The sequence below is a fragment of the Nuphar pumila genome, chromosome 10 (genome assembly GCF_984573655.1).
Source record: "Nuphar pumila chromosome 10, dmNupPumi1.hap1.1, whole genome shotgun sequence".
NCBI classification, from domain to species: Eukaryota; Viridiplantae; Streptophyta; class Magnoliopsida; order Nymphaeales; family Nymphaeaceae; genus Nuphar; species Nuphar pumila.
Genome location: NC_143258.1, coordinates 116,164,574 through 116,284,919, shown reverse-complemented (window position 1 = coordinate 116,284,919; position 120,346 = coordinate 116,164,574). Strand labels below are relative to the sequence as shown.

Sequence of the window (120,346 nt, the reverse complement as noted above, 5' to 3'; positions counted from 1 at the left end):
AAAATCGTGAGTTCAATTTTTTCAATAATATTCTTTTCATATTATCGACTTTATTTTACTTTATAGTATAAGAGCACTCAGGCGACACCTCGGCATAATGAATAGCGAAATTGAGAGTGCTTCAAGTCAGAATCCTAAAGAAATAGAGAGCCTATTTTTCCTCCACCACTCAGACAACCTTAGCATGAAGCTAGTATCACAACTATTAATCGGCGACAATTATACCAGATGGTATCGTGTCATGACTATGAAACTATTTGCGAAAAATAAGTTTTGATTTGTAGATGGATTCATCGCAAAACTAACTTTTTCCGCAAAATCTGTTGTCGCCTAGGAATGATAAAACAACATGGTAATCTCATGGCTACTCAATTCATTGCATCCAGATCTATCATCAAGCATTATTTATGCTGAAATCACTATTGAAGTATGGGCCAAACTCCACGAGTGATTCTCTCAATCAAATGCCTTATGCATATATCAAATTCAGCAAGAAATTGTAAATCTCAAGCAGATGCAAACCTTCGTAGCAGCCTATTACACAAAAATGAAGAGTCTATAGGATGAGTTTTTCACACACACACACACACACACACACACACACACACACACACACACACACACACACACACACACACACACACACACACACACACACACACACACACATATATATATATGACTAATCCGCCATATACATGCGAAACCGCGAAGGCCATTCATGAACAACAAAACCATGAGTGACTTATGCAATTTCTAATGGGATTAAATGAATGCTAAAGTGCCATAAGGAGCCAATTGTTCTTGATGACGCCATTATCGAAGATATCTAAAGCCATAGGTTATCGTGTATATGATTTTGAAACAAAAAAAGATTTTTGTTAGTCGGGATGTAAAGTTTTATGAAAATTTATTTCCCTTTCAAGATCATAACAACCCAGATAAAGAAGAAAGGTGTATCCTACCCATCTCCATATTCGAGCCTCAGTCTTATAAGATTCAAGAACCTAATGATATCCAAGTCAATGAGAGTCCTAGTCCAAATCATCTTGATCAAAATTCTGAATCTTTCAATCATGGAACCATTAAACCAACTCTAGTTCATCTCTGAATATCTGAAAGAACCCAATAACCACCATCACATCTCAAAGACTATAGTTGTTACATGGTTGCTCCCATATTCTAATTGACCGACATGAGAGAGGAGGTCCACAACATGGATCATGAGTTATCCAAAGTCATAAGTTATAATCACCTTTTTAAGGGATACCATGCCTTCTTAAATGTCATTTTCAAACACTCAGAACCCAAAACTTTTTTTCATGCAATGAAGTTGTAGCATTGATGTGATGCTATGACCTTAGAGATTAAGGTATTTGAGGAAAACAACACTTGGTCGATTGTAGATTTACACATGGACAAACACCCCATTGGCTACAAATGGGTGTATAAAATTAAACATCACTCTAATGGCTCCATTGAAAGGTATAAAGCTCGACTCGTGGCCAAGGGCTATACCCAAATTGAAGGATTGGATTATAATGAGACATTTGCTCGTATTGTTAAATTAGTAACAGTGTGATGCTTGATAGTTATTATAACAATAAAAGCTTGTCAACTCTACCAAATAGATGTTAACAATGTTTTTCTCCATGGGGACTTGCCGCCAGTTTTTTCTGTTTAGGAGGAGCGTAAAGTTTGCAAATTGCACAAATCACTGTACGACCTCAAACAATCATCTAGAAACTAGTTTGCCAAGCTCTCACACTATCTAATTCAAGAAGGATTCGCCCAATCTAAGGCTGATTATTCTTTTTTTTTTTCAAAGGCTACTAATGTGGCACACAATTTTGTTCTAGTTTATGTAGATGATATCATCATTGTAGGAGATGATATTACCTACATCCAGCAACTTAAATCTCACATCAATCAGTAATTTCGATTGAAGGACCTTGGATGACTAAAGTATTTTCTCAGCATTGAAGTTGCAAAATGTAAAAATGCTATTTTTTTATCTCAACAAAAAATATGCTCTTGATATCCTGCAGGACATGGATTACCTTGGAGCCAAGCCAAGTCAATTCTCTATGAAACCACATATCAAACTCAGTAATGAAGATCGAGATTTGTTGGAAGATCCAAGGTTGTATAGGCACCTAGTGGGTCAATTGTTATATCTTATTATAATCCAACCTAATATCGTTTTCACGGTCAATATTCTAAGTCAGTTCAGCAATCAACAACGATAGCTACATAAGGATGTTGTCATGTGAGTCCTTCGATATATCAGGGGTTCACCAAGACAAGAAATTCTAATGTCATCCACAAGCAAGATCCGAGTAGTTGGTTACTGTGATTTAGACTGGGTCTTATGCCTAATAACTTGTAGGTCCACACCCGGTTATTGTATTATGATTGGGAACAATCTTGTTTCTTGGAATACTAAAAAACAATCTACTGTGTCACGGTCATCAGCTGAAGTCGAATATCGATCCATGGCCCTAGCATGTTGTGAACTCACTTGGATCAAGTACATGAGGTTGAATTTCAACATTGATTACTCTTAAGCCATGATGCTACATTGTGATAACCAAGCAACATTTCACATTGCTGTCAATCTAGTTTAGCACGAGCGCACCAAACACATCGAGGTTGATTGTCACCTCATGCTAGAGAAAATTCAAAGTGGTCTCATTCAAACGTAATTTGTTCACACACATTCTCAGTGTGTGGGCCTCTTCACTAAGGCGCTCGGCACCGATCATTTCACTTGCCTCAAAACCAAGTTGGGCATTCTCAATCCACACACTCCAACTTGAGGGGGGAGTAAAAGACTCTCAAAATATATGGCTGTATATGTGCACATTTCATCAAGATAATGATGACCTCCTGTTATCGAGTAATGGTTAGTCTGTTATCATGGTTAGTTTGTTATCGATAATCAAATGTAGCGATACTCAAGGAATAAATAACGCTATCTTGTTATCGATAATCAGATAATATCGTCAAATGTATTGGTTGAACGGTTAGGCAGGTCGGTTGTAAATTTTAACTGTGTAATATATTATGTACAGCACGTTGAAAATCGTGAGTTCAATTTTTTCAATAATATTCTTTTCATATTATCGACTTCATTTTTCCTTCATCTGTCAATGGTGGTGCTTGACGGTGGTGGTTCTCGAAAGCACAATGCAAAAAAAAGGGAGGGATAGGGAGAAGTGAGTTGGGCTGGTAGGAGAGAGAGATGGGTTTGCGTTGGGCGAAAAAGGGAAAGAACGTGGTTGAACAATCCCCAGATCGGACGGCCACTGTTGGTTCAACCAGCCAACACGATTTACTGGTAAACATATTACAGTCTCTCTCTCTCTCTCTCTCTCTCTCTCTCTATATATATATATATATATATATATATATATATATTCATTAGTACGAACTATGGACAAAAGCCTGGAACTAAATGGTACTTAGTGGGTTAGATTTCAAGTGTTAAAACAGGCAAACCCCTAATCTTTATAGTTTACGTTTTGAAACTTCACTGACGTGCAGTAAACCATGAACTCAATAGAGTTAAAGTAGGGGTGTCATTGAGTCTGTTATACTGGACCCAAATCAAGGTACTGAACCAATTAGACTCGGGACGACCTGATTTTGGTACTTATTGGGCCAGGTCGGGTCTAAAATTTAGACCTACTTTAGAATTTTGTTGGGTTCTTGGGTAAGAAAATTATAAATTTGAACATATTTACACCTAACTTATTTTTATACTGATCCAAATGGATTTGTGCTACATCATCATTATCATCACGCCTCACTCCAACTATAGACGTAGGATCAGCTTTGTGAGTCTTATCTTTTTATTCCTTAGGAGAATATAGGTAGAGTTTCACAACCACTGTTGCCAACCCTCCTCTTTTATCCAGGCTTGGGGCTTGCGCTAGTATAGTTTAACCTGCCTAAAGGCGAAGCTAATTGATTTTTATACTTCATTTACTTACACCAACCTAGCCTCAAATTTGTCTTCTACTTGAACCTATATCAGGCCCTATCCATTTGAGATCCAACCCAGTTGATTCTTTAAATCATATACCCAAATGACCCAAAATCCAAACTCTCCAAACCCGTTTCATACCCTCCCATTAGCGAACCAAATCGATTCATGCCTAAACCAATTTTAAGTAGGGGTGTCAATGGGTCGGGTTTACCCGTACCAAACTCTATAGGGTCCGGGTACGGTATCTGGATCTGAAGGTTCAATTAATACATGGATCCGGGTATAGTTTGTGAAATTTTATACCAGACTTGGGATTGACCCGAGTTCCGATTAAGACCTGAAAATTTTCATTGTAAAAATGTTAAAAAATAGTATTTTATCGGGTATGGCCTGAGTCCGATTCATGTAGTTCTTATCACATCCGAGTATAGTTTCTCTTATGGTGGATCCGATTAGAAACGGTTCCTGACCTGATACCATGCCTGAAAATCGGGGCCGCGTTTGGTTCCACTCGGGCCCGAAGCAAACCCGACCCATTGACACCCTTAATTTAACACATATTAGACTGATTTGTGACACCTATCCTTACATATAACCATCAAGATTTCTAATTTTTGGTTGTTTAGCATTGAGTTTGAATTAAACTTTCGTGTACAGAATTAAACCCAATATGAACCTAATTATATGAGCTGGGACTATGACCCAATCCATCATCTACCCAAAGATCTGACCCAGTTCATACCTAGGATTTTACTCAAACTCGTTTTGTATCGGTTTCAGTCTAAATCTTAGATCCAATAAAGAATAGGCCCAATTAAAACCCAACCCATTTATATCATGCTCAATTTATAACTCATATGGGTTCATAATTTGTCATATCAAAAGTCAAACGCGAATCTGATTAGTGTTCAATCAGGTTTGTGTCCATTTTTAGACCTGTTTTAAAAACATGTCTAATAAAACTCAACCTACCGGCCCAGTTGCACCCCTAAATTATTATAGAGAACGTAAGCCATGCATTTTCATCATTAATGAAGGTTTCTAATCCAAACCACATTCAACTTTAGGATTTACTAATTAAATAATGTAAAATGATCATATGACTAATTTGACACGTTTCTTGAAATATTTCATAATTTTTGTTATTCTCCCCTTGTCCAAAATTGTAAATATCTAATTTTAAAAAGTCTTTTTTACCCTTTGCACATGTGGACTTCCTAAATATATGTGAATTTTCTTTCAAATATGTTATTATTTTTTTGCAAAACAATTTTTGTTCTTAGACCTGTATCTCTCCGATCTGACGCCAAAAGCTAACATTTTTATGGTTGTTTGATGGCTAAGACATATGCTTGCAACTTTTCTCTTTTGAGTTAGAGCATGCTTCTATAACTTTTCTGGCTCAAAGCAGAAAAATTATAGGCATGTCTCTCAACTTTTTAACGATTATAAAAATACAGGTTTTTGATGTCGAATCGAAGAGATACAAATATAAGAATAGATATTATTTTGCAAAAAATATATATGCAATTTTTTTCCTAAATATATGTATTTTTTCCCCTATATATGCAATTTTTCTCTTATATATATATATATATATATATATATATATATATATATGTGTGTGTGTGTGTGTGTGTGTGTGTGTGTGTGTGTGATTTCCTCCTAAATATATACAGATTTTCTTCTATACATGGGATTTTCTCTTAAATATATGTGAAGTTCCTCCTATATATGAGATTTTTCTCCTACATATGTGATTTTATCTTAAATGCATGCAATTTTCTAAGTTTAACAAGATGTTCACACTTATTTTTATGCGAACTTCAGGTATATGCGAACTTAGTCAGATATTTGTGAAGTTTCAAGGTTTAAGTTTAACTAGGTATTCACACTTATATTTATGCAGACTTCCTCATCCTTGTATATATTTTATGCGAACTTCTTCATCCTCACGTATATTTTATGTGAACTTCCTCATTTTATGCAGACTTCCTTATCCTTAACTGTATTGAACAGTCTATTTTTTAGAGAACATTTTTTTTTTCAATCGCTTGTCAGTTTAAGATGATCTTGGTGGTGTTGGAAAGCTAATGTATCAATTTTTTTTTTGCTATTTTTTCAGATTTCTGATGCAGGTAACCAAAAAATATCATAGAACAGACAGAAAAGGTGCAACCATGCCTATTAATCTCTTATTTTAGGAATATTGTCAGAGTTGTATCTCAGTGCTCGTATATCTGTTTTCAACAAATTAAGTAGCATTGAAAAGATATTTTTGTCTAGTTTTTTTTTCTATTATATTTTTTTGAAATCTTTCATTTTATGGGTCAAAACGTCCTCTAAAAATAGATTGTTTGGTTGTTCTAGTCTGTAGAATATGTTTTTATTCTAGTTTTAGAACTTAGAAAAAGAAACCCTAGTGGAATTTTTTATTCTAACTCAAAACATAAAAGTTATAGTTTTGTGTCTCAACTTTTCAACAACTATAAAAATGCAAGTTTTCAACATCGAATTAGAGAAATACAAATCTGAGAAGAAAGGTTGTTCTGAAAAAAAAATAATTACATATTTGGGAGAAAGTTCACATATGCGAAGGATAAAAAGGTCTTTGTAAATCATGATATTAGCAATTTTGGATATGAGAAGAACATCAAAATTATTGGCATCTCGAAAAACATGTCAACTTAGCTATACAGTACAATCATTGTTATATTAAATAATAGAAAGCCATATATATAATGGAATGGGTAGGTGCCTAACCGTATGGACGCATTGAGTATCCATCGCACATGTGAATCACTTTTTAGCATCTCTAAAAGTGTATTTTTCGCTCAAACTTTTAACTGCTCTTCAAAAGTGCTAAAAGTTTTTTAAAACCTAAATGTGCGTTGAGTGTCCATCACACATGTGTAAGGATATATATATATATATATATATATATATATATATATATATATATATATATATATATATATATATATATATATATATATATATATATATATATGGGGCCACTATAACATGTTAAATGAAAATATGTGAACTAGAGTATGAGCTGAGATTTTCATATTTTTTTCTTTAAATTTCATCATACAAATGTAATATATATTTAGTTTTATAGAAATAGACTATTGGATCATCTTATTATGATGCATAAGAAGGATATCTTAAGGTTTGAAAATCAACGGTTCATAATTTTTTTTAAATATTCAAGCTTTGAAAAATCATATTTTCATCAAAAATACATGACCCAACAGTCGATTCCTAACAAATGGACCATGTTGAATGCAGGGTTGGACTATATATAGTCACTATAATATAAGAATTGAAATATGAGAACTAGAAATATGGGCATTTCTAGCACTTTTTTTAAAAATCCAACCATGTGGATGTGCTTGGCATGGTGAATTTGCTAGGAATCAACCATTGGATCATGTATTTTCGATGAAAAAATGCAAATTTTGAATGCTTGAAATTTTATGAAGATTATGAGCCATTGATTTTAAAGCTTTAAAAAAAATCTTGGTTATGCATTAAAATTGGTTGATTCAAGAGCGGGTTCTTATAAATCCAAGCATGTAGATCACATCCATATGATTAGATTCAAAATAAAAAATAAAAAATCCATGAAAATCATGGTTCAAACATTAGTTCTCATATTTTCAGTTCTCAAATTCTAGTGACTCTCTATATATTCACTAGAATATGAGAACTATAAATATGGGCATTTCAACTTTTTTTTTTTTGCAAATCCACCCACGCAGATGTCTTCGGCATGTTAGATTTGTTAGGAATCAACTGTTGCATCATGTATTTTTTTATGAAAAATATGATTTTTGAATGCTTGAATATTTATGAAGATTATCAACCATTGACTTTAAAGCCTTAAAAAAATCTCATTTAGATTATTCAAAAGCGGATCCTTATAAAACCAACATGTAGATCCCATCTATACGGTTAGATTTAAGAGAAAAGAATAAAAAAATCATAAAAATCGTGGTTCACATGGTGTATGTCACAAAGATACGTGGACACGAGGACACTTGACATAGATTAGATATGAAAGTTCAATTTTTTTTGAAACATAAGGCACAAGGACACAATTTTTTTAAAAAATTAATCAATAAAAAACTATTTTTTGGTATTTTAATATTAAAAATACCTTTTTATTGAAATAAAACTAAAACATTAAATAAGATTAAAATATTCACCATAAGTGTCGGTGTGTAGCACATGGTGTATATATATATATATATTTATTTATTTATTTATTTGAAGGTTTCAAGTATTAAATTAAGGTTTCATGTTACTGTTAATTTTCCACTGTTGTAGTTGACTCCCATGAGTGTGATGCTTTTGTCGGACGCAAAGCAAGGCACATGTACCTACCTTCTACGGGTCTCTTTGGGGACAAAGAATCAAAAGGGTAAAAGGTTGAAATGAGTGCTTCAAAAGCATACCCTACATTTCATTGAATACTATACTAAAACCGTCCTACGCTTTAGCTTCCCGAATCCATTCTTACTTTTTATTATTATTTGAAAATAAAAAAAGGGTCAACTAACATGGTCTCTATTGGAATCCATGCTGGCAACTAAGCATTTTAGGTGAAAGTGTGAAACAGCCAATGTGGCTATTGTTCTTTCCCAACATGCCCTGTAATTTTAGAATAATTTTCATATTTTCGCATAATGTATATTAAATTTTCATTTAACCACCTCAGTTTTTAAAAATATTAAAATAACTTCCTACCTTTTTAAGAAATTAGTCGGATGACCGCCTTATTTGTAACCTCTAAGTTATGTATTTGCCCTTAATTTTATCTACATGAACGAAAAACTATGAAAGTGCCATTCAATAATTTAAAGAAAAGAAAAGATTAAAAGTGTCATTTTAAAGAGTTAATTGGAGTGAGGTGATAACAAAAGTCACTGAGAAGGGGCATGGAAGTAATTTTCTCAAAAGGTAGGTATTTGAAAACTGAGGTCGCTAAATGCAAATTTACTAAACATTAGTCACCTATATGCAAGTTATCCTAAATTTTATTTCAATCTTACAAGTGAAGGTTTAAATGGGGTTGTCTAGTCTCAGGACACGATCCATCAAAGATCGAATAATTGGCCAAATGTGCTTATAAATGAGACACGAAGATTGCTTAGACCCAAAGATGCATAGGAATGGCAGTGGACCGGGGTGGAGGTGTGGGACAAGGTCTCCACCCCTGCCCCGTCTCAAAATTATGTCCTCCATTCTCCCCTTAATCCCTGTACAGGTTTCAATTTTAACCTTCATTCCTGCCTCCATCCCCATTTCATGTCTTCCATCCCGGGTCTAAATGGGGTGATGCCAGGGGGGGCATTTCTCTCCAGTTGACTGTCATCCCTAAAAGCATTTTAGTTATTTTACTTACGAGGATCGAGGATGGGGCGGGGCGGGGCGGGAGAAAGCGTAAGTCCATCCCCACCTTCATCCCTGCACGGGTTTTGATTTTAACCTTCATTCCCACTTTCATCCCCATTTTATGTTCTCCATCCTCGGTCTAAATAGGGCGAGGCGAGGTGGGGGTGGGTGACCTTTTTTCCTGGTCCACTGCCAGAGTTCTGCACTCATACCCAGATTGTGCATTCCAGCAGTATTTGCATCTTTTGACCTAACCAATTTGATGGCTAATCCCAAAAGAGTTTATGCTTGAGTGCTTTGTATTCCATGGGTACCTGGCTTGCCAAGTTCAGACTTTCCTTTGGTTCAGTCAAGTTTAGTGTGTCTTATTCAAGTTAAGTCTTCTAATAAGCCTATTTATGGCCAAAGTAAACCCCAGTTCTAAATTTTGTGCTTTCTTGACTGAGTCTGATGTTGATTGTTGAACTTCCTTGACCATTGGAATCCAAGAGTCTTCTAGCCTTTCCAATCAATAGCTGGTTGGCCTTAGTTGACCATCTAAGTAGGACTGCAAACAGATTGGATATGCTCCGGTGTCATAGGCTCCGAATTTTAGGTGGCAATCTGAATCCAAATTTGAAAGAGATTCAATGAATTAGATTTGAAGATCCAAATTTCATGCAGCACTATCATATTAAAAAAATGCATACATACTGATCATATTGGACCTGGATCTCCAATATAGACCTGTTAGAAAATGTTGATCCAAATCTGAATCTTAACCTGAAAAGAGTCTCCTAAGCCCAAACCCGATCAATTTTTGTTTTAAATATATTTGTCTGCCCACATAAATCCAACCCTTTGAGTTCATCCATGAGGCTGTTAACCTTGGGTCGATTTCTTTGCAGCCTAACCTATGGGGTGTGAACCTCAACAAATAGGTTGGCTAATGGGTCAGATTTGGAGCTTTTGACTGCTATGGTTAGACTCTTTTCATATTCAGGCTCAAAGTCTAAATCAATATTCATGTCTAATATATATCCATATCCACAAGAAGTTTAAGTCAATAAATTTGTATATGAGCTACTTGCGGTTAGGCTTCTAAAGAGCTCGTTCGTTCAAATTCATGAAATACGCTGGGCAAAATAAAACAATGAGCATTGGGCCAGTCCAGCTCGTATAGACTTGTTAACTAGTAACAAAATATAGTTTACATATATTTTACAAAAAATAACAGTAATGTCCTTTTTAAATTGTGTGCTTTAATAAATGCCTCACAATTTACCAAAATCTTCTTCATGTCCAAAATTTTTTGGTCTTGATTTTTTTATGAAACAAATATTAACAAATGCACACACACAAGTTTCACATCAAGAAATACTCAAACATACTTTTATATGTGTTTTTGCCTGTTGTGGTCAATCTCACTATATATACTATACTTGTATAGCACATCATCCTTCGGTGTTATTTTTCGTATCTTTACCTTAGGTTACATTGGTTTATCCATTACCTTTGGTGATAGATTGAAAAAGAGTCAATGAAGGGTTGTGTGATACATTATTTGTTATTGAAAAATGAGAATATATGATATGCAGTTATATACGAATCAACTTTTAAGTATTTGTTGTAGTAATCTTCTCATAGCTTGCTCTCATACAAAATGTATCACACTTACCGGTTACTCATTACAATAGCATTTATTCTTCTCAAGATTAACATTATAATTGTGACATCGTTCGCAGGCCTTGTGCTGACTTCAGTCATAATTTATGACAATCACACATAGTTGTGATCATGCAAAAAAATTTCTCGCGTTCCTCTTTTCCTTCTCTTCGCCTTTCTAGCCTTTATTCCCTTTTTGAGGGGGGATAAAAGATAGAAAAGAATAGAGAATGAGAAAAGGAAGAGGAACTCTTTTGCAGGGTCTTATCTGACCAAAACTTTGAAAGTGTTTTGAAATTACTCGCTTCCGTTTTGAAAATTTGTGAAAAAAATGGAGAGACCAAAGATCAAATTTGCGAAAATTTCAAAGTTCGCTCGTCAGTACGAGTTTTGATCGTTCTTGACGCCTTTAACAGGGGTAATCGAACCAAGGATCAAATTTTATACCTTTTGCTTTGCTAAGATATCATCTAAGAATTTATTCTAAAAAAATACACAGAGAATCATGCTTGTGCAATACAAGGATGTATGCTCTTTTGAATTTTTTTTTTGGGAAATTTGGGATTTTCTAAGTGATTCTGAAATAAATGTGATAATGGAGTGAAGAAATGATTCAAAGGGTTGAATTTGATTTGAAAAAGTTAGATTTTGAAGCCAACTCAGAATCTGAAATCGATCTGGAAGAAGAGACTTGAATTTCCAAGTTTTTTTTAGAATGATCAGGATTTGGAAAGATAAGTCTGCGGATGAAGAGAAGAGGAATTTAGAATTGGAATTTTGAAATAAGAATGATTTTTCAAAGTCATAATGGACTTTGAATTTAGATCGATTTTTAAGAATCGATTAAAAGAAAATTTTGGATTCAAGTCCTAGACATGAATTGAATTTGAATTCAGATTTTGAGAAATAGATTAATTTTGGAACTGAGAATTGGAATAAGATTTGATCTGAAATCTGGAATGTTAGATGGATTTGGATGAAAATGGAATTTGGATCTGAAGTCTGGAATCCAAGATGGAATTGAATCCGAGATCTAAAATCCTAAATAGAATTGGATCCGAAATCTGGAATCCAAAATGAAGTTTGAATTCTGAATCCTAAATAGAATTGGATCCGAAGTCTGGAATTCGAAAATGGAGTTGAATCCGAAATCTAGGATCCTAAATGAATTTGGATCCGAAGTCTGGAATCCAAAATGAAGTTGAATTCTAGAATCCTAAATGGAATTGGATCTGAAGTCTGGGATCCAAAATGAAGATTGGATTTGGAAATCTGGATCCCAAGTGGAATTGGGTTCTAATTTTAGAATTGGATTTTGAGAGTCCAAAATGGGACTTTTGAAGATGGATCTGGGTTTTGAAAACCCAGATTGAATTTAAAACTTAGGAAAAATCAAATTTTGAGATTCAGAATCAATCTCAAAACTTTGATTTTGAATTTGAGGATCAAGACTCAATGAAAAATAAAGGATAAACTTGATTTAAAGTTTGAGTTTTTGAAATCAGAAGATGAATCAGAAATTTTTAAAGCTAAATTGAACTTTGAAATTGAATTTTGATGTGTTGAATTGAATTTTGAAATTGAATCCTGAAAATGAATTTGGAATTTCAAAGTCAAATTGAACTTTGAAATTTAATTTGAATTGAAATTTTGAATATAAAATGAATTTGAAATTTCAAAGTCAAATTGGACTTTGAAATTGGATTTTGAACTTTTGAAATGAGATAGAATTGATGAATTGAAATAGAAATTTGAAGAAAGATATCCAAGATTATTTGGATTTTGAAAAAAAGAATTTTGAAAATATGATGCAATTCTATCCTAAATGATGAATGAATTTAAAGAATTTGAAACTAGATTTGAAAAGCATATTTCATTCTTTAAGTGAACTAAAAGAAGATTGAAGATATAATACATCCCTGACTATGGTCATTGAATGTATTATATAATAATCATATTTGAATTCAGGTGAAGAATAAAACATATTTTGGTGCTTTTATAGAGTTTAAAATGAAATTAACTCTCAATATATTCTGACTATGGCCATTGATATATATTTTGAGTTAATTTTAAGTTAAACTCTAATAAAGGAAGAAAATAATTGAAAATATGATGCTTTTTGAAAAGAGACCTAGTGTGGATCCAATGTTATTCCATAAAAGATGAAAATCCTAAGTTTTGTTCACACCCTGACTATGGCCATTGATGCAAATCGTCAACTTAGGGTTTAATCACCTCTTATTAGAATGGTGCACGTGTCATTCGTGTCCCCATTTATGAATTTTTGAAGTAACAGGAAAAAAAATGAGATGAAAACAAGCAATTTCTAAGATATGTATGCTCATACATTCTAATCTAGTGCTTGAAATGTAGAATTCTCATTATAGCCTAGCTATTATATCATGGAATTGATATTACAATTTTCAAACCAAGAAAAGAAATAACATTTTCCATACACTTTATGCAAAATCCATGTTAGCTCAAGATGAAAGATATGTACATAAAGAGATATCATGTTGTATGCCCATGATGGAATGAATATCCAATGTGTCTATATGATATGCTATGCACATGTGAAAACAAAATTCAAAGTGCATATGAGATGTGCTAGATGATACATAAATATCTAAAGAAAAATGGTGCATTAGTGTACATAGGAATGACATGTTAAACAAGTGGACATATACAGATTAACTATGCCTTGCATTGTGTGTAAGTGTGGCAGATTGTTGATGGATGAGAGGGCTGGATGCTGTGAAGGGAAGGTGGTTGTGACCTACAAATATGGGTGAAAAAGATGCTTTAGTGGGTGCAATAGTGTCTCGCTGGAGATAGTGGGAAATATGATTACGGGTATAGCCTTTGATAGGTACACTGTTGGGATGGTGAAGTGCCTAAATGCTGATGAGATGGATGGATGGTGAAGATGGAATGAAGGAGTGGACAACAGAACGGTGTTGTGTTGTAGATGCAGATGGATTTTGTGCTGAAATGATATGAGGCATTACTGTAATTGCAGCAGGCAACATGTAGAGGTGGTGCAAGTATTATGTGGCTACTATGCAATGAAATGTAAGTAAAGAAGTGATGCATAAGGGATAGGGGTATGTGCTGGATGGCCAGTGATGAGGATGCAGATGCTACTGAGATATGTGGAGATGATAAATGTGTGGTAGAGGGAACAATGATGTGAATATGGGGAGGTGCTGGAAACAAAAAGGTGTTGAGAGTGGAAGTTGTATGTAGCAAGTGATACACAGGTGCAGTATGTGAGAGATGACAGTGGCAATGTATTGGATAGGCATTGTGCAACAAAAAAAAATGGTGAAAATGACATATATGAGATGATTCAGATAGCACAGCAGTGTAATAAATGTTGTAGAGATGTCTGAATGTATGGTAAATAGGTGAGGGTACTAGTGCTGCAAATATAGGAAAATAGAGTGTAAGGATTTGTGCTTAAGCAATTGGTGAACAGTGCCATTTGCAGATGGTAGCTGCAAATGGCTGTGGTGGGTGTGAAGGTATGAATGAAGTGTGGGTAAATAAGTGGCATCCCATTCTTTTACTCATCAAAATATTCAAATACCGGCTATATAAAAAAAATGAGGAAAATATATATCTTCAGATTTTTTTTTTCGTCTTCCAGTGATCCTCTGGCAACACATTCCTGGAATTCTGAGTTCAGGTGATCATTTACACTGCCAGCATGTTCAACCGTAGGTGATGGTCCCTTGCTTCTTTTGTGGCTAAGCCCCTTTGATAGTATGCACGAAGCCTCTTTGCTTACGCTGGAACATAATGATGAAACCTGTATAATAATCTGGGCCTTCATAAAATTGTCCAAGACATCAGCCGTGAGATGACCTTCCTATGATTAGCATCAGGCAACAAGCTAATAATTCGATAAACTCTTCTAGTGGAATTATGGGATACAATCACAAAATGGTCAGAATAATCAACTAAACCCTCCAAACTTCCAGAGACTTCAAAACTTTGTCATCAACGTCACCCCCTTTTTTTCTTTTTTTCTTTGGAATGCCGATTAAAAGCCCAATTAGACCATTAATGAAAACGCAGATGAGGATTTTTCCTCTGTAAGGAGCATCTCCTTGGAGCTCTGGTTAGTCTTTATGGCTACTGTTAAAACTGATTTTCAGTTCATCAAGAGTAATAGTTATAAACCTCTTCTCGTTTCACAGGGAGCCATTAACATTTTGACTTCAAAACATTTGACATTCAAAGAAGCATTGTTTCAATTAACGAAAGAACTCAATTTACCTTTACATCAATTTGAAGAAATTATTGCAAAGAAGACAAAATATACATCAATCCCAGCTGAGAACATATATATACTGACATGGGCATAGGCGGGAAGAAAGAAATAAAGCAAAATCAGATACGGTGATGGGTTGTATGCTATGAAATATCATGACAGAGATGCACGGTAGTCAAAATGAAAATACAAGAGAGATACTGAGATGGAAGATCAAACGCTAAATCTGATGTAAACCTCCAAGAATACATAAAAAAAGAAATGAGAGAAAAAAAAGAAAAAAAATAAAAGAAGAAAAAAAAATGGAACAGGGTATGAAAGCAAAGGGAGTTCTGAAATGAACAAATAATAAAATGGATTGATAAACCATGCTTAAAATTTGCTATTCAACGCTGATGGCAGTGACCAACAACAGTTTAATAGCCTCCAATGTGTTATGATACGAAAGCAAAGAGGATACATAGCTTTAATCACCCATCAATAAGCAAATGAAATGAGCAGATGGATCGCAATCGATCAGAGTCTGAGACTACTAGCCTTAACTCTTTGACCTGCGAGTTTACTTACTTCAATCAAAGCAATGCATGATCAAAAACCCCCGATGATGAGTTCGCAACACATAAAATCCATGAGGCAAAGGGGAAGGGGCATGGATCAACAAAAAAAAATGAAAACTAAATACCACAAATAATCCTGATTATTCTAAAGCCATAAGGAAGTGAAAAAAAAACATATTGGAATAGAGCTATTCCTTTGTTGTAGCCATAGGTGGATCGATCCTGCTATATGTAGGTCGATCCTACCTTCGAGGCTTTTAAAAAAAAATGAAGAGGAAATCACACTATGAAGAAAGGAGGGTGATAAAATAAAATTTTCTTACAGAGAGATGAAGATAAAAGGGACTGATGGCTACTTACCGTGAATTTCACAAGGATTTTGAAGGAGAGGGGAGCTCTACTACGGTCCTCCTTTCAGGGAGAATGAAAAAGGGGAAGACTGGCTTGCTTCTCCTTTCCGTAGAGTCTTCTTCACTCGATTGAGGGTGAGAAGAGAAAAGAGACTTCTCCAACGAAAATCGGATGCAATGGGGAGACGAAGAACAATTTAATGGATTCCAAGGAGCACTAGCGTTAGGATGGATGTCGTTGATGATCCCTTGATCTCCTCCCTATGCGTGTTCTTATAGGAAACAAAAGAAAGATCGAGAAGGGTGCGGCAGTTGAGGATCGACAGGTGAGAGAGGGGCAAACGATCGAAGGGTTGAGGAAAAAGGGGGTGGTTGCTGGAGATGAGCGGAGGTGGAAGCTTTCAGAGGGAGGGAGGGCGAGAGCCAAAGGAGGGAGCGGGTTCGTCAACGGAAGAAGGTCGTTGCAACATTCCCTAATTTTCAAAAAAAGGGTTTCTAACAAAGGCTTTTCATAAAACCATTTTTAAAAAAAAAAAGATTTTTAGCAAAACAAACTTTAAACTACTTATTTTTCACATGTTTTTCGTTTTTTTGGGATTTTTTGTTGTTTTTCTTGGTATTTTTCATATATTTTTTCTTTGTATTTTGGAAATAAGACTCTAAAATTTACGAGAAAACAAAAGATTTTTGACATTTTTTGTAAAATTTGAAAATATTTACAAAGGAAAGGCTTTCTGAGAATTCAAGGCTATTTTCTGAAAAATTCTTCAGAAAATGGGTTTTTGATTTAGAATTTGAGAAAATCTTTGAGTTTTGAACCTCGAATCGAGAAATATAGAGCAGTAAATCCAAACGGATGCCGGATGGACTGTTCGAGCCATTAAAAAAAATTATTTTTGGTATTTTTGTAATTTTAACTTGAAATTTGGACAATAAGGCTCAGTCTTGGAATTTGGCAATGGACCTGGATCCAAAATCGAGCCAAATGAATAAAGATGGAGCTTATTCTAGAAAACCTGAAGAATAACTAAAATTTATATTGAAATTGACTCGTTTTTCTCAGAAAATGAGGGCAGGGGCAAAAGGGAAATATTTATAACATTTTGAAAAATTTGGGGTGTTCACAGATGCCCCTCTTTGCTACTAAGCCGATTGAAAACCGAGCTTAGTGACAAATAAAATACTCCAAATTTTGAAAAATGCCTCAGTCAGCAGCTCTGAACTAGGTATGGAAGAATTTATTTGAAAAGACATGATTTCTCAGGATTAACACCTTATCCTGAATAGTTTTGGGGAGACGAAATCCTCGAAAATGACATGACTGAATAACAGAAATGAGAAAATCGTGCTAGGACCTTGGGTGAAGATTCTCGAAATGGTGAAAATAAGAATTTCGATCAAGTCTCATGGGTGAGACAAGATCAACTTTTTTGGAATGACTCAGGTTTAGCCCTTAACCTGGATGGGACGAAGATATCTCAAGATAACCTGAATGGGGAAAGAAATATATGAGGACCTTGATGGGACATTTTTGTTGAGAAAAATGCCTCGTGAGATGAAGCTCAAGTATAATCCTTTCTGAATGGATATACAAAGCGTGGATTCCTTTATGGGGAAAAAACATGATGGGATTGGGAGGATTGCCTCGTCAAAACGAGGCTCAAGTTTAACCCAAACCTAAACGGAAGGTACCTCATGGAGCGAGGTTCAAGTTTAACCCTTAACCTGAAAGGGACGACCATACGGAATCCTCGAACGAAGAAACCATGATGGGACGAAAAGAAATACATTGCCAAAAAGAGATTCAGGTTTGACCCTTGATCTGAGTGGGGGAACCGCACAAAATCCTCAAATGAAGAAACCGTGGTGGGACTAAAAAGGATATCTAGTCGAAACGAGACTCAGGTTTAACCCTAACATGAATGGAAAGTACCTCGTGGAGCGAGGTTCAGGCTTAACCCTTAACCTGAAAGGGGCGACCATATGGAATCCTCGGATGAAGAAACCATAATGGGACCTTCGGAGTTTGGACGAACAAATCCGAAAGGGGTTTTGTGAGAAGAGAAAAACGGGGCTCCCTAAAGCTTGAAAAATGGATGATCTTGGGCGTCGCATTGCTGAGACTGAATCAACTTTTAAAAACAGACGACCTCTCACAGAAGGTTAGGGTGATAAATTGAGGAGCGAGGTAACGGGTTTAATCCTTAGCCTGAACGGATACAGAATCCTCGAGGAGCGAGAAAAACTGTGATGGGACCTCTAGACTTTGCACAACAAGTCCAAGAGGGGTTTGCAAAATGATGAAAAATGGGGGTCCCTAAAGCTTGAAAAGGGGTTGATACGACGCCCCTCATTGCTGAGACTGAAATAACTTTTGACAATAACAAACCTTTTGCAGAAAGTTTAGGTTTAACCCTTATCTTGAGCGGGAACTGTCTATGGCGGGACAGTGGGGAACACAGGAAAGTGTGCAGATCTAAGAGCGCTCAGATCAGACTGAAGGAAAGGACTTTCCAATCCTAGCGAGAGATGACGTCAGGATACGTCAAAACGAACATCATGTTTTTACCTCATGTTGGGATAACGAGAAAATATTGCCAATAAGATGCCAAAAATTGTAGTTGATTCAAAATGATTGAATTATGCATATATGTGTGAAAATATTCCCTCTTTCTATCTAGAATATTAACTCCAATTGAGCTAACTCCGTAGAATCAAGAATCAAATTCAAATTTGTTGTTGTTGAGTTTCTTCAAGGAAGACATCAATTTTCTTGATATGAAAAGAGAGGAAATATTCTTAGCTTCATAAAAGCAATTGGGTGAAAAGATATTGATGAAAGAATTTCACATAGATAAAGATGATTCCTGGCAATTTCGGGCAGTTTGATATCCTGGGGCTTTTCACATGATGATCTTTTTGCACTCTTTTGAGTCATGGAGCTTTCTTGGGTTTTGGGGAGAAGTTTACTACATCATCCTTCATTTTGGAGATGTCCTGATTTTTCTCTCTTTTTCGGAGAAGGGTACGTCACAAACTCCTTCATCTTGGAGATGCTCTGATCCTTCTTTGTCTCAGAAATTATGTTGATGATATTGGCTCATTGGTCAAAACTCTCTAGATGATCGCAGAAACCAAATATCTTTTAGAGTTTGTCGGGAGGTTCGTCACAGTCGCCTTCATCTTGGCGGTGATCTGAACGTTCTCTGGAAGAATCCATCACAAACTCCTTCATCTCGGAGATGATCCAAATCTTCTTTGGCCCCGGAGATCTAGCTCGCATATTCGTCTTCATCTTGACGACAATTGAGAGATCCCTTTTGCAGATATTTGATTGCAGCTCAAATGACTGAGGAGATATGGATTGGGTAGGTTTTTTTTACTGCCGAGGATGTTTTTACTGTCTTACTGCCAAAAGAATGATCTTTAAGAATGTGCCATAGCTATGGTCAATATCAATTCGCTTATGGTTTTTCAACACCATTGAATTTTTTCTTTGTCGGTCATATCGAAGATTTTTCTTCATCATCTTGGTTGGCCAACAAAAAAAACTTAAATTCTGCACTTTTTCTGCAAAAGTCTTGTCCTTTTGAAAATAATACTGAAGGTAGTTTGAGGTAATTCTTTATGCGATGAAAGCTTTGAGATCAACAATGATTTTTTATGGCAAATTGGCAAAGTATTCTATAAATTCTTGATGAAAGAAATTGCTTGATATCGAATCGACACGTCCATGACAAAATTCTCCTCTCTTTTTCCCCAAAAGAGAGACACAGGCTTAGCCCTTACTTGAATGGGAAGTTGGAAATATTCCTCTCTTCCCCGAAGAGAAGGTATTTGCAAAACAGAACTTTCGAAGAGAAATTATGTTTTCATTAAAACTCCCTATCTCTAGGCTTCTCTTATGGAAAGGCGGCCGAAAACAAAGTTTGAGAAAGTATCACAGAGAAACGAGTCCATCACACTCTCCCTAGAAGAGGGTCTTCTGTGAAGGGGTTGGTCAAAGATGAGAAAATACTAGGGGTCACAAAAAGAAACGAGCTTCCGTCGAAGCTTTCCCTGGAAAACAGGTTCTTTTGTGTAAAGTTGGTTGGTTGTTTTGCAAACTGTTCGCGAAGAAAACGAGTTCCTTCAAACTCTCACTGAAAAGGGGTTCTTGCAAACGAAAGATGGTTGCATGCGAAAGAAACGAGCTCCCTTGAAATCTCCCCAGAATAGGGTTCTTCACAAGAGAAAAAGATTGATTTTTGATAGATTGGTAACTTGAAGGTTGAAATTGAGAATTTTAGAGCTTGAATTGTTGATGATTGGTTAGTACAAAGACTGAACCTGGAGGGCTAACTGATCAGTCATCCAGACTCTAGCACGAGCACTAGATGTACCAGTACGAGCACTGGATTTTGAAGATGTACCAGTACGAGCACTGGGTTTTAAAAAAAACACCAGCACTGGATTTCGAAAATGCACTAGTACGAGCATTGGGTTTTCGAAGATGCGCACTAGTGCAAACACTGAATTTTGAAAAATGTATCAATATGAGCACTGGATTTTTGAAAAACGCACCAGTACGAGCACTGGATTTTGAAAAAACACCAGTACGAGCACTGGATTTTGAAAATGCACCAATACGAGCGTTGGATTTGAAAAATGCACTAGTACGAGCGCTAGATTTTGAAAATGCACCAGTGCGAGCACTGGATTTTGAAAATCACACCCGTACGAGCACTGGGTTTTTGAAGATGCACCAGCATGAGCACTGGATTTTGGAAATCACACCAGTACGAGCACTGGATTTTGAAAATACACCAGTACGAGCACTGGGTTTTTCTAACGGAGAGTTGAAAAGGAGACCAACATTCTAAAATACTTGAGAATTAAGCGAGAATGATTGTTGGTGTTTCAGGATTATCCCTTATGCTAAAGGGGAAATTAATCCGAGTCCAGAACTCAATTTTTTTTAAGGAACACTTTGGTCCAATACGAGCATTGGATCAAAAGGGGAAATCCGAGTCGAAACCCAGATCTTTAAAATAATGAAAAAAATGGAAAACCCAAGTTTAAAAACTCGAATCTTCAAAGGAACGATCGGTTCCAACACGAGCATTGAATCTGATAGGAAGTCTGAGTCGGAACTCAGAACTTCAAACAAAATATAAAAAGGAAAAACCCGAGTCGGAACCCGGATCTTTAAAATAATGAAAAAAATAGAAAACCCGAGTTTGAAAACTTGAATCTTCAAAGGAATGATCGGTTCCAACACGAGCATTGAATCCAATAGGAAGTCCGAGTCAGAACTCGAAACTTCAAATGAAAAAATATAAAAAGGAAAAACCCAACTCGGAACCGGGTCTTTAAAATAATGAAAAAAATGGAAAACCCGAGTTTGAAAACTTGAATCTTCAAAGGAACGATCGGTTCCAACATGAGCGCTGAATCCGATAGGAAGTCTGAGTCAGAACTCAGAACTTCAAACGAAATATAAAAAGGAAAAACCCGAGTCGGAACCCGGATCTTTAAAATAATAAAAAAAATAGAAAAACCGAGTTTGAAAACTCAAATCTTCAAAGGAACAATCGGTTCCAACACGAGCATTGAATCTGATAGGAAGTCCGAGTCAGAACTCGGAACTTCAAACGAAAAAATATAAAAAGGAAAAACCCGAGTCGAAACCCGGATCTTTAAAATAATGAAAAAAATGGAAAACCCGAGTTTGAAAACTCGAATCTTCAAAGGAACGATCGGTTCCAACATGAGCGTTGAATCCGATAGGAAGTCCGAGTCGGAACTCAAAACTTCAAACGATAAAATAAAAAGAAAAAACCTGAGTCGGAACCCGGATCTTTAAAAGATAAAAGAAAACAAAACAAAAACCTGAGTCAGAACTCATATGGGAAGGAAGTGATTCCAACCCGGGAGTCAGATTCTGGAAGGATTTGACAAAAGGTAAAAATAGATTCCGATAATGAAGAAGATTAGAGATTTATTGGAGATCCTTGACCCAAGATGGTCTAAAATTTGAATTATTTATGATGATTTCAGGATCTTCCCTTATCCTGAAGGAGAATGGAATAAAGATTGAAGAATTTATGGAAAATAATTCAGTTTTTATCCCTTAACCTGAAAGGGACGTACCTCGAAGAATGAGGTTCAGGTTTAACCCTTAACCTGAAGGGGGGAAAAAGAATAAAATTTATAAAAATGGAGAAGAATTTAAAGAAATTTATTGGAAATTTATTTTGGAAAAGAATTCTCACAGGTAGCATCGGTGCTCCTATGAGGGGTCTCAAGATTATCCCTTATCCTGAATGGGCACACCTCGAAGAACGAGGGTCAGGTTTTTCCTTTAACCTGAAAGGGTAAAAGAACAAAAGAGTACCTTATTGAGAAGAGGCATTAGGTTTATCCCTTAACTTGAAAGGGTTTAAAGATTGATAAAATTTAATAAAATTGATAAAAACTTGATAAAACTTGACAAAAATTGATAAAATGGATAATAAATTGATGAAAATTTGATTAAATTGGAAAATAAAATGAATGCAATTAATAAAGATAACAAGATTAACTGAAAATTAGATAAGATTTTTAGAAAAAGAGTTTGTCTGATCCTGCCTGCACATGATAAAGGAAGACAAGTATAGATCAAAATAAAATGCCCAGTACCATGGAGAAGAATATGAGAATTTGATAGAAGATCATTATTTTATTGAAAGTCTCTTTGAAGGGTACAAAAGGCTAGAATAAACATTTTAAGTATAAAATCTCTTCAGGTGCAGAGCATTGATTGGATCTGGCAATTCCACCCCATCTCCGTTGATCAGACGATAGGAATTGCGAGACAACGCCTCTTTAACCACATAAGGGCCTTCCCAATTGGGTGACCATTTTCCCCGCGACCGATGCTTGAGATGAGCTGTCAATCTGAGCACCAAATCGTTAACTCGAAATTTTCTTTCAATAAATGACTTGGCATAGTGCCTAGCTATTCTTTGAGGATAAGCTTGAGCATGCTATGCTGCCTTGAGCCTTCTTTCGTCCAACAGATCAAGATGTACCAACCTCTGTTGCTGATACTGATCAAGCAGAAGTTCAATGAGTGATGCAAACTTGAGTGCGGGTTTTTGAACGTGAAGAGGTAGTACTACTTCAGTCCCATAAATGAGCTCCGAAGGCATAGCATTGGTTGGAGTTCAAATGGTGGTTCGGTAAACCCAAAGTGCATCATGCATTTTCTCGTGCCAATCACGTCCTGTCTCCACAGTTCTTTCCAGAATGCAGATCAAAATCTTGTTGGTGTCCTCTGCCTGGCCATTCCCTGAGGATAATAAAGAGCTGAGAAGTGGTGATGAATCCTGAACTTTGAGCACAAGGTCTTCATCCTCTCATTCTTGAAATGGCTGCCATTGTCAGACACAATATCGCGCGGCACATCGAAACGACAAAGAAGGTTCTTATGAATGAAAGAAACCACATGTCGGCCTTCTACTGTTCGTAGAGTCACGACTTCGACCCATTTGGTGAAGTATTCTGTAGCTGCGAGAAAGTATCTGTGGCCATTAGAAGCCGAAGGAGTGATCGGACCCACCACGTCAAAGGCCCACATTGAAAAAGGCCAAGGAGAAACCAGAGACTGCAAGTATGCGGCTGGCGCATGAATGGAAGGTGCGTGCATTTGGCATTTGACACACTTTCTCACAAATCGATGGCAATCTTGCTGCATGGTTTTCCAATAATACCCTGCTCGGATAATCTGCTTGACGAGTGTTTGATAGACGACGTGGCCACCGCAAATTCCCTCGTGTGCCTCTCAGACAACTTCCATGGCTTCATCCTTATCTAAGCATCTGGCATACTCAGAACTGAACCCACGATGATAGAGAGTATCAACGAGGATGAAATAACGGGCCGACATGCGTTGGATCGCACATTACTCCTTTCTTGACATTTCTGGCAGAAATTCACCAGTTTCAATAAAGTTTTTGATATCTTGATACCAAGATTTATCTTTCTGAGTGGCTTGGTTTACTTGCTCAGCTGGAATGAAGACAGGTTGATCAAGTTTGTCGATCTCGAAGGAACGACATGATTTACTGTCTTTAAAAGACAAAATAGAACCCAGACAGGCTAGGCCATCTGCTATGTGATTGTATTCTCTCTTGATATGATTGAGCTGAAATTCCTCGAAATTGTCTATGAGAGCCAAGGCGATCTTCTGATAGGGAATCAATTTTGAATCCTTCACTTGCCATTCTGCATTAACTTGGCTAACAACAAGCAAGAAATCACTGAAGGCATGTACTCTCTTGACATTGAAATCTTGCAAAATCTTGAGGCCTTGTATCAAAGCTTCATATTCGGTCATGTTATGAGTACATTGCAAGTTGAGCTTGAGGGAATAAGGAATCATCTCCTTTTCAGGAGTGATCAACAAGATCCCAATCCCTATGCCGGACATATTTCTGGCTCTATCAAAGAACATAGTCCACACTAGAGATCATTGAATGCTACATATGCGATCATCAGAAAAATCGTCTTCCGCCTTGATCTCTTCTGTCAGCAAGAAATCTGCCAATTGATCTGCGATAGACTGACCCTTGACTGACTTCTGAGAAACATACTCCAAGTCGTACTGCATCAGGAGGACTTGCCATTTTGCAATCCGTCCAGTAAGAAAAGGTTGCTCAAGGATGTACTTGAGATGATTCAGCCTTGACAAAATTTTGATTTTTAACGCCAAGAGATAATGTCTCAGCTTCTGACACATCCATACTAAAGCTAGACATGTCTTTTCCATCTGAAAATATCTTTTCTCATAGTCAATGAAAGTCTTGCTTATGTAGTAGATGGCATGCTCTATCCGACTACCTTCCTCGTACTGTGTAAGAAATCTGCCACAAGCATTCTGGTTGACAAAAATATACAAGAGAAGTGGTTTTCCAAGTTCCTGTGGCTTCAGAACAGGTGGATTGAAGAGATACTGTTTGATGCGCTCAAACGAGAGCTGACATTTTGGTCCCCACTCAAATTTCACTTCTTTTCTCAGTAAGTGATTGAAGGGCTCGCATCTCATGGCCAAATTGGAGATGAAATGCCGAATAGACTAAATGTGCCCTTGAAGGCTCCACAACCTTCTGAGATTGGTGGAAGGCGGCATATCAATGATTGCCTTTGCCTTGGCAGGATCCACTTCTATGCCTTTCTTGCTGATCATAAATCCAAGCAGTTTGCCTGACTCTACTCCGAAGATACATTTCTGCGGGTTGAGTTTCAACTTGTACAAAATGAGTCTTTCAAAGACTTGGCCGAGAGCATCGAGATGATTCTCTCCTTCTTTAGATTTGACCAAGATGTCATCCACATAGGCGTCCATGTTCTTGTGCATCTGGTCATGGAAAATAATTGTCATCGCTCTCTGATAGGTTGCCCCAGCATTCTTGAGCCCAAATGACATGACTGTGTAGTAAAATGTACCCCAAGGTGTGGTAAAAGAAGTTTTTGACTGGTCACGAGCGACTAGTTTGATTTGATTGTAGCTTGAGTATCCATCCATAAAGGAAAACATGGCATGGCCCGTCGTGCTATCGATCAAAAGATCGATGCTGGGGAGTGGATAATCATCCTTTGGGGTGACTTTGTTTAGATCCCTGAAAACAATGCAGATTCGGACTTTGCCATTCTTTTTGGGAACTGCTACGATGTTTGCCAACCAGTCCGGGTAATCAATGGTTCAGATGAATCATGCCTTTAACAACTCCTCAAGTCCTTCTTTAACTTGTGGTGCCACGCGGGGATCCATTTTCCTTAATTTCTGCTTGATTGGCTTGCAGTCCATCTTTAACACAAGACGATGTTCGACCAGCTTGGGGTCTAAGCCTGGCATATCATCATAAGTCCAAGCAAAGACTTCTTGGTGCTTTTTGAAGAAATGGATGAGCCTTTCCTTCTCATCTGAACTTAAGTTGAAACCAATTTTGAGGGTTTTTGGCTCATCTTCTAAACCAATATTGATATCCTCTATCAGATCTTGAACCAAAGGCGACGGTTCATCCTGCTTCTGAATACTGGCAATTCTTGAATCGCTGAGTCGAACTCTGCTAATTCTTTGATCTGCTCTGTTACTTTGCTGACCTCTGCCTTGCAGATTCTGGCTGACTTAGATTTATTTTGAGAAAAATTAGAATTGATAACGAGCCTTTTGAGCGATTTAAAAGCCATGATTTCGGCAATCCTGAAAGCGCAGAGAAGGTTTTTGAGAAAAAGGTAAGAGATTCAAAAATAGCCCTTTGTATAGAAATAGAGAATGTTGGCGTAGACAAAATATAAAGAGAGAATGATATATACAGATTCGATCTTAGTAGAAGGGTGCATCTATGCATTGCAATCTGGGTTCTTCCGACACGTGCCAACTCAAGCAAGTTCATTTAGATATAATGGCAAGGAGCCACTACCTATTTCTCAGTATAGATTCTTGATCGAGAACCTTCATGAAGAAGAAATCATATGGGACTTCTTTGACTGTCAAGAGTCACCCCCTCGATACACTTATGCGCATGGCAAGCAACTCAAGTTATTTGAACTATTCTTCTCCATCTATTATCAGCCAGAGCGATGCGTCAGATAGTTCTCGCAGAGGCAGAAGCGCATTGATACTCGATTATAATCAGGCATTATGTGAGAATTTGATCTAAAGTCCACTCAGTGGTCCGGAACATACCACTTCGCTAAGTATAGCTGAGTTTTTTTTTTCTTTATCATTTTCCCTGGTCCTTGAGTGTTCTCTGATTATCTTGAATGGTGGCAGATTGTTTGTCCACCCCCTTTTTGTCAAGTTTATTATCAATAAAATTATTTCCTTTCAACAATTTTCATTCTATCATGGCTTGACGACCTCGCCTAGGTAACAAGACACATCTTAATTGCTCATTCCTTTCATTAAGAATGGCAACACAATTGTTATAATTCCAGCGATGACCCAATCCCTGGTAATGGGATATCCTTTAAATTATTGACCTGATTCTCACCAAACATTTTTTCTCTATTCATTTCTATCCAAATCGTCATCCTCAAATTCTAACCATCCACCTCAATCTGCAGAGAACATCGGTATTCTCGAGTGGTTCAGACAAGATCAGGCTAGAAGACTGCATCATCTTGATGTGTCAGTTAGGGCAGTAGTAGCGAACAAGAAAAGATGAATTCTCCAAGATCTATCAAAGGATAAAGTCAGACTGATAGGGATGACATCGATCCTTCCACATATCAGTTGTTTAAGAAAATGATGATTAAAATAATGTCTAAGTAAGCTGAAGGCAGTCCCAGAAAGGCTCCCGTCAAGAAGAAAGCATTTGTCACATTCTCCATGAGCACGACTCACAACAACAATGACAGTGGCACGGAAGGTTCCAAGCTCAATATCAACAACAAGAAAGGCAAAAAGGGTGATGCCCTCCAGCATGATAACAAGCCTTTTGGCACCCCACAGAAACCAATCACTCGAGAGAAGATAAAGTGTGACGGTTGGGGTTATGACTATGAGTACACTCCTTTAGATCAATTGCTCGAGGAAGTTCTCGAATACCTGCTCGCAAAAAATATGATTAAACTCCCAAGGGTTGTTGATCCTCTAGTCACTCTAGGAAAATAGAAAGATCATTTCTGCAAGTTCCATCAAGCAATGGGGAACGATACTGAACGCTACTTCGTCCTCATAATATTGCAAAAAAGTATCCTGATTTATGCAAGTAGTCATTTAAGGAATTTTGAGAATAAAATTCTTTTAACAGGAGCAGAATGTAATGCCCACATTTTTGGGGGATTTTAATGGAAATTATTCAGGTATTTTATGGATAATTAATTGGCAATTAAATATAAAAAATATCTCAGTATTTAATTAACATTATTTGATCATTGATTTTATAAAAATTGGTGAATTTTAAATATTTAACAATTATATATATTTAAACATTTAATTGAGAAATTCAAGAGGTGTAGACTTATCAGGCTTTCATGAGTGACCCATTTTATGGGTGTACAGGTGATTACATGTAACGACCCCAACTTATCCTCGTGAAAAGTAAATTTTTTTTAAACAATTGCGAAAACCAAACCTAAGGATCTGAGGTCTCACAGATTTAATAAATACCAAACCACAAGTAAAAGTGCATTGAATCAACGAAGGAAATAACCAACTTTATTAAACAATAAAATGAATGTCATAAAAACAAAAATAAATAAATAGTCTCTAATATAGATCCACTTTGTCAAGAACATCAGAACATGTCACACAACTCACAAGCCCCATATAGCAGTCACCCCCATCACTGACCTCTCGATCCTGAAAAATATTTTGAAATACAGGGTAAGAACGAGAGTTCTTTGTATAAATTTCTCTAAAAATCAAAACATAAAAGAAATGACATAAACCAAATTCATGTATAAATTCAGAGAAATATAACAACAATTTCATGATCAGTTTATCATTCAAGCATTTAAAAAAAAGTATCGTGCAATAATAATTTTTATATGAGACAGAATAAGTATGAATGCATAAACTAATACAGAACAATAAGGATGCATGATTCAATGCACATGCATGAATAACTTATTAAGTTATTAATCAAATTTGCTTTTGTATGCATATCCCTATTAAATGCATACAATTTTAGTTTCCACTTTTTATTAAACTCGCAGATACTCAAAACGGGCACAACAATTTCTAATGTCCAAGTTAGGTTTTCAGTTGTAGCTTAACACATAATTTGTATTTTATTACTGGGTTCTATACTTGTTTCTCGAACAATATCAGGAATCAACACTATCCATCAGAACATTAGAAATCAACATTTAATGCTGAGACATTAGAAAAATCAATATCTAATGACGCCACTTTCTTGGTATACCAATAACAGGAGTTGTGTCAACAACACCACCCCCAGGCAAAATAGCTAAAATCTCCCTAAAATTGTGACTGAAAGGTGAACCACTACATCATATTTAGGGGCACAATCGCACACGAAGTTTGAGTATCCTCATGCTTTTCCAAAAATTTTCATCCAGGATTTCCTCACTATGGAAGAGACATCCTGGAAGAAAGTTAATTACACTTTGTCTCTTTTAACTTTTTAACAAATTAAAGTTCTTAACACAAGAACCGTTTTGCAAATCAACAGGCAAAACCCAACTTGGGCCCTGGCCCACTACATTTTAACAGTACAACTAATTTGGAAAGCCAATAATTTCAAAACAAATTTTGCAATGCATAAAAATAAATTTTGGAGCAACACATGCTCCTGGCCTACATGACCTACAGTGGTTTACATCTAACCACATAAACATATCAAGTGATATATGTATCTTATGCAAAATTCTTATTGAACATGCACACACTTGTTCAAAACATGTTCACAATGCACATTCGATCACACACAACAATAATGCACATATAAATCAATTTGCATACGCATGTGAATAGATGCTTGCAACACACATTAACATGATTCAATTAATACATAAGCTCTCAAATATGCACATGTTCATATTCATGCAAACATCAAAATGAATTTCATAATTTTCAATGTGTATGACATGAGCATTTGCAATAAGATAATTGAATGTATAACATGCACAATTAATATTCAATATATATATATATATATATATATATGCATTTTGTCTCATCCCGCATCATGACATGTTGTGCTGCCAAAATGCACATCAAAGTGTTGTGAACAACACTATGTGGCTACACAAAGGGTGCAGCACTGTTGCCCCTAACCGCTGCCAAATGCAGTTAAAAACAGGCCGCATCCAGCAAGGTTATAGGCAGCCCAAAAATAGCATAGACAAAACAGAGTTTATGATGCATACAACAACACCATTGATAGGCATGACAACCATAGTTAGTATGCATAACAATGAAAATAGATTTGTATAATGAGGAATAATTTTGTTATGCATAACAACAATCAGTTTGATAAGCATAAGTTTAGCAGAACAGTTAGATATTCATATCAACAAAGTAGTTTCAAACAACATCAAACAATTTATATAATTATGAATCCAGCTGATGATAGTCCACAAAGTGATGCCATAATAGAATACAAATTGGATACAACTGATGACGGTCGGCCAATAGTCAACTCCTAGCATGACCAACAAAAAATTTTTTGCTCACGTAGTCCATATAAGGCATGGAAAATTCTGGTTATCAGGCCAATAAAGGTGGGTTTACTAACAGTCCATAACGTCGTCTATCAAGACTAATTATTGGTAAAAAATTTAGTCCAATAACAGTCCACAATAAAGCATGTTCCAATTTGATTTTTATTTTATAACAGTCCTCTACATGGTTTAACGAGTCTGATTATCGGTCCAAAAATAAATAAATTTTGCATAGCAGTCTGCAGATCTGCGTTTATGAGACACTAGACAGATCTGTGCTAGATCTGCACACATATAGATATATTGTTGCATACATACTATGTGCTGCAGTTCTGTAATTGATCTGCTGGCATGTAAGTATACATGCTGCAGGTCGGTTTATAGCAGAAAAAAAAATACAACTATCGGTTGCACACATAATCCAATGATGAAATAGGCTAAGAACATGAGCCTGTAAAATTTTCTTTTTGTGTCAAAAAGGACAACAAAACTAGCATATGTCGATTTCACATGAGACAAAGAAATATAAACACATGTACATAATTTACATTATAGCATACGTATTTATTTTCTTATATGCTTGAACCATGAGATATGATAACATGCCTATACAATGATCACTAAGATTGATAGGTCTGAATATGTTTACACACATCCATATCTTTCTTTTTAACATAAGTGATTAAAAAACCAGTCTGTGCCAAGATCGGCAAGGCTAAGAATTATATATATATATATATATATATATATATATATATATATATATATATATATATATATATATATATATATATATATATACATTGTATTCAGCATGAAAACAAGATTTAGAAGCAGGAAATTAGCAGCACATAATGTCAACTCAAGAATACCCCATGTGAAATCCTTGATTAAACCTAGAAATTGTTTGTAAGATTAATTCATCCAAAGATTTACAAAAACCAAAAATTTAAAACATGAGTTTAAACATGATTTCAGAAATCAGATTTTATTTTTTCCTTAAAAATCTTACATGAAATTGATTTAAACTTGTTTCTCTCCGTTCGAACCTAGAGAGGAACTTGTACCTTAGTTTGGAAATGAGACTAGATTGAGAAAAAATATCGAAAATATGGTGGAAAAGGACGGATCGATTCCTCCCTCTTCTTCTTCCTTTTTCTCTCTCTTCTTTTTCTCTCCCATGAGTTGGGCTCCCTCTCTCTCTAAAATATTGATTCTAATGAGAGGGGGAAAGTCCAACCCTTTTATAATCTTTCTAGAAATTCATTTCTTTCTTACCCCTTTATTTTGTTTTATCTTTTAAAAGGGTCCACTAGAGGGTGACACCTCCTTTAGAGTCCTCTTTACTATAGAGGATAGAGTTCTACAAAATGATGAACTCTATCTCTCTCTAATTAATTATTGTCTTCTTGTCTATTATATTTTATTTTATTTTATTTATTAATTGACTAACTAGGAGTCTATCTAGAGGGTGACACCCCCTCTAGAACACCAAACTAGGCTGAGTTCTACCAAATATAGAACTCCACCTTATCCAATAATTAATTTTTTGAAATTTAATTAATTAATATTGTTATTAATTATTTAATATTTAATTATTAAATAAATATTTTTTTTAAAATATTTCAGAGGCTGTCACCCACTCTAGAAGTCCTCTCATAGTAGAATCTCTCTTAATTTAACCTTTAAATTGATTTTAAAGTTTTAAATTGGTTACTCTTGGATTTTGGATCTGAATCCAAATCCAAGATCCAAATTTATATCCAAAATTCATATGGATCCCAACCTAGACAAGATCCTACTTAATATAGGTCTTGGATTGGGTCCAGATCCATATCAACTCAGATCAAACAAATCTGATCTGATCCAATCCAGAAAATGGTAAAAATAAAGGTGGGTCATTTTTTAAAAATATGATTTTTGGGTCAACTGTAGCCCAATTTCAGAAAAACAAAATATCAAAGTTCTCAGAATTACTAGATGCATCTAACGATATATTTACCTAATTTTTGCTTTCGAATTTTGCCTGAATTTAACCTAATTTTTGCTCAAAGTTAAAGATTAAAAATGAAAAGTTTTATAATTATTAATCGTCTCATTTTGGTCTTCGGAGTGGGTTGTGGGCCATGCCCAGACCTAGCTGACATCGCCTATATTTGAGGATATTTCATGCTATTTATCATATTTAGTAAGTACTTAGCCAAAATTTCAAAATTTTCGAATTTAAAACCCATAGAAAAACATATGATATTACATCCTTACCCCCTTAAAAGAATTTTGTGTACAAAATTAGAACCTACTGAATAAATATGGGTAGTGGTCACACATATCGGCTTCAAGCTCCCAAGTGCACGCATCCAGTCTATGATGCTGCCAATGCACCTTCACGAACGGGATCATCCTACTATGCAGTGTCCTCTCCTGGCGATCCACAATCTCCACCTACCTCTCATCTATTGTCAAGTCAGGTTGTACCTCCACCGCCTCATAGTAGATCACATGTGAGGGGTCAGGCATATACTTCCCCAACATTGAGATGTGGAAGACGTGGATCTGAAAAAATTGAGAAGGAATTGTCACACGGTACGCTGACTCATCAATGCGCTCGAGGATCTCGAAAGGTCTAACATACTGAGGGCTCAACTTCTCCTTCTTTTTGAACAAAAACACACTCTTCGTAGGTGAGATCCAAACAAAAATGTGATCACACACGGTAAAACTGAACTCCCTACACTGTTGATCATCGTAGTTCTTCTGTCTGCATTGCGCCACAACCAACCTCTATTGGATCAATTGTACATGGTCTGAGTAGTGCTAGATGGCCTCTGGAGACTTCACTGCTCTCACTCCAACCTTATCCCAGCACACTAAAGATATGCATGGTCTGCCATATAGAGCTTTATACAAATCCATACCAATACTGGCATGGTAACTGTTGTTGTACGAAAACTCCGCAAGTTTCACATGCCTATCTTACTCTCCTGCCCAGTCTAGCATGTATGCTCTAAGCATATCCTCAAGCGTTTGTATTTTGCACTCTGTTTGCCCATCAATCTGTGAGTGAAACACTACTCTGAACTTCAATATAGTACCATGGGCCTTCTATAACAGGCACAAAAAATGAGACGTAAAGCGAGGGTCTCCGTCTGACACAATCTAATATGACACCCTGTGAAGTCGGATAATTTCATCCACATACAAATCTGCTAAGCTCTCCAAACTCTGGTTGACCCTGATCGGTAGAAAATGGGTACTCTTCATCAGCCGGTCCACTATCAGCCAGATGGCATCATGTTGGCGATGGGTCTTTGGTAAACTCACAATGAAGTCCATCAAGATGTCATCGCCTATCAAGTGGTTGAAGAAGTTTATCAGGTCTCTGATGCTCGATCTTTGCCTGCTGAAAGGTGAGACACCGAGACATAAACTCTGCAATGTCCTGCTTAATTCTGATTCACTAATAAATTCATTGGAGATCCTTGAACATCTTTGTAGAACTAGGGTGAACGGAATACTTAAACTTGTGGGCCTCACTTATGAGTTCCTCCCATAGTGTCTTCAGAACCCACCATCGGTCTTCAAACATGATGGTCATGTCTTCCTCACGACGAAACTACGCATCAGGCTTTTGGGCACTTATGCATAACCTCTCAAACTCCGGATCGATCGAATAAAGTTTGTCGATACGATCTATGATATCGGGTCATGCTTGCATCCCAGCACAAAGGATGGATCGGAAATCGTCTGCAAACGGCTGACACCTGACAAACTCCTCTATCAAGTCCTAACTGCGCTCAATCAGGCTGGCCATCATGACTGATGTCTTCCTGCTCAGCGCATCTGCCACTACATTCGCCTTATCAGGGTGGTAGGCAACGAAGAACTCATAGTCCTTGAGAAACTCCAACCACTTGTGTTGTCTCAAATTCAAATAACGCTATGTGAAAATATACTTAAGGTTTTTGTGATAAAAAAGGACTTCGAACTATTTTCCATACAAGTAGTGATGCCAGATCTTCAGCGTGAAGACAACAACCGCCAACTCCAAGTCATGTGTGGGGTAGTTCTCATCCACCTTCAGTTGTAGAGAAACCTACATGATGACCTTCCCGTGTTGCATCAAGACACAACCCAATCCGGTCCTCGAAGGATCACTGTACACTATGAACCCACCCATCTCAAAAGGTGAAGACAAGACTAGGGCTGAGGTCAACCTCCTCTTTAGCTCATGGAAGCTCTCCTCGCATCGAGGTGACCAGACAAACTTTACCCCCTTCTGCAACAATCGAGTCATAGGAGCAACTATGCACGAGAAGTCTTGTATGAATCGACGGTAATAGCTTGCCAATCCTAAAAAACTTTTGATTTCTAAAATTGTCTTCGGCTGCTCCCAATACAGCATTACCTCTACCTTAGCTGGATCAACCTCCATGCCCTTCTCTGAGATCACGTGGCTGAGGAACATTAATTTGTCAAGCCAAAACTCACACTTTGAGAACTTAACATACAATTTATGTTCTCTTAGTGTCTGCAACACAATCCGTAAATGCTCTCGATGCTCTTTCATGCTCTCAGAATGTCATTGATAAACACAATGACAAACAAATCCAGCTACAAATTGAAGACCCGGTTAATCAGATCCATAAATGTTGCAGGAGCATTAGTGAGTCTGAAAGACATCACCAGGAACTCATAGTGCCTATATCTAGATCTGAACGCAGTCTTCGAAACATCCTCTGCCCTGATCCACAATTGATGGTACCTAGAATGAAGATCGATCTTGGAGAACATCTTTGCCTTCCGCAACTGATCAAACAAATCATCAATCCTAGGCAAAGGATAATTGTTCTTCATGGTTACCTGGTTCAGCATACAGTAGTCTATGCAGAGTCGCATGGACTCATCTATTTTCTTGATAAAGAGAACAGATACACCACAAGGGGACGCACTCGGCCTAATAAAACCCTCATCAAGAAGTTCCTACAATTGCTTCTTCAGATCAACCAGCTCTATAGGTGTCATGTGATACGATGCACGTGAAACTGATGTCGTGCCAGACACTAGCTCGATCGAGAACTCAATCTCTCTGTGAGGCAACAAATCTGACAAATCCTGGAGAAAGACATCTGAAAACTCACAAACCACATCCAACTACTCCAAAGGTATCGCCTGATTGTCTGTCGTAGACACTGGCCAAGAACACCATACAACCCAGCTTGTGATACTTGAAGATCTTCAAAGTCGAGATGATCTTCACCTCACTCACAGGCCTAGTCGCCTGGAAGACCAACACAGACAAGTCAGCGCTTCAACAAAACCTTCTTTCCCCGACACTGAAGGGTAGCATTATGTCTAAATAACCAGTCCATACTCAGAATGGCATCATAGAAAGTCATGTCTAGTATGACCAAGTGGGTAGACAACTCATGCTCCTTAATGACCATTCAAACTGTAAGAAGATATTTACCACAACGAGTAGACACACCCATCGGAGACATCACATAGAGAATCGTCTCTAGGCTAGATGGAATGAGGTTAAGCAAACTCGCAAAAGAAGATAAAATAAATGAATGGGTAGCACCTGAATCGAATATCATACCAGCAAAATGGTTAGTGACTATGAATATACCTTCGATCAGGTCAGCCTGATCGTCCTGCTCGGTTACTGTGGTAGCGTACACTCTCCCATTCGTCCTTCATTGCGTCTGCTGCTGAGGTCTCTGCTGCAACCTGATTATATTTAGTTTGATTCAAGTTGTCGAGTTTCATACGCATTCAGTTGAATATGCCTTGTTGTTTTATATTTGTTGAATCACATACACCTGAAAATATGCATCTAAAATATATATTTTGGTTAAGATCTGCGAGTGTATGCTCATGCTGATCTCGTTTAGATCTGCCAAGTACACTTATTTTATATGGGATCAAATTTGCTGAACAACATGCATATGCTATTCTAGATCAAATATGCCGAACAACATGCATATGTTGTTCTGGATCAGATCTGTCGAATAACATGCATATTTATTTCAGTTCAAATCTGCCAAATCATATGTTTATTTTGGATCAGATCTATCGTGACACCTGCTCATGTACGTGCATATGTTTATGTTAGTTTTTATAGAGTTTTGCATATATATATATATATATATATATATATATATATATATATATGCAGACCAGCATGCATGGTTGTGTACACACGTCTATCCGACTCATGTACATGATTTCAATCATGTATATGGATCAACCAGCATGTTGTCCATAAGTATACATAGGTTTGGTCGACCCATGTCAATGTTATGAACATGTACATAGATCATCCAGCAAGCTGGTCAAGGTGTGCTTTTGGTTTGGCCAATCCATATACATGTTTGTAAACATGTACATGGATCGACCAGCATGGTATGGTACACGTTTTATTGAAGTAACTGTTTGTAAACATATACATGGATCAGCCAAAGAGCTATTACATAGTTTTGTATGCTCAGACCAACCCATGTCCATGATTATGTACATGGATCAACCAGTATGCTGAAAATGGAAATATGTATTTTTTCAGCATTGGCCGACACATGTACACGATTTTGATCATGTAAATGAATCATTTAAAGGAAAATCAGGTTTTTGACAAGCTCGATTTTGCCTTTGGATCAAACTTAAACCAACCCAAATCCATCTAGTTTTTATTTTCATGGACCAACTTAAATTTTTTTTTATAGACAAGCTGGAGGACAATCTCAGTGTAACCTTTAAAAAACAATCTTTATTGTTCAGAACCAAATCTCTCAATAAATGCAACCAAAATGGCATTTTCCTTATGCGAACAGTTTCTTTAACAACTCAAAAAAGGTGCAAATCCAAAGACATTATATGGATGCTTACAATTACATGCATCAAAATTCACTCTTGTGCCTTCAAAAAACAAGCCTTGTGGCTGTTTCTATTGATTATTGTATGACCTCTTCATTATGTGTATTATATTTGTACATTAGCAGAATTCAATATTATGACTATTTATAAAGCCAACCTTCATTACAGTGGTCAAAAGGAATAAATAAATGGTAGTACATCACATGGCTCCAAAGCATACATTTGCACACTGCTGATCATTTCAGCAAAAGGAGGCCTCAATTCTGCACCATGTCACTGTTCGACTTGCACTTCCCAAGAAAGGAAAGGAGTAAATTGAATAAAGAATGAAGGAGATGAGCTTCATAAAAACCATGCCCCATCTCAAATCTTCAAGAAGAGGCATCTCTAATTCTCTAATGGCCGCAACAGCAAACAGCCATCAGCAGGTTCTGAAAATGCTTCCTATAATAGAGAGAGATGATGCTGCAGAGTGGTACCCCAATTCTTAACAATGGCTATAATAACATTCCAGCTAGAAATTCACAAAAACCTTAAACACTTCTTGTATCAGCAACCAGCTGCTTTAAGAAAATTATCGTATGGGCTTGATGCAGGAAGTCTAAAGAAAGGAGATGGATTCTGGCATTCGGTTGAGAAGAAGAGTGAAGCAACTTCACCAGCTGACTTGTTTGGTTTTACTGTGATATTCTCCTCAGTGAAAGGTTGAACAGTCTGCAGATGCAAATACTTGTATATGTAAAAACAATTGAATAAGAAAAAAAGAAGCAAAAAGCAAATGGACGCATGTACCTTTTGAAGGACCTGATCTACTTGCCAATAAGGTAGTCTCGCTTCTTCAAAACCTTGCACTGAGCTGAAAAGTGAAAATTCCACTGTCTGATCAATGTTCATGAAGGTGGACATTTTCTGCTGTTTTCCCAACATGACGGCCTCACACTTGTTGGCCATCTCATTAAACGGCATATCAGGCATAGCTGACACTGAAAGTCTTCCCACTTGTGCTGCTGTCTCCAAAACCTGCAAACATTTCATAGTCTTGAATAAATATATAAAATTGCATTTAGAAAAATTCATGTTCAGGAAGAAGATTTAGATAGTCCTGTGATTAGTGAAATGGGCACCTCACTAGGTGATTTAGGGGATGACATAACTAGTATCAGATGAGCATCACAATTTCAGGTTTGAAAACAAATCTGACCAGGCATATTCAGCATGTGCACCAAAGACACCTTAGACCATGTCCTGAGTTTGTCATGCCTACCTTGTGCCCTATTCAGCGCGCGCACTCACACGCACACACATTCATTTATGGTTAGATCACTATGACATCCAAATGATTTTTTTTTTTCATGAAACTAACCTTAAAGATGTGATTTACATGGTCTGGTTAGTGAGAATCGGCTCTTGAATCGTCCAGTTATGATCATAACTTACAATGGCACACTCTTGATTTATGTAGATATGCTAAAAGTAAAAATTAACCTTTGCCCTTTGGACAATGCTTAGCTATTATATTTATTATTTTCATGAGCTAAAGTTGACTCCAAAATGATGCTTTGGGTTATTTTTAACCCATTCTCATCTTCATGAATTGTCAGCCCTATATTTTTTCACCATCTTGGGAAATGAATTTTATGGCATATTTCAGATGATTAAACCTATTAACATAGTAATTAATCATGTCCAACACATCTATACTGTTAGATTTTTGGCATCTAGATCCGTGCAAACAAGGTGTACCACCATATAGTATCATGGTTCAGCAACACAATCCTCTCTCTCTCTCTCTCTCTCTCACACACACACACACACACACACACACATATCCCAGTAACAACAGTTTTTTCATCAAGATTCATTCTAGGCTCTAAATCTTTTCATTTTATTGCACTTTGTTCTTTAACTCTTTTTCAAGGTCTTAGTACATTTCATCAAAATGTCTTAACATAGTCCTTATTTCCTTACAATTATAGACTTGTAGAGTTTTGTGAAATCATACATTTATATAATTTATCTGTCAGATATACAGTGTTGTATATGTACTGTACCATACGATACAATACATTATATTGCAATATTAACTCCAAGCAACACGATACACAACATTGAATCATTATGTAAAGATTAGCATGCCATATCAGCTGCTACCAAACTATACTGGGTTGTATTATATTTTTACTGTATGATACAGCCCATGCATATGAGTCAATACCAGTCAGGAACCTAAAGTTCCATAAAGTTTCTAGTGACCAGATAAAAAGGCATCCAACTGTCTTGGGCCAACTTTTCATGTTAAAGGGGTCGTTTTGAATTCATTTTTGCATCTAGAACACAGAACAATTTGTACAAGATTTATCCATGAACCAAACCTTGCATGCTATATCCAACCTTAGGAAGGTTAGATCCATTCAAATAAAGGCGAGTTCCTTGTTTTTTCAAGAAAGAAGAGGGTCCTAAAATGCAAGGACGAATTCCAATTTATGTTGTTTGAAGGAATTTTGCATAAATATCTTGTTTTTGAAAAATGGCATTTTCAATAGACTCAGCTCGCGAGCTTTGCATTCAGATCTAAGAAAATAATCGATTAGTTAACCTAACTGCTGTAAGTATTATGAGCCAAAGATTCTTGGATGAGTATCTCAAATTAAATGAAGCATCATTTGGCCATTACAAGGCAAAATGTTGCCCACACACCTCTAAAAGATTGTCACAAGCTGCTAGATGGTAGATGAATTGAGAAGAAATTTGTTGCAGAAAAATCAGAGGAAGAAAATGAAAAAAAAAAGTCATAAAAATGAAAGGTTGAAATATATCTCAACCATGAAAAGAGAAGCTGGCTGGAAGTATTGTATAATCCATGGTATGCCCTAGCTATTGATGCTAAGGAGAAGTGATTAAGAGAATAACATAAGAAGATGAGATGATAACACAATGTTGAGAAATTAGGCTTTGTTCCTTTTCATTATCGGTTAACTATTCACCCTAAAATAAAGAATACAAAGGGTTGATAGGAGTCCAAAATACCCCCAGTATAAGTAACTATTACATATACACCTAATACTTGTATAAGTAACAAAAAATACCTCAGGATATTTACTAAAGACAAAATAGCCCCTCTATTACATCTTTAACTTCCTCAAGCTGGGAAAAGATGTCAACCATTCTCAACTTGTTTGTAATTTCTAATACATTTGATTCTTCAATCGTTAATGAAGATGTCCTCTGGTTCAAGTTGAGATCTTACATGTATTCATTGAAAGAGCTTGAATTTGATACTCACAAATAAAGTGGCAAACAATATCTATATGCTCATTCTTTTTATGATAAGCTGGATCAGAGGCTATAAAGATGGTCACTCCATTATCATAGTAGAGTGTCATTGGTAGCTTCACATCTTCTCAACCTTAGTGAGAAATAGATTTCAACATAACTCTACATAAATCCCAACAGCCATTGCTCAGTATTCTACCTTGGGACTGGATCAGAACATCACTCTTTGTGTTTTGCTTCTCCACAAGACTAGGTAACCATTATTAAAAGCGCAGTAGCTTAATGCTGATCCTTGATCTTCCATAGATCATGCCAATCAGCATCAGTATATACATCTATATTGCAATGTCCATTATTCTTGCATTGAAGTCCTTTCCAAGAGATCCTTTTTACAAATCTTAAAGTTTTGCACATCACATTCATGTGTGACTAAAGTAAAGCACGCATATATTTACTTACTGCATAAGATACATCAGGACTAGTAATATTTAAATATATAAGCTTTGTTTACTAGTCATTGATACGTCCCAAAATCTCTAAAGTCTAAACCCTTATTGTAAGACTCGTGGTTTTTTAAAACAAAAAAGTGTTTTGGATCCAGGTTGGATCCGGGTCTTTACCCCCCGCCGCCCCCTCGTCTCCTTCCTGACCCTCTCTCCCACCCCCCTCTCTCGACTCTTCCCTGAGCACCCGAAGCGCGACCCGACCCCCCCGGATGCCGCTGCCCGGCCCCGACCCTCTCGTCTCTCTCTCTCAGCAACTCCCCCCCCCCCCCCCCTCCACACACACACACAGACACACGCGCGCGCGATTTCTCCCTGAGCCACACCAAGCCCCCGATGGGCTCACTGAGCCCCGACCTCCCCTTGTTCCTCCAACGCTGCCCCCTCAGGTACGCCGCTCTTCCCTACTCCCTCTTACCTCTTCCCTCTCCTTCTCGGAAGTGGTGGCACCACCACCCTGTCAGAAGCAGCGGGACCACTCGGGTGTTGCTGCTCCCTTTTCGGAGTTGGCGGCACCACTTGGGTGCCACCTCTTCCTCCTTTGTGTTTTCTTGATGGACGAAAGAGGAAGGGCCAGCCTCCCTCCTCTTCCTCTAGTGTTTATGTCGGCCAGCAGAGGGTCGACACCCTCTGCTCTCTGTGTGTTTTTTTCTGGCAGGAGGGCAATAGGCACGATCGCCGCCCCCTCTCTCTCGTGTGCTGCGTAGTGGGGCAGACCACCACCGTCTGCACCTTCCTTCTGTGTTCAGCCGAACAGCGGCCAGGCACCCCTACCACTCCCTCTCTTCTTGGTGTTTTAGCCTGACAGCATGCCTGCCACCCTGCTTCCTCCTCATCTACATTTTTCGGTTGGATAGTAGGCTGACCACCCTACTGCACCCGGCTTCGCTTCTCTCTCGATTTCACTATTGCGAGCTGCAGCCACCCCCGTGCCAGTTGGTCGTGGTCCCCGTTGATGCTAGAGTCGGGCCCTCACTACCACCTATCCCACCATGATGAAGAACGTAGCCAAATGTGATACTTGATGTGAATTGTAGAAAAAGACTTTCGACCTTTCCACTTGTTGAAGGACCGAGCAAGGCTCTGTCCTGTCACAAGGTTGGGATCAGGCCAGGCTCGTCCAGTGTTTTAAAACTCGCCGAAGTCAACTCGTTGACTCGGCTCGGCTTGGCCCTCCAATGAGTCAACCCAGCAAGGCAAACTCGGTTTGCCAAAACTCGTGCTTGACTCAGGCGAGTTCTGGGATGTTTGAAATTTGATTTTTGAGTTTCAAATTACAGTTTCGAAATATATAAGTACATATATTTTAACAAGGGTTACGCCCAGATTTTGTATAAAAAAGAAAATAGAAATCATTTAAAGATAAAAAATCATTTAAATCCATAGAATAAAATCGCCTATAGGAACTAGGAAGTCACATTTAGGTTTCATCATCCATTTGTTATGTGAACAAGCATTGTACAGATTCAAATATTAGTAGTCTTTTTATAGTTGTGCCATTAATATATTTCCTGCATAGTTTTCATACATGAGAAAATTGCTTATTTATGTTGATATTGGCCATTCTGTAAACTTTCAATATGCACATATATCCCTATTTTACATTTATGGATTTGTTAGAGAGGGAATTGAAACTTTTAAAACAAGCTAGCATATATGATTGGCCATTTTAGGAACCGTAGGTAGTAGTAGACTGAACTCGTGGTGACTACATCCTCTAATTCAAGTCATGAATTAGTCAAAGTGCTTGTATAGATATCAAATTCAAGCAAACCTCTATAGCTCTTTGCAGTTTTTATATTCTTACAAACATTTGGAGACTATATGTTTACTCAAAAACATGGTTTGAGACAAATTATATATTGTTTTTCTTTTCAAATCAAAAGTTCACAAAGCCCGGTCCGAGTCACCGAGTTGACCCGCCGAGTCACGAGTCAATAAAGAATGAGTCGAGTTCCGAGTCACGGGTTTTAAAACCTTAGGCTCGGCTGAAGCCGCAACCCACCCTGCGTCCCTTTGTTGTACCCGAGCAGCAGGAGCTACTGCCTATTGTTGTCTCAAGTCAGGCCAAACCAAGTTAGCTTGATTCGATCCAGCTCCCCCGAGTCGGCTCGGGTGCACCGAGTCTGACTCGGTTCCTCCAAGCCCGATTCGATCTAGTTTGTTCAAACTGGATTCAAGTTCGACTGTTGCGACGTAATCGTCGTCGCCTTTCGTCAAAATCTAAGAACTTAACACAGTGCAATCAATTGCAGCATACCACTTTGGCACAATAGACGAGACATGTTTACCGAGGTACATGCCTTTAAAAATCTACGTTGTAATGTACATAGGCTCCTGCTTACGCAATTTATTTAGCCGATGTATGGTTTTGTGCATCGTGTATTGCTTACGCAATCTATTTAGCTGATGTACGGTTTCGTATATCGCGCATTGCTTACGCAATTTATTTAGTCGATATACGATTTTGTACATTGTGCATTGCTTACATAATTTATTTAGCCGATGTACGGTTTCGTACATCGCACATCGCTTATGCAATTTATTTAGCTCGATATGTGGTTTGCACATCGGATCTTGCTTTATGTCATTTACTTTGCCACCACGCTACAATGTGCACAGGCTTATGCTTTAATATATATGTATTCTATATACATATATATAACTTTGTAAAGTACACAATTTTCTGTACTCCTTTTTACTTTGTATTATGCTTGCATTTAAAGACGTGGATTTGTGCATCATCGCCAAGTCTTTACTTTTAAAAAGGATTTCACATGCGAGTTTTCAAGCTCATACTTTTTGTTGTCTCGAAAAACAAAACCAAGTATTTGGCGTATGCATATTTGCAATCGAGCTTTTCCCTCAAATTTGCGTAATGGAAAGGCATCAACTACATAGCCCTAGGTGGTACGTATGTCCGGTCCTTCATTTTGGTATATGAAATGACTCGAATATTCCCGACCTAAAGCATGGGACTTTGAAATTTATAAATGATGTTGGGGTTTCTTTCTGAGAAACTGATATCCCTCTCATCATAGTGGTACTATCAAACATGCATAGCATGTTAGTACTACGATGATTACATGAGAGGTTTATGGTAACCTCATAACGTGCAAATGCACAATGATAAAAATGAAATCACATAAATGGTGATGATTGCCTTCACAGACAAGATGCTCGAGTTGGTTTAAAAGACCAGAGCATGTAGAATGGGTCGTCAATTAAAATAGGACCTGACATACCCATTCATCTCTTTGGTTTCGTCAAGGGAGAGGATGAGATGATACAAAAACTCCGATGGACAGGTTGTTAACAATTACGCTACTCGAGTAGCAATTGAACTCGATGTCCTAGGTCATCGAAGTTAGGAGACTGGGCTACCAAAAATTATCCTAGGTGGTAGATCCCAATGACTTCTACAGAAGTATGGATGCAACCCCTTAAACAAGTGGCCTCTAGGGAATTCTCTCTCGGTCATTGGTCGTCCCCTTAGAAGCGGACTCAGCTAGTTGTAACAAACCCTCGAGCAGTCTCAGTTGTTTCTACGTTTCTCCTGTCCGTACCCTCAGGACAGTTAATATCAAAACAAGATTATCATGCTCATTTTGCTTATTCTAAATTGCACATCACGAAAGGAACTACACATATGTTAGTTTTGTTCTGAATTTTGATATTTATGCACCTACCAGATTTTTATAAGTCTGGCCCATTTTATGGGGTACAAGTGATGATTAGGTCGATACGGCAGATGTGATGACATGATGATATCAAGATCCCACTCTTTTTCTAACGTTTCATTCCTGAGCATGTTTTTATAATTTTGCATAAGGGTTTCCTTTGAAAATTCCTCTTTTGTATAAACTTTAAATTATCAAAAACCTTGTTTTAAATCTATGTGGTTTCAATGCTTATATGGAGATACTAATTTATTATGTAAAGGAAGGTTCGCCTGTAATGCGCCCAAGGACCCTTGACTTGCTATTTCAAACATCATTTTTTGTTGAACTGCCATTTTAAACTCTGAAAAAGGATTAATTACAAAGCTTTCAAATTTTTCCTAAAAAGTTACAAGTTCGAAATTTTGGGGGCATTACACTTATTCAGATTTAGGTCTCATTTTATAGTTGGGTTCAATATGAGCATCCATTACTCTAAAACCCAGCAGCCTAATATTTTTAAGGAGGTCCCAGCACACATTTTCATTAGATGAGTATCATGCCTTTGCACAATTGAAGAACTTCAATCCTAAGACAGTAGTGAAGAGGCCTCAAGTCTTTAATATCAAATTCTTCATGTACTCTCTCTTTGAACCCTTTTATTTCCTCTTCACCATCTCCTCTAGTAAGAAAAAGAAGGATGCATCTAGGTCAAGTTCCAGGCAAAGACAAATCCATAGAAAAATCAGATGTTCCCCTTTGGTACTATTCCATAGTTGTAGTTAAGTAGGGCTTGCGTTCCATCGATTCACACTTGGGTTGGTGAATTTTCTATATGTTCACATATGTGAATAGAAAGTGAGTTCATTTATGGAGTTGTATTTAGTACTTCTCTCTGAAAAAACAGCACAACCAATAAGCAATGTGTTAGGGTCACATTAGACGTCTTTTATTTGCATAGTCGTAAACCACAAATTCACCTAACAAGAACTCTTTCACTTCTTCTGTTTGGTTGACATCCGGGTCTCAATCGAGGGTTACTTGACTAGAGGCATATGTGATTCAACTAGTGCATGCCAACAATATAAGCAATAAGGAATGGACCTGTCCCCATGACCGAGCTACGATCATTTCTTGGCCTTGTGAACTAATATTGTTGGTTCATCATTGGATCCCCTAGGAAGCCCATCAAAGCTGGTGGTTAGGCAAGCGCCAAATTACTTGGGGCATCTTTGGCTTTATGAGAGAAAGCCTGCTAAAGAAATGAATCTTTTTTATCTTACCCTATCCAGCAGAGTAATAGCATAGTGAGACTCTATTCACAGTCTTGTCCACTGCCCCTTCCAACTCCTACAAAAAGATAATGATTCTCATAATCAAATTGAATGATGGCCTTGCTAAACAACTCAAACCATGTTACAGGGGATTGTTAACTTCTTCTTGGGTTTGTACACTTTCAGTTCATCCCCTTTTGGCTAGATACAAAAGGAAGTGACATATAAACATCTTGACAAAAAATTTTCATGTAAAAAATCATACTTTGCATTCAATCGATGCAAAATTCAATCGAGCATGATGGAATTATGCATATTGATGATTCTAGTGACTCTTTAAATTGTGATGTGCCAAATCATGATATTTAAACTTATTTTAGAAGAACTATCGAGAATCCTCCATGTGCACGATAAGTATTCAAAAAACCAATCGTGTGAAGAACCTAGTGTGAGAAAATCCAATCGAACCTATAGACCTTCCGATAGGTTTGTGTCCTATGAGTCTTTTCACCAAGGTATAAAGCTTGTCCTATGTCAATTCACTCTTTTCATGAACCCTCAACCTACAATGAGGCCAAAGTTATTCCTAAATGGGTAGATGCCATGAACTTAGAATTGGGAGCCCTGGAAAAAGCAAAACCTTGAGAAATTCATCTTTACCTATAGAGAAAAAGACTAAGATGTAGGTGGGTTTATAAGGTTAAAACTAAGGGGGGTAGATCTTTAGAAAGATATAAAGCTAAGTTATTGGCCAAAGGTTCCTCTCAAGAATATGAAATTGATTACAAGAAAACCTTTGCACCAGTAGCACACATGACTAGTGTAAGAACCTTTATTGCCTTAGCATCCATTAGGAAGTAGCGTGTCTACCAACTATATGTTCTTGAATGGTGACCTAAATGAGAAAGTGTACATGGATCCTCTTGCTGGTCTTGAGAAAGAGAAAAAAAAATCTTCGTTTGAGAAAAGCTTTATATGGGCTTAAGAAGACTCCTAAAGCTTGTTTTGATAGATTTAGCAAAGTTATGTTAAATTTGGGTTAGAGATCTTGTTATATTGACACTGCTATTTTTGTCAAATATACAAGTTCTAACATTGTTATTCTTTTATTGTAAGTGGACGATATGATTATTACATGAAGTGATAAAAAGGGAGTTGATGAAATCAAAATAATTTTTAAAAAACATTTTGATATGTCTGATCTTCGTTTTTTGAGATATTTTAGGTATAGAAGTGTCTTACTCTCCCAAAGGATATATTTTATCTCAAATGAAGCTGACTAGAGATACTATTACCAAATCAGAAATCTCAAATGACAAGAAAGTAGATACGTCGGAGGTTATCAATATGAAACAAAGATTGGAAGATGAAACTCTTCTTGAAGATCCAACACCATACTGACAATTAATCGGATCTCTAACTTACTTGTCTATTACGAGACCGGACATTGCTCATACTATTCATTCAGCAAGTCAGTTTCAGCATGCACCAACCATGGTACATATAAGTGCAGTTTTGAGGATAGTTATATCAGAAATATCATGTCCAAAGGGATTTTCTTATCTTCTTCTTTAGAGTTAATTGTTTATACTGATGCAAATTGAGAAGAAAATCCTAATGATAGAGTCTCAACTACTGAATTTTGTGTGGTTTTAGGTGACTCTAATATCTTGGAGGTGCAAGAAGAAAGAGAACATCTTTTTATCATCAACAAGTTGAATATCGTGCTATAGCAACTACAACTATGGAGATTATTTGACTAAGAAGTCTTCTCAAAGATACGAGAGTCGACATTTCTAGTCCTTCGAAGATGTGCTGTGACAACAAAAGTATTATCTACACTGCGAGCAATCAAACATTCCATGAACGAACCATCATATAGAGATGGATTGTCACTATGTCAGAGAAGAATTTTTTATAGGAATAATTGAGTTGCCCTATGTAGCTTTCGAATGTCAACTGTCGAATTCGTTTACTAAGGCCTTACCTTCACCTCGTTTTATTTCTCTTCTTGTTAAACTTTCGGTTATCACACTGTAAGTTTGAGGTGTTAAGTTGTATAGGTATATATATTTGTATGCATACGTATGTACATATATGTGTATATATATATACATATTTTCAACTGTTTTGTAAATATAAAGGTTATGCCTATTAGGGGCATTTTAATCGTTTACTAATGTGTAACAGGTGGTGCCCATTAGGGGCACTTTTTCTTTTTTTTATTTTCTTTCTTATTTTTTCTTATTTGGTGTTCTAGCCGTTGGGACTAGCCCAATGGTTAGTTGGCTAGCCCTTTTTGGTGGTATTCGCTATAAAAAGGGGATCTCTCCCTTGTTATTTCAATGCTTTTCTTAAGCATTTTTTTAGTGAATAAAGTCATTTTTTATAGTGTTGTGCTCTCTTGTGCTTGCCCATTAGAGGCTATTATGTGTGTTTTGAACTCTTGTACTTGCCCTTGAGTGGCTTATGTATTGTCCCTTAGTGGACTAGTGCTGATGCACCTTTTTGTTTCTTGTGTGCCCTTGGTGGCTTTATCATTGTACTCCTTGTTTCATTACAACATATATTGTTCAAGGTAATTTCACTGTGAGGGTTTTTCTCGGAGAGATTTTCAAAAGTTAGTTTTTTGTCAAGAAAATCTTGAGAGTTTAAAATTTTGTAAGTGATGTGATAAGGAATTATTGTTCGATTTATAATGAAACCAAATGTGCACAAATACAATGCCATTAAGGGCTACAAAGAGTGCACAAACACAAAAGCCTCTAATGGGCAAAATACAATAAGCCACAAGGGTTAGCACAATCAACTCACAAAGAGTATAAGAGAAATATAGATAACACACAAAATATTTAAAAATAATATCTATTGAAAATGCTTGAGACAACCATACCACAAGGGGATTACTCCCTTTTATATAGAGAAGAGAGGCCATATAAAGCCCTTGGGAACCACCTCAACAGCTATAATGGCTAAAGACCATTATTGTAATGAAACCAAATGTTGCTCCTAATGGGCAGCTACTATTATATTAAATAAAAAAGACTAAAATGCCCCTAGAGGACATTATTAATTACATCATAATATAATATATAGACATGTATATATATACATATATAAATATGTATATATTTTAACACCCTCCCTCAAACTGACGAGGAGATGACAATGCTTTGGTGAAGAAATCCACAAGTTAACATTCTGATGTGACATAGGGAAGTTCAATAATGCCTTTCAAAAAATCATCACGAACATAATGAAAATTCATCTCTATATGCTTTGTTTGTTCATGAAAGGTGTGGTTGCTAGCAATGTAGATCGTGATTTTGTTGTCGCAATACATCTTTGAAGAAGTAGAGATGTTGACTCACATGTCTTTAAGCAAACTCCACAACCATACAATTTCAGTGATAGTGGTCACCATTGTTGTATATTCAGCTTCGGTGGAAGACAGTGACACCTTTTATTGTTTCTTACATCTTCATGATATCAATGAATCACCAAGAAAAATACAATATGCTATGGTAGAAATACGATCATTTGGGTTACTACCCCAATAAGAGTCAGTATAAGCAATTAAACTAGGAGGTGAAGAAGAGGATAAAAAAACCCCATTTGTCACTGTCTCATTCAGATATCTGACAATGTGCATGACAACTGCCATGTGAATAGTGGTAGATGCATATTGAAATTGACTTGCACTGTGAACCACATGTGATACATCTGGCCTAGTGATGGATACTTATGTAAGATACCGAATCAACTGACAATAAGGAGTAGAATCTTCTAAAGGAGTTCCATCAATGGCCCTCATCTTTGCATTGATCACTTTTGGAGTATCCACCTTCTTTTCGTCAATTAGTCTAGATTTTTTTCAAGAACATTTTTAATTGATTCAATGCCTTTCTTATCACTTCCAATGATAATCATATCATTAACATATAATAACAAAATAGTTATACTACTTTTATTTCTAACAAAAATAGTAGTGTCGGTATAACAAGAAACAAATCCACTATCATTAACAATTTTACTAAAATAGTCATACCAAGCCTTTAGAGCTTGCTTAAGACCACAGAGTCTTTTTAAGTTTAACAACTTTTGCTTTTTTAATATCAAACCCAAGTGGAAGATCCATATAGACTTCTTCATAAAGATCACTATTTAGAAAGCATTTTTTGACATCTAATTGGCAAATAGGCCAATGTTTGATGAATATTAAGACAATTAAGGTCCTAACACTAGTCATCCTAGCAACAGGGGCAAATGTTTCATCATAATTAATACCATACTCCTATGAATATCCCATTACAACTAGCCTAGCTTTATATCTTTGTAAAGAGCCATCACTTTTGGTCTTTACTTTATAAACCCATCAACTCCCAATAGCGTTTTTTCCCAATAATAGATTTACTTATTCCCATGTGTTGACTTTGCTAAGAGCTTCTAATTCTAATTTCATAGCATCTACCCAATGTAAAATGTTGTCTGGATTCATGGAAGTTAGAGAGTTCATGAAAGGCATGGAGCAACATCAAACAAGCCATATATCTCAGGGAAAAAGATAAGACACTAACCTTTGAGGAGGCCTAGAAATTCTAGGAGTTTTTTCATATAAAGATTCCTCTAGATGTTCTTCTAATGGAAGATTTTGTAAATAAGCTTCAAAAGCATTTTGACGACTTTCCCCTTCACACCAGATATACACATAAGCTTCATTAGAGTTCTCATTAAGGGAGTTATCCCGATCAAAGGAATTATCCCTATCAATATCAAGAGAGATAGTCTCATCACCACAATCAGTTAATGCTTCAGAATTATTTTTAGGTAATAAGTCAAAAAGAAATGAGTAATCAACTTCCTCCTAAGGTTCATTTTGATCTTCTAGAAATGTCACATTTCTTGAAATGTAAAGTTTGTTACTTTTAAAATCATAATGTCAATATCCTTTTTTTATTTTCACATACCCTATGAAACTATGTAGTCAAAAGCGCCAACTAATCAGGCTAGTCGCTAAGGAACCTAGGAATTGGTTAAAAAAATGGCACTTTTCCAACTAAGCGTTGACTAGGCACCTAACTTTCCCTTGTGCCTAGGTGTGAGGGCAAGAAAGTCCTTTTTTTGCTTTTTAATACAAAAAGACGAGAGGGGAGGGGAGGGTTATAAAACCCTTCCCCTTTTGCTCTCTCGTTTTCTCTCTACTCGCTCACTCTCGCAGTCGCAGCCTCGCGACGTCGCCCTTTCCCACCCTCACCGCACTGTTGTCGCCCTTAGGTATGCATGCTTCTCCCTCCCCCCTCCCCCCCCCCCCCCCCCCCTTCTTCTTCATCCGCCTCTTCTCTCCCCCTTCCTTTGTGTCTTCTTCTTCTCCTCTCTTTGTCTCTCTTTCCCCCCCTGCCCGCTTCTACTTCTTCCTCTGCCTCTTTTTTTTGTTCTCCTCTCTCTATGTCGCTCTTTCTCTCTCCCCCTTCCTCTGCCTCTTCTTCTTCCTCTCCCCCCCCCCCTTCCTTTACATCTTTTTCTTCTTCTCCCCCCTTCCTCCGCTTCTTTTTCTTCTCCTCTCTCTTTCTCTCTTCCTGACTCTTCTTCTTCTCCCCCCTTCCTCTGCCTCTTTTCTTCTTTTTCTTCTTCTTCTCTCTCCCTTCGCCTCTTCTTTTTCTTCTCCTCTCTCTCTTTCTCTCTACCTGACTCATCTTCTTCTCCCCCCTTCCTCTACCTCTTATTCTTCTTCTTTATCTGTATCTCTCTTTCTCTCTCCCCCTTCCTTTGCCTCTTCTTATTCTTCTTCTCTCTTTGTCCCTCTTTGTCTCTGTCTCACTCCCCCTTCTCCCGCCTCTTCTTCTATCCCCCTTCGTTTGCCTCCTCTTCTTCTTCATCTCCTCTCTCTTTGACTCTCTCCCCCTTTCTCTGCCTCATCTTCTTCTTCTTCTCTCTTTATTTTTTGTTGTAATTGCACCTGTAGTTGTAATTGCTCTGTCCCTATTTTTCTGTTGTAATTGCTCTGTCCCTTATTTTTGTTGCTACTGATTTTGTGACCGTGTTGATTGAACTTATTAACTTATTACTTATTACTAATAATTTAGTATTCATGTAATATGTATATGTTTTTTTTCTTCTAAATTGTGTATTTTATTGAACATTTTTATCTGGGTGAGTTTAGTATTACTCATTATACATATTTGTTATGTGAGTATATGTAAATTATGTAATCGTGTACTTGTTTGATTCTTTTATTGTATATGTATGCATAATAGTTAATTGTACATCATATACAAATGCAATATATATATTATATATATGATTATGTGATTCTAATATATTTTTGGTTCTTTTAAAATTTGATTTTTTGTGTGATAGAATAACCAATGGGGCTGTCATCAGCTAGTGCAAGTGCTTCTATTTCAGCTGTTCACAATCAAACAATCGAGAAATTTAAGAAGAAGTCAAAGGATCCGATATGGGAGTGGGCCTTTTGCAAAGACAAGAACGATCTAAATTTTGTAACATGGAATCTTTGCTTTGAAACACATTCTGGAGGGATATACATAAAAGAAAAAAGTTTCAGACTACGTGAATCCTTCTAAGAGGAAGAAGGATGAAAAGAATGAAAGAATCACAGTATACGAAGGAAGATCAGTTAATATGCTTGGAAGTGAAGAATCAAAATTAAAAGTAGAGGCGTATAATGTAAGTGGTTTTGTCTTGAGACCACCACAGCCTAAAGGACCACTAGATGGATATATTTGAACCGGTCTAAAAAAGAAAAAACAATCAACAAGGATTACAGGGACAAAGAAAACGACGATAGAAAATCGATATAAGAAGAAAGGGAACCTATATGTGAGTACACCAATAGATGGTATTACCAAGCTGGAATTGCATTCATTGCTGCAAGATTGCCAAGTTTTCATACAATGATTGAGGCAATAGGGCAGTTTGGTCCCGGACTAAAACAACCATCATATCATGAGCTACAAGAGTCATTATTGGAGTAATGAGAACAAATGAATTTTTAACATCATACAAGCAACATTAGGCTAAATATAGGTGTTCCATAATGTCAGATGGGTAAACTGACACAAAAGAAATGACACTCATCAATTTTCTTGTTATGTTTTTAAGGTCAGTGGATGCATCTAAACATGTAAAAGATGTAAACTTATTATACAAGTTATTGTATGATGTAGTTAAGGAGGTGGACCCAGAAAATGTAGTTCAAGTGATCATAGATAATGCCTCGAATTATGTCGAGGCAAGTAAGATGCTGATGATTGAGTTCCCTCATTTGTATTGGACTCCGTGCACTGCACATTGCATTGATTTGATGCTAGAGGACATAGAAGAATTACCTAAATTAAAAGGTGTTTAAAAAAAACAAAGGAGTTAGTGGTATATATATATACTCATGGCCAATCATTGCATTTGATGAGAATGTATACGAAAAAAGAGCTATATAGGCCAGCCGTGACGTGTTTTGCTACAAGATTTTGACTCTTCAAAGCTTGTGTGAATAAAAAAGGAGTTAAGATGTATGGTTCAAGGGGAGGAATGGCTCAAGTCTAGTGTTGCAGGTACTGTTGGTGGGAGGAGATATCAAAGAATAATCTTGCAAACTAAATTTTGAAAGAGTAAGTCAAGCTTGCAAAATAATGGGTCCTTTAGTTGAGGTGTTTCACTTGGTTGATACCGATGAAAAACTGGACATGGGATATATATATGAGAAGATGGACCGTGCAAAAGAGCAGATAAAGGTAGATTGTAATTTATAAGTTATTGAATTTATTAAATTAATTTTTTTGATCTTTTTATGCATTGATTTGTAGTACTGGGTCTCATTACTTGATAAGTAAACTTGAAGCACAAGGAAACACAATATGGTCATATTTGGGAGCTATATAGTCAAAGGTGCTGACTAGGTGCCTATTCAGGCTAGTCGGAGGAAAAACTAGGAATCGGTCGGATTCCTAGTTTTTCCTCTTCAGGGGTACCAATTTTCCCGCCTAGGCGCCTAGTCGGTCCTTGCCTAGGTGAAAAAATTGGTACCCTGCAACTTGTTATGTTCATTTTTTGCTTTTTTTAATTAATTTGTTATGTGTGTTTGTTTATGTAGATGTAACATTGAATTGTTATGTGTGTTTGTTTATGTATGTAGATGTGTCTTAATTTTTTGTCATGTTTTGTAATATCCTAGGATTTCTAAGTTATCCAATATATTCCAGTTGAAAAAAAATTGTAATAAAAATTTTCAATGTACCAATTGTATTCTTAGAAAAATGATGCTTCTAAACCACTTAACTAATACACTCGGATGTTCGGGTCCTACTCATGTTGTCTCGAAAAGAGGATTTATTTATTATGTGACTTTTATGGACAAGTATTCTCGTTTCACTTGAAGTTTTTGAAACTTTCAAAATCTTTCATAACCTTGTTAAAAATTTCCTAGGGAAAGAATATATGTCAAATGATTTCAAAAATTATTTGAAAAATCACATCATTTTGCATCAAAGATCTTATGCAAATACATCTCAACAAAAATGGTTTGGCCGAAAGAAAACACAGGCATATAGTAGAAACCACTAGAACCTTGTTTATTTCTAAACATATTCCAAAATATTTTTAGGTTTAAGTTGCGCTTACTTCAGTATACCTTATAAACAAACTTTCTTCAACCAAACTTCAAAATATTTTTCCTTACTACCCCTGACTAAGGACCTTTGGATGTAAATGCTTTGTTCTTACAAATAAAAATAACAAACTTTCGCCAAGAGCCATTCCTTCTGTTTTTCTTGGTTATGGAGAAAGTCAAAAAAGAATTAGATGTTATGATTTTAAACATGATAAACTCTATATGTCAAGGAATGATACCTTTATAAAGCAAGAAAGTTACATTGATTCAAATGTGCTTATCAAAAAAAAATGTTGATTACTCTTTTCTTGAATTATTTCCTAAATGTAATGATGAAGTGTTAAACAACAATGATGTTGTTATTGATGATTCTCAAAACAATATCTAATGTGGTGAGTCTCATGACATTGATGATGGACCTTTAGTTATCCAGTATACAAGAAGAATGGGTGATAGACATCCAATGCCCTAGAAAAATATTCTAGCATAGGAAATCAAAAACCAAACACTCTTAGGAAATAAGAAAGAATACATAGGCCTCCATATAGATTTGCATCCTACGAAAATTTTACTCCTCAATATAGAGCTTGTCTAGCCAAGATATTTTCTTACTTTGGACACACCTCATACAACCAGGCCAAAAATTATCCTGAATGAACGACCGCTATGAATAATGAAATGCAGGCCTTAGAAAAATCCAAATCCTGGGATATTAAAATTCTTCTTCATGGAAAGAAGACAATAAGTTGTAAATGGGATTTTAAAATTAAAACCAAGAGTGATGGAACATTAGAGAGGCATAAGGCTAGATTAGTAGTCAAGGGTTATTCTTAGGAGTATAAAATAGATTATGATGAAACCTTTGCTCCAGTGGAAAGGATGATTTTTGTTAGAATTCTTACAGTTGTTGTTGTCATTAGATGTTGGCTTATTTATCAAATGGATGTCAAAAATGTTTTCCTCAATGGTGAATTGAATAAAGAGGTTTATATGGATCCACTACCTAGATATAAAGTTCATGTTGGAAAGGTGTTTTACTTAATGAAAGCCCTTCATAGTCTAAAACAAGCACCTAAAGCCTGGTATGATCGATTTAGTTCTGTTATGGTTAAATTAGGTTTTGCTTCCTATTATACTGACACTACTATGTTTATTAAGAAATCTGATGCAGGTATTGTTATCATTATTTTCTACGTTGATGACATGATCATCACTGAAGGAGACAAACAAGAAGTTAGTTTTATTAATTGAGTCAAATATGCAATGCTAGTGGGTGCATGAGAAATTTGACTTTTCTTAATACACCTATACTATGAAATTTGAATTTTCATAATATTTTTTGCTTATAATATGAAACTCGTGCAAAAATTAGATCGATCTTAGATTCACAAATTTATAAAGTTTTTAATTTGCAAACAAATAGAAAAAGAATCAAGGAGCTGCCATGACCCACTGCCATTGATAATATAGATATATTGGATAATTGGGTGCAAGAAGTGTGGAGCATTAAATGATGATGCTTATTGGAAACAACTAAAGATGATTTGCAAGTTGAACCTTAGTTGTCAAAAGCACCACCTAGGCACAGCCTAGGCGGGCTAGGAGCAAGACCACCACCTAGGCTTATGGGTCTAGACAGTAGGGTCTTGTTTTTTCACCTATGTTGTCTAGGTTGTCCCCGCCTAGGTTGTAGGGACATGGTTGTCATTTTTTTTCTCCTTCCTTTTTTCTTTTTCTTCTTCCCACCCCAAGAGCTTTATTTTTTGTTCTATCATTTTATTCTTCTTTTGCTTTTCTTTTTTTCTTCTTCCTCCTTTCACTCTTCCGCCTTCTCTTTTTCTTCCTCTTCTTCTTCTTTTTCTTTCTTTTTCCCCTTTTCTTTGTTTTCCTTATATTTCTTCTTCTTCTTCCTCCTCCTCTCCCACCTCCACTCCCATCTTTTTTTTTCTTCCTTTTTTCCTTTTTTCGTTTTTTTTTTTTTTGTGTGTGTGTGTTTACGTGTATGCATGTGTTTTTTACACACATAAAATATGTTTTTCAGTTTATATATATATATATATATATATGTGTGTGTGTGTGTGTGTGTGTGAGAGAGAGAGAGAGAGAGAGAGAGAACGGGGTTCATCTTGTCCCCTTTTCTTTACGTCATTGTTAAGACCTTCCAAATATCAAAGTTTTAGGTGTTTTATGCTTAATTTGAACCATTAGATGTGTTTATTAATACTTATTTATTGAGAAACAAGCTTTGTTTCAAATTGATTTGATGTAAAAATGTAAACATTCTATCATGAAATTTTAGTACAATATCAACTGATGATTTTTTTACCTCTTTAAAATACACATTTGAGCATAAAGATGCTTAATCAATTATATGTTCTCTATTCAACAACAATCATAAACACGTCTAACGGTTCAGATCGAGCATAATACATCTAAAAATTATGACTTTTGGAGGGTCCTAATAGTGAACTTAAAGAACAGAGTAATGCTTATCCAGGGTCTGAACTAGAGGGAAAGAATGACTTAGAAGAAGATTCTTTATTCTATCATCATTTTTGCAATGACTGCTAGGCGGTTGGACTTTTTCTTTTTCTTTGGCTATTGGATTGATGAATCATTAGATATCTTCAAAGTTCAGACTCAAAAAAATTGACTTCTTACTACGACTATTACAGTATTACTTGTTACATGTTAGTTATTATAACTTAACATGTTCTATTTGTCTGTCTTGGTTTATTTGATATTTTGTAGTTTTATTGCTTAGCTATGTTTTCCTTTTCTTCGTCTTTTATGTTTTTTTAATATTTAATTTTCTATTTTTAAATATTTTGGTAGCATATCTTCCAATATGACACCGTTTGTTATACACGTATCTTAGACCCTTCCTATACAATTCCCAATATGATTTTTATGACATTGAATATATTAAAACTTAAAACAAGATTTAGATTATAGGGATACTCTCGACAAGAGAATATCTCAAAATATTATCTAAAGACATTTAAAAAAATTGACTATATCAATAAAATCTTGAGAAATTACTGGTGATCTTTTACAGGAAATTAAAAAGTAATATCAACACAAAGCAAAAGATATAATCTTATCATGATTTCATCTATAAACATGCCAATTGACAAATTGAAAGATTCACTGAATTTATTACAATATTCTTTTTTTTGGATCAAAATTGCAACAAATTCCATTAACCAGATATATTTGTAACATGTACTGGAACATACTTTTGCTCATAACCAATGATTGAAAACATTTTAATTGCCATAAGAAATAAATGCCACTACATATTGTTCCATGAATATTTGTAAAGGGCAATAGTCTACTTACCGATTCAAGTAGTTGATTGACACTCAAAAGAGATGGTGCCTGCAAAGATGAATCCACATTGGATGCTCTTTGTCTTTCAAATGCTTCACAGTTTGTGTTATCATCCACTGCAACAGCTGAAGATACAATCTGCAGAAAACCTTATTTATGGTAAGTTTACATATTAGAAAACAAGAACTTTGAAAATTGTAGGCACTAATCACCTCATCAAGAGAATGGTACTCCTTTGTTTCAAAAGGAGAGCGATACATTGGAGTGTCCAGAAAGAGCTGTGCTCCCAATGGACAAATGTCATCATGTGAAAACTCTTCAAGCAACTGCTGCATTATAGAAGAAGACTCTGACTGCACAACAGATGCAGATAAAAACAACTTAGGCCTGCAAAATTTATGAATCATGAATGAATAAGCACATGTCCAGGAAATCCATTACATCTGATAATTTCCCCAAAGACTTCACAATTACAGAAGCCATGGATTCTTTGGTTTGGGTGTCTGATATTGCAATTACTGAAAGAGCTCTCAATGCAGAGACGTCATCTTCCTTGGACCCATAGCTCGGACCACTATAATTAGTAGAGGTCTGTAATTTGCCATCTTCAACTAAACGAAGAAATGGATCAGCCTGAAAAAAGCACAAAGAATTTAAAGGAATTTATTTTTGTTGAATTAACAAAAGAAAAAAGTGCAATTTTCTTGCTGAACATGCAGCGAGCAATTTAATTGCATAAGCATGAAAGCATAACAATGAAATAAAAAATATGAAAATCAAATATATCAAATAATAACAAGGTACAAAAATAAGATCACCCAAGATAAATGTCTTCACCGTTGTTTCTGTAAGGCAAGCCTTAACACAAGGTATGAGTGATAGGATATTATATGCCCTTGCTAGAAACACAATCATAGATGTGGCCAACGTAAACAGGGACCGCCTTCGACATGGTTGCAATGAACCTGAAAATGTCCTAAAGAGATCAACCACTAGCACAGGCAATTGGACATTAAATTTCTACGTCAAAATTAACATGCTTTTGAGAATGCAATAAAAAAGGCAGACATTTGTTCTCCTTGCAGGATATCAATAATTTTTTAAAAATATAAAAAGAAAATAGTAAACAAATATGTAAAAAACCAATTTCAGAAGAAAATAAAGTCATGCATAGAAAATAGGAAGCACATATTGAAAGCAATCAGAATCCATGTGCACTTAATAAATGAAGTAGTCCCACTACTGCAGCTACTCCATTGCCCAAAAACTACTACCTCATCCTAACATGTGCAAATGCTCAAAAACCTTCCTTCCTACTTAAAGTTTGGAAAATCAGAATTATTAAAGAAAAACCTAAGACCCTTAGATTGGACATGACAATTATGCTTGCAAGCCCAAAAAGCCTTCAAGCTATGTCACAGGGACTCGGCCAACTGGTTGCCGCACCCGCATCGACGTGACGCGATGCGGGTGCGCGTGCGGTCAACCTGACCCTGGGTGCGTTGACCGCACCCAGGGTCATTTATGTCCAACTTTTGGACTTTATATATATATATATATATATATATATATATATATATATATATATATATACATATATACATTATATTTTTGCCGCACCCCTGCACCCAAGTTTTTTTGAAAGTGCCGCACCCCCGCACCCTCACCTGCACCTATGTGACATAGCCTTCAAGATGGTTGACACAAGAGGATGCCATCCTATATCCTAATTAAATTGGTAAGGAAGAAGCTATTGGTCTTGGCACATCTCTCGACAAGAACGAGAAAAAGATAAAAAGCAATGTCTTGCTATATAGTACTCAGGAAACCTATTTCAGTTACTGCATGCATTTGATACTAGATTTTTTGTGCTATATTTCCACCAATTTTCTTCTTTTTCAAGCACAAAGGAGGAGAATCAGTACTGATAAGCCTGTCACTCATGAGGCAAGTGCTTTGATGGGATATAGTATGACAGTACCCACAAAGTTTGGCAATGGAATATCAAGCCATGCTCAATGCTGTTCCATAATCCAGGGCTCTTGGGAGAAGTATACAGGTATTGGTCCCAATCTTCTGCTTTTATGCAAGAAGTGACCATCCCCAAGATCCAAACCTATGCCTCAATTCTGACAGCCCGAGCACAATGTCAAGAATTAGTACAATAATGTCTTCTTTAATGCAGAAGATGTCATGCCCAACTAAGGTAAACTAGCATTATTAATAAGTGATATGCTCTTTAAATATCATAGAAAATTTCACATGAATACCTTCTTCAAGGGAAATGCTTCTCAATGAAAAAGCAAGCTGGAAGCTGCGAATGAGTGCTTCATGATTTGATGTCTGTAAGATGACATGAATTAGAAGATATGAATGTGAAAAAACTGCATTAAAATGAAATGTAAAATGAAAAACAAATTGTTTTTGGTAATAGCTCACTTTAACAATTACAACATCAGAATATACCCATAGGCCACAGGGTCATGGATCTCCAAGCTTCCAAAGATCCTGGGCCAGGGTAGGATCATTGAAACTAAAAGGAACCCTACCGCACTCTCTCTAGAAAGAGAGAGATCTCAATGTCCACAAACTGTAGTGATTTTAGTTCAAACATCAATCTCCCTAGCAAACTCATTGTGATGTATTAATTGCTGCCACCAAGGGCTTCTGTAAATTACAATAAGTAGATCACGTTTTTAGTAATGATAAGGTGCTCCGGGAGCACCTACTCCCACCTAATAGAAGCTTTAAATTGTCAAAAAAATTGAGCTTTTTTTTATCAAACCTTATAATTATGATCTACATGCATTTTCCAGTCGAAAACAAGTTTTAGATCATGTGATTATGGCATTCATGTAGGTTTTTTTAGATCTTAAAAAATCAATGGTTCATAATGTACCAAAATTTTATGACTTTAAAAATCCTATTCTTATGGCTAGAAAAACATGATTCAAAGCATGATTCCTAGCAAATAAACTATGCTGAATACATCTATAAGGTTTGATTGAGAAGATGCAACCTACACCTATGATTTCTAGTAGGTGGGTGTAGGTGCTCCCGGAGGACCATAGCATTGTTCATATCAGAGTTACCGGAAACGCCTACGGAATAGGGGAAGCGCGCTTCCCCGGGACGCGCTTCGGAAGCGCGTCCCGTGGCGCTTCCAAAACGCAAGGGGAAGTGCAGGTTCAATTGAGGAAGCGCGTACCCCTTTAAAGGGGGACGTGTACCCCTTTAATGGGGGATGTGTACCCCTTATAAGGGGGACGCGTGCCCCTTTAAAGGGGGACGCTATTGTGGAAAGGACGAATTTGCCCTTAAAAAATTTTTACACATGAATCTGTTTTTTACTAAGGATAAAATGGGTATTTTACAAAACCCGTGAAAAAACAAAACCGAAAGGGGCTTAGGGTTTTGTTTTTTCACGTATCATCTCTCTCTCTCTCTCTCTCTCTCTCTCTCTCTCTCTCTCTCTCTCTCTCTCTCTCTCGAATCTGTTTCGCCTCTTGACTTTTTTTTATGAGTTCTGGATCCGCTGGGTCCTCGGTGAAAAGGGGACGGCAAGAAGCAAGGGTTGGGTTGGAGGGCTCGACCAGTCCCAACACGAAGCAAGGGCACATTGGGCGCAGGGTGACCTCCGGCCACAAAGATGCAAAGGGAGAGGTGAAGAGTTGATGGCGGTTGGGTTGTGTCAGCTACGAGCTAGGGAGAGGAGGACCTCTGACCACCTGTCGCACGACAAGTGGCGGTGATGGGCATGGGGGGTGGCTCGACAGAGACACACAAAGAGAGAGAAGGTTGGGGGAGGAGGCTCCAACAGGGAGCACCACCGGTGGGTTGGGGCTCGCTGGAGGTAGAGATGGTGGTGTGTGAGGCGTGCACGCCGAGGGGGGTGAACCAAGAGGGTGAGAAAGTGAGAAGAGAGGGAGAAGAAGAAAGCAGAGAGAGAGGGTAAAAAAAAATACAAGAGAGTGGGGGCTATAGATGGTAGTGGGTGCCTTATTGTATGGGTTTGATCCAACCAACTGAGATTGGGTATAAATAGGGGTTAGAGTGGTTTGGGGTTGGATCCTTATGGGTCCAACCCAAACCAAGTAGGTGAGAGGATGGTTTGGTGGAGGCTTTTGGTTTGGGTTGGATTCTTATGGATCCAACCCAAACTAGGTATTTAAGAGGCATAGTGGGTTGGGTTGGGTTGGGTCCAAATGATGTTTATTTTTTTGTTTTAGTAATTGGTAAATTATGAGAGTAATGATTTCATTGATTTGTATTCTTCACTCTCCATCCTTTGTTGTTAATAATAGTTTGTTTTTTGTTTTAGGCCAATTCCATAGGGTGAAGCATAATTCTTTTGACTCTTGAAATTTCAGAAGTTGAATTATTTTTGTATTACATAGAGTTATTCACTCTAAATGATGACCACTACTTAGTTTTTTAGTGTGTCTAGATTTCTAGATTAGCAAAAATGTATTTGTTAAGCCATCTGAGTTTTCACTTTCTGTGTTTAGAATAAAAAATGACTTCAAATTTATTACTACAAGTATTAGGCCGAAGGTAACTTGTCCATGGGTAGTAAGAACTGGTACTTGATGTGCTGCATAATCGAGCTCTTTTGTTATCTACATTTTTTTTTATTGTCATCCATTTGTCCTTGTGAACTTGTCTCAGTATAAAAACAACCATATATGTTTTAATGGTCTTAATCTATTGAGACTTGAGAGTTGAGAATCCGAAATGCATATTTTTGTCTCAGATTACATTTACCTCAGCCAATTCCCATTCAGTGTCAATCTAAATTTTGTCTTTCTTCATTGTGATGTTGTCTTTGTTTAACAATTTTTCATAAATGCAATCTTTTGAAAGAACTTTCTTTCTTTTTCTCTTTTTCTCTTTTTATTTTTGTCTGCTTCATCATAGTATATTATAGATAGAACTTTCATCTTTGTGAGTGATGCTTATTTAAAATTTTAAAGTGTTTTAGGTTGATTCATATACTTTTATGATGCAGGTATATTTGCTTCATTAATGACCATCAGAAGCTATGATCACGACAATTATAATGACGATGATGATTCTTTGTACAATTTGGACTTGGAGCATGAATCGTCTAGTAGTGTTGGGAATGACAATGCAAGAAAGGGCAAGGGGTCTTCTGATTGTCCACAGTTTGAGGACAAAAAAGAAAATTGTTTTGACAAGGAAGATAAAGAAGAATATGACTTGGATGACTATTATTCTAAAGATGACCAAAATGATGAACCACCTAGCATGCATAAAATAATTGTCCTATGGCATCATGTATTGAAAGAAAAGAAGAGTGGGCAAGGAAAGCAAGGTGGAACCCAGGTTTTTAAAAAATATTTATCATGGGTCATATACTCAAGTTTTTGCACATCTCATGGGATCTCCAAAGGGACAAAGTGTTGGGATTGCCTTTTGTCCTGTAGCAAAAAATGCAGAATTGGCAAAGAGGCAAGTTCGCCGAGTGGAGGTTTCATCAAGTGCATTTGAGTTGAGGATATCAAGAATTGATAATCCGAAGAAGCCTATTAGTATGACTACATCATCTAGTAGAAGCCGAAAAACAGTTGATATTCGTGATACCTTTAAAAAGGTAGAAAGAGATGATGTAGATCACAAAATTAACAGATTTTTGTATGCAAATGGCATACCTTTCAATGTGCTTCGATCACCATATTGGGAAGAGATGATAACTGCAGTTAGTAAAGTGCCTGAATATAAACCCCCATCATATGAAAAAGCGTGAACAACGTTGCTTGACAGTGAGAAAGAGTGTGTTCACAGGGAGTTAATGAATTTCGAGAAAAGTTTGAAGAGTTTGGAGTTTCCATTGTCTCAGACGGTTGGACAAATATCAAGAACAAACACTTGATAAATATACTTGCATCAAACTGTTTTGGCTCGATGTTCTTATATGCAACAATCAGCTGCAAACATTGCCAAGTTTTTGAAGACGGGATTTAAACTTGTGGGGTCTTCTAATGTAGTACAAGTGATTACAGACAATGCAACAAATTGCATGTTAGCAGATGAAGAATTAAAACAAACGTATAAGTATATTTTTTGGTCACCTTGTGTTGTGCACACACTTAATTTGATCTTTAAGGATTTGGCACATGAGTTCATTGGTTGAGAGAAACATATTTGCAAGAGTAAAGAAATTGTGCAGTATATCACAAATCATTCAAAAGCACTAGCAATCTTTAGAAGCAATGAAAAATTAGAGCTAATAAAGATTGCAAAAATAAGGTTTGCTTCACATTATACTACTTTGAAGCGCTTGCTTGATGTGAGGGAGAGCTTGAGGCTCACAGTAATTTCAGATAGATTGAGCGAATGAAAGCAGTCATGGATAAAACTATGAAAAAAAGAGCGGTTAACGTTTAGCATTATTGATTACAAAATCCATATATAAGATGATTAAATTTTGTGATCAGGAAGGCCCTATAATTGGTGAAGTGTATGAAGGCATGGACAATATGTTGGGAGAAATCAAAGACAATCTAAAAGGACAACCAGATTTGTATGAAAAGATTCATCAGATTGTCTCAAATAGATGGGATAGAATAAATGTACCTCTCCATATTCTAGCTCACATGCTTACTCCACAATATTATGAGTCAGAGTATCTCAAGATCCCAGTAGCAGGAGGGGTCAAACGAGTTTATCCTGGTAAAATTTTTATTCTATCTATTTAATAAAGTTTAAAGTTTAATTATTTCATTATTTCATTTGCATTTTCTTGTTATAGTTATTAAACATTTTTTTTGCAGAAAAGGATAATGATATCTTAGACGGTGCAATACTCGCGCTTGAATTCATATCTGCTGGAAATGAAGAGTTATCTACACTTTATAGGTCACAACTTATGACTTTTGCATCAAAAAGCGAAAGATTTAGCTGAAATGCAGCAATAATAGATGCATTGAATCCTATAATGTCGGTGCTTAATTGGTGGCATTTTTATGATGGTGATACACCTGAGTTGAGAGCATTAGCCATTAAGATTATATCTCAACCTATTAGCACATCTTTTGCAGAATGAGTGTGGAGCACCTATAATTATATTCACAATGTTAAAAGAAATAGGCTCAATGAAGATCGTGTTGATACCTTGGTGTATATTCATTCCAATCTTCGATTGATTGACAGGTATAATTAAACTGTATTGTACTTTTGTTTTGATATTTTTTTCTTTTTTTTTCTATCATTGATTGTTTATTAGCATTTATATTTTATATTCTTGTTATAAAAATGTGCAACAATCGCTACAAAGAATGACCTAGTCAAAAATGGGATATCAATCCAGAACTTCTTATTGTAGAAGAAAATACGTTGAGATTAGAGGACATGCGTTGGAGAGATTTGGATGATAGTGCACAACAATCAAACACTATTTCCAAACCCAAAGATAAACAAACAAGAGCTCCATTACCTCCAATAATCATACATACAAATAAAGTTGAAGAATATACAAATCAATCCAACAGAGCTAGTAGAACTGCAGATATACAAGAACGACCATCAATTACTCAAGGCCGGATTGATCGTTTCTTTAGCAGGAGACCTAAGAAGGTATGTTGATCTTGTGTTTTTTATTTTTACTTTTTTCTATATATGTATTTTTTATATTTTAAATTAAGGTTTTTGAACATTTTCATTTTTTAACATATTCATTATAGGAAATAAAGGAATGAGCAGAAAGCATGGTCGTGGAGAACAAGAAGCACGTGATGATACAGAAAGTTCTAGATCTATTGCTGACTTAAAGGGAAAAAAGATGACAGATTAATGAACTATTGAATTTTTAATCATTCTTTTGATGATATAGTTGTAATCCAACTTAGAAACTTTTATGTTACTTTTTTTGTCATGGTCTTGTAATATTTTGTTGGTTTGATATGTACTTTTATTTTGAACCTTGCATGATGAAATGAAGTAGTGGATTATGTTAATTTTAAGTTTATAGTTTAGAACTTTATAGCTTATAATTTACAATTTAGATCTTTATAGCTTAAAATTTTAACCATATCTCCATGTAATCTTTGAGTTTATTGATTTCTCATTTTCTATGTTGCAGAGATCACAAGATTTACAACAAATCACAACATAAAATAACAAGTCATTTGATTTTTTCGTTGAAAAATTTATGCTTTTTAATCAAATTTATTTATTTTCTTAATGCATTATTTAGTGCTTGCATGCATTTGTTAAATGGTTGCAACAAAAATGTGAATTATGATCTTCTCTTGATGTATTATTTTTTAAATGTTTGACAGTTGCAATATGATGCATTTGTTAGATAATTGCAACTTATATTATTTATTGTCTTAGATACATGTTTTATTTTTTCAATAATAACATAAATCTTATTTTTGATAAAATAAAAATATATAATTACATTTTTGCTTCCCTTTCGATTCTTATTCGCTTCCTTTTCGCTTCTCACTTGAATCCTATGTCGCTTCTTTTTTCGCTTCTCACTCGAATCCTATATCGCTTCTTTTTTTGCTTCCTAGGTCGCTTTCGAGACGCTTCCTGATTCGCTCCTAAGTCGTTCCGCGCTTCCCACTTCCTAAAATTTTAGAAGTGCCTCGCTTCCCGCTTCCCGTATCGCTTCCCGCTTCCTCAACTCGCAACTCTGGTTCATATATATATCATTGTCACAAGTATTGGTGATATTTTGAAATATGACACAATTAAATCAGTAAAAATATCATAATATTTTTAAAATATAGGAATTTGAAAATATTATGATAATATCACACTGACATTCAGATATTACTATGACATTTTCAGTTTTTTTACTTTTTTATTCCTTTTATATATTTTAAACTTATTTTTCTTCTTTCATTTGTCTCTTTTATATGTTAAAAACTTTTATATTGCTTATTTTCATTGTTGCAAAGTGTACTTATCTAAAACTATCTTTCCTTATTCATTGTGTTTTTTCTTTTCATTTTTACAAACTTTTAACTATTCAGGTTTTCCTAAAGATTTATCCAGAGAAAATATCCTGAGATTTTGCCTTGCCGAGATATAGCCAAGACAGACATACAATGATCACATACATATACAATATATATGTGTGTGTGTAGAGAGAGAAAAAGCATGTATCCCTTTTTATCCTATTTCTGGAAAAAAGCAGTGCTGAATTCTTCCCGTTAGGTATTATTGTCTCATTTCTCTTTCTCATACATTTTTATTTCATTTTTGTTTTCCATTTATACTAAAAACCATTGTTTCACAAAAACAGAAAATCAAATAGTTCAAAATTTGACTTAATGCACCACAATGCAAAATATGAGAACTTGTAATTTTTCCTATATTTTACGGAGCCTAGTCAGTAGTCACCTACCTTTTTTTATTTGGACCCTCCATTAGGATTAAAGGTTTGGTTTATGTATGTGTGTATGTGTTCATGTGAGTGTTACTAGGACATCCTACCAGTTAACCATGTTCATATCTAGCACTTGGCAACATCAACATCAAAAGAACAGTTTTAGAGACTGAAAAGCTTACTAGACATTAAGGTTTCATGTCTTCCTTTTAGGCTTTTTGTTTGGGATTAAAACCGTTTTTTATGGTTTATTTTATTAATTCTGCCTAACATCATGATGATATTGTATGAAGACAATGCCTTTGTGCATTCTTTTAGTTTCAAATTGAAAGAGAAATAGGGTGTGGCCAAGCAGAGAGGCAACAGATTTTGGTCCTCGAAGGTTCGAAATCTTCGTCCTACATCAGTTCTACGAGTACAAAAGTATTGTGTTTGTGCCAGTCACCAAATAAATATTTTCAATTTACTACATTTTTTAATAGCTTTTTTAGAAACAAAAAGGCAAAGTATCATGACAACTAAAACTATCATTAAAATATATTTATTAACAACACTAAATTTTCTTATACAGAATTTTCATTCATATAAAACAACCTTGGATTCACAAGTTAGAGCAAATCAATTTTTGTTCATACAAAAAACCTCGGGATCACAAATTAAGAAAAGAAAACCAAGGTAACCGCCATTTCCTACTTAAGGAATCTTTACAATTTATCATGTTGATGAACCATTTTCCATCCTCAGTAATCTACAATGTCCATATATATATATATATATATATATATATATATATATATATATATATATATATATATATCATTAAATTAGAGCAAATAAATTACTATCCATCTTAGAACTTGCAACCCAGTCCAGATTAAGGTGTTCCCAATCTAACTGGAGAATCAGCATTTTCAGCCAGTCCCACCAATGTCCAAATGAATCTCCTAGTTTTAGGATGTTTAAATACTTCCATGAAACTAAGGTAGATCAAGTTTTACATGAAGGTAAAAAAAAGAGAATCACGATAATATAGCATTTTAAATTTTCAGCATTTAGAGATGTCATATCAATCATAGTAACTGTATAACTTTTTCCCCAAAGAGTACCAATCCTCATATTCCATTAATTAGAAGAAAAACAAGAAGTGATAAAGTACTAGCACTAGGAGGAAGGAATGCAACCGTGTCCCACCTGTGCTCGAGAAAACAATAAAGCCAAGCTGTAAGTATGAGCAATTGCTTCAAAATTTTCTGGACTATTTTCAGGGGAGGTTGATTGAGCCCAGATGGATGAAAACAGGAGTGAGATTTGATGACTGCTTAGACGAAGTGAAATGATGTCCTAAAATTTCAATAAATAAGAAAGTAGTCAGACTGATATGTGATTTTGAACAATTGTCATTGGTCAGGCACAACACTTGGATGAGGATTAATGAGTCAGTACCAGCTCCTTGTAATCGCTCACACTTTTTCTGTCCATAGCAGATGGTGGTGGGGAAACTCTCAAGCTAAAAACTCGACGGGATGATTTCCATGAATAAAATTTTGCATCATAGTCACCTCTTTGTGGTCCATCCATTACAGAACCCTCCGAACGGACACCTTCCCTTAAAGAAGACTTTTCTTTCCTTAGCTTCTCAAAAAGAACAGCAGAAGAAGAAAAAACTGAAACAGTTCTAGAGAGTGCCCTCTGAAGATCTGGTAAGCCGGAAGGCACTGCATGAGGTCGAGGATGAACAGAAGATGGAACAAGAACAACAGAAAAGATACGGTGAGCACCCACACGTGTTTCATGATCTGGGTGAACCATTGCTAAGAGCAATTGATGAAATAAAGCTTCAGGAAAATCCTGTTCAACCAGAAAATTGTCAGGTGCAACTTAAATGTTTACCAAGTGAAGAATAAGAATTTTGGGATTAGCAATTCCAATTAAAACCTGCTGGCAAAAGAAAAAAGGAGCTAACATGCCTTGTTATGAAGTGACAAAGTTGGTCTGGATGCCACTATCTGCGCCATGCGATAAACAGAAGAAATTGCTGTTCTAGCAACAGCTGCTGTAGTTGAGATATTCTCCAGCATCACAGCCATTTTCTCCAACAACGGCCCTGCATCACCAACCTGTGAACCATAAATGTCGTCATTTTCTTGGGAACATGAGGAAAGGCATCCAAATAGAAGCATGGTTACTAATTTTATATCAAATTAAAGTACTCAAAGCTATTTGAAACTATGAAATTAAATATATGCATGAGATAGAAACAGAAATATCTCCTTGAAGGAACCCTAAAAACAGATAACAGTTTGATATGCACAAACCTAAGTTATCATATGAAGCTTCAAAATATGAGTCACAATTAGATAAAGTGATAAACACGTCATTACCTTATCAGACAGCTTTGTAAGGCATTCCTCAATTGATGACCGGAATTCCTTGTTCCACTTAATTATATCATCTACAAGATTTTCAGCCTCAGCAGACGAATGTGTGGCTTTCTGCCAATGTCTCATCAGATCACTTACTGCACCAATTATAGCTACAGAAGGCTGAACCTTTGCATTCTGAGCAAGGCATACTGTAACTTGTACAATATTGACCTGCATGCTGGGTTGCTTCAAGACAGTCTTGTGATCAAGATGCTTGATTAAGATAGACAACAACAAGTGTGTATTTTGCCCTGTAAATTTAAAAGATGGTCAGCACAAAATACAAACATCCCTCACTTACAGATGTGGCAAACAGCAACAACATAACAAATGAAATAGTTAGGATTACCAGATTTTTCCATGAAGAACTGCATATCCAACAAAACAGAAATTGCAAAACCATGCTGAGGGGACCAGTGATTTCCACTATCAAAGTAACGAAACAAAGATTCAAGGACACGTCTTGTAGTAATCTCCTCTTTAGTTAGCCTAGCCATATTATGCATGCAAACCCTGGACCAAATTTTAGGATCCTTGGCTTCCTCACTGGTAAAATGAAGCAACAAAATGAGAAGAGCATGCCATCTCACAACTGCAAAATGCACAAGATATAATCTACTCACGCAGTGAGGTTCACTTCGCCTTTGTCATTAATGATTGTATTCCAAGAAGGAACCCTCATGACGGCATCTGTTGAAGGAAAAACATGACCTTCAACTTTAAGCACTTCTTGCACCCATCGGTTATTGGAGCTTTGGTTGTCTTGATTGAGATTCTCACTCTTTGTTTTTGGACCTTCATAATTTTCCAAAGCTACTGAAACGACCTGTTAAGCATCGAACAGTAGATAGTTGGTAAATTTTAATGATTGTGACATAATAAAATGCCGACAAGGTATACAAAAAATAGGAATTGCAAGAAAGCAGGGTAATTTGTGGAAATGAAATGAAAACCAGAAGAAATTAAACTCCTTACCTCATCAAACTCCGAACAGATGTGAGAGTGGTCTCCCATGAACCAAATCTGAACATAGGAAAGAAGAAGCGGTGTCAATACTCTTTTGACGTGCCATGAATGAGGCAATCAATATTCTCAACAATTAAGAAGATCACACATCAGCACAACTAAAGGAGAGATGGCACACAACGTGATCATCCCAACCAGTACATGGTGCAAACTCTTGTAAAGAAAACCATCAAACAGATGGTTATACCCAAAGGACCAAAACTGTAATCTTTTTAGCCACAAAAAAGGGCAACCTTAAAACCAAAAGAATGTAACCGAGTTACATAAGATAGCGCATCAAAAGGTGTTATTAAAAAACATCTTTCAAAACTTGAGCATTAAAAAAAAAGGGCATACTGAACTTTCCTTATTGTTCCATTAAAAGATCAAAGAAACCAAACATGAAAAGGTAAGTCTAGAAACAGAGCACTTAATCCTAATTTGAAAGGATACAATAGATAAGACGTATTACATCAAACAATAGACATTAAATTACAATGAAATTTTGTCTATCAAATTTCGCTATAAAAAAAGTCATTTCAAAAGAGGAAAAAAAATGAAAGTTTCCAAACTTTTTGACAGTTTGAAGCTTCTCCAAGATTTCAAGTTTTCTGCTCCAGCAAGAAAAAGATTCATATTTTGACACTTGGAGAAGTTGTAGACCCATCTTAATTTCTAATTTTCTAGCCAAGGTAGCACTTCCATTGGTGGAGATGAGTTGTCCCTCCTGAGTGATGCAACTCTCACTGACATCTGACTTAAAGGTTTAGAACTAAATTTTGAAGGAGTTAGAGGTGAAAAGGAAGGGATAGAGAAGGAAATGTGTGTGCGTGCACACATGAGAGAGAGAGAGAGAGACAGAGACAGAGACAGAGAGAGAGGGAGAGTCAGTCCATCCCTTCCTTGCTTGTAGTATATTACACGAAGCAAAAAAACTTATAGACAAAAATACCCCAGAAAAAATACAAGTAATAACAGGAATATAGAGTGTAGACATAAAGATCAAATTGCCCCCTAGAGAAATATTAAAGACTAATATAACTGCACTCGCTTTTCAACACTGACATCTGTCATATTGTGTTAAAAAGGCATAGTGTGTATGTCTGTGCATGCACTGTGTGTAGAACACAATGAATGCTGATCCATAGATGTGATAAAAAAATTTACCATTGATGCAAGGGCTTGCAACCCTGCTGAACGCAGAAGCATTGACCTTTCATCGTCCCCCATTTCCTGGGCTAGCTGACAAAGCTTTGGTACAAGACTTTCTATGTTGAACATGTACGTGCTGTCAACCTGGCAATATAGCAGGAATTAGAAATTTACTGGAATAAAAAAAAAGGAATTAGGACCAGCCAATGAAAAGAGTACAAATATTCTGAATACAAACAGATTCTATTAAAGAAAGTGGTACCTGATTAGCAACAAAATCAGCAAGAGTTTGGCATCCTAATATCTGCATCTCATCTTGCCGTGCTTGATCCAAAAGAGTGTGTATGATATTCAACAAGCTGCTTGCAAAAAGTGGCCTGCAGATGTATGCCAAGAAATAATACTTGGTTCAAGGTAGGCTAAAATAGTGCATTGAGAAACATGAATATTCCAAAGTGGGTCCTCCCCAATAGCAACAGGAATTTATATGACAGACTTATCCAAGTTAGCTGGCAATAGACCATATGGCTAACATTTTAAACAGAATAAACATGCAGTTGATTAAATAGAATTAACAACTGGTGATCTGATTACCAAATAATTTGTATAAAAATGCAAAGCAAGTTAAAAATAGATTATAAACATGAACTTTAGAAAATAGAAGACTTGTTCTGACCATGGCAATGAATTCAGTGGTTCTACCAATGACAGTGACATGTGAAGTAGGTATGGATGAGAGTAGCATCAGGAGTTATATGAAATGAAGAATACTCATCCAATAGTCAAAGCCAACCTCAAAAACAGTGCAATCAATAATCCACCAATACTTAACAAACCACTAATGGAAGTGTGACACAAAAAGGGGAAGACAAAGATTAAAGCACACCAAACTCTCAAAGAACAAAATAACATGACCATCCTTATCTAAAAACCTTTTCAAAATCAAAAGATAGAAATAACACATGCCATTAAATGATATTAAAACCACTCAATTTCTACACTAGGATCAAATTAATTCATAATATAGTCATAAAATATGTCAAAATAGCATCAAAATCAAGTTTCTAAAATCTATGAACTAATAGGCCTTCGTAACTAGCTCATTAACTATCAAAATGGAATGATTTTGTCCAAAGATTTATGAAGTTACTAGAGTGAAAACATAAGCTTGCCAACAAAGCAAACCTATGAATCAGAAGGCCCAATCAAGGTTCAGCACAAGTTCATCCCCTTGAAATGCTACAAATGTACTGAAATCTTATTGTACCTTTTGCAAAAGTTATGACTTATGGATGCAACCATAAATCTTTTCAATCCTCTTTTCTTTTTTCTTTTGGGAGTCAAAGTCTGGAAGATAATATAGACGGTTATGATTTTGAAGCACCACAAATTTTAAGGGGGAATGTTGGGGTCTCCTAGTATTGGTGAAGACCAGTTCAATGGAAACACGTAAAAATGCAAGGTGGTTACCATAGTCACCTGTATCGTTCAAGGTAATATCTCGGCGAGAGTATTTCTCAGAGAGATTTACAAAAGTTGAAAAATCTCAGGAAAATCTCAGGAAGATCTCAAGAGTTTTAAAAATACAAAAAATAATAAGAAATATAAGAAAATAATAGTTAGTTCTTGGAAAAATATAAGGAATATAACTTTGAAAAGCTTTTAAAATACAAAAAAAAACAAAAAATTTAAAAATTAGGCTGAAAATCTATAAAATAAATTTTATTTCAAAAATATCGCTATAACATCACAAATTTTTTATTCATGGTGATATTTTACCTTTAATATTGGCTGACCTGGATTTGCCAATAACATCAAGATATTTTCAAAATATCAGCGATATTGGTGACAGTAGTTGTTATGTTGATATCTCTTATTTCATACATAAGTGTCATGGAATTTGGTTCTTTCAGTTTCTGCATAGAAATACTGAATCCTCACTCAAAAGCTCACCCAAAATTACACTTCCAGCTACTTTAGTTGCAACAAACAAGCATCTAAGTATTAATCATACTAGAAATTCATATGCAAAGTCCTCTATCTTTTTCAAAAAAAAAACTTGAACATTTACCAATTTACATCCAGAACTGAAGAGAAATGTAAATTCAAGATTAACATCAGAAAATCATTTGCACAAATTTGGTAAAGAAAAAACAGATATGTTTTAGATCTAAAGCTGTAAAAAGTAGCTTGATTCTATTGATTACACATAAGAGAAAGGCTAAGCAAGTCCATCCGTACAGAAGTAATTAAATGACCAACTATGATAAGATATAGCAATGCTATTGATGAGCTACAAAATGTAAATAAGATCAACTTTTGGCAATATACATGCTTTCTCAAAGAAAACACAGGTAATAGCTAATATAAGGAATCACAAGTGAAACAAGTGGCCAAACAGCACAAGAATCAGGCATTACATCTGCCCCTTGCATGAAACTATCAGCTTCCTGTAAATAGACAGGACGACTTTTGCATATCCAAAATGCTCACTTCGCAATTCCTTGTAACATCTTTGCTCAAGATAATCTGTGATCTGCTCCGTAGAAAGATTACAATATAAAAAGTGTTAAAAAATATACAAGTATCATATCTGAAACTGTAGAAATCAATAAACAGCAACAAAATCCAAAAATATATTGCAGTTGAAATCCCTGTAAAGAAATATGTATAATTCATGAAACAACCAAATGCAGTAAAGAAAACATGCTCTATGTTACATTTTCCACCAATAATATCTCAGCTATTTTTTCCAGGCTTACTCCCAGTTTCACCTCTTTTATCATAAACTGATGGCTTCTTTGTTTATATATTTCTTCAACAATATTTAACAAGTGTCATGTACCAATTAATGGGAACTGCATCTGCATAAGATATTTCAAATTGTAGAAAATATCCCCCTGATTTTTAGCATATTCTCAGTTTCCAGTAAAACACACAGATGCTTATGAACAGACATCTAGACGAGTCAGTTCAGTGGACTAGGCATTCAACATGGGATGATGGACCAGAATTTGGCCCATTTTCTGGATTATAGCCAAACTAACTGTGCCAAGGCCCAGCTAAATAGTTACTAAAACATTCTAGGATTAGCCTCAACAGTGCTAAAAGAATGCATTTTATCATATTATACGATTTATCATTGTATTGGACCTCAACTATACAATATTTAGGTAAGAATCATATTTAAACTGAGCATAGAATTTTTTTCCCGCTAAGGCTACCTTAATCAGCCCCTAAAAAGCTACTTTTTGTACAAGATCTTTCATAACCAACCTTTGTGCCTCATCCATCCTAAGAAAGATAGATTTGGGTGAATATATGACCTTCATTTTGAAGGCCAACAGGATCAAAAGGCTCAAAACTGTGAGGTAAAAGAGTGGACCTACACCAGAAGTAGGGTTTATCATAAATATCTCTCTTTCTGCATCTGACCCTCTTCTTTCTTTTCCTCTCTCCTTCCATCAACCACCTCTCTTGTAATGAAACCAAATATGCACAAATACAATGCCACTAAGGGCTACAAAGAGTGTACAAACACAAAAGCCTCTAATTGACAAAATACAATAAGCCACAAGGGCTAGCACAACCAACTCACAAAGAGTACAAGAGAGAGAAAGCACACAAAATATAAAAATTAATATCTATTGAAAATGCTTTAGACAAGTATAAAAGAGAGAGGCAAGAAGCCTATTTAAATAGGCCACAAGTGGGCTCATAGAACCTTTGGGGAGCTCCCAATGACTATAAATATAGCCGTTGGGATGTCCCCAACGGCTCTATGAGCCTTTTACAAAAGTGTCATTTCACTTTAGTGAGAGGACATAAAAAGAAAAAGAGAAAATAAATAAATTACAATGCTGCCCCCTAATCGGCAGCTACTATTACATAAAATAGAAAAGACTAAAATGCCCTTATAGGACATTACTAATTACATCATAATATATAATATATATACATATAACTGTATATATATATATGAGTGAGTGGTAGTTGTGCAACCCTTAGGTGCGCAACTACCAACGGGGTGCGTGTAGCTGTCCATCACAGGGCGTGATGGACAGCCATAGTAAAAAAAATGCAAAAAAGGGGCAAAAACATGAATTTGCGCATTTTTGCTCCTTTAGCATTAGTTTTCAATGGCTACTAAAGGTCCCAGTTCTGCTTGGACCTTTAGCGGCAGTCAAAACTGTCGCTAAATGAAATTTAAGTAATGATGCCCACGTCATTACGCTGGTGTTTAGCAGCAATTTCAACTGCTGCTAAAGTGCAAAAATGCACAAATTCACATTTTTGCCCTTTTTGCGTTTTTTGGGTGCTGGCATCCACCACGCCCCGTGATGGACGGTCAGTGTTGTTCCACTGTAGCTGTGCACCTAAGGGTTGCACAGCTACCACTTTATATATATATATATATATATATATATATATATATATATATATATATATATATATATATATATATATATATATATATATATATATATATATATATATATATATATATATATTAACACTCTTTCTCTCTCTTTCCTTTTTTGGGATGCTTTTGAGTTGGCGATCGCAAGATCCAAAAATGACCCTATGAGGGGATTAAGGTTGTAAACGAGTCGGATTCATGCTGATATTGCCAGACCCAAATCCGTAATCTGAAATGTAAACAGTGGATCAGAAGCCAGATCCAGATCCAAAAAGGTAAGGTTGAATCTGAATCCGAAATACATATGGTAATACTGAATCCAGGAAAAATATAACAAAAACAAGCTATTTACATGTAAAAAATAAATTCTGGTTGGATTTTGATTCGGATCAACTCCAGATCTGACTTGAAATGTTGATTTGAGTCTGACCCAAATCCGAAAGTAACCCAATTGAACATATCCAAATCCAATTTGAATGCACATTCTGATTTTATTTAAAGGTTCCATGTCAGGGTTGTCAGACTAAGAAGTGAAAGCAGAAAACGATACGGGAAGCGAAAGTGAGAAGAGAGGCATTTTAAAATTTATAGGACGCAAGAAGCAAAGTATCAATTTGAAAGTGAAACAATAATAAAAAAAGAAGCAATATGAGAACTGAATAGGAATCTAACAAGAAACAAATTAAAACTAAAATAAAATTGAATTATTCCTATATTTCATGATTTTTCTGTAGAAAAATATAATTTTTGTTAAAATCTAACAATGATGGTTACCAATTTAGAGAAAGCATATGGGAAGTGAGTGGAAGTGTGAGAGGAAGCACATGGAAAATATGAAGAGAAACATGAGAAAAACATATAGGAAGCATGGACAATGCATGTGAGAAGCGTGGGAGAATCGAGATTCCCATAAAGTTTTGGAAGCGAGGAGTATCGCGCTTCCGAAGCGAGTTTCTAGAAGTGCACTTCTCACCTACCTAAGAAGCTTCCGGTAACTCGGGTCCATATCCAGAAATAACATGCCAAACCCGGATCGGATATCCAACCATAAGCGATCTGTTTGCAGCCATAGAGGGGATATTGCAAACCAATTGGGGACAGATCAAGGCAATGTCATTTTTTTGGTCTCATAATTCATGTAAGTATATATAGATCAATATGTCATGTTACAGACCGTGAAAGCTCCATAAAGAATTGTACTTTTTCCTAATAGTCTAGCCAATCATGCAAAGATCATGGATAGCTTAGAAGAGGAACAGAAAAAAGGGCACAACCCCTGCTAGAAAGCATGTTGAATTGTGCAGATGAATGTTTAACATACATAAACCATCATCACCACCGCCAACTTAATCATATGAACAAAACAAGGGATAGAACTCCAACTGAAATGCTGAAGATTTTATTTAGAAAAAATTCGGAAGTGGTTTAACGGTTCTAGCCCTAATGTCTTTTATGTAATAATGAGGTATGACCTTATAATTATGTTTATATTTTTGTTTTACTTATTTATAATTGCATTTTTGTTTTACTTATAATTATGTTTATAATTCATGCCAAATTCTTTGGCTATTCATTGTTATAAATTTGTTGTTCTGTTAGTGTACTTCTTAGTTACTATTATTTAATATGTTCTAGTAGTCTACATCTAGGTTTATTTGATGTTCTGGTAATCTACTGGTTTTAGAGCTTAAATAATTTTTATTGGATGTTATAATTTTTCATGTCTTTTATTTTTATGTTTTTTAAATCTTTAAATTTTTATTTTGTAAAGTTTTAATTCTTTTAGTGACATATCTAACAACACGATATGTACATCCATATCCTAAACCCTTCCTATTTGTTCTCTTATAGGATTTTTACAATGTTTGGACTCAGTTGTGGACTTAGGACTGACCCAAACCCTAAACATATGAGATGTTAAAGAGTTTAATTTATCAAAGGGAAAGCCATCTTTTTCAAACTCTATAATAATCTATGGCCTTTGAATTATTGGGTGCTTATGATTGTGTAACCAAGCTTGGCTTTGGCTGGATTGGGTGTCTTTATTATTTATCTCAGTGTCCTAAAAGAAATTGTTTCTCTTAAAATTGACCTGCTGTTTTACTATGTGTTAGCTTTAAAATGCCCACTGTTCGGGCTTCTATACATTCCTTTGTAATAGATATAATTGTTGTTATAGCCATCATAAATATAATTGGATTGCAGGTACCAGTGATGGCTATAGAATAGTCAAGTTTCAAACAGTTGAAAGATTTTATGGAACGAAGACAACAGTTCCAGATTCATGGAACTCCTAGTGAGGAGGACAAGAGATGGACATTCGTAGAGCTTTTAATGCAAAGATGAAGGCATTAGAAAGAATGACAATATGAAACCATTCTCCTTGATTCTATTTTATTCTTTGCAAACTTTTGGTTCTCTACCATAAGTTTTTTGAGTGGGAGGAAGCCTGTTAAGATAAAGCATGTCTTGTATATACGTCTTCCTGAGTTTTGTTTTATAACAATTGTACTTTGAGGTACATTGAAGGTATACCTATTAGGTATCATAAGGTTACAGTTATTATTGGAATAACTAGACTATCCATTAGGTTTGTGCCTAATGGCTAATTGAAGGAGATCTAACTAGATAATGGAGTATCCTCCAACTAGCTGTTAGGCTAGCTCTATATATGCGTGTGAGAGAGAGAGATGTAGTGCGAGTGCGAGTGAGTATGTGTATTGTGCAGAGATAATGTGTGAGAATGAGGGTTTAATCTATTTGTAATATATGTATTTTATTCTTCATGGTTGTATAGTCAAAAGCGCCAACTAGTCTGCCTAGGCGCAAGTAAAAGGCCTAGTCTTTGCAAATCCTAGGCGAGTAGTACCTTAACAAGTACCAATTTTGCCAACTAGGCATCGACTAGGGCACCTAGTCAACGACTAAGCTTCCCTCGCCTAGGTGCAACGGCAGTTTAGCCATTTTTTTATTAGAATTTTTTTTAAACATATGAAGGAAGGGGGAGGGTTAATTTCAAATGATTATGTCTTTTATATATGTGTGTAAATTTGTTTTTGATGATTTTTTCTGTTAAAGTCTGAAAACGAGATATACGTGTGATTTTTTTTGTATCATAGTCACGTGTCGTTAAAGGTAATTTCTCGGTGAGGGTATTTCTCGGAGAGATTTTCAAAAGTTGATAAATCTCGGGAATATCTCGGGAGTTTAAAAAATAGAAAATAAATAAATAACAACAAAAAAACCTAAGAAAATAATAAGTTTTGTATTATTTTTCTTTTAAAAATATAAAGAAACATGTTTTAAAGGTTTTAAAACATAAAAGAAACAAAAAATAGGAAATGCAAACTTAAATTTTTTTTTAGAAAAACTCAGAAAATATCGCAGTCTATTTGCTGATATTTTGAAAATATCGCGATATATTATCGATATTATTGGCAACCTTGAAATTGCTGATAATATCACGAAAAATTTAAATCGTCGATGATAAAATGCGAAAGCATCTTTAGTATTATTGATATGTATGTATTAGTATGCTTTTGTGAAAGGCGGAAAGCATGAATTTTGTGTGTGTGTGTGTGTATATATATACACACACACACAATATACACACATATTATGATTATACTATGAATCTATGTCACATGGGTGCGGGTGCGGGTGCGGGTGCGGGGATGCGGCACTTCCAAAAAACCCGGGTGAAAGGGTGCGGCAAAAATATAAAATATATATATATATATATATATATATATATATATATATATATAAAGTCCAAAAGTTGGACATAAATGACCCTAGGTGCATTGACTGCACCCAGGGTCAGGTTGACCGCATCGGGTGCGGGTGCGGCACCTAGTTGGAGAATCCCTGTGACATATATTAAAAAATTTATTTCTTGGCAAAAAAAAAAATTAAGTCCGAAAAATTGGACCAAAATGACCCTAGGTGCGTTGACCGCACCCAGGGTCGGGTTGACCACACCCGGTGCCGCACCCGCGTCACGTCGCGTCAACGCGGGTGCAGCACCCTGCTAGCTGAATCCCTGTGACATAGCTATGAATAAAATTGTGTGTGTTACAATCAATTTTTTTGTGAAAGGGTGAAAGCATATTTTTTTTTATTATATTGAATGTGTTATGAATAATTGAATATACATACATATTAATATGTATGTATGTATGTATGTATGTATGTATGTATGTATGTATGTATGTATGTATGTATGTATATTCTGACTATATATTGTGAAAAATGTATAATTATGTACTTTTCTTATAAAAACATCTTATTACCAAAAGAATTAAACATATTTTTATGCATAATTTGTGTATTTTTTAATTTTTAATTGGGGTACCGACCAGCACTACTAGTCCTGCCTAGTCCCCAACTAGTCTTTTTAGGGATCTACCGACTAGTCACCGCCTAGCGCTTTTGACTACATAGCTTCACGGAATGAATTCCCATTGTGTACAATGTTTCTCTGTATTTCCTCACAATATGTTCGTTTGAATATTATTTCTCAAGCAGCATTGGATGAGAAATGGAAGTTGGCACCCATAAGATTAAAATAACTCATCATAGTTCAACAATTCTACATGATTGTGGATGTGAATATCGAACAAATGTTGAGAAACTTTTGGATGTCCTCATCACCAAGAATCTCTACTATGTAGAGAAAACCAAATAATGTGGTTCAGATCCAAGCTTAAGATGTTAAGTGACAATTTCTCATTTATTCCCAGCCTAACTCTAAACCTAATTACATTAAGACAAGCGTGCATATATTTATAGCTCTCTCTCTCTCTCACCATGTTCACCCTCTTCTCTCTCTCATACCCATGTTTGGCACTCCCCCTTTTTTTCTCCTGGTTTTACTACTAAACATTGTCAACTATTACCTCAAAAAAGCTACTTCAAGCTCCTCAAAACTATACACCCATTTTGTTTACCAACTGCATTTGAACTCTCTCTCTCTCTCTCTCTCTCTCTCTCTCTCTCTCTCTCTCTCTCTCTCTCTCTCTCTCTCTCTCTCTCTCTCTCTGCATTCTCTTTTTCACTACCCACATCCCTTTGTAGAACAGCTCCGTTACCATATTGAAGGTAATGGTTTCTCTCATTAACCCACATTAGATGTCTCTTTCATTCCACTATGATCATGCTGGGTAAGGTTGGTTTTTTGGCCACCGGAATCAAGTTCCACATCAGTTGGTTGAGATAATGGATCTAACTAAGAATGACACAGAAATGTATAACAAGTGGGCATTGTAGAAATTATTCCAAGCAAGCAACAATGTTTGTGAGTCCTCTTGGGTTTTTTTTTTGGAATTTTTGTTTGTTAGTTTCCTTGGTTGAATTACTATCATGGTTAAGCTTAACCCCAGTACATGAATATATCATTATAGTAAGGTGGGGATTCTCTTGTTTTTTGCAAGTCATGGCAGTGGTATTACCACTCATTTGTTTCAGACGTATCCAAGTGACAAAAAGTCTGTACGGGTTTCCACCCTCTCTCTCTCTATGTATAAGTGTCTTTGGTGTACAGCACCAGCACATAATAGTAGCTGTAAAAGCACTAATTAAAAAATGGGTGCACCATGGTAACTTGTGTGGCAATATGAGTTGCATGATGCCAGCCAACACATATCAAGGATAAAACCCTCAATATATATATATATATATATAAAATTATAATTATATATATATATATATATATGTGGTGCACAGCACCAGCACATAATAGTAGCTGTAAAAGCACTAATTCAAAAATGGGTGCATCATGGTAACTTGTGTGGCAATATGAGTTGCATGATGCCAGCCAACACATATCAAGGACAAAGCCCTCAATATATATGTGGCACATAAAGTTTGAGAATCTAAAGACCATGAAACTAAATATCGATCAAAAGTAATTCAGAAAAATATGGATATCTTAACCAACGTAATGACAAACGAAAAGAAGATACAAGAACATTCATTTGTGTGACATATAACAGAAGATGATGGTACCTTTGGGACACGTAAGGGATTTTTAATGGCATATTCACATAGTTTACCAATCTTCCGATCATTTGGTTCCTCATCCTATAAAAAGACATTTGCAAATTCCAGAAATATTAGATTTTCCATGTGTGCATATGTATAGTTAGATAAATAAATATATTGCATAAAGTTCAATAAGCATCCATGGCAACTCATGTCAAATTCTTCCTTTGAGTCAACAAACAAATAGAAAACGTGGATTTAAATGCAAGAGGAAACAGAAAAAATTCAAAGATTTTTTTCTCACTTTATTTTCCAAAACATCCAGCCGGCAATGTCCATCTCTCTAAATTTAAGAGAGAGAAAACAACTGATCACAATTAATCGGAACTCAACTTACACAAACATATTCTCCTGAGAAACTATATAGTTCTTGGGAGTCCTCTAACAATGGAGTTCCCCTTAAAAAGCAAAGCGCAGAAAGGAGTGCTTTCCATTAGTTAATACATGTGTATTTTGCACGTTAGCGCAGTGAAAATAGAAAGGGTATTATGTGCTTACACCGAAACAAATGATTGACAGCTAATGTTTGTATTATAAAATTAAAAAGGTAATAAAAATTGGTTCTAAATTATGGCTTAGAACAAGCAAAAAAAGTTCTTTTTCTTTACGCAATCAAAGAATTTGAGCAGGCAAACAAGAAACACAAACGATTGTAGAACCTCTAAGAATGCCAAATCCGCAAAAAGCATAAAACAACAAAGAACAAACAGGAGAACATGACGACAATTAGAGAAAAAGTACCTGCGATTTAGGGAAAATATCAGCAAGAAGCTTCTTGTACCGCTTGACCGGCTGCCTCGACCTTGTGCGCAATGCTGGACAGAAGAAACACAGACTCTCGCACACGGGCAGTACTCTTCTCGAGATAACTCCCATGTTCCACAGTTACAAAAAAAAAAACCACTAAAAGGATGAACACTGTATTATATATAACTGCTCTCTTCTTCCTCTTTCAATCAAACACACAATTTGCCGCGACAATTCCTAACAGCACAAGTAAATGTTACAGTATAAACTAACAGAATAAAGAAATTCCAAAATCAAGACAAGCAAAACCAAAAATTTCCGAAAAGCCCAAAGCAGCCAGACTCCACCGCAATCAAATCAAAAAACGAAAAAAGACTAGCAGGAAAATCGGAACTCTAACCCTAAATCAACTCCAAAACCTTAATTTCACATGAATCAATCGAATTCGTTGCAACGAATAACCAAAGCCAAACAAAAAAAGGAAAAACAGCACATTGTATCAAGTAAACAAAAAGTATAAACAGAATAAACAAAATCACAAAATCAAGATGAAAAAAAAACAAATTAACAAATTTTCCGTCCCAAAACCAGCTTCGAAACCTTTTTAAAAAATCCTAATGTCACAGGAATCAATCAAACTCATCGAAATCAAACAACAGGAATCAGACAATGGAAAAATAAATAAAAATGAAAACTAAAACCCGCCCACGTCCACGGCAATCATTCGTTCGAGAAGCAGAGAGAGGGAAACAAAGACAACGGCAGAATCAAAATCCTAACGCTATCCGACCGTCGTCTAAACGCCAAGAGACGAAGAACCGCCGCATTCCGATCGAATTACGTCGATCGAAAGGGGAGGGGAAGATAGAGCTCGTACCTCGGGAGAAGCGGACGGAGATCCACCAGAAATTCACGAAGAGGCGTGCCGGATCTCCGCCATCCTCCACCGGAGAAGGAGGGAGAGCAAGATAGAGAGAGGGAATTGTGGGAAGCGTCCCGAGGAAGACTCTCCGTCCTTCACTCGCAGCAACCATCTTAACGGAACCGTTTAAAATCCCCGCGCTCTTGTCGAGCTCTTCTCCTCCATTTTTGGAAAACAAGGACAAAATAAAGAAAAAGAACAGGCGATCGTATTGTTTACCACTGTTTAGACCTGAAATTTCAGGCGCGCCATTCACTATTATTATGACTAGAATGCCCCCGTATTTCACCTTAAGGACATCGCCAGCTCCTCCTAAAATGTAAAGGGTTCGGATTCGTGTCGGATGTGATCAAATACTAGATCCGACTGGCTAAACGGATTCAGGTTCAGATGGAACTCATATCGGATTTGGTTCTTTACAAGTGATCGGATTCATATATCTATCAAATTGGAATATCCATTGAATTCGGCAGTAATAATTCAAAATTATATTCGAATGTCATTATAAGTGAATATGGTTTTAGCTTACTGAATCTGGCTAAAATCAGTCATTCAGTTGGATATCGGATAAAATCCAAACTGTTGAGATTCTTTTGGAGAAATATTACTAATCAGATATGGTCCAAATCATGCTGATCCACATCCAAGATTTCTGGTTATTCACCTGCAACCTTGATCTCCTCACTTGACCTAGTCCTGCAACTAACTGAGCTGAGAGAACAAGAATGGGTTGCTCAGGCTAAGCTCGTTTACAACTAGGTATTTCTCATGCTCGACTCATATGGCTCATGCAAGTTGAGCTCACACTACAAGAAAAACTCCAATTAGCGACGAAAATTTATGACGAATTTTTTTTGTCGCCAATTTGCAATGAATTAGCTAGAGAAAAGTATATGTCGCTAACATTCAAATTATTTATGGACTTAGCAACAGAAAAAATGCCGTCGGGAATCCGTCACGAATTTGCGACGGAATATTTTCATCACAACTTCGCGACCGCTCAGCATTAGAAATTTTTTGTCGCTACTTTATCGCATGTTTGCAACGAAATTTTGCCGTCTCTAATCTGTCACTAAATTTTTCGTAAATTCCTAATGCGAGCCCATTTTCCCTTTCTGTTTCATCAATCACCCGATCGTCGCCTATCTGCCTCCTGTCGCCCGCCCGTCGCCAGGCGATCTCCTGTTGCTCGCCCGACCAGCGCCCGTCGACCTCCGTTGGCCCGCCCGATGTCCATCGACCTCCTCTCTCTTTCCCCACCCGTTCTCTCTCTTGTTGCTCCCCCTCTGGGTTTTCCGGCGAGCCTCGTCCGCAGGTAATCATTCTCCTTTCCCCTATGGTATAGTCGCCCCCTTCCCCCTATGTTTGTTGGAGGGCCAGCAGAGGCTCGATAGCCTCTGTCGAGCCCTCCCCACCCTTGTGTAGTCGGCGGGGGCTGGCAGAGGCCTTGATCGCCTCTGTCAGGTCCTCCCCTTGCCCTTGATCTCTTCAGCAAGACAGGGGGCTCTACCCTCTGTCCTCTTTTTCTCTGGCATGATAGGGGGCTTCGCCCCTGTCCTTTCGAATGCCGACATGGCCCCCTCTGTCCTCTTGACTTTGCCGACAGGGAGGCCCTGCCCTCTGTCGGAGAATGATCGGCAAGGCGAGAAGCCCCCTGCCCTTTTGTTTCCCCTGGCAGAGGGTGGCTTCACCCCCCCCCCCCCCCCCCTCCCCTCGATAATTTTGACAGGGGGTGAATCCCCCCTGCACCTTGTCTTTTTTGCCCGACAGGGGGCGAATCCCTCTGCCATAAAATTTTGCCCGGCAGGGGGCGGATCCTCCTGCCAAAAAAATTTGCCTCGACAGGGGGCGAGACCCCTCTACCTCATGATTGATACAGGAGGGAGCGAGACCTCCCGACCTTGACCTTACTGCTGGTAGAGGCAGCACCTCTTTTGTCTCGTTTTCACCAGACAGTTGTGTCTCCCTGTCCGGGCTCATTTTCGATAGGGGGTGTCACCCTCCTTGTTATCGTGTAATAAACTTTATTTTAACACAGTGTCTCTTGCAGATTTCTCAACGGATCCCGCTTGTTCCATGCCATCCATGGTAAGTAAGTAACAAAAGCAATGCAAATCGGGTAAATATCTGTGGTAAGTAAGTGATGCATGTGCATCACAGGTTATTTAATTTCTTGGATGCAACACTTTTCTGTTCACACACTCACTTAGTTATGGATATCTAAGACTGCTTTGATGGAGTTCTGAGATCATGCTGAGCATGATTTTAATGTATGAAAATAAAAGTGTTCTTAGTTTTGGAGTTCGGATTTCATGCTAGTCATGGTAGTAGTTAGCAAAATATTAGAGTGTGTTTGTTGCAGGTATTTGACATTATTTTGATATGAATAATTTGAATGTATTGCAATGTTTGATGTGATTGTATCCATGCTTGCATGAAGTTACTTTCAATTTGATTATGACTTCCATGTGAAATTGTATCATGAAAACATGTTTCAAATGAATGTATCGTGTTAGGAAATGGTTTGCATATGAAAATATTAAGTTATCAATGCATGCATCATAATTCTTGTGATTGTATGACATTATATATATATATATATATATGTGTGTGTGTGTGTGTGTGAGAGAGAGAGAGAGAGATATCAAATCATTCCATCTACCACGAATGCATGATAAATTTGATATTTTCTTTATCATAGCATTATGATGATTCTCTTTTAACTAGTTAGGATAATATTCGTAACATCATACGACAAAATGACTGCAAACCGTGAATGAATGTATCGTACGATAGTTGACAATGAGGTATCACTTGAATATATGAATGGTGTTGACGGTTTTATTGAATTTGCAACGGCAAGTGTCAGTACAATGGATCCTAGAGGTCGGATTAGGTGTCCCTGCAAGATTTGTAAGAACAATCGATTTATAGAACCTCATGGCGTTAGACATCACCTATGCATGAAGGGTTTTGTGAGTGATTATTAGAATTGGACGTTTCATAGTGAAGAATTTAGAAATAATTTTGATGCACGGGTGGATGTGGTGCACGATAATCCATATATGGATTTGATATTTGATGCCGCAGGACCAAAAGTGAGTTCTGCTATGGGTCTTAATGATGTAACAACTAGGGTAGAGGAAGAAGTATCAAACGATGCAGCTAGTAGATTTTATGATTTACTTATAGATGTTGATGAACCACTTTGGAATGGTTGCGAGAGTCACACTATCTTGTCTGCAGTTCTTCAATGACTAAATTTGATGTTCGAGTTTAATTTGAGTCAATCATGTTTTGACCGTTTGTACTCTATTGTGAAGAGTATGTTGCCCAAAGATGAGAAATTGCTACAAAATTTCTATCATGCGAAGGTTATGGTCAACGCTCTAGGTATGGAGTATCAAAAGATAGATGCTCATCCAAATCACTGCATGTTGTATTTCAAATATTAGAAAAACAGCAAATCATGTTTGTCATGTGGGCATCCTCGGTTTAAGCCAAAGACAAGAGGCAATGGTAGCATGAGGTCAAAAGAAGTGTCATACAAGTCGCTCCGCTACTTCCTTCTCACCCCTAGATTGTAATAATTGTATATGTTTTCGAGGACAGCTAAACACATGAGATGACATGCAAATAAAGTTCGACATGATGAAGACAAAATCATGCATCATGTTGACGTAGAAGCTTGGAAGCACTTTGATTGTACTCATCAGACCTTCACAATGGAAGTGAGAAATGTTAGGTTCGGTTTATATACAGGTGGATTTAATCTATTTGGGGGTAGATCAACTTCATAATCGTGTTGGCCAATATTTGTAACTCCATACAATCTTCCTCCAAGCTTGTGTATGAAGCATCAAAATCTTTTCTTGTCTCTATTAATCCTTGGTCCGACCTCTTCAGGCCAAAATCTTGATGTATATTTAAGGCCATTGATTAATAAACTGAAAGTATTGTGGGATGACGGTGTTCTCACGCACGATGCCCACAAAAAACAAAATTTCAATATGAAGGTTGTTGTTCTATGGACAATCAGTGACTTCCCTGCACATGGTATGTTATTTGGTTATAGCACACATGGGAGGTTGACATGTTCATACTGCATGGAGGATACAAAATCTTTTAGATTGACACATGAAAGGAAGTTGTGCTGGTTTGAGTGTCACTGTCGATTTCTACCCAGCGACCATCAGTTTTGACGATAAAGGAATGTGTTTCGAGTAGACACAACTGAAATGGAATGTCCACCCACAAGATTGTCTATCATGGAGATTTTAAGAAGATTGTGATACTTTTCATATGGACTAACAAATGCCAGTAGCCTGATGCCCTTCCTTGGATTTAGGAAGAATCACAATCGGACAAAGAAATCTATATTTTGGGAACTACCATATTGGCCGACCTTATTGATATAACATAATTTGGATGCGATGCATGTGGAAAAAAATGTGTTTGATAATGTGTTCAATACAGTAATGAATATGAAAGGAAAAATAAAGGATAATCCGAAGGCCCTTATGGATTTAAAAGTAATATGTAAAAGACCTGAATTGAAACTCAAAGAGTACAATGAAAAAGTACTGAAACCAAAGGCAATGTACGTGCTTGGACCAGATCAAATAAAGCAGGTATGTCAATGGTTGATACAGTTGAGATTTCTAGATGGATACGTCTCTAACATTGCTCGGGCTATGAAGATAGACGAGAGACAATTATATGAGTTGAAGAGCCATGATTGTCATGTCTTTATGCAACGGTTGATACCCCTAGCATTCCATAATATGCTAGACAAACCTATATGGAGGATATTATCCGAGTTGAGTGGATTTTTTAGAATATTGTGTGCATCGAAAGTCGTAGTATCTAAGGTAAAGAATCTCGAGGATTCTATCATCACTACTATTTGTCAGCTAAAGAAGATATTTCCGCCAGCATTTTTCGATGTTATAGAACATTTGATCATACACTTACCATATGAACTAAGGGTTGGTGGTCTTGTGCAATATCGGTGGATGTACCCATTTGAAAGGTATATATTATCTTATATTTTTCTCTTCAATGTTATTGAGAAATTTATTATAATCCGAGATGTATATTTTTGACAGATGCATGTTTGACCTCAAAAAAAAGGTTTGGAATAAAGCAAGAGTAGAGGGCTTTATTTGTGAGGTGTAACTTTAGAAGAGATTTTAAATTTCTCATCTATGTACTTTGAACCTCATATTCCAACACAGTACACATGCCCACCTCGTAACGATAATGAAGAACAATTTACTGTAGCTGACAAACTGTCGATATTTCAACCACTTGGCATGCCTTTGGTAGTTTCCGATCAAGACTCTTGGAAGATCGAGAGCAAGATGCAGTACAAATCTATATCCTTTTTAATTGCTCAGCGATCGACTCATACATCGAGTAAGTATATGTAGACGCAACACAAATTTATATCCTTTTATGTTCTATACGTGCATACATGGTTCGGTAATATAAGTATTTGTTAAGTGCATACGATTTGATCTGGAGTTGCGAAGAGAACTTTCACATCTCACTGATGCAGAAGTACAAAAAAACATGAAAATAAGTTTGTGGCATGGTTGAAAGAGTTGGTAAGGACGATGACATACATTGTCTCTGTGTAAACAACAATAAGTTACTTAATTGGTTGTGATCACAGTCATTGTTTATGTTTGTAGGTCCGTCATGGTGATGTTAAAGATCAAGGAATATGTGATTTACAAAATGGTCTGATCAAAGTTGTGCAATGTTACAACGGGTATATCGTAAATGATTATACATTCCATACAAAAGACTATGGTGTAAACAAGTCAATGATGAATAGGTGTGTGTGTGTCAAAGGTAGCAGCTATGGTGAAAATGAACATGACTACTATAATGTTATAGAAAAAATAATAAACTTGACTTACCTAGGCATAAATAATAGGGTAACTTTATTCAAGTGTCATTGGTTTGATCTCACTGCAACAAGAGTCGATAAAGTCTCAGGCATTGTGGAGGTGAATCATAAATCAAGGTTTGGAACATATGAATAATTCATATTAGCCTCGCAAGCTCAATAAGTTTACTATACTTCATATCTGAGTATAAAGAAGTCAGATAGAAATGAATGGTGGGCAGTTTGCAAGGTGAGGTCTAAACTATACCTCGAGTATAATCAGTTACAGAACGACAAGTTAACTGAAGAGAGTGATTACTATCAATCAGATGATATGTATGACTTCTCTTATGGTCATGATGTCGTGCATGATATACATGTCATATCTCTATTGGTCGATGAAACATTCATGGAAGAATGTGATCCAAATGATATACCAAGTGGATGGGCGGCCAATGAAGAAGAAAAAGAAGATGAAGAAGAGGAGGAGGAGGAAGAAGAAGAATATGAAAGTCAAATAAGTGATGAGGATGGATTCTCGAGCTAGTGAAATAAATCTTGTAATACATACCTCTATTTGAAGGTATTGCAATATTTGAATGTATTGCATGACATTTTTTATTCTTTGATTATGTATCTTTGATACGTATAGAGTTATGATTTGAATGTATTGTAACATGTTTGAATTATTTGAATGTATTGCAATATTTGATGTAAATGATTTGAATTATTTGAATGTATTGAAATGTATTGCAATGATTTGAAGGTATTACAATGTTTGAATGTATTGCATGATATTTTTTATTCTTTGATTATGTATCTTCGATGCGTATAGAGTTATGATTTGAATGTATTATAACATGTTTGTATGATTTTAATGTATTGCAATATTTAATGTGAATGATTTAAATGTATTGAAATGTGTTGCAATGATTTGAAGGTATTGCAATGTTTGAAATGTATTGCAATAACTTAAATGATTTGAATGTATTGCAATGTTTGAATGTATTGCATGAAGTTATTTTCGATTTGATTTGAATATCTTATGTTTTAATGTATTGCAATATTTTATGTGAATGATTTGAAGGTATTGCAATGTTTGAATGTATTTCATGACATTTTTTATTCTTTGATTATGTATCTTCGATACGTATAGAGTTATGATTTGAATGTATTGTAACATGTTTGAATAATTTGAATATATTGCAATATTTGATGTGAATGATTTGAATTTTTTGAATGTATTGAAATGTATTGCAATGATTTGAATGAATTAAAGGTATTGCAATGTTTGAATGTATTGCATGACATTTTTTATTCTTTGATTATATATCTTTGATACGTATAGAGTTATGATTTGAATGTATTGTAACGTGTTTGAATGATTTGAATGTATTGCAATATTTGATGTGAATGATTTGAATTATTTGAATGTATTGCAATAATTTGAAGGTATTGCAATATTTGAATGTATTGCATGACATTTTTTATTTGTTAGAATATGGTTCATGGAGGTTACAGTGGTCGATCACCCAGTGATAACCAGTCTCAACCTTCATCTTCACGGGTTGCTTCGATAGGTATATTATTTAACTAATTGTATACTTGATTAGTTTAAATGTGCGTTGTGTGAATTTCTAACTCATTTTTCTACAAATGATGTTTCACCTGCACATGACTCACCTACATCAGTTGTTCATACAAGTCACGAGACAATGCTAGATACAGGGTCTTCTCCGTCTAATACAAGAAAACTCATTCAAATAGTGTATATCGATAATCGACCATAAGTATTTCATTTTCACTTATCTTATAAATATTGTATATTGATAGTTAATGTGTACCAATTCATGTGCAGCGCGAGGTTAGAGCTACAAGAAGTAATACAAGAGATTAGGAATTCACTAGTTCAACATCTACCAGGACCGATCGCTCAATGGAAAGAGTACCCGAAGGAGGTGTTGGACAGATTATGGTCATCATTCATGATATACAATTGTTTCTCATAGTTAATGTGTTTTATATTTAATTTTTTTTATAGTCATGTCTACTAACTTTTTGAAAATATTTATAGGCTTTGAATCGCTTCGCGACTACGATGGAGGAGCAAGACGCGATGAAGGTGTAGCAGAAGGTGTCTACTAGTCGATTTGCAGACATGCTGCACAATATAAAGATTGTAGCAAAAAAAACATCTGGCGGGATAGATGATCCAGTGCAGTAGAAGGGCCATGAACCTCCTACTATCAGGTCAGATGTTTGGGATACAATATGCGACAAGTGGGCGGGGCATGAATTTCGAAACCGCTCAGTGAAGATTGCACAAAATCGAGAGAAAATGCCCGATGCCCATCTACACACAAGTGGATCTAGGACTTTTGAGAGCCACGTGAAGAAAATGGTAACTCATCAATATATATATGTATATATAAAATCAATTTTATAAGTATTGTTGCATACCTGTTAAATAATTTTTTTATCAATTAACTTCGCAGAAAGCAGAAAAAGGAGGCATTGTGCCATACATAGATATGTTTGTTGAAACACATAAACGTAAGACCACATGAGAGTTCGTATCAGAGAAGGAGATAACGACAACGATATGTATTTATTGTATTAATAAACATTGTAATATACAAGTTATCTTAAACAGTGTAATTCTTAATTATTAATTCATACTGTAATCATTACTTTGTATGAGTCATATGAGCAACAAATGGTAGAGCGATATGGCGATAACTTCACTCATCATCCACCTTTTGATACTGCAACATGGGTGACTGCAACAGGTGAACCCAAAAAGGGTCGTGTATTTGGGTTTGGGAGTAATATGAACACCTCACCAGTCGTTGCCTCCTCCAGTCACGGCTCACAGAGTTCTCCCGCCAGCATCAACTCCAAGCATCCGACTGGCCCGGCTAATTATTAGAATGGTGTACGCCAGCTTGTTAAGGACACAATGTGTGACTATTTATATGAAGCAATTTCTGACGTTATCCGTAATGAGTTGTGCGACTTTTTTCGGGACAGGAAAACTTCATCTATAGGAGCCTCTCAGGTATGAAAGTTTTATGTGATGTATTACATGTCGTTAGATTTCAAGCTAATATATGTATCATTAAAACACATATTTGCATGATTGAATCATTATGAATTGTTTATGTCAGCCTTAGAACACATCTGAATTCTGTTAATATCCTTCACTTTATTGCTAGCTAGATTATTTGTAATTCACACATGTTACTTTGAATGCCTTAACTTAGGTGCATTGCATATAATTTATTTCATTATATTTTGTTTATCAATACTAACCTTTCTTTTCTCTTGTAAGATGCTGGAGATAATCAGTGTAGAGGAGTTGAAGGGGCAAATCGAGACAATGAAGAAGATGACGCACAGAATCTTGGCGATGATTAGATTCATGTGTTGAATTTGTTGTACTTTCTTATTGTTAAAAAAAAACTCTTTGTAAATGTTCACTTGTAAATAATTAAAACTTGGCAAGGATTATAGTGGATTGATAAATTGTTTTAGTTGCTTTTTATATGTATTTTTTATGTGTACTTTGTTTTTTATACACAGGAAATATAAATTATACAGGAAATATAAATTATATGATGAGAATTTTTCTCGATATTTATGTTTTAAACAAATTTTTTTATTATTTGCGACAGATTAGCGACATATATTATCCGTCGCTATTTACTATTGGCGTCCAATTCAGCGACGGATTAGGGACAAATATTAATCCATCGCAAAAGTGAACCGGCCAATGTTTTTGCAACGAATTTTAATTCGACTAAGTCTGTTGCTATAATAGTGACGAAATTAGTGATGGATTTTAATCCATCTTCCAACCAAAATCTTTGTATATTAACGATGACCACGAATCATGGCATTTGCTAATTCGTCGTAAATTAGTGACAGATAGTTTCTGTCGCTAATTAGCAACTATAATTTTGTGATGGAAGTTATCCGTCGCTAAATTATTTAGCGACGGATTGCAACAGATTTCACCATGTTAACGAGCCTGAGCCAGTGGAAAGTCAGCTTGGCCTGAGCTGGCTTGTTCATTTTTTATTCAAAGGGTCCATTGTGAGAATGGAACCCGAGACCCTCTTATAAGTAGACTTATCCAACTACTTGAGTTATCGTATAGTTCTGATTATGATACATAACTACTATATAAGTGTGTCTAAAGGAGCCTAAACTAACACACATTGTTTGTGCTTGGCTTGCATGTTCAACATTGATTTGTTTGATTTATAAAAAATGATCGTATTATACAACAAAAATGACATATTTTCTAAAATGCACACAATTTCGAAAATCAACCCCATGTCTAAAATCATAAATAGCCAACTTTGTTAGGACTTTTTTACTATTCGCATGTGTGAAACTGATGAAGTTCACGTGATATATCATTTTACTCATCGGGTATCGCAAACTCCCACTTAAAAGGAGGTTTGAATTTTTTTTTTTATAAATCATGAAGTTTCCATAATCATATTTATCAACATCCTGTGAAACCCAAACATCAAAACTTTGTAAATACCTGACTAAGTTCATATATATAATATGAAATTCGTATAAAAAATGTGTGAACCTTCTATTAAACTGAACCTCATAACATCCCACATATCCTACTTAATCTGCATATACCTCACGAAGTTCGCATAAGAATATTTACAAACCTCTTGTTAAAATGAACCATGTAACTTTGCAAATGCTGGACTAAAATTGTATATGATACTAAATTTGTGAGATATCTCCTTTCAACAACAAGGAGATCTACAAATATATACCTATCTACACAAATATTTGACATGTGAACCAGCATAACTTCGCATGCATGACAAATCATATATAAACTTGTTTTTATTCTTTTTTTGTTTGTGTTCGAAAAGAATTGTATTGTCCATGTAGAACCCCAAGCATTGTTCCTCTCTCCTTACAACGAAGCTAGGGTGCTTTTGTTATTGCATTCTGACAAGCTCGTGGTATCATCCTTCTCATCAACTTCCTTGGTTAGGTCGAAAGGCAAGTTCTATACAAACAATATATATATATATATATATATATATATATATATATATATATACATATATATATATATATATAGTTTTATTTCAATCCAAACTTTTTTTCTTTTTTTGTAGATATGGTCATTTAATAGCTTGTATTTGTATTTGGTTGTTTTATAGATGTTTTTTGTATGTTTTCTTATGTTTTATTTAATATTTGCCATGAGATTTATTTAGAGTTTATTATGTTTATTATATATATTGTTTATATTATAGATGATTTATGTTTATTTGTTTATCCTTTAATTAATATTTGTTATTTTGTGTTAGTATAATGGGACTAATGTTCACTGTGTACAAACATTGAATAGGAGATTGCTGGTTTTCATAGCAGTTGTTTAAAAGGTCCAAACTCTAAAAGACCCTGCTCCAGATCAATTGCCCTAAACAAGCCAAAAAAATCTTGATGTTGAAGACCCTGACCCACATTCAATAGTGCAAATAGATCAAAGTAAGGTGTACTCTAATCCAAATCCATTATATCAAAGAATTTGAGAGGATCCAAGCATTGCTATAGAGCCACATGTTGAAGATTTAGTTCAAGATGAGAAAGACCCGAATCCAAGTTTCAAAGGCCAAGCAACTGTCGATGAATTGATTCTTATAGATCTAGATCCAAGATCCATCTTGTTGTGGGATCCACCCCTAAGGTGCAATATCAACATTTATAACATCCTCAACCAAGCAAGACATTTGACTAGGGGTGTCACTTTATTCTGCATTTGGGACTTGAATATAGTTTAGAATTGGATGGGTCAAATTGAAGCCAAACAAAATCTACCATCCGAACTCCTAATGATGCAAGTCATCTCAGCCACATGGGACAACCTCCAAGATGATGCCACCTTAGTCATGCCGCCACCTTAGCTGCCACCTCATCTGAGTGGGACCCCCTTAGGTGCTCCTCTCATAAATACCAAGTGGGACTCACATGTGGCATCCCTCTAGAATCCCCTCATCAATAAAAAGTGGGCCCCACCTTGTTGGCGTTACCTAAGAGGCATTCAAGGTCCTCAAAAAATGTGTGACCATTGGGCTTCCTTCCTTTATGACCATGGAGTTCAAGAGTCTCATAGGATAGTGGGTTTCATTAGTGAAATTAGGTAGTGTTTAGAATAGTGGGTTTATTTGCTTTTATTTTATTTTTTGCTTTGAATTTTGTAATTACGTGAGAGTTTCTTTGAGCCTATAAAAAGGGGCTTTTTGATGAAGTTGATATGAAAATAATCAACTTGTCTCTCAACTCTCTTTGGGCATGACTCTTTTGCCTCTCTCCAAATTTGTCTCTCTTTTTGTCACTAGGCCTTCTTCTCTTGTTTCCTTACGTTTGTGAGTCCCTACCCCTCTCGAATCATTCACTCGTTTTATAAGGGCGCATCTATTGGTTACGAAATATAGTACCAACCCTCCAAGGTCTGAAATTGCCTAAGTATTGAGTAGAACCAATTCTATGCAGCAATTATGTGGTTTGTATCAACTCCACGGTGAACTTAGACCAACCCTACACCAAACATAGATTTAGAGTCATCCCGACCCTCTCCCAGCCTTAGGACATGCTTACTAAACCGTGCAAGTCCTTGGAACCCTTTTCCTAAAATCTCTCACTAGCCACGCCACCCAAAAACCCATTAAACCCAAAACTAGAAAACAACATTTTGTTATTGTGATTTTTAAAAATTAACCCAACTTAAAAATAATGGTTTTCCTAAACTGTACCCAGTCTAGACCATCAATGTAGTGACCCCAACTAATCCTCATAAAAATAGTATTTTTTTTAAACAATTGCATAAACAAAACCAAGGATCTAGGGTCTCACAGATTTAATATATCAAACCACAAACAAATAGTGCATTGAATCAACAAAGAATAATCAACTTTATTAATCAATAAAATAATGTCACAAAATTGAAATAGTAAAATCATATATCATAAGGAGTCACTCTGTCAAGAACCCACAACTAGCCATGCAAGGTTCACCATTTTCAACTGGCAAGTCAAATCGTCAAGAACCCACAACTAGCCATGCAAGGTTCACCGTTTTCAACTGGCAAGTCAAATCATCACTGAGTACCTAGACCTATAAAACAGTGTTTGAAAATGGGTAAAAACCAAAGTCCTTTGTATAATTTTTTCTAAAAATTTAAATAGTATAAATCAAATTCATGCATAATTTTAGAAAAATATTACATTAATAATTTTTATAATCAACTTATCATTCAAGCATTTAAACATGTATCATGCAATAACAAATATCATGCAAAACAAAATAAGCATGAATGCATAAACTAATACAAAACAGTAAAAATATATAATTCAATGCACCTGCATAAATAACTTATTAAGTTATTTATCAGAGTAGCTTTTGTATGCATGTCTCTACTAAATACGCATAATTTTAGTTTTTACTTTTTTTTAACTCGTAGATACTCAAAACGGGCATAAATTCTTGAAGTTCAAGTTAGGTTCTCACTTGTAGCTTAACACTCAATTAATATTTTATTACTAGGTTCCACGTATAATCGTCTACTGATATTAGGAATCTTCACCTTCCATCAAAACATTAGGAATCCTCACATAGTGTCAGGACATTAATGTATATCATCAACCATTGATGCCACTTTCTTGGTATATCAATAACTATAACTGAGTCAACAATACCACCTTTAGGCAAAGTGATTGAAATCTTCCTAAACTGTGGCCAGGAAGTGAACCACCATATGAGGCTCAAGGGTACAATCACACATAGAGTTTTAATATCCTCACGGTCCCCATTACCATTATCAAAGATTTTCATACTGTAAAAAAGACACCAAGGAAGAGATTAATTACATTGTTTGGTTTCTTTTACTTTTTCAAATAATTTCAAGTTCTTTACACATGAACTGTTTTGCAAATCTACATGCAAAACCAATTTCAGGATCTAGCTTATAAAATATAAATGTGCAATTAATTTAGGAAAACCAATAATTTTCATAAATAAATTTTGTAATGCATAAATTAAAATCAACAACATTGGAGCAACACCCGCTCCTTGCCCACACAGTTCGCAATGGTTCATATCTGACTATAAAAGCATCTCAAAGTGATTTATGCACATTTTGCAAAATTTTAGTGAACATGCAATACACACTTTGTTTTAAAACATCTTCACAAAATACATTCAACACACAACATGAATGCACATAAAGTTAATTGCATATACATGCAAACAAATGCCTGCAACACACATTATCATGATCTATTTCATGCATAAATACCCGAACATGCACATGATCATATTTATGTAAACATCAACATAACTTCAAAATTTTCATGTATATGATATGCACAATTTGCAATATAGTATTTGAATGCATAAGCATGTATAATCAAATCACATCAGATATATCACCCTGTAGTCCATATGCATGCAAGTGTGACCATAGCAAGACAATTTAGAAATAACATCCAACACACTACCAATCTTATCAAAATTCACATGCAAAAACCATAACAAATCTGATCAGATTGCATGAGTACAAGCGAAAAATCTCGTCTAAATTGCACACTTGCGAAGAGTGGAAAATTTGATCAGATTGCACCTACATAAATAGTAGCAAATCTGATCAATTTACACATGCATATCAAATATGAAAAATCATACACAATGCACCATTTGGCGGTCTGATCATTACCGCACATATATACATATTGGCAGTTAATATTTATAACATAACAAAGCCTAACGATATTTTGTCAACATGTCATTGCTGCAATAAAGTGTGCAACAACATGCTATCAACAACATGCAGCATGTTGTTGCGACATAAATATACACAACAATATGCTATTGACAATATGATGTCACTACTAGAACATGAGCAGCGACATGCTATTTGCAACATGTTATTGCAACATAAATATGCAGCAAGGTGTTGCCTAGAATAGTACACAAAAATGCATATGCATGTAACCAATAACAGTCCATAATTTTAATAAATAATCAGATTTGACGACAGTGAGCAAAACATATTATACATCATCTGATAAGAACCAACATGATAGCATATACTTAATTTAATGACAATAAACTTAATAACATAAATTTAGAGTTGATGACAGACAACATAAAAACATATTTGATGACAACCCGCATAATAGTATGAAAAACATATTTGATAACACAAATTCAAAGCTGATAACAATCAACAATATGGCCGAAAAATCAAGTTTGCCAATAATCGACAACTAAATAAGGAATCAGATTTTTATAACAGCTAATAAGATCTCATAAAACCATATTTGATAACCTCAAATTTTTTTTATCTACAGTATGCCTAATCAGCCCACTCACAATGCATGTGGGCCAGTCTGATCAAATTGCACCCACACCCAATAATGCCAACCTAATCAGCCCAAAAATATAACTTATAAGTCAATCGACATGCCTGCTCAGTCTGCCCATAATGCATACAGGCAGATCTGATCAGATTGCTCAAAAGATGAAATTGGCCAACCTAGTTTGGATCAAATCTGATCCAAAATCACACACACACACACACACACACACACACACACACACACACACACACACACATATATATATATATGAATCCAACATGCATAGCTAAAAAAAAGAAGACATCGACCGCTTAAACCTAGGTTCACATATGCTTAAATAGGGAAAAATCGATGGCATGCTTACATCAAATCAAAGATGTATGAAATCGTGAATCAAGGCATATTTTTAGACATGTTTTTGAATAAGATTTCCCTTTTCCCATCTAAAATTTCACATGAACCTAATTTAAAACTGTTTCTGCACAAATCCATAGAGAAACCCATACCTTAAATCGAATGTGGAAAAAGATTGAAAAACGATGAATGTTCGATAAGGAAGATGGATTTCCTCATCTCCTTCCTCTTCTTCTTTCTTTTCTTTCTCCTTTTCTTTCTTTCTTTTTCTTTCTTTCTCTTCCCTTTTGTTTTTTTCTTTCTCTTTTTCTTTTCTCTCTCTTCTCTCTAACTCTCTAGAAACTCGAGTTTCTAGAGAAAGAAAAAACTATCTCATTTATATAATAGTTTCGCTTTTTTTCTTTATTTTATTTTGTTATTTATCTTTTTATCTAAAGGGTGACGTCCATCTAGATGGCTCTCTAATAGAGAGTAGACTTCTACCAAAGGTAGAACTTTACCTCTCTAGATACTCATTATTATTAATTATCTTATTTTATTATTTATATAATATTTAATATTATATTTTAAAAATATTTCAGAGGGTGTCACCCCCCTCTAGAAGTCTTTCCATGGTAGAGTTCTACTTGAAGTAGAACTCTACCTACCAAATTTAACTTTTAAATTGATTTTAAAGTTTTAAATTAGTCATATTTTGATTTTAGATCCAGATCTAGATCCAAGATCCAAATCCATATGGATCTTACCTAGACTAGATTCTAGTTAATATGGATCTTGAATTAGGTCCAGATCTATATCAACTTGAATCAAACGGAGTGGATCCAGTTTGATCCAATCCAGAAAAAATATCAAAATAGAGATGGTCATTTTTGAAAACCATGATTTTCGGGCCAACCATAACTCAATTTTAAAAAACAAAGCACCAACATTCTCAAAATTATAAAATGCATGTAACAATTTACTTATCTAATTTTTGCCTCCGAAGTTTGCCTCAATTTTGCTTAAATTTAAAGGTTAAAAATATAAAAATAAATAAATATTAAATACTTAATTTAGGTCATTTAGAGGTTCATTTAGGTTTTGTTAGTGGGCTCTAGGCCATGCCCAAACTCAACTGACATCAACTATATTTAAAGATATCTTTTACTATTTTATCATTTTCATTAAATACTTAATTAAAATTCAAAATTTTTGAATTTAAAAATCATAGAAAATACATCATATTACAATAAAAAATTAACCCTAGATACCCCTACATGTCCTTAACCTGCCCTTCAAAATAGGATATTAAAATTTTATTGTTTAGGGGAATTAATTCTCACACTAAACCCTATTTTGCCCAAATCTTAATCCAGAAATAGACCTGACCCAAACCCATGTTCTAGTTTTTCATATTTTTAATTTTCAAACCACACCAATCTAGACTCTCAAATTTTAACCAGACATTCTTTAACATGTTTCTAGTCTAACCTTAGTTTCTATTATTTTTATAAATTTTATTCTTAAAGAAATTACCCATTCTATCAAGGTCTGTCAGAAACTAAACAGAATCATGTTCCTAGACAAACCCAGAATTTTTGAAAATTTTATCTCTGTAACCCCGAATGCCCTGAACTTTAAAATTTATCTTAAGCTTTTCAGATATGTCCTTAGCCACATCCTGATTTTTTAGCATTTATTGTGTGTATTTTAAGATAAACTGAATTTTATTTGAATCCTGCCAGACCCATACCTGAATCTGTTACCCAAACTTGATCCTTGTCTTAACCTAAACCTAACCCAACCTACTTGAACCTTATCAGCCGATGCCCATCGAAACACATTAGTTGTTATAGGTAGTTATATTAATTGAATGTATAAAGTGTATATAGATGGACTTTTCTTACATGCTATTTTCATTAGATAAATAATATATTTTTGTGGTTGGTGTAAGTAGTTATTGATGGCCTCTAAAAAAGTTAAAACATACTATCTTAGCATTGATTTCCTTACTTTGAGATATACAGTGGTCTCAAAAAATAGTGGCTAAAAAAAATTTATGGCTATGATATCACATAAAATCGGATATGGGGAAGAGTCAATGATCCTCCGATATAGTTATTATCCGAACGTAGATAATCAACATATATGGATAGCTGTGTTGGATGATGTATTTATCTAATATTTTTTAATGAATTACTCCAATATGTTATGCCTTTTATGTATATGTTAGAAATGTCTTCTATGTATAAACGTAAATAAAAACATGGCAAAAAGGGAACCCAACCTCCATCTCCACCGCCAAGCAAGAAACCAATTGTGGTGCCTAAGATATAATGAATGTCTTAAATTATGTGTATGTATTTGTTCTATTATACATGTATGTGTTTATATATTATTTCAATTGATGATGAGAACAAGTTAATGAGGAAGGAGAAGTCATGCATGAGAATACGAAAGAATGAAAAGAGTATGAATTTGGTGAAAAAACTTTGTTGGCAAGTAACATAAGTGTTAGGTTTGCTCGTTTGTATAATTGTTCTTTTGTTAAGTTTCTATGTAGACTCATTTGAATCTAACATAAATGTACTACATATTTTAACTATGTAGTATCAAACAAGATTCATAGAAAAACTTCATGTGGCCCACAACGAAGACATGGAAAGAAAAACGAACCTGCCAAGGACCATTTACCTTATCTCATATTTCTTTATGAGTTTGAAAAATAAGGTTTATGTTGTTTTTCTACTGACTAATAAAAACTAGTTGGTAAACCTTTTTTGTTCACAGCAAATGGTCTCAACTAAAGGGAAGCGAGATGAGGCAACTAGGTGTTTGAAGAACTCTTATCAATTCTTTGAAGATGACAAGGTATCTCTTGGACAACTTTGCATACTTACGAACCTTAAATTTTCACATGCACAATGACCTTAAACTCAATTTATGTTTCAGCTTTTAATTCCTGTCAACTGGGGCAACTACTACAAGGTTCTTTGAAAAATGAACATAAAGGAGAAGGTGTTCAAGCTGTATAATTCTACAAAATCTATAAATTGTGCAGATGAGAATATCATATAAATATTACAATAACATTACTTATTCAATATGTGCTTATTTTTTTGCATATATTTGTTAACTTGCTTTTTTGTATATATTTATTAACTCATTTTTTTAGGTTCATTTTTCTCGATGTGATTTGAATGATTGTTACAATGATTTGACAACTGAGAACATGGAGGCTATTACTCAACAACAAAATGAGTAATTATTTTGCATATCATTGTTAACTTAATTCATGCATGTATATGCTCTTAACTTGGTATATGATTGTTACAGATGTGATTATTGTATTTTTATCCTATTATACATGCAACACTTGGGCAGAAATTGACAATTAAACTCCATGCAAGTACGTATTTATATGTTATGGTCTATTTAGTTCTTTGAGATATAAACTATAGTTAGTTGTTTGCTAATAACTCTTTTTTCAAAAAAAATGTCCTTCAGTATAAAAAGCGTATGATCAAATTCTATAAATACATGAAGAATAAGGCTTTGGAGGGTACAAAAAATAAGGATAACAAGGAGGCAAAGAACATAAATGAACTACAACAGAGCACATATGATATGAAGGTTAATGAAAAGGAAGAGGTTGAGAAAACATCGGTCAGTGATGTACTGGTTGTCAAGGTCTCGATATATGAGTTGTGGATAATTATGAGGAGTTCAGTTTGAATAGTTAATGCAAATTTGTATAAATTGTCAAACTTTAAAGATGTAAATTATGAGTTTAAATTTTTGATGTTCTTTAAATATTCTATGATTTGTAAATTATGTTTTATAAATGAAGAATGTTCTTTACACAATTAAGATGTTCTGTAAATTTTGTTGTTTAACTTTATTTCATATGTTAATTGTGTAAATGTTTTCAATTTGAATTGTGCAATTGTAAATAGGTGAATTTGAATATAACAAGTATTTTTATATCTATAGATTTTAATTATAGATTGAAACTATAAGCAAGTGAATTGTATAAATGTTGTTAATTTGAATTGAGCAGGTAAAATTATAAATTTGTAAGGATAAAAAAGTCTACAAAAAAGAAAGGCAAAAAATGACTAATATTTACGAGAATGAGAAAGTTCATATACAATATAGGCAAACAATAACCAATATTTGGATGGATAAGAAAGTTTGCATAAAATATAGACAAACAATGACCAATATTTGTGAGGATGAGGAAGTCTGTAGAAAATAGGTGAACAATGGCTAATATTCACGAGGATGCGGAAGTTCTCATAAAATATAAGCAAATAGTTAACTATTACATTTGTGAATTCTCCCTAAATATGCAAATTGATTATACAGACTTTCATATCCTCGCAATTGGTCATTGGTCATGAATAATGTACGAGGACTTCCTCATTATTGCAAATATTTATCATTTTTTGCCTATTATTTGATGCATACTTCCTCATTATTGCAAACATTTATTATTTTTTGCCTATTAATTTATGTGGACTTCCTAGTTCTCGCAAATATTTGTTATTTTTGCTTATTATTTTTTGGAACTTATGCATCCTCGCAAATATATAGTTTTACCTACTCAAATTAAAGTGACAATATTTACACAATTCACCTACTTACAATTACAATCTATAATTAAAATCTACATATATAAAAATCACATGTTATATTCAAATTCACAAAACTTTCATAATTCACTTGTTTATAATTACCATCTACAAATATAAAATATAGAATTATAATTCCATAAAAAGCTTCAACATTTACATAATTCACATGTTATATTTAAATTTATAGCACTTATAATTCACATGTTTACAATTCAAATTTATCATACTTACGATTTAAATTTATAGTAGATACATAATTCAATGATTTATAGCTTTACAATTCAAATTTAAAATTACATATACAATTCAATCAAAGACAATCCAATGATTTAATGATTTACAATGAATCTCAGATACACTCAAATTTTTAAAATAATTGAAGACATAAGTCATTGTTGTAGATGCTTCAGGCATGCTTGTAGCTCCTCGATTACCTTATTTGTGTTATCAAAAAGGTCAACTTGAGTATGTATAATATCTTTCATCATACAAATTTCATCTAGCGCAATAGCTAACTCTGTTTTCAATTCACTTGCAGTTTTTCAATGCTTCATCTCAACTTTTTCCTCCTCCTTAATGGCCCTCTTTGTAGAGGGACTACCTGCAATCTGCAAGAATACAACAACTGCATCCTCGTCAAAGTACTAAAAAGAATGGTCAAAGACGAATCAAACCCAAACTCAAATCCAAAGTCCAAAGTTTAAAGTTTAATTGATATGCCCCCAATGGGCCTTGCCCATAATGGCAACTCTACTAAATAAAGCCAAGTGAAATTCTCACACTCTAATGTAGGATTAAACTTTTGAGAATAAATGAACACCCACTAACTTAGGTAAACGTAGGATGATGGGTGGGCAAACCTAGATAGTTTTGATCTAAAACATCAACAACATAGTAGGTTTATGATGATCCAATGATCAAACTGAGTACTTAGCAAAGTTAGGGATGCTTGAGCAGTACATGAACATTGAATCAAGGTCAAGGATCGGTTCAAGGCTCTTAAATGGGTCGATCTAGGCTTAAAATGGTGATTCAACATGGTTGGTCTAAGACTTGGGGGATAAAATCATCAAAGACCAAATAAAACCAAACCAAGCCGAGCCAAACCGAACCAAAACCAAAACCAAAACCCAAGTCAAAGGTCCATGGCCCAAAGTTCAGTTGATATGCCCTAATGGTCATTGACCATAAAGACAATTTCCCACTAAATAAAACCAAAGTAAAGTTCTCACACTCTTCAATGTGAGACTAAACTTGTAAGAATAAATGAACACTCACTTAGGTAAATGTAGGATAATAGATAGGCAAAGCTAGATAGTTTTAAGCCAAAACCCCAACAACATACTAGGTTCAGGCCGATCCAATGATCAAACTGAGTACTTAGGAAAGTTAGGGATGCAAATGGTTCAGATCTAGAACAGTTAAATACATGAGGATTTAGATCAAAATTGAATCTAGAATATCCAAAATTGCAAAACCTCTATCTTGATTCAACCCATTTCATCCCTAAGCAAAGTACTCAACTCACCCTGGTGCTACATGTCCTGGGGTCTGCATCCCCCAATACAATGGTCGGTTAACTGCCATACCGAGGAAGGTTAGGCCCAGAACACCATTATGAGGGAGTGTGGGTTTCAAGACACATGGTAACACTTAGTGACGTTAAGTACATTGCAAAAAACTCGGGTACCCAACTTATTAACCTAGTGGACCAATTATTAGAGCTCAGTTTCCTGTTAGAATGTAGGTAAGGAAACCAATATGTTGAGAGTGACTTGAGCACTCACAAACTATGTCAGTCTTCTCCAATTCATCATGTTTTAAGAGTTTTTTTTCATCTAGAAATGAACAAAATTTCAAAGATTGAAATAATTAAAAGTAAATACATTGTTGTGTTAGAATGATATTCTCATAAAAGCTTTAACTTCTATCATAAGGACTAAGTGTTTTCTCAAGATTTTTTCAAAGTGTAAATGTGAAAGCAATATATAAGGAAATGATGCAAAGATGCAAACCCTGGGCTTTGGGCATACACAATAACTGTAAATTGCCATAGACAGTATGTTTTAAATCACAACTTTTTAGATTTCTTTCTTGTATATCTCTATATTTGAATTCAGCCTCAAAAGGCTACTTTATCCACACAAAAAGGGTGCTAGATTAGGGTAATGTCCAATGGAGAAATGTCTCTTCACCCCAAGGGTTGCATCCCTTGAACAAAACATGTAAATGTGTCCTACATGTATTTTGATTGTCTTAATTTATATTTGTTTAACTATTATGTTAGTTACTATTATATACTTGTTGACCAATAACATGAGAGCACACAACCATTGAAATCTCATTCCAACAATTGTCTTATGGCCATATTTTCCTGCATCTCCCACTTGGCCATAAGGGATAACTTGTATTGTCAAGTGTTATTCACTAAGTGGCTTATGCATTGACATACTTCTTGAGTATTACTTTATTTATACATTCTTTGTGGACTTATATACTCACCACTTAGACATACTTGAGTCTCATCTGACTCACATGTTTATTGAAAACTTCCTCAGTGACTGCCTTGGTTAATGAATCTGCCACCATGTCACCTAAAAGAATATAATCAACTACTATTTCATTTTCATAAGAAAGTCATATACATATTGATATTTAGCCTCAATATGCTTACTCTTAGAGTTATCTGCCCTTGTATGAATCAAATGTATAACAACTTTGTTATCACAATAAATTTGGATTGGATCTCTTGAAATATACAATTTCAGATCATTTAAGAAGCAATTTATCTAAACATAAAAAGTGATTGCCATGTTACAGGCTACATATTCAACTTCTTGGTATGTTGTGTCATACATGCTTCTTGCATGACCATGCAACTCCCCTACCTCCTAAAATAAATAGTGAATTTTGCTCCAACAATATCACTAACAAAATTTGTATTAGAATAACCCACAAGCCTTAGCATATATACTTGATAGCATAGCTTGAGTTTTCTAGTTCCCTTTAGATACCAAAAGATTCTTTTCACTGCATTTCAATGAGGGAGCTTAGGATTACTTTGGTATCTACTTACTAGACTTACAACAAAACTTAAATCAGGTCCAGTGCAAAACATAACATACTTCAGGTTGTCAATTGCTTGAGCCATAAGGAATATTTACCCTCTCTTGTTTATCTTTTGAATAATCATTCTGATTTAGTCTTAAGTCTTTAACTACATTAGTACCCTTCACCTTGGTACTTTTTATTCTAAATCTCTTTAGAATATGGTTAAGATGTTTTTCTTGACTTAGACATAGAAACCTTTATTTTCCATCTCTCCAGATTTTAATTTCAAGGATATATGAGGCATCACCCATATTATTCATTTCAAATCGAGAACATAACCAAGATTTAGTCTCAATTATCATGTCTATGTCCTTTTTTATGAGTAATATATCATTAACATAGAGGGACAAAATAGTAAACTTACTTCTACTTTTCTTGGCATATATGTAGTGGTCCAAATTATTTACCATATAACCCAATTTAGTTATGGCTTTATAGAATATCAAGTATCACTGCCTCAGTGACTACTTAAGCTCATACAAGGATTTATTCAACTTGTATACTTTATCCTTTTTTATCCTTTTGACCTTCAATTTTAAAGCCTTCTTGTTGTTGCATAAATATGGTTTCTTTTAATTCACCATTCAAGAAGATTATTCTGGCATTCATTTGATATAGATCAAGATCAAAAAAATCCACCAGTGCCAAAATAATACAAATAAAAACCAACTTTGCTATAGGAGAATAAGTTTCTTTATAATCTATACTCTCACGTTGAGAATAGTCTTTCGCAATTAATCTTGCCTTGAACTTATCAACAATTTCATAAACTCTGAGTTTATTCTTGAGAACTTTTTTCCAATTTTCTTACAATTTTGTAAACACCTCATTTTTTACCAGGTCAATACGATATCATAGTAGGAAGTTGTAACAAAAACAATGTAACTTGTTAAATAAAAATCTTGTTTTTCATGTAGGGACTACTTTGAATACATTTTTGTTCATCAAAACTATTTAATTTGGTTTTTCACTTAAAAAATGAATTAAATTTGGGGATGTTATCTTTCCAACACATCAAACAGTGCCTCAATCTGATATCTTGATAGAAAGTTATGGCGAAAACAATTTACTCTATTATACCAGATCTGAAGTATAACCTAATTTAAGCGTAGAGATTTGAAATTCCATTATTCAATACGTAAGAAACATCTAGAAACCCCATCTACTCATGCTATTTGGATAGAAACCACTCAAAAGCCTATCATTGTCTCCTTAAAGCCCCAAAATAGAATCATATCCTATCCAAAGTCCTATCTTAAGCAGAACTCTTCTTGGATAAGTTTTATCCTCCATAAGGATAAAAATAAATCCATTTAGGTTGGATTCAAACTCAGTAATACTAGAATCCATATCCCATATAGAATTCTTATAAATAGGTATAACCCCCTATACTCTAAGAGAATCAGAAAATGTGAAAATCATGTACCTAAGAGTTGGCTCTGCAAAACAAACCTATTGAAGCCCTGCTTGCACTCTGTCCTGAAGCCATTAAAGAACCCTCATTCCTACACGGAGGTGCGGACAGACCAAAAAGAGCATAAAAGCTAAACTGACCCTATATCTGAAAAAGTATTTTTCATATCATTAATTTTTTTACTTTTATTTTATTTAATACTTTAATTGGTGTTTATACACATTTTCATTTTATTCGCATACCTGAATACATGATGGTGTGATTCAAGTTGTGGAGATCGAAAAACTGGTCTAGGCTTTACTTTTTCATCAGGCGAAGGACGATCGAGATCTATATATGACATCCCCATAATTTCAAAAAGGATTTTGCATAATCTGAGTAAGTCCCTTCTTTCGCAACTCCATAAATTTTTATCAACAAACCTTCAGGCAGTTAGTTCCCAAACTCTATTTCTTTTTATGGACTCTAGCTCATCTTTTATTGCATTTTCTCAAAGTTTAAATTCAGTAGACACAATTGCATCTTTAAAAATTAGATGATAAGAGTTCATCCAAATTCATGAAGTAACTATTGAGAAATTATATTTTGATGACACACAATATGATACACTGTCATATATGATTTAATATGATATGATAATATGCCTTCATGAATAATGTTATATTATGACTGGATATGATTTGTCATGTATTTAACGAGTATTTGATGCAAGGATATTTCACCTAAAAAGGATGGAGACCTCCTGATCAAGTACAACCTTTGGTGCAATCATTCTCTCTGAAGAAAAAGCTTGATGGGCCATTCATTCTTAAAGATCATCTAAAGAGATCGGCTACTTCAAGATGAAGATTTTTTCTTCTTTAGAGTCATGTGTAGCAGAACCTTCAGAAAATGCTTATTGCATATTACATGCTTTATCATACAAGCCACTAATTCACAAAAGCTATGTTTCATAAAAGCACACGATATTTCAAAAAGCACCTTTTTGAAAACTAATCATTGTACATTCTTACAAACTTTTATGAAAAAGGTATTTTGACAAGATATAATAGCTCATGATTTCAAAAGCATTAATTGTACCTTCTAACATGCATTTATGAATAAGACAACTTGAAAAGAAATAAAAAGTAATGATTTCAAGTATGTAAGAAAAAGACAAAAATACAAAATCGTCTAGTTGAACTAAACTAATATCATTATAATATGTTTAGAAAATACTTTAGTTACTTTATATAACTCAATAATGTCGACTTACTTAAAGTCATCATTCTTTCTGTAAAACATTAAATATCACCTCAAAAGCTTTTTAGAAATGACTATTTAAACCCCACTCAAGAATGTCGACTTGCTTAAAGTCTTCATTCTTTCTGTAGACATTAAATAACACATCATAAAGTATTTTGAGATATGACCATTTACAAATAAAGAACTCAACAAAGCATTTATTGTACTTACATACATTTAAGTCAAGAAGTGACGATTTCTGATAAAAATACTAATGTACTACAAATCATTAAATTGAATAAAGACAAAACTGCATGATGATTTACAAACCAACGTTCAATGTACTACAAATCATTTATTATAAGAATAGACCTTTTACAAAATATATCACACCTAAAATACTACAACGAATAGTCTACTCCAAAGTATTACACTTATGGAAAGAAGACCTTTTCGAAAAAGCACTATAGTACACAAAGGTGTTTTTGAAATGACTTGACATCTCAAAAGGACAATCATTCAAAAAAGCAACGATTATTTTTCTAAGGTTATATATACACTAACAAAATAATAATTCACATGGACATGTGAGCATACAACGAGAAAAATTCATATTCGATATTTTTGAAAGAGAGCCTAATAAAAGAAAGAGAAAAAGAAAGAGAAAAAGTCAAGAATAACTCTTTGACAAAGAGTATTATCTGAGTGAAAAAAACATAACATTCTGAGAATCCTTCATTCGTGCATTCATATCATTCTGAAGGTTCTATAGGAAGTATTGTAACTTTCTGTTATTCACTGTATCCTTTCTTTGTTGAAAGAAGAAGACCTCTGTGAAAGAGGGTGTTGTCCTTCTTTGTTGAAAGAAGAAGACCTCTGTGAAAGATGGTGGTGTCCTTCTTTGTTGAAAGAAGAAGACCTCTGTGAAAGAGGGTGTGTTCCTTCTCTATTGAGAGAAGAAGACCTCTGAGGAAGATGGTGTTGTACTATTTATCCGGTAACTCGGATGTTATAGTGAAAGGCTCAAGTATTTTGCTTGGGGACTGGATGTAGGTCAGTGACTTGACCGAACCAGTATAAATCATGTGTTTTATGTGTTGTGCCTTATTGCTTTTAATTTTTAAATTATCGATCTATTTCATATTTCACTATTCACTATTCACCCCCCTCTAGTGGAATTTCATTTGGTATCAAAGCAGGTTTGCTGGTTTCGACATAACAAGTCTTCCAGCACTTATGGCATCAACCTCTTATGCTCGTGATATTGAAGGTCAACACGCATCTCGTCCTCCTTTCTTCAACGGCCCCAACTATGGATACTAGAAATGCAGAATGGCTATATTTCTAAAGTCCATAGATTTTGCTATATGAAAAATTGTTGAACATCCATACACATCTACATCCTCAGACTATAGCCTATGGTCTGATGAAGAAAATAAGATGGTCAATCTAAATGCAAAGGATATGAATGCTTTATATTGTGCCATTGATCAAAATGAATTTAACAGAATATCTATTTGTGAATCTGCTCATGATATTTGGCACTCTCTGGAGGTTATTCATGAAGGAACCAACAAAGTGAAAGAAGCCAAAATCTCATCTCTAGTTCGAAAATATGAGTTGTTCAAAATGAACAAAGATGAACCCATCACAGATATGTTTACAAGATTCACTAACATCACCAACGACTTGAAATCTCTGGGAGAAACCTATTCTCGGACAGAAAAGGTAAAGAAAATCTTGAGATCTCTCACAACTGATTGAGAGAAAAAGACAACACCAATTGAAGAAGCTCAAGATTTATCCAAGCTTACCCTGGATGACTTAATAGGCAATCTTATGGCCTATGAAGTCCATATGAAGGAAAGAAGGGAAGATGAACAACCTACAAAGAAAACTCTAGCCTTCCCAGCCCTTTCTGAGAATGAGAACTCAGAAAAAGAATTTGAAATTGTGCTACTCACTAGAAAATTCCAGCGCTTCATGAGAAAGAACCGACTTCCAAATAAGCACAAGGAAAGAAAAGACTCTAAGGAAGATTCCATGTGCTATCAGTGTAATAAGCCAGGTCACATGAGACATGACTGCCCTCTTCTAAAAAGAAAATAAAAAACCGAGGAACCAAAGAAAAGGTTCTTCAAGAAAAAGGCTCTCCATGCTCAATGGAATGATTCAGAACCATCCACAAGTGAAGAGTCAAGTGATGATGAAGCTGAAACCGTCAACATGTGCTTCATGACAGAAAGCTCTGTAAGTGAATCTCTCGATTTTTCTTTCGAAGATCTTCAAAATGCTTTTTAAGAACTTTTTGAAGAATCAAGAAAAATGATTCTCAAAAATAAAAATTTGAAATCTGAAAATCTAGAGCTTGTGCAGAAAAATGAAAAACTCAGTATTGAAATTTTTGAGTTGAAAAAGAAAAATTTTATGATTACTTCTGAAATCTCCTCTACTAGCTCCAAGACTAAAAATCTTCAAGTAGAAATTTCAGAATTAAAAAGTAAAACTGAAAACCTTATGAAAACGATTTTCAAGTTTACCAAAGGGAAAGAGAACCTGAATAAACTTCTATCCTCTCAAAAATTCTCTTTTTACAATAATGGTATTGGTTATTCTCACATGAATAAACCTTCTTGTATAAATAAAAAGACTGTTTTCATAAAAGGTTCTGCTGAACCTAAGCAGGAGCATTACAACTTTCATACTTTGTACTCCTCTAAAGTTATAGACAAACCCAAATCAAAATGGATATGGGTTCCTAAGTATAACAAAAAGGGACACGATTGGGTACCACAAAGAATTTTTACTTAATATTTTGCAGGCTCCAAAGAAGAAGAACAAATGGATACTAGACAGTGGATGTTCAAAACATATGACAGGACATCCAGATCTTTTTGTTGTTCTTCATCATAAAGAAGGATGAACTGTCACTTTTGGAGATAACAACAAAGGTTTGATAATTGGTACTGGTAATAATGGTAATATCGATAAACCTCTTATCAAAGATGTTCTCCTTGTTAAAGGCTTAAAACATAACATCTTAAGTATAAGTCAAATGTGTGACACATGTTATAATGTTAGCTTTAAACATGATGCATGCCTTATAGCAGACACCAACAAAAATATCATTTTAAAAGGTATAAGAAGAAATAATATATATGAATTATACCTAGAAAACATTACTGAACATTGCCTTATAGCTAATAATGACACTCAAAATTTATGACACATGAGAATGGGTCATGTCAACTCAAAATACATGTCTAAATTAGCTAAAAACAATTTAGTACGTGGGTTACCTAAAATGACATTTAAAAAGAACTATTTTTGTGATGCATGTCAACTAGGAAAATTGTCAAAATCATCTTTCAAGTAAAAAAATATTGTTTCAAGTAAAAGACCTTTAGAGCTTCTCCACCTGGATCTTTTTGGTCCTACTAGAGTAGCTAGTTTTAATCATAATAAATATGCTTTTGTCATTGTAGATGATTACTCAAGATTTACCTGGGTAATATTTTTGAAAAACAAAAGTGATACGTTTTGTGAATTTGAAATTTTATGTAAAAAGTTACAAAATGAAAATTCTTGTTCTATTATAAAAATTCATAGTGACCATAGAGGAGAATTTGATAATGATCTTTTTGTAAAATTTTGTAACTTTCATGGTATTTCTCATAACTTTGCCTTTCCTAGAGCTGCACCTCAAAATGGTGTAGTAGAAAGAAAGAATAGGACCCTTCAGGAATCTGCTAGAACTATGCTCCTACATAATAACCTTGCTAAATATTTTTGGGCAGAAGCTGTTAATACTGCATGCTATATATCAAATAGAGTTCTTATTAGGCCCTTATTAAATAAAACTCCTTATGAATTATTCTATGATAGAACTCCAAGGATAGACTACTTTAAAGTCTTTGGGTGTAAATGCTTTACCCTTAACATAAAAGATAGCCTTGATAAATTTGATGCTAAATCTGTTGAAGGCATATTCTTAGGATATTCAAGTCATAGTAAAGCATATAGAGTTTTTAATAAGAGTTCAAATACTATTGAAGAATCTATGCATGTCAGTTTTTGTGAATCTATTGATCAATCTGTTCATAAGCAGACTAACGATGATGATGTTGAAAGTACAGATTTATTCTTAGATAGCACAATTAAACCCAATGAAGATGATCTTCAAAGAACATTTGCCAAAATCAGAGATCATCCTCAAAAGCAGATTTTGGGAGACTTGACCAAGGGGGTTCAAACTAGAGCTTAGCTGGAACGAATTGCAAACATGGCATTCATTTCTTAACTTGAACCAAAGAAGATTGAGGAAGCCATCATCGATGAGTTCTGGATGCTAGCCATGACTGAAGAACTGAATCAATTCCAAAAAAATAATGTTTGGGATCTTGTACCAAGACCAAAAGATCATCAGATCATTGGGACAAGATGGATCTTCAGAAACAAGCTAGATGAAACAGGTAATGTTATAAGAAACAAGGCAAAACTAGTAGCTCAAGGATACAACCAGGAGGAATGTATTGATTTTGATGAAACATTTGCTCCTGTTGCTAGACTTGAATCTATTAGAATGTTTTTAGCATATGCAAGCTATATGGATTTCAAACTATATCAAATGGATGTCAAAAGTGCATTTCTAAATGGTTTTATAAATGAAGAAGTATATGTAAAACAACCTCCAGGCTTTGAAAATGAATAATTTCCAGATCATGTTTTCAAACTAAAACGTGCTTTATATGGATTAAAACAAGCACCTCGTGCTTGGTACGACAAACTTAAAACCTTTTTATTAAAAACTGGTTTTTCTGTAGGCAAAGCAGATTTTACTCTATTTGTAAAAATAGTGAATAATCATACCCTAATTGTTCAAATTTATGTGGACGATATCATCTTTGGATCTACTAACAACATTCTCTGTGAAGATTTTTCTAAGTCCATGCAGAAAGAATTCGAAATGAGTATGATGGAAAAACTCACCTACTTTCTTGGACTGCATATTAAGCAAACCAAGGATGGAGTCTTCATCAATCAGTCTAAGTATGCTCATGAACTTCTGAAGAGGTTCAACATGAACTCAACTGCTTCAAAAACTACTCCTATGAGCACAACTACTGTTTTGGACAAAGATGAAGATGGTAAGATTGTGGATACAAAGTTATACAGAGGTATGATAAGATCACTACTTTATTTAATTGCTAGCCGTCCAGATATCATGTTCAGTGTTTGCTTGTGTGCTAGATTTCAGTCAAATCCAAAAGAATCACATCTTAAAGCTGTAAAAAAAATAATGAGATATCTAAAAGACACAGTTGATTTTGAGTTATTTTATTCAAAATCATCTACAATTGATTTAATCTCATATAGTGATGCTGACTTTGCTGGAAGTAAATCTGACAGAAAAAGCACAAGTGGAACATGTCATATGCTAGGGCACTCACTAGTTTCATGGTTCAGTAAGAAACAAAACTGTGTATCATTATCAACTACTGAAGCTGAATACATAGCTGCTAGCCTAGCATGTACACAGGTCATCTGGATGAAACAAACTTTAAAAGACTTTGGTTTAAAATTCGAAAATACAACTATTTTATGTGATAACACAAGTGCTATAAATTTATCTAAAAATCTTATTTTACACTCTCAGACTAAACACATTCAAATTAAACACCACTTTCTAAGAGAACAAGTCCTAAACAATATAATCAAATCGGAATTTATAACCACTAATAAACAACTAGCAGACATTTTTACTAAACCTTTAAAAATGAAGACTTTATAAGAATTAGAAGAGAATTAGGAATATGTAAATTAAGTGATTTATAAAATTAAATATAAAAAAAATTTAGTCCACTCGGGTTCACAATATTAAAATATAATCCTCTTCACGATCATCCGATATCAACATGATTGAAGCATGGGATTTGAGATATCCAGATCTCATTCACCTTTTTCATTCCATTAACTCCATGCCCATCCAAACCGGTAAGTTAGTACACCTTGAAGCTTTCCCATCATTCGACCTACAAACTTCCCTTTTAGATTTTATTCATGTTCTAGCATCATCCCAATCTATGACCTTTTATCCACATCTTATCAAAATTTTCTACACAAATCTTTCAGTCGACCAAGAACATTCCACTATCAATTCCATGGTTCATGGAAAAATCATCTCTTTCAACATTTCTCAGTTAGGTTGCATTCTCAATATCTCTTCTTACGACATTGAGCTCCCCAACATAGTTCCTATAGATCGGACTGTGTTTAAGAAGATCCTCATCTCCACACGATCAACTCATTTCCCGTTGCATACAAGCAACTTGAAGCCTCATGCTCTGTTATTGTCACAAATCCTCTCTTCCAACGTAGTCCCTAAATCACCATCCAAGGGTTTCATTGCTAATGAAATCTCTCTCCTTCTCTATGCAATCTTCTGTGCTTTTCCCATAAACTGGTCCAGTATCATCTTTAACAACATAATTAACTTTCGTTCTTTTCGCTCTCTTCCTTTCGGGTATTTCATCTCCCTAATTCTTCAATACTTCCAAGTGCCCCTTCGAACCGATGTCGTCTACTACTCCAACCACAATTTTGATGACTCCTCCCTCCCTGAGGAAGAGTCCCCTCAACTCAACTCTGACAACGAATGCCATAAAGAAGCAAATCCATCAACAACTTCTGAACTAGACATCTTCTCAGCAATTGTCGATGTCCAGAACACCCAGGATCTTCTTCTGAAGAGTCAAGCCTCTCTGCATCAAGCCTTTGAATCCTTGAAAATCGGCCAAGATGCTTTGCTTCGGAAGTTTCAACCATCCGACTCGGAATGAATTTTTTTGTATTCATTTGTCTGTAATAACTTTTTATACTCTGATCCCCTCCTTTTTGTCCATGACAAAGGGGGAGAAAAACCTGTCTCCAATATTAGAGAAAAATACTCAGACACTTTCTATATTTTTTATGTATTTTTATGATATTATTATTATTATGCATAATGGCTTTTTGACAAGGGGAGCATATTTTGTCCTCATCAAAAAGGGGGAGAATGTTGAGAAATAATATTTTGATGACACACAATATGATACACTGTCATATATGATTTAATATGATATGATAATATGCCTTCATGAATAATGTTATATTATGACTGGATATGATTTGTCATGTATTTAACGAGTATTTGATGCAAGGATATTTCACCCAAAAAGGATGGAGACCTCCTGATCAAGTACAACCTTTGGTGCAATCATTCTCTCTGAAGAAAAAGCTTGATGGGCCATTCATTCTTAAAGATCATCTAAAGAGATCGGCTACTTCAAGATGAAGATTTTTTCTTCATCTTTAGAGTCATATGTAACAGAACCTTCAGAAAATGCATATTGCATATTACATGCTTTATCATACAAGCCACTAATTCACAAAAGCTATGTTTCATAAAAGCACACGATATTTCAAAAAGCACCTTTTTGAAAACTAATCATTGTACATTCTTGCAAACTTTTATGAAAAAGGTATTTTGACAAGATATAATAGCTCATGATTTCAAAAGCATTAATTGTACCTTCTAACATGCATTTATGAATAAGACAACTTGAAAAGAAATAAAAAGTAATGATTTCAAGTATGTAAGAAAAAGATAAAAATACAAAATCGTCTAGTTGAACTAAACTAATATCATTATAATATGTTTAGAAAAGACTTTAGTTACTTTATATAACTCAAGAATGTCGACTTACTTAAAGTCATCATTCTTTCTGTAAAACATTAAATATCACCTCAAAAGCTTTTTAGAAATGACTATTTAAACCCTACTCAAGAATGTTGACTTGCTTAAAGTCTTCATTCTTTCTGTAGACATTAAATAACACATCATAAAGTATTTTGAGATATGACCATTTGCAAATAAAGAACTCAACAAAGCATTTATTGTACTTACATACATTTAAGTCAAGAAGTGACGATTTCTAATAAAAATACTAATTTACTACAAATCATTAAATTGAATAAAGACAAAACTGCATAATGATTTACAAACCAACGTTCAATGTACTACAAATCATTTATTATAAGAATAGACCTTTTACAAAATATACCACACCTAAAATACTACAACGAATAGTCTACTCCAAAGTATTACACTTATAGAAAGAAGACCTTTTCGAAAAAGCACTATAGTACACAAAGGTGTTTTTGAAATGACTTGACATCTCAAAAGGACAATCATTCAAAAAAGCAATGACTATTTTTCTAAGGCTATATATACACTAGCAAAATAATAATTCACATGGACATGTGAGCATACAACGAGAAAAATTCATATTCGATATTTTTGAAAGAGAGCCTATAAAAAGAAAGAGAAAAAGTCAATAATAGCTCTTTGACAAAGAGTATTATCTGAGTGAAAAGAATAGAACATTCTGAGAATCCTTCATTCGTGCATTCATATAATTCTGGAGGTTTTATAGGAAGTATTGTAACTTTTTGTTCACTGTATCCCTTCTTTGTTGAAAGAAGAAAACCTCTGTGAAAGAGGGTGTTGTCCTTCTTTGTTGAAAGAAGAAGACCTCTGTGAAAGAGGGTGTTGTCCTTCTTTGTTGAAAGAAGAAGACCTCTGTGAAAGAGGGTGTTGTCCTTCTTTGTTGAAAGAAGAAGACCTCTGTGAAAGAGAGTGCATTCCTTCTCTATTGAGAGAAGAAGACCTCTGAGGAAGAGAGTGTTGTACTATTTATCCGGTAACTCAGATGTTATAGTGAAAGGCTCAAGTGTTTTGCTTGGGGATTGGATGTAGGTCAGTGACTTGATCGAACCAGTATAAATCATGTGTTTTATGTGTTGTGCCTTATTGCTTTTAATTTTAAAATTATCAATCTATTTCATATTTCACTATTCACCCCCCTCTAGTGAAATTTCAGTAACATAGCAAGAAAAGTTAGTAATCATTAAGATAAGAGGAAGGAGCTTTTAAACTTTTCTACCTGATCTGTGGTTGTGAAAATTATTGGTCATTCATAGATGTATCCATATGCACATAATCTTGATTAGGTACCCCTAAAGCACCTGTGATATCTATAGGGATTTTATCATCCTCAAGATCAAAACTGCATTCTTTATTCTCAAGGAATTCTACTTTTCTGCTTTCTATAAATTCTTTTTTAAGATTGTATAGTCTATAACTTTTTTATCCCTTTGGGTACCCCATAAAGATGCACTTGATAGTTTTACTATTTAACCTATCCTTCAATTGACAAGAAATTAACACATGCGCAGACGACCACCACTTTCGTAGAGGACTTAAATTTGACTTCCTGCCAGTTCACAATTAATTCATAGGGTGTAAAATCTATAACCTTGGAAGGAACTCTATTCAAAATATACATGACAATGCTTATGACTCCTCTCCAAAATTTCTTGGAAAGGCTTGTATGTGTCATCATGGATCTTGTCATATCCATTAGAGTTATATTCCTTCTTTCTGCAACATCATTTTGTTATAATGTATAAAACATAGTTGTATAAGGGGTTATGTTATTATCATACTAGTAGGACTTAAACTCATTAGAATTATATTCACCACCCCTATTTGATCTTATTACTTAGATATTTCTTCCTAATAACTCTTCAACCTCATATTTATATGACTTAAACCTTTCTAGAGCTTCTGACTTTCTAGAAATTAGGTAGATGTATCCATACCTTAAACAATCATTTATGAATATGATAAAAAATATTTTTTTCATGTGTTTCTACTATTAAGGGCTCATATATATCAATATGCACTATAACTAGCAATTCACGTGCCTTGTTTCCCTTAGAAAAAGGTTTCTTAGTCATTTTCCCGGATAGCATGTCACATATTTTTCAAAATCCACATTCTTAAGTGAAAGTAATAACCCCATGCTTAATATCCTTTTCATTTTATTAACATTCACATGCCTAACCTTAAATGCTACAAATATGCATCAACATGCAAAGCATAATCAGTACAATAAAAAATAGTCATTGCATTAATCTTCAAAGGATTTATATTGAGAGAAAACAAATCATGGTCAACATCATAGTGACCCCAGAGCTTTACTTTTTCATGTTTTTCAAATGTAACCGTATTACTACATAAACAGATTTCAAAGACCTTGTTTACAAAGTCTGTTGCAGACAAAAGATTCCTTCTCATAGAAGGTACATATAATACATTGGTCAAAAGCAGACTGGTCTATTCCAATTGAACCCTATATGATCCTATTTCGACCATATCACTGTAGGTATTATTTTCATACATACCTTATGGTCTCCTGTCTTCAACTCCTTCAGTTCCAGAAGCCTTTTTTAG

At 35.3% G+C, this 120,346-nt stretch overlaps 1 protein-coding gene across 1 annotated transcript; it reads right to left on the bottom strand.

Moving 5' to 3' along the window:
- Window positions 1–37,306: 37,306 nt before the first annotated feature.
- LOC149828024 (protein SEMI-ROLLED LEAF 2-like) lies at window positions 37,307–84,088 on the bottom strand. The gene is made up of 20 exons (XM_090018321.1): window positions 83,947–84,088; window positions 83,064–83,306; window positions 82,287–82,361; window positions 74,281–74,396; window positions 72,123–72,237; window positions 71,876–72,004; window positions 70,679–70,726; window positions 70,327–70,529; window positions 70,053–70,249; window positions 69,662–69,954; window positions 69,248–69,397; window positions 68,724–69,128; window positions 68,472–68,621; window positions 60,190–60,262; window positions 58,757–58,884; window positions 58,361–58,552; window positions 58,132–58,272; window positions 57,929–58,057; window positions 38,044–38,271; window positions 37,307–37,965 (listed from the first exon to the last, which is right to left on the bottom strand). Exons 2-20 carry the CDS (start codon window positions 83,196–83,198, stop codon window positions 37,801–37,803), a joined length of 3,072 nt encoding a protein of 1,023 aa, XP_089874447.1. The 5' UTR covers window positions 83,199–83,306; window positions 83,947–84,088; the 3' UTR covers window positions 37,307–37,800.
- Window positions 84,089–120,346: the final 36,258 nt, after the last annotated feature.

Coding starts and splice junctions, on each gene's coding strand:
- LOC149828024 (XM_090018321.1), bottom strand. CDS start 83,198: ATGGGAGTTATCTCGAGAAGAGTACTGCCCGTGTGCGAGAGTCTGTGT. Junction 70,250..70,326: donor GGCGAAGTGAACCTCACTGC/GTGAGTAGATTA, acceptor TCATTTTACCAG/TGAGGAAGCCAAGGATCCTA. Junction 38,272..57,928: donor TCAATCAACTACTTGAATCG/GTAAGTAGACTA, acceptor AAATGTTTGCAG/GTTTTGGAGACAGCAGCACA.